The following is a 108,766-nucleotide window of genomic DNA, read 5'->3' on the forward strand; positions in this document are numbered from 1 at the left end:
TGTTTGTTAGGACTTTATAATTTGGACCAGAAATCAGCATGATAAATATTTGAACCTTTGAGTGAAACTAAAAAAAAAGTTTCCAGACGGGTTTATATATTGCAACAGAAAGCTGACCAAGACAGGCCGAGTTAAAACGAAGGAAGGCTGTCGTTTCTTTTAGCTCTAAATTGATCGTCTGCGCATGTTTATTTCTCTCCAGGGAGTCCAGTAACTCCGCTCGATCACCGTTAAAGACCACCATGGTGATCCAGGACAACTCTTTACCAGCAGGACCCCCGCCTCAGATCCGCATTTTGAAACGACCGGCAAGTAACGGGTCATTAGCATCGTCCATGAACCCAAACAGGCCCACTCCGCAGGTCAAGTCTCTGGCCCAGCGCGAAGCGGAGTATGCGGAGGCCAGGAAACGAATACTGGGTAGTGCCTGCCCAGAGGAGACTCCTCAGGAAAAGCCCAACACTGACAGGTAACGATTACTAATTTAAGGTCCAGAAGCTGTATGCGGTGGTACAATGTGTGGCTCGGTACGCTGTTCTGTCTGATTCCATTGTAAAAGCAGTACTTTTACTCATTCCTGGGAACCCTTCTGGACAACTAGGGTGGAGCTAATGGCGTCACACAACACAACCTGATAGGTGGACAGAAAAGTGTTACTGTTTGCGACTAGCAAGAGACCTACTACTGTGTTGGCGTTTGGGTTTAACTCTATGGTGGAATTGCGCGCCTGAAAATACCAGAGCATAAAATAACCCAGTCCAAACCACTGGTGGAAGTGAGGCATTGGTGATTTAAAAAAAACAACAAAAAAAACCTTTCTATGCTGCACTGGGACCAGAAAGACAGTCCTCAGTTATTCCTACAAGGCAATTTGTTGGATATATTTGCCCATTTGTTTACAAACAGTTTTGTTTTGGGCCTGTATTACTGAGTACTTGTCAGAGAAAGTAAGTTGTATGACTTGGAAAATATCCAAACGTTTTTCTCTCTTTACTTCCTGTTGGTCACATCTTTGTTTGCTGAGCATGAACTTTTAACAGGACAATAATTTTAAGACACAATAATCTTTCACATTTAGTTCGGATCGTATTTTTTTTTTTCCCACGCTTAACGTTTACAAACCTTTTCATTTTAATTGCATTCTCGAATCAGAGGAAAATAGTTGGAAGTGTTTCAAAACCTAGAATATTGTATTAAAACGGTCAGCAGGAGAAAAGTAAGAAAATGGTAAAATAAAATATTAAATATCTGTATTTAGTGTTTTCACTTGCATTTGTACCTGGGGTTTTAGTTTCATTACAGATCTGTTTCTCTTGATGCCCAGTACCACAGTGCCCTCTAGTGGCAGGCTGAAGACAATTTCATGTGATCAACCTTTAATTTGCAGGCTGTTCACATAGAAGTCTGATTGCAGTCGCTTTTGATTGGTAGCATTAACGACCATGTGGGGGAAAACAAGTTGGAACTGAGCTACGAGAGTATAATAAGCATTAACTGCAGCAGACGCGACGCTGGTGGGGGGGAAAGCTGCCATGTCCTAAAGTCTTCCCGTTTCTTCTCATTTCTTCTCCCAGGCCAGTGCGCAATAACTCCACAATGCCTTCAGAGGACACCAGATCAAACAATCACACTGTCCGGCAGCCCGCCGGCCCAGATGGCACCCAGGGGTTCCGCCAGCACAGATAAGCGGGTCTCTGGGACGCCACCAGCCACAGAGGGGAGAGGAAGAGAGAGATTAAGGGCCACCTGAGATCAAACTCAGCACCGTATTCTGTAAACTTCCTCCTTTCGCTTCCCTCACATCAGCCTGTCGGCGCGGCTCTACTCCCACACCCCTTTTTTATTTTTTTCACTCTCTCAGCCGGGCGGCGAATCAGCCAGGGAACGAGGAACTCCAGCAGGAAGTGTGCTCTTCTCTCTCTCCTCTTTGCTCATGTTTATTTGGCACTGTGATTATGGACTTATTCTGGACTCACTGTGATGATCCCGGCCCCTTTAAGAGACACCCCTGAGCCTCCATCCTTTTTGTTTGTTTTGTTTTTTTTCTGTGTGTCGTCTGTCTAGGGATGTAAAAAAAAAAAGCAGAAGCAAAGACTCGAACTTGAGCAGTTCAAGGATGAGGTAAAACAAGGGATCATATCAAAACTAAATCGTCTGGTTCTTGTACAGCAGCTTCTTCCCAGCAATAATAGCAGACTTTTTTTTTTTCCTTTCTTTTTAATCACTTGTCTTTACATAAGGTGTGCACTGATATCAGTTGAATACAGATCCCAGTTCTTAACACGCCGCTAAGCTTGTTTATTGAAACAGTATTAGATTTTAAACTTTAAACAGGAATTGAGAATCCTGTTCCTCCATCGTCTGAGAACTGAGATGCTGAGAACGGTTCAAAATATCAGTGCACAACCTTCTATTAAAAGAAACTGCCATTTGTTTTTAAAATCAAAGGTCAGGGGTTACGTGTGTCAAGTTATGTACATGTCGAGTTTTTTGTTTACTTTTTGTAAGCTTTTAGCCGTCTTCCTTCGCATACTTTCTATTTAAGAGTCAAATAGAATGAAAAGGAGAGAATGGATCCAAGTCGGGTTTCAAGTAGTTTTTCTGCCCTTTTATTTTATATGAAATGACAGCATTATAGGAGCAGTATTTAAATAAACCAAGAGTTCCCCTTTAAAAAAAAAAAAGTTTGTATGATTTGAAAATGGTGTTGGCAGGAATACTAGTGACATTTTTAAACCAATTTTACTGCTGTCCTGTTTCCACCCAGTCAGTGACGTTTCTTCACAGCTTCCTACGAAGTAAAACTTAGGAACTCAGGTCCTTGTGAATGAGACTGAATGAATGAAATGAACGAAGATTGTATTTTTCCAGCGGGTTTTGTTTTCTCAGAAGACTGATGTGCGTGTTTAACTTATGGTTGGCACTTAAAAGCGGTGCTCTGTTGAGCTTAATGCAACAGGAGGAAAGAAAAAAAAAAAAAAAGAGTTGTCTCAAGGAAAGTCATTGTATTGTTTTTTTTTTTTTTAAATGTTTGCATCTTGGTGTCAGACGCTGTAGGACGACGATGGACTGCTATAACAGAGCGGCACAGCAGGTTGTGAAGCGGAGAACTCGACTGTGTGGCTTCCCAGGACCGTTGTGCCCAGTAACATGTTTTTCTCACCTTTAATTGTCCAGAGGAGATCTCAAAGCCATGCGACATCATCAACACAAAGACTTGTAATGGGTGAATTCAGCTTGTGCCTCCTGGATCACGTCTTTACTTTCTGGTTGTTGATTTTTATTCCTTTTTGGTTTTTAAAAGAAGAGTATATTTAAATGGGGGAATTCTCAATATTGTTGAAGAGATTTTAGTGGAGGAAGAACAATCTAGTGGCAGAGCAGGAACAGGAAATACAAACTGCCTGTAAATACTGATTTAATAAAATGATTTACTTAAAATCAGATTTTCTCTGTGCTTCGTCCGTTGACACAAACCGCCTGCTGACCGGAAAGAGAGTAATTTAAACGTCTAGAAAACAGGAAAACTTGTAATATACAGTTGAGCAAGTTTACATAGTAGTAGGTAGTTAAATCAAACCAAACTTCTTATTTTGGGCCAGAGTTAGCAAAATTATTTCTATTTGCAAGTGGCGCACCAACTTATCAGCTAGTCGATTAAGGCCAGTTCTTTAATTTTGGGGGATTGGTGAGTGGCCGACACTGACATGTGAAGCCCACCAAGTCATGTCTGCATGTTTGCAGTTAGCAGTCACCCCACTGTTGCCCACTCAGCAACTTTTTGGCCATATTTAGCAGCATTTCAGACAAAAACAAATTTGTATCGGCCAAAATCGGAATCGGCAGGTCAGAATCGATTGAAATCGATTCTGACCTGGAGCAGTACATCATCATGGCAGTGATGATGTACTGACTGCAGAAAACTACAGTCGGTGCACTCCTACAATTTGCTAAATGCCACAATAATAGAATGTCAGATTTATTAATGTCTCCAAATCAGTTTTACAAAGTGATTGCTTGGTTTATATTCCTCCTAAATATTGAGCAAGCCATAACAAGACAGATTTTTCAGGGTAATAGTGCAAGTGTAGTTGATGACATTTTTCTAGTGGGTTGCATTTCTTGGACCACTCCATGCAGTTATGCAACAGTTGTCTCTGATCAGCTGGATGTCTACCAGTCCTTACAGACATTGATTGCTGAAAGGACTTCTTAAAGCATTTACGTCTTATTAATTTGGTTTAGAAAAACCTGCAAAATTGTTCAAGAAATTTTAGTTGACAAAATCTACTGGTAGAGTAGGAAAAGCTAAAGGGCTGAAACTGTGAAAATGTACTGAAATTTAAAAAAAACAACCTTTGCTTTATAAAGATGCTAGATTGTTAGCATTCTTAAACTTAGAACACCCAGACAAAGCCATACATAAAAATAGCTTTTATTTTTTTTTCAGGTAAACATTGCGTGGTTGTTCAGCGAGGGGATGCCGTTAAAGCTCAGGTGAGTCCAGAGTTTGGCCAGGTGAACGCTAGCTGACGGAGATGACTGTGCTGTTTGTGGGGGTCAGGGTTTCATCAAGTGGCGGCCATGATGGCGAGTCAGACAGCAGAGCCTTCAGACGTTTGTACTGCTTCTTGGACGGACGCCTCCCTCGCAGCAACCGGAGGCAGTTCAAAACACCCACATCTATCAGCAGCTGGAGGAGAAGAAGGAAACATTCATACGGATTAAAGCGTTGAGGTTTTTAGCTATTTTTTTTAATGTTCTTGGGACAGCCAGTTTTTTGTCTATTTTTTTTCTTCATGGGTTTTGCCAAAACAAAACGACATGTTGTAATCTTGTGCCAAGGCTGGTAAAAAGTCCAGAATAAAAAATAAAACTTTCAAAGTCCTAGAGAAAATCTAAAACCTTTTAGGTTACCAGACTACAAGTTCTGGTTATGTAGTCAAGTTCTACATGACCAGAACTTACATGACCAGAACTTTCTTCAGTTTTTCCATTCAGCTTCTGAAAAGCCTTTCTGATTAGTCTCCGTTTTGCTTTTTCATCAATTTTGGATGAATATCAATTGTTTCACAAAGTCACTCGTATGTCCAAAGTTACTGACGAACTTCCCTGTAATATGGTGCTCACATAATGCTGAGTTTTAAAAAAATATTTCTGCAGACCGATAGCTTTCCGCAATAAAATCAAAAGATGCAAATATCCTGTCAAGAAACTGGGACATCTCAATGTTAGCTTTGTTTTACTAGACCAAAAGGTACTTGGTGTGTTTTTGCAGTGTAGAGTGTTGACTTACCTCTACCACAAAACACATCAGGAGATTGAGAGCTGCCATGGCAACGAGCAGCATCTTAAAGTTCATGTCGTTGAAGTCGTACAGTTTGAATATTCTCCTGAGGAAAGGACCCGGATACAACACCAGAGAGGTCACCACGGAAAAGTGGATCAGCAGCAGGCAGAGGAAGATCACTGGAAGGAAGAACAATCATTTAAGAACACGGTAAGAAAGAACAACAAGGTTAAAGAAGTCGAAACTATTAACTTCCTCTGTCTTATCATTCCTGAACTTCTTTGCTGACTCACCATTATGATAGAGAGGTTTCTTATGAGGAAAGCTCTTGGTGACTATCACTGCCATGATGATGTACTGGTAAGCCGACAAGGCAAACACTGACGTGTTCTCCATGTTGGGCAGGTTTTCTGCTCCAAATACTGTTGAATTTAGAGGAATATACCTAAATAAAAAAACAACACAATATTTATAAAACAAACTTTAAGTGTGAATCAAATGTTGACTCCTTGGAAATGTGTAAATATTGTCCTCAATGCAGAAAAAAAACCCTCCAAAACAAAACACATTTTAATAGGTGACAATGGCTAACCATTCTTGCGTGGTGGTGATGAAGAATGCAGCTAGCTGGCCCAGAACGATGGTGCAGGTGTGAATGAAGAGGCTGCCAAACACGGGCAGGGCCAGCAGGCTGGCCGGAGGTCTGCAGGGATGCAGCTCCTCACTGGGACCTCCCCTCCCCATCACGATGGCCAGCAGGGTCACCAGGAACAAATCACAGAACAGGAACTGCAGGTCAGCCATGGTTGTCTTCACCTGCAGGCAAAAGGCAACACATCCGTTGAATTGTAACATAATGTCATTTGAAAATCTGAGACCGCATCTAGGATTGCCCCGGGTTTAATTCTCGAGCTATATTTAATCTTATATTTACCCTGTTTTGTTTGTTTTGTATTTATTAGGCTCTAGTGACCTTCATTCAGAAGTAAATAGACAGGAAAAAAAAAGGGGGGAAAGAGAAAGGGAGGAAATGCCCAGAGATCAGGAATTGAACCCAGAACAATTATGATGAGGACTACAACCTCTGCACATGCTGCTGAGTCAAATATTACAAATATTTGATGAATGACGGAAAAATATGGCTGGCCTCATACGTATTTTTCCGTCATTCATCAAATATTTTCTGCTTTTGTTTAATTGAATGTTTTACTAGTATATGAATTATGCTAAACAAATAAACTGTATCGAGCATAAAAAACATTTTAAAGTAAGCAATGCTTTTTAAATTTGTAGAAATATGAATATGAACATGAAATCTTATGATTTCAGGAAATGAAAGTTATACAAATACACACAGAACCACAAACAGGGACAACATTAGAGAACATATGCATGCAAAAATGTATTTTGTTCATTAAATTGTGAAAGACAATAGTAAAGAAAACAAGGAAAATATGAGACCTGGATCAAAGTTTTCACTGAAATTACAATAAGTAAAAAGAGGAGTTTCTTCGTTGCAACTCACTGTGTTCAGGATGAGGACGGAGCAGAACTGGATGAGGCTGTAAAGCGCCATGTACCTGAAGAGACTGAAGGACGTAACAAGAGAACATCTGCCCTCTCTGCAAAAGAAATAACATAAAAATGATTCATCTTCTACTGCCGCTACAAACGAAGGGTTTGTTTTTATTTCATTTTATTTTAAAGAGCTCATCCTCCGTTTCTCATCTGACTCCTTCCTCTAGATCCTCACCTGATCAGCAGTGGGACACAGCTGATGTTTTCCGTCTTTGAGGTGAACGGCGACGCGACCGACGCCTCGGCCTCGGACAGGGAAACCCCGACGTCGGCAGCTCTCAGGGCCCCGCAGTCGTTGGCCCCGTCCCCGCACATGCCTACTCGATAGCTGCCGGAAAATTCATTATGAAACATACATTATGACGCACTGTCAGCACGTTTCTGTCTAAGTTTAAACTGGCTTCATCTGAGCGACACAAAAAAAAATACTTTCAGCCTCAACATAAATCTATACCAATCGATATATTGCAGCAGTGCAACAATTACACAAAAAATTTTTTCCATTTTAATCGTATTTTTCCCTTTTATTACTCGTATTTTATTGTACGCGTTCAAAGGAAAACCTGGACTTACTTCAGTTTCTGCAGCTCCTTCACCAGCTGGGTTTTCTGGTCGGGAGCCATGCGCGCAAATACAGTGGCTTTCATCAACACCTGCAAAAGTGTGCGGCCATGTCCTCCCTGGATTAATGAGTTCTATTATCGGGAGAGCTTTCTGCACACATTATAAAGTTTTTACTACCTTCGGAAGATATTCAGGGAAGTGGTCGCAGAGGGCGGCGAAGGACTTCCCGTTTATAGCGAAATGGTAGTCGACCCCAGCCTGGTACAGACCCTGGAGGATTAATGGTGAAAAGGAAAACACTACAGATACAAGAAGTGCAGTTTGCATAATTTCGTGTCATTGTGTGTACTAACGTTCATCCATGAGGTTCTGACTCAAAGATTGATTAAAAATCAGAGCGCTACACATGAAATATGATATCACCGAATTTTGAACTGACCTGATTAATGTCGTTTGCGGGGCTTTGGGCAGCAGCAGGAGTCCCACCATCTTCTACACTGAACCTCAAACTGGGCACCGATTCGGCAGAGTGGGGTGTTGCGATGACAAAAATCACCTTCTCATCAGATCTCACCATCCTGCAGCTCTTTGCCACATTCACTGCTGTTAGAATATTGTCCCCTGTGTGATAAAGGACAGAGACCCCATGATGAAATAATCCAATTCTAAAATGCAGCATTGTGTCATTCATACCACTTTTTCAGATTTGATGTTTTGGTGATACAGCCATAAACTGTGACATATTAAATACAAGGATTTAATGTGAGACCGACACAAGGCATTGCAAAATCAGTCGAAGAGAAGGAGAACCAAACATGAATCTGTTTTGATCCATGTCAGTCTGCTCTGTCAGTGAAGTGCACAGACGGACGGAGCAGAGCAGAGAGAGAGGTGGTAGAGAGGCGGTCGCGTTGCATGAAGCAGTAACATTGGAGAGGTCAGGTAAAGGTAATTTTATTTATATTGCACATTTTCAGCAACAAGGCAATACAAAGTGCTTTACATGTTGATCCAAAGTATATAAACTAGAAACTCCTATTCAAGGAATGGAAGAAAAGTATAAGTATTCTCTGGACTTTCTAAGTGTGCTCTAAATTTGTAAAAGTAATGAGTACTCCACAGTTTCTAAGTAATAATAAAAGCTAAATGTTCCTGTTCTGGAACAATTTTTCTGGATTCCAAGTTTGTTCTAATTGATTTTCTGGATTAAAAGTGAGAACTCCAGAGTTTCTAACAAAATAAAATAAAAAAGAGGAAAGGACACATTAGGGCAAATGGCAACATTCAGACAAAACAAAGGGCAAAACAAAGACAGGTGAAGGCGGTGACATCACATGAAACCACGTTGCTCTGCCTCCTGGCAGAAGTCCAATAAGATGTTGTTATCGAGGAATGTCCTTGTGAGCGCTCAGCTCCACAGCTGCATGGATAACAGGAGGGGTGAGGTGGGAAGGAGCGTTCTGTTTACATATCTTCAAGGAGATTGGAAATACGCAGCCCTTCCAAGGCAACACAGGGAATCCAATACAGACACAGAATGTATTATGTCAGGTAGATTATAAATTTCAATTTTCCCTAAAGTCTGTTTGATACATCTCAGTTCCCAGTTATCCAAATTTGTTTGGTCGTTCCACTGAGCCGAAACTAGCAACTTCTCTAAAATCAATTCCATCCCGTTAGTGAGTTTTGGAGTCCTCAGCTGGGCTGCGAGTCTCAGCAAGACTCACATCCAACTTGCATCTCTGTCCACACCAACAGTCTGAGTGTTTGCTACAAATTTGTCGATAAGCCAGGTATCTGCAAGCTCAGAACAGCAGAAATCCTGTTATCATGAATAAATCCGGGGTGTATCCCACCGGGTGTCTCCCCGCAGGACAAGAGGGCTGTCCTGTGTCCAGTCTTCTTGTCAAGAAAATTTGATCAATTACATTGAGAGACTGGTTGAATGAATTTGTAGATTTATGGATCTGGTCAAAGAAAGGCTCCAAAAATATAAAAAAAAAAGACAGGACAAAAACAGAGCAACCAGGACAGGCGTGGGCAGAGAGGGAGCAACTTGTAGGCTAGTTTTTGGCTTATTTCAGGAGCACTAAGATATTTGAACTAGACTGACCAAGAACACCTGGCATGATTTTGTGTTTTTACGGTGCTACCATTTGCTTTGTGTTCGTCTCTCATATAAAATCTCAAATACAGTGACATTTTTGGATGTATCAGCCCAAGATCTGGAAAATTTAAAGGGGTATGAATACTTTTGTATGGCAGTACTTAAGAGCAATGAAACACATTCTCAGTTAAAAACAAGGAACTCTAAGGAGTAGGAAGGCTGTGAACACAATCTCACCAGTGATCATAACACTGCGAATGTGAGCGAGTGTCAGGGTGTCGATGACCTCTGAACTCTCTGGTTTCACCAGGTTCTTCATCATCAACAAGCCCAGGAACTGCATTTCTGTCTCCACTTCCTCCCTGCACACCAACAAAGAGTTGCCTTCAGATATAGAGCAACTTGACTGAATCTGAAAAAGAGATTTTGTTCTTCTCACCGTTCGATGTTCAATAAGTCAGAGTTGACATCTACTGGTTTACAGGCGAGTGCCAGAACCCTGAGGCCTTCACTGGAGACGCTACGCAGCGTGCCAGAGAACTGAACTGGAACTGGAAAAGACAAAATCATCCCGTTTTCGTCTTTAGTTCATTAGAAAAGCGGCAGAAGCTGATCGATGCATGTCGACTGGAAGGACGAACCTGTATCAGGGCGACAGAGGCTAGCCACCATCTCTGGGGAACCTTTGAGGAAAGCCAGAGCAGAGCGTCCCCCGTGGGCCACCGTCAACACACTCATCCTCTGCAAGGCCGAGGAGAAGGGAAACCTCTTGACGATGGCAACCGCCTCACTGGAGTACTGATGGCAGAACAGGAAACGAGAAAATAACGCATGGCTACTTAAAAATCCCCCGTTAAAACATTCTTAAAATAAAATGATTGTTTAATCTGTCTTAATAGGTGTTTAAACCTGACAATTATTAGATTTTATAATGAAGCTTCTTGCTTTTATTTGCAGTGGGTCGTTACTTTGTATGGTCCTACAGTGAAAAGGAGGATTAAAAAAATGTACATTAATCAAATAAATTACTTGATTACACCATATAAACATTATTCCAACCTCCAATGAAATAGTGTACAAAGCCAATAAACAAAACTAGAACATGATGATTCATAATGGATGCCTAGATGTCTGTGGAAATACGAGAAAACAAGAACGGTTCTTGTCTGACTGCTTTGTGCCAAGTGTAAAGCTTGGTGGAGGGGGAGTTATGATGTGGGAAAGGAACTTTCACTGGAGCTACTTCCAGTGATGCTTCAGCACACTGAGACATTTTGGACAATTTCATTCTCCAAACTTTGTGGCAACAGTTTGGAGCTGGGCCCTTCCTCTTCCAACATGACTGTGCACCAATGCAGAAAGCAAGATCCATGAAAACATGGATGGAAGAGTCTGCTGTGGATGAACTTGATTGGCCAGCAGAGTCCTGACCTCAAGCCTAGAGAACACCTTTGGGATGAATTAGAACGGAGACTGAGAGCCAGGCCTTCTCGTCCAACATCAGTATGTGACCTCACAAATACGCTTCTGGAAGAACAGTCACAAATCTCCATAATCACTCCTGAACCTTGTGGATGTTCTTCACAGAAGAGTTGAAGCTGTTCCAGCTGCAAAGGGAGGAACAACGTCATTCTGAACCATAAGTACTGGGAATCAGACGTCACTTTAGCTCTTATGTGTTGCTGTTGTATCAACCTTCCAGACCTCTCAGGTCTTCTGGTTCTGGTTCTGCTCTGCATCCCCAGAACCAGAACCAAACGAGGAGAAGCAGCATTCAGCATTTATGCACCACAAATCTGGAACAAACTTCCAGAGAACTGTAAAACAGCTGAAACACTGACTTCCTTTAAATCTCAACTAAAAACCCATTTGTTTAGAGTTGTATTTGAAACGTAATAAATTGCAAATTTATTGACGGAACCGGACTTGGTGTTCTGTTTTGATCGTTGATTCTATGTTGCATTGTGTTTCTGTGTTTGATTTGATGTAAAACACTTTGAAATGCCTTGCTGCTGAAATGTGCTATACAAGTAAAATTTGATTGATTGATTGATTGATGATATGTGAGTCAAGGCAGGTGGGCAAATACTTTTGGCAATATAGTGTGGCTTCCTCCACGTAGAACCACACTGAGCTCTCTTCTGAACTTGTTAGAGATATTTCAGACCAAACTATAAAACTTGTTGGTTGCTAACAGCTTGTAGTAAATAAATGACAACAACTTATTGAAGTTACTTCCACATTTCCAGCAAGGATATTAACCTCAGAGTTCTATCTAACTTGGAAGAAGTCATGAGGGTGTCCTGATGTTGGGGAGTTTGAAGGGTAAAATTGATAGCTTAGAATAATTCATGGTGTGCTTCAGTACAGGCACTTGAAATAACTTATTAAGTCATGAAATAATTATATCTAGTTTTCAAAATGAAATCGCTTAACTAAGACAGATGTAATTAATTCTATATTTAATCAATTCTTACTGTAACCACTTCAAGTTTTAAAAAATGAATGACATTTAAAACATTAAATTTGGTATTCTTCACTCTTCATAGAACAAGAAGGGGAAGACAATATAACTGAAACAGACTAAGACTTTTCAACATAACAGCTTAAAAAGAGAAGAAAAAAATAGGATAGGAAATAAATATTGTTATTCCTCCCCTCTAATTGTTTTATTAGATGTTTCTATAATTATGTGACCCATGTTGACACATTATGCTTCCTGCTTTTAGCTTTTATTGATGCCGATCCTTGAGGCGATGAAGCCAGGTGATAATCACCATAGTTCCTGAACGCCTCAGAGATCCTGCTTTAACCAGACTGGGTGTGTTGTCAAAGATAAACACTATCTAGTTTATTTTAGAGTTGAGAAGCTGGTTCAATAAATTGTTATGAGAGCACACAGTGATGTGACTCTGAGCCACGTCAGTGTGGTTTGTATAAATCATTAACATGTAGCTGCAGTTGAATGAGAAAGTCTCTCTTGCACAAAATGAGATACAAATAAACGTGAAAATTTATGGTATGTTTTAAGAATAAAATTGGTTATTTTGACAACATTACGGAGACACTCACCGTTCCCTGAGCTTGAGGCCTTTGAGTTGGAGGTTTCATAACAGCCAAAACTTTGTGACCTCCAAATGTAGAGTGAGCAGCATCTCCGTCTCCCTCTGGCTCTTGGAGAGTCTGAGGATTAAGGAAAACAAAAATACTGACTTTCACAATGATGCATTTATTTATTTTTTTAACTTATTTTCAAATTTAGGGCTTTTAATCAAACATTAGTTTGCAGTTTGTATATCAAGCACTTCAGCTTCTATGCACCACAAATCTGGAACAAACTTCCAGAAAACTGCAATACTGCTGAAACACAGAGTTCCTTAGAATCAAGGCTAAAACCCCCACCTGTTCAGAGATAACTTTGACTTTAGGTAAACGAAGCATTGATCAACATATCTGGTATGTATTTTCTTGATGATGGCATTTCACTAAATAAAATGTGTATTGCTTGTTTCATAATTAGTTACTGTACTATGATTTTAGAATGTAAAGCATTCCTAACACCTCATTGAAATTCAAGCGTTACCGATGATTTCAACCCAGAATAAAGATCATAAGGTGTACAGTATCATACCCAGCCACTAGACTCCACCATTTTGAGCTCCAAGGGGTCTCCAAGGGGCTCACCCTGCAGCAGGGTAACTGTGTGACAGCAGGCCAGTGCAGCCCTCATGTCTCCTGGTGGCAGTAGTGTGGGGTCAGGGACCAGTTCTGAGAAGCCAGCAGGTCCACTTTCCAACACCCCCCACATATCCAGACCCTCCTCTGTCAGCGTTCCAGTCTGTGGAAAACAGATTTACTCCAAGTAAGCCATCGGCATTAGTTTACTCCCCATAAACGACCAGGTATTAGCTTCCAGCCTCACCTTATCGAAGCAGAACACAGACACCTTGCCGCAGATGTTGATTCGTGGAGGGCTGATGCAGAAGATGCCCCGCTTCTTGAGCCTGCTCTGGGCGTAAATAGTTCCCGTGGTGATGGCGGCAGGCAGGGCGGGAGGCACCGCGATGGTCACGACGTCCAGGCTTCTGATAATTAACTGCAGCCAGGTCACCTGGACACACACACCCAGCAGTGTTAACCCTCCACACATTAACTGCCAGGCCAGAAAACACACGGAGCACTTACATTGGTTCTGAAGAGGATCACAAAAATGTAAATGGTACCGATGAAAGCTGGAGAAAATGTAGGAAAATATTAGAAAACTGGAAACACAGTTAGAGAGATAGTGAAGTCCCGGCTATGGCTCACCGATCACAGCGAGAATGAGCAGGAACTTCATGGCATCTTTGTAGAAGCGGAAGTTGATAGGCTGAGGGTATAAAATAGAGCTGACCAGGTTACCCTTGGCTGTGAAAAACCCTGCAGCAGAAACACAAAGAGCAGAACTGGTCTGATTTGGAAAGCAGTGACAAAAAAAGTAGCTTTTTTTTTTTTAGGTTAATGCAACATCTGTAACTTTGGTGCCAAAAAATAAGTGATGCATATATTTATTTTTAATAAAATGCTGTACGTTGACAGCACAACATGTACGTCTGCATCCTCCTGAACAAATAATTCAGGATTTCTGTAACCGAGGTTCAGTTAAAAGATTTTATTCATATGATATCAGAGCAGCATTGATTGGAGCAGTCACCAATCAGACAGCTCAGTAGACTAGGTTCCAATATACTTGTTATATTTTCAGCTGCTGTGGTTCGCTTTCACACTGCACTGTCAAAAGAACCAAACCCTTTGAACAACCTGGTTTTTTGCCTTTGAGGAACAGATGATGGGGAAACAACAAAATAGGTGGAACTTCGTTCTCTGCAAAATGTAAACAAAAATGGAGTGGTGCCAGATTTTAGGATCATAGAATTTCTCTTTTGTCTTTGGCCAAAGACCACAAGCCATTTCTCCTGCTAGCGGTAGACTCGAACGTTTGTGTTGGTTGTATTTACCCAGAATGGCCTACTTTAGTCCACTTCCTGTTTCTGGAGCAGTCTCTGGTCCACCTGCATCCACATATCCACTCGAACCGCACCAGAGTTCACTTCAACCAAAACGAAACCTAGTGGAAGTCTGGTTTGGTTTTGGTCTTTTTTTACGCTAGCTATTAGCTTCAGGCTCAAGAGCCAACTACTCTGGATCCATAAGAAACAAAAGTTGTCAAGAAATCAAGCTGGAACCTTGTGAGGTTCTTCATAGAACCTCACTTCAACATTTCTGAACTATCCCTTTAATTTTCTATCTACAGGCCTCCTACCAACCGGTGCTTGTGACCACAGCAACAGCGCCGCTTCCTCCTGGCCGTCCCCCTTTAGCCTGAATGATGTGGGTGCCGCAGAAAACGGTGTGCCTGCGCTCAGTCTCTGAGCTGTAGGTCCTGTCTGCAGCTGGGAGGGGGGTTTTCAGCACTGGAACACTTTCCCCTGAAATCAAAAATGTTTTACAGACGATTTAAGCACAGGAAAAAACTAAAATGACACAGGTAACCTAGCAACCCATAGAAACTCGTATACCAAGTAGACTTGGAGACAGTAACTCATTAAGGTACCCTTAGGTTTTCGTGACTCTGGTTACCTGTGAGCATGCTCTCGTTGACCAGACACTCCCCGGCCAGCAGGGCGGCGTCACAGGGCAGCACCAGGCCTTCCTGAGGGATGACCAGACAGTCACCAGGGACCAGCTCCTCAGAGCTCACACAATCTTCCTCTGAGAGAAAAGAAAACCGTTGATGTTATTAATTAAAGCATGAGGGGAAATAAACATCTAAGGGACAATTGTGGCCCTTTTGTGCTATTATTATAAGGTTTTATTGTGTGGAAACAATGTTGCTCATAAGAAAACCTAAAAATGCAGCGACGGTAATAAAAAATAAAAAAAACGTTGATCCTAACCCTCCAGTAAAACTTGTGAAACCATCCATCCATTTTTATTTGAGACCCAAACATAAATCCATAAACCTTTTCACAAAGCATTTGATTCATAAAATGATATATTTTAGTTTACGAGTCACATGATAAGCAGGCCCAGCATTGTTATTCCACAAAAAAAAAAAAATCCTGCATCCATTTTTTTAGTAAAGGAAGTAAGTCATATGGGAAAACATAAGACTTGCCTCCCGAGTCTCTGCGTATTGTGACATTTGTAATGAACCGAGCCATGTTGCGAAGAGTAATACTTTGCTGTGGAGCAAGAAAAAAAAAAGAAAGTTGTATTTAGAAATCAGGTTAAGACATCAAATTGAATGAATGTTTCCCACTGAAGGCTCACCTTTCGAATTTCATACAGTGAGATACTGATGGAGATGACTGAGATAATAAATATGCATAAAGCATAGTAATAATACTCATCAATGCTCCACAGGGTGATGCTGAACACCTGAAATATGTAAAAAGGGTTGAGGACCTGCAGGATCGAAAACAGAGAAAAGAAATTAGATTTTGAAATATTGACTAAAAACAAAACTGGATTTATATTTTAAATTGTTACTTATCCAACTTCAATTCACAAAATCTGAAGTTGACTAATACTATGCTTATTTTTTCCAAAATCAAGTTTATCTGAAAAAAAAATTTCTTCAGTGCAGAGAAAACCATTTTAATGTTTTAGCTTTACATGGACTGGAGATTCAATACAGTTTGTTTCTCTGTTCTAACATACTTATTGTTTAAAGTCATTTTAATGTTTATATATGCACACACCGCTGGCCATAATATACAATTTTATTCAATGTATTTGTACTTAATGTTATACTATAAGAAGTTAATACTGGCCAATGATTAATTTTTTACTGATGTACCAACTAACTATAAAGCAATACATTTAATCCCATCAAGAGGAAGTGAGAACACCACCTGCTGCAGCTTTGCTTTCAAGCATTGGTATTCATTTTTGTTAACTACCAGACTGTATTTACTGAAAGCAGCTCAAGATTGTTACGTAGCATCGTCAGGGCCGGCCTAAGCCTCTCTGGGGCCCTTTGTGAAATTTGGTTTTGGGGCCCTCTAGTTCTGCTAACAATGTGGACTGGCTGCAATCGACAGTCAGACGATCAGATCATTTGCACGCCTGCAATAAATTTATTGCATCTCTGACAGTGCTGTTTACATCATATCCTATACCATATACTCCATAGGATATGTTTATATCGGCCAGCCATTTTCCTTAAATTTGGGGGACTGATAATCGGCCGATACTTACATGTGAAGCTGATATTGTCCCCCAATCTTATCTACCTCAGCAAAGGTTTAAAAATCCCCCACTGTCCTCTTCTGCTCTGCAGTGAGAGGTTTGACTGACAGACCAGCCCTCCAGGTCATGTCTGTACGTTTGCACTTAAACGTACAGACAGCAAGAAAGTTGCTGTCTGCTACTTTCCTGCTATATTTAGCAATAATTCAGACAAAAAAAAAAAAAATAAAATTGATGTTGGCCAAAATCTAAATTGGCAGGTCAGGCTTTTTAAGGATTGGTAATCTGTGAACAGTCAGTTCCATAAGAAAAAACCTACATAGCCCCAACAAAATATAAGACCTTTAATTAATTATTTGAGGTCAATTTAAATTTTTTTAATGGATTTAAGACATTTAAGGCCTTCCTTTTAGATTCATGGATTTAAAACTTAAATTACTAAAGTTGCTGGCTATAAATAGAGTAAAGTTTGTAGCATTTTTTCCCCATTTAGAAATTATGCTCATGTGTGTAAAATCGATTGTGATTTCATTCTCCCAACTCACTTCCTCAAACAGTAGCCTCACGTAAGACTTTACAGGCACATCAATAATGTTGGCCCCAAACATGCTTCTCCTGAAAGAAAACACACAAATAAAATCAATCAGAAATTCCCTCTGAGTTTAAAACATCTCCAACTGAGCATCTCGTTCTACCTCCAGCTCTGCTCTTGAGGACTCAACCCGTTTTGGAAGCCATACAAGTCTTTGCAAGTCCAGTCCTCATTGAGGACACTGAAGACAGGAGACAAAATGTTTTACAAAGGAGGAAACATCCCATTCAAAATATTCTTCCTAAAGTAGAAATGCACGTGTTTAGGTTTTTATCTCTTTTCTGGTTTATTTAAAATACAGTAAAACCATCAAACATGCTGTTGAGATGCACTGAGGATATAGTACTTTTGTGTATATAACACTTACAATACAGTTGTGTTCAGAAAACTCTTTATAAGGTTGAGCAGTTTTTATTTTCAATACCTAACACGACAGAAAGCTCCCTTCCTGTCCAACCAGACGTAACGAAGCCCCTCATACAAGTAGTAGCGCAGCAGCGTTTTCTGAAACGCAGCAAAAGCCACTGTAAGGCCTGGGCACAATCTCAATCTGGACATCACTTCATAAAAAATAAAATAAAATAGAATAACAACAACAAAGAGAACCTCCTCTCTGTGAAGCTGAACTGTATCTCTCCACTCCTCCTCGAGCTGCCCCAGCAGATCCAAGCTGGAGGGAACAACTGAGTCAGCAGAGTTCTGCATGTTTCCTTACTGTCCTTTCAGCAGAAAGTTGGAAGATGGAGAAGCACACAGCTGCTTACCTTCCCGCCTCCATCTCCTCCGTGAGCACCTCCACAACATGCTGCTGGCCAAAACTGTCCTGACGGAAAATAGCACATAAATAAATCAGCAATTTTTTATTTATTTTTTTTGAGCAAATCTGGCGGACATTACTTCTTCATTTAGTATGAAAATGATCAGATTAACCGACAACATCAGGAAACTCGAATAGGTGTGACGACAGAGTACAAATTGTACAGAAGTATTCATACTTTGATATTTCTCGGGTTTATTTCTCATTTTCACAACCACAAACTCCAGTGAATCTTATTGATATTTTATGTGACGTTTGTGTGCGTGTGTGTGTGTGTGTGTGTGTGTGCGTGTGTGTGTGTGTGTGTGTGCGTGTGTGCAATGTTAAAATAAAGAGAAAAAAAGAGCGGTGGGGCAAAAGGTTAAAAGGGACAAAGGGAGATGAGAATAGAGGAGAGTGAGAAGGATAAAGAGAATACAAGAAAACACAAGGGGATGGTTTCCAACCACAACACAAGTCTGTGGTTGTAACATGAAAAAAATTCAACCGCAATGAATACATTAGAAACTCTAAACAACAGCTATAACATTGGCTTAACTTGCACACATTGCCTTCATTTCCTCACTCTTAGCAGCAGAATATCTGCCAAAGCCAGAGGGCAGGATCGGCAGCGTGCGAGGACGGCGAGCCGCGGCCGCCAGTGAAACACAATCAGAAGGAGGCCCAAGGTCAGCAGGGCCACCAGACGACACAACCACACCCGCCAGCGCACCCACTTATACCCCTGCACGTCCTGAGGGAGAAGAGCCAGAGAGTCTATTCAAGAGCACATGATCAAGTTCATTTACAGGCGTTAATGACTAAAATCCCTGTTAAAAGATCAGAAACAACAACCCAGGACATATTTTACAAAGGCCAGAATTAAATCCAGATCTGCAACAATGTCAACTAACAGTGGCGATGAACTTTTAGCTTTTCTTTTTGAGTTGCAAGATCAAAAAAATATAAATAAAAATCAGAACAACCTGGCAGTGGCTGGTTCAGATGGTTATAATAAAAGTAGGTGCAAAAGAAAATATTTTACAAATCTAATCTGTCAAGGTTAGTTTAGCAGAACTGAAGAAGTTTATCTTACCATGTGTGAGTCTGGTGGATAGGATGGAGGGAGTCCGCTCTGCGGATCCACAACACTACCTGTGGGACAGGACATGAAGAAATCTCCATCACAGCACTACAAGTTAGCAGTAGAACAATACGAGGTTGAGTATTTTATTACTGATTAATCAGGCGATTAATTTATTATTTGGATTTTTTTTTTTTTTTATTGGTACATTCTGCAGATTTGACATGCAACATTAGAAATACTTTAAAAGATGCAAACACATAATTGCATTGCTTTTTTTAAATAAGAAAACAAACATTTTATTGCATAGAGTGCAATATCGAAACAGCTTTAGTGTACACTTGATTATTTGTAGCAAATGATGCATCTGCAGCTGAAAAAGTACGTTGAAGATCAACATGTGAAGCTCAGCTCTTTCTGCTGGACTTAATCAACCAATCAATAATTTGATGGCAAAAGGTGCTTGATAGGGGTTTTTTGTGTAACTTTTCTAACTTTTATTTATTTATTTTGATTCCATAGATCTAATTTCTTTTCCATTTTTGTCTCATTTTCTTTGTCCTATAGAAGAGAATATGAGAGATGAGCTGTCCTATACCAAATGGCAACAATCCTGCTTTACAGCCGTCATCTTTGTCCAAATGGAGTCGCTTGTGTTCCTCTGGAATCTTCTCACAAAGTCTAGAAGAAATCCCCTAATTATCCTATACAGAACATGGGTGTGTAAGCCTCAGAGGTTTGTTACAGAACAGAAATGAACATACACTATGAAGCAGGTTTAGGTAACAACATGACACCGTAACCTTTATTATTAGTTATAAACTGTGTTTAGCAAGAAGATCGGTATTTTTACTGAGAAACCTAGTAGTGTTGTGGCTATTTATGTTGAATTCTTGTAAATTATAAATTTTAGCAATATAGTTTTTTCTTTAAAGTTAGAGTTAGTATATTCTAACTTTAGAAAATACTTGAGCTAGTTTTGGAAGCTAAGCCTGTAATGAATTACTGTCTTTGGAAATGATGTGAGTTCTTTGGTAACTTTTGGACCCTCCCATTACATTAAGAGATTAAGTACAGATCAAGAGGCATGGTTAAGAGATTTCTTTGTTTGTCAAATATCCATTGACAATGGGAAAAATGTTTTTTAAAACCAACTTTTGACCATTTTGAACTCGTAAGTTTGGATTAAGTTCATTTATGTTTACAAATAAGCTGTAAGAAATGGTCTGCTATTATTTTGTCTATATTTTTTGCCACAAGAAATGTGGAAAACACAGTAAACATACAGCAGACCAGATTGGACCAAACCTGAACTTTGTAGTCTTCATGCAAAGAATGAGAAAACTAACACTGAGCATCTGTCAGCTTGTGAACAAGCACAAGGACATGACATGGTTACTTTGTATGATTTGTGTTTGACTGACTTAGTCAGTGTTGTAACGTGTAGTCATCAAGAAACAGTTCAAAGCAATAATTGTCAAAAAATATGAAGAGCAGCCATGGACGGATCCCCGGCTACAATGATTGTTGTGGCTCCAGCCTCAGTATGTCCCAGCAGCTGGCGAACCAGTTTTTTCACTGTCAACGTCAAACTCATTCAAGAGGTCATACGACTCAGAGCTTTCTGACTGTCTGAGAGACTGAGAAAGCTGGGATATATGATCTGAACCCTGAATCTTACTGGAAAAGCACAAAGGCTGCACAAAGTACCAATACTGAAATGTAATATTGCTTATTAAAAGGCATCTGATGGGTCTCCGTTTACACCAGCTGGCATTTTTATGGGATCAGTTCCTTCTTTTCTGCAACATCCTGAGGGCTAAAAGTTTGAACTTTTCCAACTAGTGTCACATTCTGACGGCAAGATTTACAACAGAGACACAGCTGCACACAGAAGTGCCACCCTTTTCACAAATAATGTTTCCAACACAATATAACTTATATAAACGCCACTGTTTTTCTATTATGATAATTCCTTGTAAACCTAAAAGATAGTTGTGTATTCAATCCCAGCAGATCAACAGTTTCTGAAACCCTCACACTATCCCATCTGGCACCAATGCTACGGTCAAAGTCACCTAAATCCATTCCCTTTGCCTTTTTGATGCTCCGTTTAAACTTCACCACCGAGTTGCTGCCATGTGATTCACTAAAAGCAGGTACCCAATAAAGTGACCAGCGGGTGTGTGATTGATACGCAATAAAATAAGTCCCCTTTTTTTATTTATTATTATTAATTTAAGTCAGAAATGCTAAATTGGCTATTGTAGATGTTTAATCTATTATTTGAATGCGGCGATATAAAAACGCAGATTTAAACAGACCTTAAACAGAGAGCGGGGTCGCCGTGAACTTTTCCGGGGTCAGTAAACGCACCGCGGAGACAAATTCCTACTTTCGGGATACAAACAACCTCTAAAACTAAAAGAGAGAGATGACGCTGCTTAAAGTACACAGCTTCCCTAAAAGCGCTTACTGACGCAAAGCCTCATTAGGAAGAAATAAGCACGAGACGCCATAAATTGAAATTAACAAATATGTTTAACCGGATGCTTACTTCCGCCTCAAAGTATTGATAAAAAAAATACAACCTCCTTTAGGAAGGGAAAGAAACAACTTACTGTTAAAACGAGACTAAAGCAGACCCTTCCTCTTCTGAAAGCTACGAAATTTTTCAAGAGGCTGAAGCTGAAAAAGCCCACCGTTCAGCTGCGCTGCAGTTCCTGGCTTCAACACTGAAACACACTTGTTCAACCGGCTTGGGAGCAAATATCTGACGCCTGCCTTTCCCCCGATAAAAGAACCAAAGGAAATCACGGTGGACGGTATGCCGGACATGATAACTAGATAAAAAAAAAAAAAAAATTTAAAAAAAATGCATTCGACGTCATTTTTTTACTTTTTGTCACGTCAACAGAAACTGCACGTCACTAGAAGGTGTTGAGACAATAGAGTAACATACAGTTATATAACTGTTTAATTATAATTTCTATTCCATCAAAAACATCTTAGTCCGTCGTCATCGCAGCCAAGAGTCAACACCTAAAAATTAAATATATTGAATACCGAGTAATTATTAAGGAAGAGTTGGTGTAAAGGTCACAATGACACACTATACCTCAGTGCCTCCTCTTATGTTCGGCACGGGAAAACACTGGTATTTGCTATTTTATGCAAATACCAAAAATTATCTCAATGTTTATCAAGGCTGAGATTTTGAGCAAAAAAAGAAAAGGAAAAATTATCACATGTTCTCTCAGCCTCAACAAAGAAATTTGCAATCCCGATTTGCAGAGTTACCAGTCACAAAACACAACGTTTTAACCCCGCCAACCCCCAAGAGATAAAACAATAGCCCGATTCAGAGATCCAGCCACATCTGAAGGGAGAAAGGTTCTAAATATAACTTAATATGGCTTATACTGTTCAGTGAGGTGACGGCGAACACAGACTTTCAGTTTCCTTCTGAAACAAGATCATCATTACCACAGACTGAACTTTCAGCAGTTTTAAAAAAAGGGAAATATACCTTAGCAAACGATGAGACAGACACAAGACAGTCATCTCAGCTGAGAAAGCAAAAAACAAAAAAAAAACAAAAAAAACAACAAAAAAAAACCTCAAGTCCCGGAACAGCTCAACCCAACAGCCATAGCACTTTGGGTTAGCTTTAACTTGGCTGGTTTTAAATTCTGATTTCTCCATTTACACATTGGTGGTGAGCACCCAAACAAAGACTTTTGATATGTGGAAAAAAGAGGTTCTAATTTTTAAAACCTTGAAACTGAGCAACTAGGTAGTAGTAAGAGAAACTGCTAGAAGAATTGGTGCAATTTGGTAATAGTTTGGTCTTTAATACATCCTACTTTTATTTTTTAAGTGATAAAAAAAAAACTTTTTTAAGATGGAAAAAAACATAAAGTATACTTTAATAGCAACATTTTAATATGGAGCGCTATATGAATTATATGTTAGTGCTGAATTACACAATATTTACTCAATATAGCCATACTTCTGTTTGTAGTGGTAGTCAAAAAAAGTAAATCCAGAGACACTCAAGGATATTAAAAATTAAGTGATCGTGTTATTTTCCTTACTAATGTTATTATTAGCAATTTATGATTAAAGTATCAGCAAAGTCTGTAGATAATTTTAGCTTTATTATTGCATTGTGTAAACAAGGAAGACAGATAAATGTTTACTGAACGAAAACTTTTTTTGTTGTTGTTTACTTGCTTTATGTTTGTTTGTTTTCCTTCTTAAATCACACAAAGCTAACAGCAGATAAGTTGATAGTCGTTAACACACTGGAGTAGCAGCCCTGGCTGACTGTGTCTGAGGCTAGCGGCTAGCAGTCACATTATATCAGTTCCTCTGTGGAAGAAACAGCTAAATATCAGACGGAAACATTTACCCTGCTGGTACATCCTGTGGTCACGGTCAGAACCTCCACATGCTTCCTGAGAACCACAAACTGTCCTCTAATGGGAACAGGCGGCTGTTTCAAAACATGTATCTGAAGACACAGTTTGCACTCTCCTACGGCAAGCCGAATTGTCCAAAAGACACAAACACGCGTAACCAATCAACGAGCAAATAAGACAGTGGTCTTTTTAACATACCGGTCAAATCTCCCGTTTTGGCCGGGAAACCACCGCATTCTACCCCTCTGTCCCGGGGAGCACGTCCCACTCCTCCGACGGTAGTCACCCCCTGCCCTTACGGTACACCTGCGCTCCGTACCCCTCTTCTCTTCCCCCACCACCCCATACTTGACAGGTATGCATTTTAATCCAATTACAGCTAATTTGGAGACACGTTTGTCGCTCTTTTACAAAAAAATAAATGTTTTTATTATTTATTTGATATATATTTATTACATAGTAGCAAGACCATATTTTTCAATAAATAAAAGTTTAGAAAATTGTGTGCATTCATATTCAGACCCTTCCTTAATTCTGATACTCCTAAATACATTTCAGTGCAACTAATTTCCTCCAGGAAGTCACCTAATTTAAAAAAAATATGTTTTAAATAACAAAAAAAGCAAGCAGTACCATTTGTGCAAACTGGCTCAATGTTGCTAGTTACAAATGCATGTCATCTTGTTTTTTGACCTTTATTTCTCCTTTCAAACATATAAAATTTATAATATGATAATCTTTAGTATCTCAGTGGATCCATTTGGACCAGAAAATTCCACCTCACTGTATCTTTCATGATGTAATTTATTGCAGCTTAAATTGGGACATTTGATTAAAATGTCTTTTCAGACCAAATCAATGCAAAACAGCATTAGAAGCTCCGAGAATCTTTACTGAATACATTATTTACAATTATCAGATTAAACACACCAACATGCAAAGCTCCTGTTTTCTGTTTACACGCAATTAAAGTTGTGGTCCATAATGTTGAAGCACACAATATATATTTGATGACCAGCTGTTAACTTTTACAGTTTTATTTCCCTTCAACATTCACACTCACACAAATCCACCCATACAACAATCAAAGTCTTAAAAAAAGCTAATGTAGCAGAAGGTTTGAGGTCGGTTCTCCTCCTCCTCCTCCCTGTCCAGACGTTATTCAAGAACTGTTGTTCATGAAGCTGCAGCTTTCCTCTCCTTGTAAGTCGCCATCATTTTCTTGATTTCTGCTATGGCCTTTCCCGGGTTGAGACCCTGTTGAAAGGAATGAAACAATGAGACAAAGAAACTCATAATTATGCTACAAAAAGTGTTTGTTAATTGTTTTGGGTACCTTGGGACAAGTCTTGGTGCAGTTCATGATGGTGTGACAGCGGTACAGGGAGAAAGGGTCCTGAAGTTTAGACAAACGTTCCTCTGTGAATTCATCACGGGAGTCTATCATCCACCGGTACGCCTGTGGAAAAACAACACAGAGGCCAGAGTTTGAGAATTCAGAGTAATAATTATTCCGTTAGAGATCTCTAGTTTCATCTCTCTAGGTATTCTTGAGTTACTGTAATATGACTTGGATGTGATGCATCAAAAAGCTGACTGTTCTCAATTACCAATTTAAATGTGTAGGAGTAAGAAAACTTAAAAGGAAGACAAAATACTAAGGAAGCCACACAGTTACGTACCAAAGCAACAACTAAAAGCTCTTGGAAAGTCAGCAGCCAGACAAACTTTATGCTTGTGAGTATAAAGTTTCTCAGGTACAACATGCATGTTTTTATTTTACTGAGGTTTTTGATGTATGTGGTCTCTCACTACAAACATGTACTGGTGATTGTGGGTCACATCATTACATGAAATTCATAACTAGTCTCCTTAAATGTTCCTCCTCTATGTTTAGCCATAAAAAGCGGTGCCTTTTTTTTTAGTGTCTGGTCCAAATTCAGGAAATCGTTCGCCCGCAGGTTCCATCTCACTGTCCTGGAGGAATGACTGTGTACATCTTCATCAAGAAAATCAAATTCAAGCAGCAGATTTTGCTACGACCAGGAAATCTCTCTGTGGATTCGAGCCACAGACTTCGCTAAGACTACTTTCTCCTTGAGTAGGCTTTGTGTTTTGCTTTGATGCCCGAGTTTGGAGATTTGTACATGTTTTCATCATGTGCACTTATCAACCTTTGACATGGAAATGAATACTACCATCATGAGGTGAAACTTTAAACAAATCTGAGAAGTAAAAACGGGGAAAAAGTTATATTGCCTCAACAAAAGGCCATATAAAACCGATAGATCAAAATTATTTCCCACTTTTTGTTCTGTGTCTTTAACTGAAAATAATCACACTCCTGTGTTCATGACAAGAATTACCACCGTAATCAATACAGAGCTGCAACTAACAATTATTCTAGCAATCGATTATTCCACCACTTATTCTGACGATTAAGAAAACACCATAGTCTGAAGAGTTTTCATTTCATAGAATGAAATTTTTTTATTTTTCAACCTTTTTAATACAATATTAGAAATACATAAAACACTGGAATAAATAAATAATTGAATTCCTTTTGTAAATAAGAAAATAAACATTTTGTAAAATGCAATGCCAGAGCATTCCTTTGATAAATGTGAACCGAGTGAAGCTAAGACTATACCACTTGAAGAGTTTGGTCCAAAACATATTTACAGAGCAAACTGGGTTTTTATCTTAAATGCAAAATGTATATATTTTTGTACAGCTTTGGCTCATTTACTGCTCTCAATATGTTGTTTTTTTTCACCTGCATACTCAGGGCCGGATTTAGGAGGATGGGGGCCCCTGGGCTGGAGTCAGGATGGGGGCCCCTGGGCTAGAGTAAAAAATATATATATATATATAAATATATATATGTTTTGTTTTGTTTTAGAGGATGAGCAGAAAATGACCAGACAGTAAGTTTTGACAACCTACAACTTTAATAAGCCAGTTGTCACAAACTACAAACAACTCTGAACTCTTTTCTAGAAAGACTAAACCACATGTTGGGGTTGAAACTAGAATATGATGCTTGCATCACAAAATAAAATCACTGAATAGTTATTGTTGCCTGGACTTCAACACAAACTATAAAACAGATTGAGTGCAAGAAAGTGCAATGCTCAAATATACTTTTACAAAGCAAAGCGAGTAAAACAATATTTATACAAATATCCCCAGCATTTACAAGTTCATATAAGTACAAGTGGAATATATCAAAACTCAAACTGTTTCTTTGGTTTTAAAGTTCTTGGTAAATAGTGGAGGAAATAAATGTCAAAAAAGTGCTTCTCTGCCAGTCAGACAGAACATGGATATAAACAATATCTCCTAGAAAAAGAGATCAGGCATACTGTAGTTTTCAGAAAATATCCTGACCCAGGTAAGTCCAAAGTGCTGCCCTCTGAAGGATTTTTAAAGTTTAGGCATTTGCTTTCAGTTGCGTGCTTCCAGTCACTGAAACCAGTTTCAAAGTTTGACTGAGTATTAGCATTGCTGAAAATGCGGCATGCAAAACAAAATGCAGCTCCGTGGATGGAGAGTAGAGCAGCCACGGTCTTCGATATACTCACCATTTAACATCTTGCGTTTAAAGTGAGATTTGGAGAAGTGACGCTTTGATGCTTGTACACCCGTTCTGATGCTTGAAAGCCAACATTCATATTTTGACAGCTCTCCGGTCCTCGCTCAGCCCAGTAAGCTCGCACGGACTCGTCAATTTCCCCAAATGCGCCGGATCGGTACTGTACGGATCCACAGTCGTCTTCCATCTGCGGAAGAAGATCCCGCTTCCACCGACTCTGACTCCACAGACGCCAGTCCAGCCACCGACTCAGTCACGGTTAAAGGTTCTGGCGGGATCTTAGTGCCGGTGTTAGCATAGCTAAGGGTTTGAGGAGCGGGGATAATGAGGTTTCTGCTCCATCTCCGCTAACAGGTTTAAAAAAGCCTGTCAGTTTAGGCATTTTGATTGTCGCCTCTTTGGCGCGATGCTCTTTTTCTTTTCTCTTCCTTCTTTTCTGCGCTCCGCTGTCATATTTTCGGTTGTCCGCCATTGTAAAATAATATTCCCTTGACGCTCCTCCTCCCCAATGCGTAAGATGCGTCAAAAGTGGACCAATAACAAGCAAGCATTCAAGACGGACGTTTGCCAGAACAAATTGGAACATTTTTCATCGGTGCTGTCAAAATCATGCAGTGATTGATTAAATTCTGACACTATCCATTCACAAAAATATAAAACATCCTTCGGGGCCCCCGAAATGCCGGGGCCCCGGGCTGCAGCCCCGGTAAGCCCCTGCTAAAATCCGGCCCAGCATATATATATGTATATATCAGACCATAGACCAAACGTCTGACAAGCATTTGGTCTGACGCTTGTCAGACCAAACAAGCTTGTGTGCTTTCTTTGTTTGTGCCTTTAGTAAACTGGAAATAAAAGTATTGTAATTTGTAGGTTTTTAGGAGTACATTGGCTCATTAGTCATTAGAAGTGAAAGCTTAAAAAATTGAATGATGAAAATGAAAATAAAGTGGTTATGGTTCTCATGCAACTGAAACTGAAACACCAAACTTTGGTTTCAGAAATAGTTGAAGTCAAATCTGTCTGGTTGTTCTGAATACTGGACTGTAGTTCTTTGGAAATGAAATTCTTGTGATGTGAAAGCAGCAAAGAAAATGTAATGCTGAAAAAATTCCTTCCTCTTCCCACTTAATTTGTTTCACTTTAGAGGCACAACCTTTTTTTATTATTTATTTATTTATTTATTTATTTATTTATTTATTTATTTATTTATTTATTTATTTATTTATTTATTTATTTATTAATTAATTAATTAATTAATTAATGTTAACGGGCTCCGGCCCGGTTTCCGCACAGCCGGAAACCGGTTGTGCGGCCGCCCTCCCGTCGCGTCCCCCCCCTCCTCCGCCCCGCACCACACTCGGCTACGACCTCAGATCAGACGAGACGACCCGCAGAATTTAAGCATATTAATAAGTGGATGAAAAGAAACTAACAAGGATTCTTACTGAAGTCCTTACTCCTGTCAGGGAGCAACACGAGCAAAATCAAGACACATTTTTTACAACAGACAGAGATGCTGCTGCGGAAACAATAATTCCAGAAGAAGAGACTGCTGTCATTGAGGCAGAGAATCGTGACATCAATCGTGAATTTTATAACATCTCTTTTGGCCAATCTGAGGAAACTGATGAGGTAACAGAGAGTACATCATTGGGCTTGTCATTCTCAGAAACTGAGGACGATGTGTTTGACAAATATCGGCAAGACCAACGGATCCCTTCTGAGCCTATTTGTTCGACTTGTTTATTAGAGAGATCAAGTTCTTCAGATGAATTAAGACAAGATGATAGAGTCCAGGAGACCCAACAGGTCAGGCGGCGGACCATGCGTTTTGGAAGTCACTCAGCTGGACGAACCCACCATGATGAGGCTCCAGTGCCTTTAGCTGTTAGGCGTCGCCTTCCAAGTGTTTGCCGTTCTTCAGCGTATTTACTAAAATATTGTAGCGGTTAGAGGGTGCTGTTATGTTGTTATGTGTTTTCCCATGAGGCTTAGCGGCAGAGAAGAGAGCGAACCATGAGCGAAAAGGCTATCTGTCCGAATGAAAAGACCTGTGTGTTCGCCATTATATTTTACTGATAGCTGCCTTCTCCCTTTTGGGAACGTATATATGCCATGCATATTTAATTATGACACCCCACCGGGAGGTAGAGTGGGTGGGACTGCTGTATCGAGACATCTCCAGCAGAATTATGGTTAACGGCAGGGCCGGATTTAGGAGGATGGGGGCCCCTGGGCTGGAGTCAGGATGGGGGCCCCTGGGCTAGAGTAAAAAAAATATATATATATATAAATATATATATGTTTTGTTTTGTTTTAGAGGATGAGCAGAAAATGACCAGACAGTAAGTTTTGACAACCTACAACTTTAATAAGCCAGTTGTCACAAACTACAAACAACTCTGAACTCTTTTCTAGAAAGACTAAACCACATGTTGGGGTTGAAACTAGAATATGATGCTTGCATCACAAAATAAAATCACTGAATAGTTATTGTTGCCTGGACTTCAACACAAACTATAAAACAGATTGAGTGCAAGAAAGTGCAATGCTCAAATATACTTTTACAAAGCAAAGCGAGTAAAACAATATTTATACAAATATCCCCAGCATTTACAAGTTCATATAAGTACAAGTGGAATATATCAAAACTCAAACTGTTTCTTTGGTTTTAAAGTTCTTGGTAAATAGTGGAGGAAATAAATGTCAAAAAAGTGCTTCTCTGCCAGTCAGACAGAACATGGATATAAACAATATCTTCTAGAAAAAAGAGATCAGGCATACTGTAGTTTTCAGAAAATATCCTGACCCAGGTAAGTCCAAAGTGCTGCCCTCTGAAGGATTTTTAAAGTTTAGGCATTTGCGTTCAGTTGCGTGCTTCCAGTCACTGAAACCAGTTTCAAAGTTTGACTGAGTATTAGCATTGCTGAAAATGCGGCATGCAAAACAAAATGCAGCTTCGGTGGATGGAGAGTAGAGCAGCCACGGTCTTCGATATACTCACCATTTAACATCTTGCGTTTAAAGTGAGATTTGGAGAAGTGACGCTTTTGATGCTTGTACACCCGTTCTGATGCTTGAAAGCCAACATTCATATTTTGACAGCTCTCCGTCCTCGCCAGCCCAGTAAGCTCGCACGGACTCGTCAATTTCCCCCCAATGCGCCGGATCGGTACTGTACGGATCCACAGTCGTCTTTCCATCTGCGGAAGAAGATCCCGCTTCCACCGACTCTGACTCCACAGACGCCAGTCCAGCCACCGACTCAGTCACGGTTAAAGGTTCTGGCGGGATCTTAGTGCCGGTGTTAGCATAGCTAAGGGTTTGAGGAGCGGGGATAATGAGGTTTCTGCTCCATCTCCGCTAACAGGTTTAAAAAAGCCTGTCAGTTTAGGCATTTTGATTGTCGCCTCTTTGGCGCGATGCTCTTTTTCTTTTCTCTTCCTTCTTTTCTGCGCTCCGCTGTCATATTTTCGGTTGTCCGCCATTGTAAAATAATATTCCCTTGACGCTCCTCCTCCCCAATGCGTAAGATGCGTCAAAAGTGGACCAATAACAAGCAAGCATTCAAGACGGACGTTTGCCAGAACAAATTGGAACATTTTTCATCGGTGCTGTCAAAATCATGCAGTGATTGATTAAATTCTGACCAGTGACGTGCGGTCAGGGGAGGCAGGTGAGGCAGTGCCTCACCTGCCATCATGGAAAGAAAGAAAAAATATAATCATAAAGTAATTTAAATTGTTATATTCATCCGGTGGTTTGTACTAAAAAATATTTATTTTTCTTGTAGCTTCACCAATTTCGATGTTTATTTGTTCAAAATAGCTGATTTTTCTTATTTTCCCATTCAAATGCTTGGAAGCGATGCCGGTGAGGCAGCAGCGAGCTCTGCCTCACCTTGGATTGCGCAACCCCTGGCTCTGCGCTGGCTGCTAAGCGGAGAGAGCATGTTGCTGTACGGCGTCAATAAAATGGTTTAAACACATTTAATATGTGAACTTATTTCCAATAATTTAGCTTATGTATATAATGTACAGTGCTTTTTGTCACCAACTGTGTTTGTGTAACGTGTTTCGTGTAATGAGCGATTATAAACGGCAGAGAACAGGTTCGAGGTGAGGCAGGCAGTTCTCTTGCCTCATGGCAGGGGGCGCTCAAGATCCCAGACGTTCGTCTTGTTCACTCCTCAACTGCCGAGTAAGTGACAGCGAGCTAGGCTAAACGATTCGGGAAGCAAGTCAAGTGCAGCGATAGATTATAATAGAGATAGAGATTTTTTTCCTCTCGCTTATCCCGACTTTCGACATTTATTTTGTTTTGTTTTTTAAGGAAATGTGTGTTTTGGGAGCTACAGTTTGTATGTGTAAGGATGCAGAAGTGAAACATAACCTGTAAACTGCTGTCAATCTATGCATCTATTTGCAAATCTGATTCTGATGACGTCAGTGCCTCACCAGCTATGAACCTCACCGCACGTCACTGATTCTGACACTATCCATTCACAAAAATATAAAACATCCTTCGGGGCCCCCGAAATGCCGGGGCCCCGGGCTGCAGCCCCGGTAAGCCCCTGCTAAAATCCGGCCCAGCATATATATATATGTATATATCAGACCATAGACCAAACGTCTGACAAGCATTTGGTCTGACGCTTGTCAGACCAAACAAGCTTGTGTGCTTTCTTTGTTTGTGCCTTTAGTAAACTGGAAATAAAAGTATTGTAATTTGTAGGTTTTTAGGAGTACATTGGCTCATTAGTCATTAGAAGTGAAAGCTTAAAAAATTGAATGATGAAAATGAAAATAAAGTGGTTATGGTTCTCATGCAACTGAAACTGAAACACCAAACTTTGGTTTCAGAAATAGTTGAAGTCAAATCTGTCTGGTTGTTCTGAATACTGGACTGTAGTTCTTTGGAAATGAAATTCTTGTGATGTGAAAGCAGCAAAGAAAATGTAATGCTGAAAAAATTCCTTCCTCTTCCCACTTAATTTGTTTCACTTTAGAGGCACAACCTTTTTTTATTATTTATTTATTTATTTATTTATTTATTTATTTATTTATTTATTTATTTATTTATTAATTAATTAATTAATTAATTAATGTTAACGGGCTCCGGCCCGGTTTCCGCACAGCCGGAAACCGGTTGTGCCGCTCCCGTCGCGTCCCCCCTCCGCCCCGCACCACACTCGGCTACGACCTCAGATCAGACGAGACGACCCGCAGAATTTAAGCATATTAATAAGTGGATGAAAAGAAACTAACAAGGATTCTTACTGAAGTCCTTACTCCTGTCAGGGAGCAACACGAGCAAAATCAAGACACATTTTTTACAACAGACAGAGATGCTGCTGCGGAAACAATAATTCCAGAAGAAGAGACTGCTGTCATTGAGGCAGAGAATCGTGACATCAATCGTGAATTTTATAACATCTCTTTTGGCCAATCTGAGGAAACTGATGAGGTAACAGAGAGTACATCATTGGGCTTGTCATTCTCAGAAACTGAGGACGATGTGTTTGACAAATATCGGCAAGACCAACGGATCCCTTCTGAGCCTATTTGTTCGACTTGTTTATTAGAGAGATCAAGTTCTTCAGATGAATTAAGACAAGATGATAGAGTCCAGGAGACCCAACAGGTCAGGCGGCGGACCATGCGTTTTGAAGTCACTCAGCTGGACGAACCCACCATGATGAGGCTCCAGTGCCTTTAGCTGTTAGGCGTCGCCTTCCAAGTGTTTGCCGTTCTTCAGCGTATTTACTAAAATATTGTAGCGGTTAGAGGGTGCTGTTATGTTGTTATGTGTTTTCCCATGAGGCTTAGCGGCAGAGAAGAGAGCGAACCATGAGCGAAAAGGCTATCTGTCCGAATGAAAAGACCTGTGTGTTCGCCATTATATTTTACTGATAGCTGCCTTCTCCCTTTGGGAACGTATATATGCCATGCATATTTAATTATGACACCCCACCGGGAGGTAGAGTGGTGGGACTGCTGTATCGAGACATCTCCAGCAGAATTATGGTTAACGGCAGGGCCGGATTTAGGAGGATGGGGCCCCTGGGCTGAGTCAGGATGGGGGCCCCTGGGCTAGAGTAAAAAAAAAATATATATATATAAATATATATATGTTTTGTTTTGTTTTAGAGGATGAGCAGAAAATGACCAGACAGTAAGTTTTGACAACCTACAACTTTAATAAGCCAGTTGTCACAAACTACAAACAACTCTGAACTCTTTTCTAGAAAGACTAAACCACATGTTGGGGTTGAAACTAGAATATGATGCTTGCATCACAAAATAAAATCACTGAATAGTTATTGTTGCCTGGACTTCAACACAAACTATAAAACAGATTGAGTGCAAGAAAGTGCAATGCTCAAATATACTTTTACAAAGCAAAGCGAGTAAAACAATATTTATACAAATATCCCCAGCATTTACAAGTTCATATAAGTACAAGTGGAATATATCAAAACTCAAACTGTTTCTTTGGTTTTAAAGTTCTTGGTAAATAGTGGAGGAAATAAATGTCAAAAAGTGCTTCTCTGCCAGTCAGACAGAACATGGATATAAACAATATCTTCTAGAAAAAAGAGATCAGGCATACTGTAGTTTTCAGAAAATATCCTGACCCAGGTAAGTCCAAAGTGCTGCCCTCTGAAGGATTTTTTAAAGTTTAGGCATTTGCTTTCAGTTGCGTGCTTCCAGTCACTGAAACCAGTTTCAAAGTTTGACTGAGTATTAGCATTGCTGAAAATGCGGCATGCAAAACAAAATGCAGCTCCGTGGATGGAGAGTAGAGCAGCCACGGTCTTTCGATATACTCACCATTTAACATCTTGCGTTTAAAGTGAGATTTGGAGAAGTGACGCTTTTGATGCTTGTACACCCGTTCTGATGCTTGAAAGCCAACATTCATATTTTGACAGCTCTCCTCGCCAGCCCAGTAAGCTCGCACGGACTCGTCAATTTCCCCCAAATGCGCCGGATCGGTACTGTACGGATCCACAGTCGTCTTTCCATCTGCGGAAGAAGATCCCGCTTCCACCGACTCTGACTCCACAGACGCCAGTCCAGCCACCGACTCAGTCACGGTTAAAGGTTCTGGCGGGATCTTAGTGCCGGTGTTAGCATAGCTAAGGGTTTGAGGAGCGGGGATAATGAGGTTTCTGCTCCATCTCCGCTAACAGGTTTAAAAAAGCCTGTCAGTTTAGGCATTTTGATTGTCGCCTCTTTGGCGCGATGCTCTTTTTCTTTTCTCTTCCTTCTTTTCTGCGCTCCGCTGTCATATTTTCGGTTGTCCGCCATTGTAAAATAATATTCCCTTGACGCTCCTCCTCCCCAATGCGTAAGATGCGTCAAAAGTGGACCAATAACAAGCAAGCATTCAAGACGGACGTTTGCCAGAACAAATTGGAACATTTTTCATCGGTGCTGTCAAAATCATGCAGTGATTGATTAAATTCTGACACTATCCATTCACAAAAATATAAAACATCCTTCGGGGCCCCCGAAATGCCGGGGCCCCGGGCTGCAGCCCCGGTAAGCCCCTGCTAAAATCCGGCCCAGTGCATACTCCAGTTAACAATAATTGATTGCTAAATTTGTTGACGATTGTTTCAATAATTGATTAATCACGATTAATGAAATTAATCGTGATTAATCCGTTTCAACCCAATAACAACTTTTGCTTAATAGCAATATGAATCTCATGTCTGACCTGCATGAGGACAGCAGGCCCCAGGTATTTGTCTCCGTTCCACCAGTAACTTGGACAGCTGGTGCTGCAGCAGGCACAGAGGATGCACTCGTACAAGCCGTCCTGTTGAGGCAAACGGGAGTCAGACACAACCTTTCTCTGCCTTTGTGGTCTTCACTTACGGACAAGCTGGCCACTTAAACAAGGATGTGAAAACTAATATTGTGTTTGCTGTGGAAGTATTTGAGGTCTGATTACTTACCAGTTTCTGCCTGTCCTCCACTGACTGGAAATACTGATTCTTCCCCTCCTGACTCTCATCCTTCTTCTTCAAGTATGGCTCAATGGATTTGTACTGTGCGTAGAAGTTGCTCATATCCTGGTGGGGATAGAAATAGAAGATTGGATTTAGAGAGGTGGTCTGATGTTCCTGAAATGTACAAAAAGAAATTTTGGAAAAAAAGTCAAAACACCGCACTCACCGGCACCAGATCTTTGACAACGTACATGTGGGGCAGTGGGTAGATTTTAGTGGGTTTGCTGGTGTTTGTATCAATTTTGTTAAGGCACGCCAGTGTGTTGCCTCCGTTTATATTCATGGCACACGAGCCACAGATACCTGAGAAAGTTGGTACACAATAAGTCTGCCAGAAAGTCCGTCACATGATTGACTTTTAATTTTTTTGAAGTTTAAAATGGCTGGCACTGTGATGTGCAAATAGAGTTGATTTACTACCTTCACGGCAGGAACGTCTGAATGTAAGCGTGGGATCAAGTTCATTCTTGATCTTGATTAGGGCATCCAGAACCATCGGACCGCAACTGCATTAAGAACAACGTTAGACGCAACATTCCCAATGACATGCAATTCAGATACAGAGACGTTGTTGTTCATTGATCCGGTTGTGACTTACGTGTTCAGATCCATTTCATACGTCTGCATTCGGGGTTTGTCGCCAGGGGTGTCTGGGTCCCAGCGGTACACCTGGAACGTCTTGATCCTGGGCTCAGGAGCCGGCACAGCAGCGGTCTGAGCGTGACGCACCATCTGACTCACAGAAACCAATCGACAGTTACAGTAGGTATCAACTAAATAATTGTTTTCACAACAACAAATTTGTTGTGAAAAGATGCCCTAAAAGCCTTAAAGTAAAGTCACCTTTCATTAAAGTAGTAAAATTTCACACATTTACTTACGTCAGTACCATTTGAGTATTTTAATTCAGGGAGGAAAAAAAAGTGCGGTTTAAAAAAAATTCAAATAAAAGTATTGTTTTTTTAGAAAAAAATCTTTGCTGCCACAATTAATGGTAACCTTTGAAAATAAATCTAACTGTAAGATGTTCAAATTTGTACCTTTTTTAAGTTGATCAGGGTTTTTAGGAACTTCTAATTAATAAGCTAAGACTTCATGTTTCTCTGGGATAAAAATATAATAATATGATACGACACAGCTGTGATGGACTGGCGACCTGTCCAAGGTGTACCTCGCCTCTCACCCACTGAGATCTAGCGATAGGAACCAGCATCCCTTGCAATCCCACTAGGGATAAGCGTGTATGAAAGTCTTGTTCTGTTGATAAATTCCACCTGCAGTAATTTTTTTTTAAACAATAATTTATTAACATAAATTTTCCCCATGAGTTCAATATCTGTACAGAAGTTAAAGATTGGATTTCTCAAAAGGTTTGAATGGTGTTGTATAGGAGCAGAACTTTCTTGTTTTCTCACATTCATAAATGACCGAATCCCTCTCTCTAAGACGTACTAGAATTATAATATGCATCACAATGAAAAGTCACTCAAGGTAGAAATAAGTTGGAAATTTATGTCCATATTAACTGTGACAGTTGAAAGGAAAATATTTCATGGAATCATAAAACAATGACAAAAAATGATCGGAAGTTTCTTAATTTGTAGTGTTTTGGATGTTTCTATTATATCATTAAATTACAAAGTATGACGTCTCCCCCTAGTGGCAGCTTGGGTGAACTGACAAGGAAGAGTTACATCACAGCTGTCCTATGATTGCCTAACTGACTCCTTCAGGACAATTGAACGTAAACGTAATAATAAAAGCTAAAGTGTTTTTTGATTCCTTTTCACAAGCAGGCTTATATTTTTGTACCTTAAACCCATCTTTGAAAACTTATTAAACAACAACTTCAAAGAGAAGAGGAAACAACCAACATGTCAGTTCAAGTACGATTACTGACAAAAAGGTGCATATAAAGATAAAACGGTGACATTTTTCAATACACTTATTATATTTTCTAATACGCCATTATAATAATAATAATTTATTTCTAAAATGTACGCATACGTAGTCCGAAAGTGTTGTGTCAACTAAATTAGTGAGAGTTTTAGTACTTCTTTTACTTAGCGCAGGCTAAACCGTGAATGAACGCACGAAAGCTCTCAGTTGGGGACATTTCTCCGAGAAGATGCAATTATATGAGCTCTAACCCATAGAGTTAGATAAAAAAAAAACTGTTCCGTACTCACCACCATCATACCAGAATTCCTAAAAGCCAGAATATTTCGGCTCAAACAAACGACAGACATGGTTCCTACTTGTGTTGATAATAAATAATTTAAAGTATCTGTGTATGTTAGCTATTACTGCTCCGTAATTGTCTCAGCGTCAGTGAAAACAGCCTGACTCTGAACTGTGCGCTGAAGCCACGCCCGCTTTGTGCGTGAACGTCTGCGTCACTGACGCATTCACGTGTACTCCCTCTGCTCGGTCATTAGAATACCCAAACATATGCTATTTATATATTTTAAATAAAAAACAATGTCCGGTAGGGGTTTGTTACCAATTTATTTGGATTTTTAGAAACATTTTACCTTTTACTGTACACTTTACCGATAACGCAGGTTCTACTCAACAAATGTCAAAAAACATTTGTAACGACGGACCACATCCGAAATACGTTAAAGGCGGCGCGTGAATGCGGCTGTTTCACAACTCTCTTTGCTCAAATGAGGGTCAGTTACATACATCTATACATAGACCTTCAGGACAACGTGCAGAGTTATCTATTAGTGTTTTATAACTCCATAAAAGTCAGTGGCTGTCAACAACAAAGCTCATGTCCTTAACAGTCAAAAGAAACATGTTTGTTAATGAGTTTAGTAACTTCAAATCTTATTTTTGATAGTGATGTAAATGACCTAACAATTTCTTTTGTTTTTGCTTTACTTGTCATCTTTAACCATTTTAGAAAATCAAACAAATTTAAATATCAGACAAACATAACCTAAGTAAGCCTATAATGCCATTCACACAATATTGCAAAAGTATTTGCTCCTCATCAAAATAATCTGAATCAGGTGTTCCAATTTTTTTCCGGTTTCTTTACATTTTATCACAAAACCATTAACATTAACAGGATAATAGAAGATATATTAATGGGATAGTGGGTAATTGTGATGGTTTTCAAAATATTTAATAAATAACAATGATTATTTATTAAACATAACTGTGGACTGTGTGCATTCATTTCCAACCCTGTTGAGTCTTTGGGGCGTCTCTACCATCTCTGCACATCTAGAGAAAATCTCAAACTCACTCAGATTGGACAGAGATGTCTGTGAACATCAGGAGATGCAACATCTTTTAATTAGGTTTAGCTCTGAACTTTTACTAGGTCGTCCTAACAGATAAATTAATCAAAAATTCTACTGCAGCTCTGATTGGATGCTCAGGGTTGTTGGCCATCCACCAAAGTCTCAGGTCTTTAGCAACCTCTCACAAGTTTTCCACGATTGGCTAGTTTTAGCTCCATTTATCTTCCCATCACCTCAGATTGGTGTAACATCTAGTTCCTGCAGATCTATTTTACTTCACCATAATGATAGTGTGTTCAGAGTGAAGTTTTACTTCTGCGCCACACATTCAGCTTTGTATGTAGGAGTGAGTTCAGTTTTTCCTCGTCTGACCAGAAAACCTCCCTTCACATCTACTGTTTCAAACAAAAGCAACTCAATTAACATTCCCAGAATTATCTTGGAAATACTGATCCTTTAAGGCCAGTAAGCCAGAATAGACGTGGCATGCTACGCAGACCTGCTGTTACCTTAATATCTAATCGAATTAGTCTGCAGGACGAAGTGGGGTTGTAAGTTTGCTCTCTTTGATGTTCTCCTGATTGCCTGAAGCATGAAGTTGATACACTCCTACACAAGAGTTCAGCTGCTGTGCCAAGAGAATTTTGATGATTCCATGTTTTCTTCCCTCTTTGTTTTTAATAAAACATTCAGGACTGATGGTTTCTGCTTTTGTAGGCAGAATTGGTGAGGACCTCAGAGCTTTTCTTCATGCATTCCTCTACATCAGGGGTCTCAAACTCCAGGCCTCGAGGGCCGCAGTCCTGCAGTTTTTAGATGTGCCACAGGTACAAAACACTGGAATGAAATGGCTTAATTACCTCCACCTTGTGTAAATCAGTTCTCTAGAGCCTTAATTATTCTATTCAGGTGTGGTGCAGCAGAGGCACATCGAAAAGTTGCAGGACTGCGGCCATCGAGGCCTGGAGTTTGAGACCCCTGCCCTACATGTATTCCTCTATGGGGCTGTTGCCAACCCCATACAACAGACATTTGGTAAAATCCAGTCCCTTATTCTATGCTTGGCTTTGTACAGAGGGTCTGAACTCTCTGCTATTGATAAACAGTTGCAGACTGTGTTTGTCCGTGACAGTTATAATGCGCCAGTTCGACACTATGAAGCTTGCCGATAATTGCCTGCATTGCAAACAGCCATCCTCCTCTGCAAAGAGAGAAGTGGCAAGCCGGACAAGATGGCTACTAACGTTAATCCAGTATTTGGAACCGTGGCCAACACAGACTGAAAGGCTTCCTTCACTTCCTCCGCTGCCATTACCAAAACTACGGGCAGACTACAAATCCTGAGCAGCGCAGAAAACAGGCATGACCATTCTCTACCTCTCCTTCTTTTGCTGACTTCCTTGGTTAAAATTCAAACAGAGGAATCCATCTGAATGGGAGAAAGCCTAGGCAGAGCACTGAAGACGGATGAGAACTGAGCAGAATTGCATAGGAAGTTAATGACAAGGCTATTAAAATTATGAAGAGGAAGGAAAATGATCAGTGTTTTGTGAAATTTAGTCTGGACTTTGACTAGGCGACTGTAGTTCATTATATTGCTTTGATTGCAAACCAAATTTAGACACTCTGCATTGCTAGGCTTAACAACAAAAAACAAAATCCCATTTGATTTTAAGGATTTGGTTTTTTCTTTATCAGTAACTTGGTTGAACAATTTGACTGACTGATATCCAGTTAGATGAGATTGAAAACAAAGAGTCTGATGTTAAGAGACAGGCTATAAGTTAATAAATTGTCCTCTGTCAGGAGACAACAAGTACAGTTTTTCATTAACATCCAGGCGGTACTGTTGCCAAGTTGATTTACCGCTCCAAAGGACAGCGTCGGTCTCCAGAGAAAGCTTTTCCAGCTCTGGTTGCATAATGGTGTGTAAATTGTCCAATACTGTAACCACAGAGGTGTCAGAGTTACACTGGTACCTTTTATGAAAAGCCATTTGAAGAACCCAGAGGGCTGCGTACAACTAGACTGCTTTAGTTAGTTTAAATTGGACTGCAAGGATTGATTTTGGGAAGCATGGTGAGGCTTAAAATCTGATTATTACATTGTGGTGTGTTTTGGTTTTATGATTTTTTTAAACAGGAGAGTAAAATTGCTCTGCTTCCAGTGATGAACATTGTTGTCCAGGTGGACAATTTGCAAAGGCAAGGTTGCCTGGTGGGTAATTGGAAAAACCTGAAAACCAGAAGAGAAACATCTGAACAGAGAAATGGGCCACCTACTCAGCAGAAGACTGACGTCGTTTTACGGCAGCAGTAAGGGACGTTTTCTCTAACTGCTGCAACTGAGCAGCGATTCAGTCTTTCTTTGACATCCTTGAAGCCTTTTCAGTTCCATAAACTCCCAGTTTAAAGATTAGCAGAAAGTAGAAAACAACAAAAGGAGCAAAAGGTTGGGAAACAAAGAGTAGCATGGCATAAATATCTCAGTTCCCAATGTTTTGCACAAATTCTGGGATGCCTCACACATCTTTATAAGATCAGGATGAGACGTGTACTGAAATAAATTTAAAAGAACAATGGTTCAATAACCCACAAAACAAAATGGAAGCTAAACAAAGAACTACATGTGATCTTTGTTTCTTGTTTAAGACAATTATTTTTGTTTAAAATTGAATGATTGAATCTGTATGCCTGACATTATCTAAAAATCTGCAACTTTTAGTTAATATTTTGACATTTTACACAGCTCATATAGAGCTGTTGAGTGAAGCACGATTCAGTTGTTATTTGAGTGTTTTTCTACTGAAACTTGTTTGTTTTGCTGACCAACAAACTCATCGTAACTAAAGAAACACCCACCAGTTTCAGTTTTTAGAGAAATCAGTCCAGGGACAAACATTAATGTCAAGGCTAAACGAGCTGATATAATTTGAAAATATGAAAGGAGAGAAACATCTAAACAGAGAAATGGGCCACCGATGTTTTGATTGGATGGCTACTTTTAACTTCTACTTGAGTAAAAACGTGAACTAGAGTTACTCTTACTTGGGTAAAATTTGTTCGCTACTCTACCCACCTTTGCTGCTGAACATTAAAAAGAACAATTATTTTGAACAGGCCATGGGATCATAATGGACGGCTTTTCTTCACTTCATGACAGCATAGTCAGTCGTCGCTCTTCTTTGTTTCTGCTTGAATTTTACTAAGTAAAACCGAGACCATCTGCACTCAGAAATAACCTCTCCAGTATGAGAGCGTGATCTCTCTCTCCTTTTCTCTCTCTCTCTCCTTCTCTCTCTCTCTCACCCGACTGGAATGACACAATCAAACGTCAGGGGTCACTGTTGTGCTTCAATGGCACTTTTAATAAAACAGACATTTCATTCTCACAACAGCAATGTCTGGACAGAGAGGGGCTGGGTGAGGGTTTCCTCTGCTGATAGGCTGGTTGCTCTGGGTGAGTGAGAAGGCTGGATAAAGAGAACTCAAAGAACATGGATATGACTCTACTGAAAAAAAAAAAACACAGAAAAAAACCCTGTGAATTTCCTTGCAAAAGGATTAACTTGAACTCCATCACATAATGTCAGGATACACTTTACTTTCTGGGATTTTGTGTCATAGACCAAAATAAAGCAGAAAATCGTCGTGAAAGGGAGAGAAAATAATTTCAAGTCGAAAATCTTTGACTTCTAAAACTCACACAATTTCTGAGAGGCAAAAATGCAATGTGGTCGGTATGTAATGTTTTTCTAGGAAAATTTATCTCAAAATTTCAGATTTTTTTTTTTTTCTCGGAAATTTTCAACTTTTGGAGTTCAGAAATTTTTAGATGATTTTAAATCTAGATGATGTAAAAATTTCTGAGATTTTTGGCAGAAGTTTAGTTTTTCTATCTACAACGGCCCTAATGTGCCATCATAGGGGTCTGTAACCTGTACAAACCACAGAACCATTTTTGCCCAAAGTCCAGTAAATTTACATAAACCTCAATGAAAGAACTGCTTAAAGACTTTCAATAAATATCTAGAATAGGAAATTTGTGGTATTTTCTAATATCATTTTATTCTGTTTTAGGTTATAAAGCCAAGAAAAAACATAAACCTTTTACAAAGGGGAGATTGATAGACTTTCTGCCACGGGATGTTGATGTTTGGGGGATATTATTTAAACAAAAAAGCACTTTGTTTCAAAGGTAATGATGAGGGGGGAAAAAACAAGTATTTTTTGACACTTGTGGGATTTATTCAGCGCTAAAAATATGCTGCTCAAATCTGCACTTGTTTTATCTGTATTTTTAAAAGTTTGTCGTTGTCTGCACTGTTTAAGCCGAGTTATAAAGACCCACCGGCGGCTCCGGAGCCGCAGATGAATGAACAGAGCTGAATAATCCAGAAGGAAAAATTGTTGGGGGCAGCTAAAGACGTAGAAGTGATGAAAGTTAATGGTTTACGTTAAAGGCATATTCCTGTACTAAAATGACCCAGTCAAAGCCCAAATTGAAAATCTCTGGCAGCACTTGAAAACTTATGTTTAATGCTCTCATAAAACCTCATGGTGCTTGAATTATTTTGTAAAGAACAATTTCAGGTGAACAAAATTCAGTGTCTAGAAGTGCAAAGCTGATAATTACTTCAAAAGGAAACAATTTTGACCTTTACTGCAAGAGCAGATCGTCTACGTTTTATTATTCACAATTCTTAAAAGACTATCTATGTCTAATATAATAATATAATATAATAAAACAAAATGCAAATCAGGTGTAATTTTCATTTTGCAAACTCTTCCAGCGCCGCTTTGTGTTGGTCTATCGTTTAAAATCCCAGTAAAAGTCGCTGACTTTTGTGGTGGTAACTTGGTAGAATGTGTAAAAATTCAAGGGGAGCGAATATTTCTTCCAAAGCGCTGCTGACGTGTCAGCTGGCGTTTATCTCTTCTCATGTGTCGACTGAACAATGACAAATTAGCAGAGGAAAACCTGACCGCAGCTGCACATACCCTCCGTCCCTCTCACATTATTTACAGGGAAAAAATTTAATACATTCAGTTAATTCACTAAGTAACAAAGCTAATTAATCTGTGTTTTTAGCAGAAATCACATTGTTTCACATCCAATTTCCAGTTCCTTCTTCCTCTGACGTTCACTCACGCACTCCAAGTGTCCAAGTTTTCTACCAATGAACAACTCGCACAAAAATCCCCCCACTGGCCTGTTAAATTCTGTACTTTTACCTATTTACAGAAGCAGCAGTCTAACCATCACAAAACAAACCACACACCCGCCTGTCATAACCAAAAAAGTCCCATCTGATAGAGGAAACAAAAAGAAAACCCAGTCTCACCTCCCCGTTCCATACTCTTCCCACCCTGTTCTAAAAGAGCATGCCAAGTTTAACAATAAACACAGAAAATGTCTTTATACAGAAAAAAAACAAACCACACCCTTAAAAACGTTTTCTTCCTCCCACGGTAGAGGACACAGACTTAAGACCAGGCTTTTAGTGGGAAGAAAGTAAAATCTCATTCCATTTTGGGATTTCTTTTTAGTGCTGACAGAGAAAGGTTCAGGGTCAAAAGAAAGTCCAGTTGGAAGGTTCTGAAAGAAGACCACATCATGAACAGAGAGGGGGGGGGAGGGGGCAGTTTTACAGGTCTCTGAGGCAAAGTTTGGCTGTGGGGAAAGTTTTGGCAAGAACGAGTGGAGGTGTTTTAAAATGTACGAGATTCAAGGGGAAGATCTGCATTTTCATTCTTATTCATGTTTCACTCTCTCTTTCTCTCTCTCTCTCTTTGTGATTTTTAGAGTCAGAGGTGTCGAGGACTCGGGTGGCCATTGTGGTAGAGCTTCTGCTTGATGTGGACCATGTTGCCGCTGGAGTCCTCCAGCTGTCTTAGCTGGGCTCGGCGACGGAGGTCTCGGAGGTTGCAGAACTGCGGTAACCACGACCAGGATGGAGTGTCTGCAGGGAGAAGACCAGAGGGAGCAGGGAGATTTTTATGCAGACGACACAAAAACCCAAAACTCGCAAGCACAACTCGAGTTTTATCATGTACAGTGGTCTATTTATCTGCAAAAAAAAGTCCACTCAGTTATCCATGCTTTCATGTTTCAGATATTTATCAGAAGAGTGAAGCACTGATGTTACATTTCCAACTTTGTAGCAGAAGTGAAAACCTTCCCCAACACGTGCGCTTCAAATGTGTTTTTTTTTTTCTTCCAACATTTAGGGGAACTGTCCGCATCAGGCTGATTGTACAATTTTAACGATTCTACTTCTGTATTTTATAGCAACTATGCTTTTGAAAATTGCATTCATAACGCCATGACAACAGTAGCGATAGGAATAATATGCAGCTCCACATCCGTTTTTACATAAAGACAATAAAATGGTGTGGATTTTTTTGCATATTTGCAATCCTTTCTTGAATATAAAGTTGTCCGTCAATGTTATTACTCTGACAAAGTCTCATGCTCATAACTGAATCATTTCAAGCATATTACATGGATTTCTAAAACAAGGTTGAAAAATCTGTAAATTAGTCAGACCTGGCCTCTTTAACATAAAATACTTAAGTTTTTAAAATTCAAACTCAATTCAAAAACACATTATTGATCTGAAGGGGAAAATGGATGCTTTTGTAACTCAAATTATTCAGGATTCTACACACAGTTGTTGTACACGGTGATGGCTGTGGGAAAGGAGGATCTCCTGTTGTGGTCTGTGTCACAGCAAATGTGAAGAAGCCTCTGACAGAAGACACCGGGCTGTGTTTCGATTACAAATGTGCGCAAATCTTTGTTTATATTCTGCTGATGCTGGAAGGACACAATTTTGCAATTGCGTTGTTTCCATACAATAAGCATTTAATTAAAATCACATGTGAATAAGTTTGTTTGTGCAATAAGTCATTAAAACCCCTGGCAGCTGCATGAGATTATGTCATATTACATTCATAATTAAGCCATGACGCAAAGCGCTCATCATCTATCTGCCATTGGGGGAGACGTCTGCATCTCATTCAGGCGTTGGAGCAACAAACCCCTTATACTTGGAAGCGGCTACATTTGCTGCGTTTTGGGGAAATTGTAGTCACCAATTTTCCAGAAGACCTATGGATTCAACACACCGAGTGATTTTTATTAACTGTGCGATGTGATGTTGTGCGTGTTCTGGTGGAGCCAGCTGCACATTATCCAAAAGAAAAAAAGCTACAAACTGTGAAGAAGACTGCTTTCTGTTGTCATCTTTGTCGTTTTTACCACAAAGGCAAGGCAACTTTATTTATAAAGCTCCTTTCAGCCAGAGACAATTCAAAATGCTTGCACAAAGAAGTTAAAAGCAACATATATTAAGAAAAACACATCAAGCATATGAAAATTAAACAGATTAAAAAAAGAGTTGAGAGTAGCATTTGTTCTGCGGGCTACATCTGTTTTGATACGGCTGAAAAACCGCCTAACCGTAGCAGAAACTTTTTATAAAAAAAAAAAACAAAAAAAAACTTTTTTTTTTCAAAATTAAGCAAATTTAATTTTAGTTATTTTAATCTATGCAATTGTATGGTTAATGGAAATGCATCTTAGTGTTTTTCAGTCTCATGAAGAGGATGTGTATGGTTTTCTTGATTCCATGTAAAATCCATCATCATCCAGCGGCTCCACGGTGGCAAACTGGCCGATTGCGTAAAAATCAGAACAATTGTGCGCTACGATGAAGGACACTGAATTGTTTTTCACAGTCTACTATTTGCTGTAAACAAAAAAAAAATGTCTTATGAAAATATTAGATGATGTCGTGAACTGTTACATGGTGACAGCAGCCTTGACCTTTCACCTGTTTTTTAATGGGACACAAACGGAGAAGATCTCCACCTTTCTGATTTATCTGCACACAGAATGCTTCAAGATAGAAAGTGAGGCAGCAGGTTTCATTTTTTGCATTTGTGTGCATGCGGGGTTGGGGTGTAATATGAAGTGTGGGGGATGTAATGGCGGAGCGCAGATTCCTGCTTGTCAGGTTATAAACTGGAGCTGGTGAGGCAAAGTGAGGTCCGCGAAGACGGCAGGGAGAGCCCCAGACATCGAGTCTGGTTAAAAAAAATTTTTTTTTAAATGGCTTTGCCCGAGAATGTTCAAGAGAAATAGGTGGAGGAGAGGAGGGGGCGTTGCTGGTAGGATTGGGGATGAGGAGGAAAGACAGAGAGGAAGAGAGAGAGAGAGAGAAGGGAAGTTATTTATAGCTGTGAATGGTTGTGCTGTCCACAAGGACTGCTCTGAAGGGTATCCAAAGGAAAGGGGGCAACAAAGGCAGGTTTCTCTAATTTCAATAAAAGGATGAAGTCAAGAGAAATTACAGAGCAAAGGAAGAAAACAGAAAGAGAGAGAGAGAGAGAGAGAGAGAGAAAAAGCTAAGATGCGATTGTTATGCCTGCTTTAGAACAGAGGGGACGTTAACGCCGCCTGCCAATTTATCACTTTCTCACTTGTTTTTCAAGCGTCTTTCCAAAAAGAGCATCTGGCGTCAGATATTAACAGTAAACTGGTGGTACGGGGAAAAAAAATGTTACATCAGGAGGGAAATGGCCCAGGAGCAGATTGAATAAATGAGCAAAAGGGGGAGGAGATAGAGTTGGAAAAAAGCAATAGGAATCATTATGCATTTCAATGCACTGCGTGTGTGTGTGTGTGTGTGTGTGTGTGTTCCTTACTTGCCATTCCAGCTGCTCTCTTGTGCTATTTATAGCTCCATAGCAGAGAAAGTGTGTGTACGTGTAAATTCAGGTGGAGATGTGACAGCATCCTCATCCTGCCTCCACACACACACTCTTCTCTGCTCTTTCAGCCTCACCTTCACTCCTCATCTCACAGAGGCTAAATGTGTGTGACCCAGTACTGAAGGCAACACACACACACACACGCCTACACACACACACACAAACTAATGGATCAAGTCAAAAAGGCGACGGGCTTCCCTACCCACTGCAAAAAAATAAGTATATAAAAATCCAACCACATCTCTAAGGTGTTTGAAACATTGAAAACATTGGCAAACACTTAACACGCAAACATGTAAAGTTTCTTGGTTATCAGTGGGAGACGTCAAAAATACCACATGATTATTTATTCAGAAATGTCAAGAGAAATCAGCAGAATCCAACCTGGGCCAGAAACTTTAAATCCAGTCATTGTTGAGTGAAGAAGGAAAAGTAAGGCATTTAAAAACAACGTCAACAAAGTTGCTTCATTTTATCAGATTTTTAAAAGCTTTTTTAGTTCCCATTTTAACTTAAACTGTTAAATATAGCTTAAATATAATGGGCGCCATTTTATTCCTAACAATACTCTTCCAAGTAAAGTAATGTGCGAAGTGTCAATCTCAATTTTTTTTTTCTGCTGTAGACGTTTTCTTTTCACTTTGACTGAAATTGGCCTAATTTAAGGCAAAGTGAGCTTAAAAATGAGGAAAGAACCTATTAGCACAAAATATCCACAGATCATAAAACCAAGGCAGCGAGAAAGACTAAAATGTGAAACAAGACTTCAGTTGAGTTTGTTTTCAAACTCCTTTTCCAACACATTCAACATTGTGAATGTTAAAAACTGATTTGACTAGACTGATAAAATGTAAACTGTTATCCTGACACACGTTTTCAGTGCCACAGAAATAGCTATGTGATCTATCGGCTCTTTAGCTATTAATATCATCTTTTATTCTTATTAGCTGTACAAATTTCAATTTCATGCAAAAATACAAATTTCTTGTCAATAAACAGTTTTTAGTTTATTATTTCTTTGTTGTTTTAAATTTTTTTTAAAAGAAGAAATTGTGTATTTGTGCTGCTAAAGATCTATTTTAAAAGAGTTTTTTTTTTTTTTTAAACGTACCAACACTGCTTCATCCCTCAAGATTTTGGGCTTTTTTAAAAATAAACCTCAATAGTTTGTAATTCAGAGTTAAGCAGCTTAGTAAACCCAAACATTCCTCTGAGAATGGTCAGCTGCACATGGTGGGAAAAAGAAAAAGTCAAAAGAAAAACAAAAGCCTTACAAACTATTGATCAAGACCACCGGAAAATATAACATACAGATGTGGCTCCTTTAAAGCAAAAATCTGAATAAAATAAAATAAGAAATCTTGCGCAGAACCATGCCTCCAAGTATTAACGGCCATTCTTATTGCTGACACTTTTTCCTCATCTTTCCCGAGGAGCTTTTCCACAGCGCTCCCAGTTTCCAGGTCACATATCACCTACTTTACTCTTAAAACTGCAGATCCAGGCCAGCTCCAGCACGCAGCCATACATACCCCAGTAGTGTGATTTATAAAGCAACGGAGACAACAGCATCTTCCAGGCCATGGTTTTATATTTAACCAGGCTATAACAGTAAACGGCCATTTGTGAGAAATGTTAGAGAAACCACCGAGGCCAGTAAGTTAAAACTTCTACTAGAGAGCGACGCAGCTCAAGTCTTATTTAGATATAATATATATAATGACTAGAGTATTTAGCCTTTTATTTCCTCTTTTGTGTCTACCAGACAACATAATGCATACAGTGGTGATGAGCTACGCACCCCATGTTCTGTCTCATTACCTTTTTTTCTAAAACGACATGCTTCCTTCATCTGTCAGGTGGAGAGAGACGAGAAGGGAAACAACAGATATTTTCCAGTTAGCGTGGAGACGCAGAGCAGGAAATTAAGAAACAACTATCAGCCGAAGCTGGATTTCAATACACGCACACAGAGAGAGAGAGTGCAGAAATGAGGCATTCAGAGCAGAGCATCAGATGGTGAGAGTGAAATATCTCTATCGCTGTGACGCAAGCATGGCTCATCCAAGAGACCCAACTTCAAACTTGGGTCTATTTACTGTGACAGCATTAACCAGTACGAGAGCTTTTCTTCAGACATTTCTGGGACGTGTAACTGCTCAGCCGGAAATCATTTTCTGACAGCCTTAATCTCCGTTCATCTAGACTTGATGAACGGAGGTGAGGATACATCTACTGTTCCTGTATGAGCAACTGGGACCTATGAAATTGATGTTTGGTCCAAACGTCTTGAGTCATCCCTGATTCCTCTAGATTTTACTACCCAAGAGGTGAGATGATCTAACAAAAAACCTATTTTAAATTACATCTATAGGCACTCTGAGATACAATTTGTTCCTATTAATTCAAGTGAATCAATGAAAACTACCAAAGGTAACACAGCTGGACAGACATTTTAGTGGCAGTAAAATTATTTTTGCAGGAGCCATTAGAAGAAAATCTGGCATGCTTCATCAACCATAGAATGATGCACCACTCAGGTCCGTTGTCTGGTCTTTTTCTCAAGTCATTTCTCAATACATGGCAACCCACTATACATTTCGTAAAAATTCTTCCATCGCAAATGGTTAAGCGAGGCTCATAATAGAAAATTCACATTTTGCACGTACTTACTGATGTTTGGGCCTCAACTGCTTCTAAAAACAGTACAAGCACTTACCAACACTACCTAGTCGGGGTTTTTTTTACCAATAAGTAAAAAAGAACCGTATTTGGAATATTTGGTAGCGTTACATTGCTCCAGAACAACCTGGTTCTCACTAATGTGTAAGATTTATCCCCACAATCGAAACAATCTTTTGTAAAATATTGTTTCTTCTAAACAGCATCCTGGAAGCAACTTGGTAGTTTTATCACTAGGCTATTTGTGTATTTTAGTTGATATATTACCCAAAAAGTTCAATTAACCTGCTTTTGTCCTGTATCATCTTAATATTGGTTGATTTAGGTTTTGTTCATTAGAAATGAAGCGGGTGTTATCCTTATTTGTTTGGAAATAATTCTAATTAACTACTCTCATACCTGGTTTAAACAGTCTCGACCTTCACCTTCAAAACATTTTCTTAAGAAAATTTCAGATTATATATATTTGTTTCCATTCACATATTGTTACAGCTCCAGTTACACCAAGCTGGATGTGTTACAAACCCCGGCTGACGTATTTACAGCTTAGAGTCGCATTGAAAGCAATATGGCCAGGAAGGGAAGTGCTAAGAGAAGTGCAACTATTTCATGCAGTAAAAATATAGGTCATGTGGAAAAGCTATTGCCTCTTGACAGATCACTTTGATTGATTTTGGTTCAGCATCATACCAGCTGCTTGATTCACCGACCGCTTGGTTTATAAAAAAGCTTCCTGACTTGTTAGTAGATAATAATCCTCACAGATTGAGGATTTTTGGTTTCCTGATCTCATGTCTGGATGTCAGCCGTAACTTTCAGATGGTCTGCACCTGGCATAAACATATGTCAGACTAGTGTGGGAAATATTTTCTTGGCACACTTTGGGCTCCGTAGCACCAACTAAACACCACAACCTACTTGTTCATAGTTAACCAACTCTCTGGTGTGGACCAAAAAAAGTGAACGCTGGTGCGCCTACAAGCCTAGTCTTGGTTCAGTGAACTGTGGTGTGGTTCGAATGCTTCTGTGGATGCTGAGACTGGTCCAAAATGCAGGGTATTCTGGGTAAATACAGCATAAACAAACGCGTGAGTCTAACACTAGCGGGAGAACGAAGTCGTGGTGTTTTACTAAGAACAAGAGAAATCTTACAATCACTAAAATCCAATGCCATTCCATTTTTGTTGTGAAGAAGAAAAACGTGCTCATGTCTTTTTCAGAGGATTTTGTGTCGTTTCCTTCAGTGGTTCTTGGTGCAGCGGCGCCGCAGGCGAGGAAGCGAACAAGTTTTTCAGAGGGTTTGGAGAGTTTCACACAGTGCAGTGTGAAAGTGAACCACGCCAGCTGAAATTTGACGGAACAGCAGCAATTTTGGTCCCCAGTCGAACCGAGTCTACCGGACTATCAGATGTGAAACCGCCCTGAATCTATGAGGAACATTTTCAACACCTCGTTGAATCCATGGCAAGAAGAACGAAGGCAGTTTCTAAGAATAATGAGGGTCTAAACCTGATATTATCAAGGTGTACTTAATGAAGTGGCTGGTGGGTACATGTCTTCTTTCTTAGAACATTAGCTACCTAGCATCTCATTTAACTAAAAAAAAACCCATTAGGGAATTCTTCTTCTCCACATCTAATTCTGCGTTTGAGTCGGTGAGTCCCCTGCCGTTTCCAGGCAGGCTGTGAGCATCTTACCGTAGTACCGGCTCGCCCTCCAGGCCCTGACGGCGCAGTGCAGGACTCCGTCAAGCCACAGCAGCAGCCAGCTGATGCAGAAACCCAACAGCAGACCCAACATCAAGTCCATCTCCTGCTTGGTCACACTGTCACTCACAAAGTAGTTCTCTGAAGAGTCCACTAAGGAGTGGTCCCCATCGTACGGGATTACGTAGTGGACATGATGCCTGGGGTGAGGACAGACAGGAGAAGAGGACAGAAGTGTTAAACTTTAAAGTGGCAACCGTCTGTACACTGGAGGTTTGCTGAAGTTTTTCTAAACTTAAATAAAGCCACACTAATCCGCACTTTACAGGAAACCCCTGAAGCCCATGTGAAGGACCACCGGGGGTTCCACAGGATGCACTTTAGGCTGGAAAGTGTATGGCTGACCTGTAATTTTAAGATTTGTGGAAGAAATATAGCCTGCTTAAAAATGAAAGACCATCACTTTCTAAAGGAAATCTTCTGGATCAAAACTGCTGGACTGCCACAAAGCAAGGTTTTTACTTCTATGTACGATGTAGCTGTTGAAGAAATGACATGCAAGTCAAACAATTCAGTATTTTTCTTCTGATAAGCATTGTGCATTGTGATGTAATGCGCTCAGAGTTCTTTCCTAAATTCATAACAACAATTTTCAACCAATTGTTTACATCCTGGTGTACCGCATCTGGCTTTTTCTAGTGCCGATGCTGATTTATGGCACGTCTCACATCAACGACATAAGACGGTGATAAAATGCAACACGACCATTCAGACTTGAAAACCATGTGAAACATATTCTAATTAGTTGCACATATGGAAGTAACTCAAATTGGAATTTTTTTTATTTGTTTTTTTTTTTTTTGGAGGGCCCAAAAGATCAGGATTTAGCCGTTCAGACTGTTGTGGAAAAAGTCATACATGGGCAGAAAATGCCTCTAACCAATAATTTAATTTAAATTTCCTTTGGGATTAATAAAATATTCTTAAATTTAAAAATACTGATTGGCTAAAATGCAGGCAAAGCCTCTCCATTTAAAAAAATCTTAAAGAAATTCATACCACGGATCATCAAGATTCACTTACATCGCTTCCACATCCTGGCCTCCTCTACAACACGCTGCCATTCCAGTGGATATGAAAACCTTCACTGACATTAGCCGCCCTCCTGGGAGCAGGTAAAGGCTTTTCCCAGCCTAATGACGCAGACAGATGTCTGAAGAACATCGCACGGGAACACACCGGGAGCTCAGAAATCTGACAGCCGAGAGCGAGCACAGGTGCACTCTGGGACTTTACACTGATAACGGGGTTTCAACTGATGGGGACGTCTGAAGACATTCACAGATGTAAAGCAGCGCTTTTCAGGAATTCACAAAGACCGGAAGGCGATAAATTAACTGTCAAGCTTCGCACAGATATATTGTGATTTCACCCCAGCATGTGTGTATTTTACAGTTTAAGACAAATATGCATGTATGTAAAATATGGCACCCGAGAGAACAAGGATTGTCATACGAGTCAGGCGTACAACTATACATTTGTGAGACTGATAAGTGTGCTGCAGTTCTGCAACACTTGACGAATTTAACCCAGTCTTACTCAAATCATATAATTTACTTCAAATAAAGAAGTGAACCAAGAAAGGACCTTTTTTTTTGCTCACCAGCCTTCATTTGAGAGAGGTTAGAGAGGAAAGTGGGTAACGAAAGAGGAGGAAGATATGCAACAAAGGTCATTAGGCTGGGAATCGAACCTGCGACGGCCACGTCGAGAACTAAGGTCTCCTCATGTGGGTTGTGCTCTACCATCACAGCACCCCAGTCGGTACCGGATCTGTCCCTGGTGAAGATTGCATCATGACGTCAGACGTAGGATACGGACGCAGCATTGAACTTAATTGTTTCAAGTAAAGTCAAAGTAAGTTGTCAATAAGTCCAAATACACTTTTTACAGTGTGGAGTTTCCTGAGAATAAGGCTGAACTATATGTAACCCTTTTTTTTTTTTTTTTTTTTCAAATCAACCAAAATTTGTAATTATCTGATTGTTTATTAACTGTATTTGTTTCACCTGCATCTTGTGCAGCCTATGATTAAATCTCCACCCACTCCAACATTGCAGCCACAAAGGCACCTGCTGCTCTTCAAGCTTCAATCTACCCAAAAGGGTTCATCCGTACAGGGTACAAATCAGAATACGGAGAAAGCCAAACGAGCTGACACATAAAGCTGTGTCCTCGACGGCACTAAGGCGAACGCCGTCGGCCATCCTGTCACCTCCACGTCTCACGGACGGAAGAGCAGGCAGGTGGTGCCAGAGCATCCCTCTCTCTTCCTCTCCACTCACGTATCGAAGTTTTCTGCTGTTTCTGTGAGAGTGGACGACTGGCTCTGGGTCATGGGGGTTTCCGGCTCAGTGGAAGACAAGGTGTGGTTACTGCAGCACTTCTCAATTCCAGTCCTCAGAACCCCCCCTGCTCTGCATGTTTTAGATGTGCCTCTACTCCAGAGCAGCTGATCCAAATGATTGCATGACCATCAAGTGCTGCAGAAGCCTGTTAATCACCCACATATTCAATCCAGGTGTGGCAGAAGGGAAACACCTAAAACATGCAGGGCAGGGGGGCCTGAGGACTGGAATTGAGAAACACTGCTGTAACCTGAGCAGTAAGAGGTTTGACTGAGCATCTTGATGTACTGTTTGATTTTTATACGTCTTCAGCAGCTTTGGGAAGTATTTATTCTGTTACTTTCACCTGAGTAACATTTGATCAGTTTCAGTATTTGAGTAGCCATTTTACCAAATACTTGAGTAATTTATTGGACGATTACTTTTTGATTTTACTTGAATTAAAAACAGTTTGAAGTATCGCTACCCTTGCAATTGTTGGGTACTCTGCTCACCTCTGATTCTCAGAGCTCGTTACCAGCAGTGGGCAGGGCAGTTTGAATGCAAAGCAAGACAGTCAATTATAAATTATTCATAAATTTAGATTTGCATTGCCTTGCAAAAGTATTCCTACCCCTCTCACTTTTCACATGTCACAATGTGAACAAAAACTGTTTCTTTGAACTTCATGACAGTCCAAAAACCAGTGACAACAAAATAATACAAGTACTGTATACATGTACTGTCAAACATATATACAAATAAACAGTCTAAAGATTGTGGTGTGCATTTGTATTCAATCCAACCCCAAAAAGAGGAGTGGAGAGCCTTTTAGTTAAATTCCAAAGCACTTTGTTGACCCCCAAAGAGAAATTAAATATTAGTATTAATTTATAATTTAGTTAGTAATTTATTTTTCCATCCGTCCATCCATTTTCTGTTCACCTTTGTCCCTAATGGGGTTGGGAGGGTTGCTGGTGTCAATCTCCAGCTATGTTCTGGGCGAGAGGCGGGGTTCACCCTGGACAGGTTGCCAGTCTGTCACAGGGCAACACAGAGACATACAGGACAAACAACCATTCACACACACTCACACCTAGGGAGAATTTAGAGAGACCAATCAACCTGACAGTCATGTTTTTGGACTGTGGGAGGAAGCCGGAGAACCCGGAGAGAATCCACCATGCACAGGGAGAACATGCAAACTCCATGCAGAAAGACCCTGGGCCGGGAATCGAACCCAGGACCTTCTTGCTGCAAGGCAACAGCTCTACTAACTGTGCCACTGTGCAGCCTGTGATTTATTTTTATTAGAATTAATATTATAAATTAGAATTTATTACTAGTGATAAAAGTATTTTCCATAGACTCTCATTTTGGTAAAGATCTGGGCTTTAACTATAGGTCATTCCAGCACATGATTAAGCTTTGATGTAGCGCGATAATTCTGGCTGCACGTTTGTAGTTTTTCTTCTGCTCTTCAACAGCTTTCCTGTTCCTGCTGGGAAAAGGCATCCCCACAGCACAATGCTGCCACCAGCAGGTTTCAGCTTTTAGGCATCTTGGCTAGTTTCCTGATTAATGCTCCCCTCACCTGGCCTGTAGGTGTGCAACTAACCTTTCCCCTCACATAGCTCCGCTCCATGAATTGAACCCTGTGAGGGGACGAAAGCTTATTGCTTCATAAACTAACCCGGCTTCTGCAGAAGGTTCTCCCTGAGCTGTCTGCGGCTTCTTTTGACCTTTATGATGCAGTTTGCTCACTAATGTTCTCTAACAAACCTCTCGGGCCATCTCAAGACAGCTGGATTTATACTGAGGTTCAATTACACACGGGTAGACTCACTTTTGCTAATTAGGTGTCTTCTGGAGCCAAACAGTTGCATTGAATTGTATTTATGGGCAATAGAATAAAGGAGGCTGGCCACAAATGCACATCAATGTTCAAATTTTTAATCTGTGAGACTCTATTTTTTTAAAGCATTCACAGTTAATTATGTTGTGTTACCATAACATCCAAATAAAATGCATTGTGTATTTATAACTCAGAAAAGTGTCTGTCTTGACTCCATCTATTCTTTACAGAGAAGATTGCTCTTATCTGACTATCGGCAACTCTTAATGTTGCCAATGAACTTCTAACACATTAGCCCCCACACTGCTGTTTGGCTTTATTGGTAATCTTGTTTTAGTGTTCCAGGGTGAACTGGTCAGGAAAAATAAATAAATCTGCATCTTTTTGGATTTTGTCTTTAAAGTTTTGAACCAATATTAACATCATGTGCTGGTGAAGTCAATTTTTTCCCCTCTTTGCTTAGAAACTGTTCAGGGAAAGCCCATTAATGCTAGTTAAACCCATTTTCATATATTAATAATGACTGTCTTGGTGATGTTTTTCCATACTTGGAACAAACTCTCTCAGTGAGAACAAACATCAGGTTGGCTGACCGGCCACCAGCAGTCTATACACACACACACACACACACACACACATTCAGCTACAACCAGATATTTACAGACTGTTTAAAACAACAAGGGTATTTTTTTCTCACTGTCTAACAAGAAATCAGGAAAAAATGTTCTTGGTTTAGGTCAGTTAGAATTACAAAAGTCATTTCTATTTGCTTAAATGCCAGGATAATGAAAAACCTTGGTTTATTTAGCCCGTTAGATTAGATTTTTCAAAGTCACATTTTCACTGTGTCACTCATATATTTAAACCTTTCAAAGTTCCAAACTAAGTATTTAATTCACCATATAAATATTCAGCTTACAAATGTTAGATTCAGCATTCAAATTAAGTACTTAGTTAGGAAGCTAAATATTTATTTTCCCAACTACATGTTTAAGTCTGAGCTAAATATATAGTTCCACATTAAATATTTAAACTGGAAACTAAACATTTGTTTTTCAAACTATTTACTTTTCCAAAGTAAATATTTAAATTAAAAGCAGAATATTTAGTTCATTGCTCTATAGGTTTGCTGAAATGTTAATCCTTTCTAACTAAATGACTACAACATTTCTATGGGACTGGGATGAGGGCTTTTGATAACTAACCTAAAACTTTCTTGTCCTGAAGTCACTTAGTAACTAAGCCAATAACAGTTTGGTTAAAACAGATTCTAGGACACAGAGAAAGTGAAAACCAAGGAGCTAGCAGACGTACAATAACAACAACCTGTGAAACATGATTGCCAGATCAATTAAACAATGTGGACTGGAGGTGTCCTTTGTGTGATGGAAACCAGGTGAGGCCAATTAAAGGAATACAGAACAGGTGATGGGAGAATCTAAGCAGGGAAGTGAGGGCAGGTGACTAAAAACAGGGACAAATACAGAACAGGATGCATAGAGGGTTTCACCAACCGAGAGCTAAAGACTAATGTTAACACAGTAGTCTAAACCAAAATGGAGCTGAATAATACAGAAATATAGAATTTATAATAATAGCCCACTTTCAAATAATTTACCCGAACAGACAAATACAAGAGCGAACAAAAAACAAAACCTACAAAACATGACAATGGTCGATGTTTTGAAATAAATCACCTCTTAATATTCTTTCCTATATATATATATATATATATATATATATATATATATATATATATATATATATAGAGAGAGAGAGAGAGAGGCCTGTAACAACAACACATTTTGCTGGACGATAATTGTGCCAGAAATTATTGAAGTAACTGATAATGTTGTTTTGAGACCATTTTCAAGTAACACAATGCTGGTGATATAACAATGCAGGAACACATTCTCAAAGATCAAGAAACTTTAAATTCTAATGAGCATTTAGCACTGGAACTGGTCGGTATATTAAATATTTCAAATAAATAAACAACACAACAGAAACAAATGAATTCTGAAGTCTCTGTAAACAAAACTGACCTTCAAAAAAAAGGGCTAGTTACGAAAACAAAAGCGCCAGACTTTAGACTTTTGTCAGCAAATTTTTGGTAGAAAGAGAAAGAAAAGAAAAAAAAACCTAAACCATGCAAATGGAAATTATTGAGCTTGTTTAAATTGATCATGCAATTTATTAATTATTGCAACAGGCCTAGATATGTCTGACCTGTCAGAAATTTAGTTCTACAAGCCCACTCTTTTTGCTAATGAGTAATTGCTTCATCCTCTATGATTGGACTGATTTCAGGTGAAGATGTGGAACGTGAGGATGAACTAGGTCCACTACTCTCGTCCTGATTTCTTGGCTTGTTTTCCTCATGATGTCACACAAATAAGGGACAACAGTTGGGGTCTGCTCACAGGTGTGACTCCACCTGACTCAAAAGCTTCCAAAAAGCCATGACATCATCATCTGTTCAAAGGCATTCTGATCTTATTGTGTCAACCTCTAAAACATAAAAAAAAATTAAATAAAATTAAAAATAATGACAATAATCCCGCTGTAATTTAGCAAATGATTTAGAAATACTTTTTTGGTATTTAACGCAGGAAATTGTTTGTTTGGTTTTTTTTTCTGAATTAATGATAGAAAAAAAACCATTAAACAGTGGATGCAAATATCTGGATTGAACTGTAGTCAATAATTCGTCTGGCGGGGCTTATATTGTCGGTGGCACGGTGAATGTGAGAGCTGTTGTACCGCACAGCGCATTTGATGCTCAGATTGTTTTAAACGGCCTACTGTCGCTCATAGTTCATTACCTATTTATGGGTCCTGCACACACACACGCACACACACACACACGCACAAGCACACACGCACGCCTTCCTGCATGCAGCAAAGCCTTACAGTCAGCCGCTATATACTGCAAAAAAAAACAAAAAAAAAAACACAAAAAAAACACACACAAAAACAGCGAGATCGGGCTTTATGTAAGAAAAATATCAGGAAGTCAGCGGAAACCGCGGCTATAAGAGCGCAAATAGGACGGCAGCCTATCAAGCTGGCTTTGCGGGGTTTCACCGCTTCAAATCTTCCAGGCCTCTTCGGCAATTAAGAATTGACGGGTGGTGGTGATGGTGATGGTGTGCCGGGGGACATAAGGGGAAGACAGAGAGGGAACACGGCATAGCATTTTTATGGCACATATTGTAGAGGATGCTGGTATTTACCTTCCACAGTTGCAGTGACAGACGCGGTCCTCCCCTCGTAGATGCGGTAGGATGTAGTTGTGAAAGCGATCCAGTAGTGCGTTCATGTCCATTAAACAGGCTATCGCCTGCAAAGAACCATGCCAGTCAGCTGGGACATGTCGAGCAACGGTGCTAAACTATTACCACACACAGCGAAAGGTTTTCAGAAAGAATAGGAATTACAACCAGAAGGAGGAAAATGGCAGATTTTTTTTTCTCTCTCTCACACACACACTCGTTTCCAAGAGAGGGAGACTGTTGCTTGAAAACCAACTGATTTATTTATGACAGCAGGTAGGCTAATTATAGATTGGCTTACCTACTTCCACATGCCATAGTGATAGGGTGTCTCAAAAAATTTATTATATTTATGTAAGTTTAAAAAAAAATCTTTGGCATCATGTAGCCTCTGTGTGGAAATGAGAAAAAAAAGAAATCACATTGCATTTGAGGGAGGTGAGAATGTCTTACCATTACAACTGAAGCACCAAGAATCATAAAAATCATGGTGGTTGTGATCATATGCATCAAAACTTCCAAAACTGACCGCCGTCTTGGAGCCCGGGCTTCTACCCGAGGCAGTGGAGACGCTCCGGCTGGGCTGTGGGCGCTCTCTCTCGGCAGGAGCCGCTCATGGAGCCGCCGCGCCGCTCCTGGCTCCCCGTCCCTTCAAACTCCCCGGTTTTCCCTCCGTCTCCTCCTCCTCCTACACACGGCGAGCCGTTCTCTCTCAGCCTTCCCTGCACCCTCTCTCCATCCAAGTGAGGTCCCCCACCACCACCACCCCGATCGGTCGGTCGGACGGATGGACGGATCCGCTCCTTAATTGCCGATTCGAAAGGAATCCACTGCTCTAGCTCCGTTTCTCCCCCTCCCCGTCCACCTCTATTCCAACGTCCAAATTAACATCACTCGAAGAAAAATCATAAAATGCGTCTCTCTTTATTTTTTTTGTTATATTTTTGTATCCTCTAAGAGGGGTATGCCTCGGTGCCCTCTCTCCCTTTCCCCCCCCAAGTTCCTCCAGACCCCGCTCTGCGCTTCAGTGCCGGTGAATCCCGTCCTCCATCAGGCGAGAACGTTTCAAAGAGCTGCAGCACCAACACCTCTCGCGGCCATCGCCCTAAAGTCTTCCTCGGATTGGCCTGATAAACATCCAGAACGCGGTCCAAGCAGCACCGTGGCCTGCACCTAGACCCACCCTGCGCCCCGAGACCAGTCTCTATCCAGCATCGGCAACTGCATCAACGCCCGGAGCCAGACGCGCATGATTATCCCATCCTGGCTTCCAGCAGCTACACGAGCACCCACTTCCACTGCCTGTGCGTGTGCGCGCGAGCGCGATAGTGTGTACAGTGGGCGGTTAGAGGGAGGGAAGCTGAGAAGTGAAGAGAGGAGAGGAGAGAAAAGAAGAGGAGAGGTGGAACTGCAAGCTGTCTCTATAGGCCTTGTGCAGGGCCGGATTTAAGAGATTTTGGGGCCCCTCTGGGCTAGAGCCACTTTTGGTTCCCTATCCGCGTTTTTTATACATGCACAATATATATTCAGTAAGGTTTATAATAAAGAGATTGTGCTTTGGTGGAAGGATACTTCCCCTTTGCAATACAGACTACCTTCCCTAGTGAAAAAAAATACTTTAGTATATTTCAAACATTCATTTGCATATGTAGATTTCAAATATACAAAGTGTACTGCATATAAATATATATACAAAGTATACTAACAGCATGCTTGCACCAATTTTTACATAGGCTACTAACTTTAAACACACTTAAATACAACTGTACCAGAATAGATGTTTAAGAAATATATTAGATAAAATATACTTTAAGTGAACAAAATATGTATTTGCTCAAGTGTACTAATGAAACAATATGCTTTTAAACATATTTTATGTATATTTTAAAATATATGCTCAAAATTAATCTTTTAAAATTCACTTAAAGCTTAAATCAATAATAAACAATTAAATATACTGAAATTTCAGTATGTTTTAAATTATGTCTCAGTGTGTACCTTAGGCTATTTTAGGTGACTTAATAATCTTTTACTATTTTGTTAAAATTACAAAGAATAAAAAACAAAAAAAAATCTTATAGTGGAACTTGATGTAATATTGTTGAACAAAGTAAATAATGTGTTCATGCCTCAAAATATCAAACATTGACAGTTTAGTGACAGCGGTTCTAAAACAAAAGCAATACTTGTCCTGAACACTAAATGTAGCAGGTATCTTTAGTTCTACATCTCTCCGAATATGATTAGTTGTTTTCAGCTTTTTATCTAAAACACAGAAGCTATTTTTACCAAGTCCATTTCCTGATGTATTATGTAAGATCTATCGATTAGTTAACGGCATTAGCTCCAGTTCACAATCCAGACCAGATGGTGGTGATATTACATACTTTCAGCTTTTCTTTAAAAGCGTCATAAAAAGAATAGCATCACCGTGAAGTCGGGAAGATATTTCTCTTGTAAGAGATGCACTTCAAATTCGCCATTTTTGCTTGCATAATACAGAAATGCAAAAGTACTTAACAGTACTGTACAGTGCTCTATATTCGGTCGTGTTCACATTCTTGACTGACAGTACTTGCGTTGATTGGTTTTTTCTACTAAGCACTGGGATCAAATTTCAACTGTATTATAATTTAAAATCCTTTAGACTGATAGGCTGACAGCAACTTCAAAGTTATTACATCTTGTGTACAACCCAAAAAATATTGAAGCAATTTTTTTCTTTTCTAAAAAAATAAAGGAAGTTTGTAACTAACTTGGACTATAAGCCGCTACTTTTTTCCCACGGTTTGAATCATGCGGCTTTTCGGTGAGGCTTTTCTGTGGATTTTTCTTCAACCGCCAGGGGGCTCTCTAGCAGGAAGTGAGTCATTGGAAATTGGAAATCAAAGAAAGTGCTGACTTTCATTTTTAAAACAAGCACAAGCAGGAACGACGAAGAAATTTCTTCAAACTCAAACCCCCTCATTATAGAAACAACACGAAGAAGTTCATATGACGCAGCTAAAGCTGCACGTCAGCTCTGCGTGAACAAATCCATGGAGCCGCAGCGCTGCGTCCTTAATAGCAGATTTATTAAGAACACTTCCTCTGCTGTGTCCTTGTGGGAAACCGAGAGAGGCGGACATACTTGTAGCCTGGTGAGGCTTTTATATGTACGCTTCCAGTTTTTTGGAATTTTTATGTTTGTTTGTTTTGTTTTTTTAAATGTAGGTGGGGCTTATAGTAAGATGCGCTCTATAATCCGGAAAATACTGTAATACTTGCTTCTGGACTATCATTTTAAATAAGATTCACTAATGGTGGCAAGCTACTAGATACACCCAGCACCCACAGGGTGTCTGACAGCAGACAAGGTAGGTGACGTGTTTTGGACACAACAACAAAGAAGGATGGAGCGGGGTTAGGGTTAAACCAGCAACCTGCCAATTGCAGGGCAAACTCCTACCACCGTCGCCCCTCGTTGCCCCCCTAAAAAACATTGAGGTTTTCTGACTTGTGAAAGGTGCTATATAAATAAAATGTACTTACTTTTCTTCCTTATTGTTTGTCATTTACATAAAATATAAATGAAATGCATAAACATTTATGGTTGCAACAAAAAAAAAGTGCGAAGAAAATGTCAATATCAGTAATTTGTCAGGCAATGTAAGTTCAACTAAAGTAGAATATCAGTACTTATCTATGCACACATGAACAAAACACATCCTATGGTGGATATGTCTGCATTCAGATAAAATTCTGTCTTTCAGTCACCCTTGGCTGACTGTTCCTCTCTGGTGAGAGTGCTGCACATGCACAAATGTAACCTTCAGGCCAGTGTACATCTGCCAAGACAAAGCCAACAACTCACTAGACTTAATCCAAACCTGCACAGCTGGTTGGGATAAATGCACAAAGGGAATATATAACAAAGAGAAGTACATTCCTTTGTATTTTTGGTTTGATCAATAGTTTGTCAGATAATCGCTGTGAATAAATTGTCCTCACTCTGTGGTGCAGTTTCCACCCCCACGTCATGTTCACCAACTGTGTGGTGTCATCACATAGAGTTGAGTGACTGGATCCACAGAAGGTCGATGTTATTCAGAGGAAAGATTTCTTACAGAACTGACACAGAGACTCTTACTTTGTATTGAGCCACAGTTGTTTGTTACGGACGGACAGACAGACAAATAGATCTGATATTTTTTATGACTGTTTCGACATTGTGGAGCGGTTTTAATTCGTCTTTGGCCCCTTATGGCTTCCGTACGTACTGACGTACCTACAACTACGTAAGCGGAACTTTGGTTGTAAACAAATACGTAGACGGGAAATGTTTTTGTCTGAACCAAAACATGCATAAATATAGAGAAAACGCATAATTTTCCGCACATGTCAGGTAAGAGTCTTTGAGTTAAGATATTTTGCGACTCTGTAGACGGAGTGTTGAAAGCGGGTAGATAAAATTGGATGTACTAGATCGGTTATTTTCTCTATTTAGCTTCGGCTAGTTGTCATTTTAGCTAACAGTAAAAATTAAGTTCCAGTTAACCATTTGACAACAGCTAACACCCGAGTTCCTTGAGTAGTCAGTGCGTTTTACATATTAATTTGAATTCTGCCGAGCAGTTTTATGCATATAAAAATTAAGTAACCGACCTGTTACTTTAGGTTTTATTTATTAATAAAAAACTAACGTAATAGGCCTTTGCCTAAAAAAGGAAAGAAACCACGCAGGCAACAAATTTAAAGCCATATTAACTGAGAAAGTATACCATAAAACACCGCTTCTTTCACCATCTAATTATACGATATCGATTTTTAAAATGTAGCTTGCAACACTTATGAACAGAACAAGGAAACTATACAGAGACAGAATGCTAACGTATTACTGAACATTTTATTTTAAAAGTGAATTTATATTTTGGCTTCTGTTTAGATGCCATTTAGTTCTTATTGTGTCTCATTTGGAACAATCTTACGACAAAGGTCTGGATGGAAGCACTTTCGTTTTTCTCAAATTTCTTAAAAATTCCTACGTTAGGTTAACAATTCTGACATTAAACAAAAGAGGTAATTTAGTTGGACTGACAAAAACAACTGCGTGTTATTAGTATAACTATCTTATTTTAAAAAGCAACAAGTTTTATTTTTTAATGAACACTACAGTTACATGATTAATTAAATGAGTCCCTTTAAGAACAGTATCAGATTGGAATTATTTCATTTTTCTGATTTACAAAGGAAAAGGAAACGCTTACATTACATAAAACATATATTTTGATATAAGAAAAATTCATACTATGATTATTTTATTTAGTTTAAAATGTGTTGGTGTCCTAAATAAACCGTTTTCAAACTTGTTTTACAACTTATTTATCAGTTTCAATCTATATGGGATTTGAATAAGTTGCACTTTATATTACGGGTGTTAGTTCTGGATTTTGCTTGTGTCTATGTTCGAAAATTACTATACATACATATTTTAGAAAACATTATTATAACTTTAATAATTCATGCCTTAGTTGCAGTAGAAATATTTGTTGAGTTTCTGTTGTTTGTTTATTTATTTTTTTATCCATATTAATTAGCTCAAGTTTAAGCAGTTTTTCATAAATACTATGTTACTAACATAATGTCATACCAGCTGGCGCTTATTAAAAATAATTTCTACATATTTTATTTTGCACTTCAGACTGAATACATCTTGTCAACACTATTATTTGTTTTTCTTTCAGTAGAAAGAGAAAGAACAATAGGAAAATCGTAATAGTTAAGTGGAAAATCTTTGATAAAAGCTTACATACTATTTTTACACCTCCACATTGTATTATTTCAATTGAAATATATAATATCTATTCTTGCTTTGTAGCAACATGCATCTATCTTCACTTATCAGTTTCATTACCCTACCTGTCTTTCTGTGTTTTTAGGTTGCACAAGACTGGAATTATTTAATGAAGTGCCATCTAGTTGCCAAAACAAAACATTATTTGGTGCTCCGGGCACAAAGAAACGATTAAAGCAAGCATGTCTCGGAAACAGACAGTGAAAGAAACAATAAAGAACTTGCAAGAGGATGAAACCGCGCGCCATTGCATAGAAAAACAGAGTAAGAAGTTCATCAGCTGGCAGGCAGCTAAAGCTGAGAGAAGTCCCAGGAGACGGGTAAGAGATGTGGAACTGTGTATATTTGTCATGTGTGTTGATCTTGGTGGGTTTGATCTAGGGCTGAAACAATTAATCATAATTAACCAATTATTGAAATAATTGTCAACTAATTTAGTAATGGATTAATCCTTAACTGAAGTATACAGACTCATAACAGCCCATTTGCTGAAAGAACATACCTAACTACTCAGAGCAGTAATTTGACTAAAATTATATATATAGATATATATATGTATATATATATATATATATATATATATATATATATATATATATATATATATATATATATATATATAGATATATATATGTATATATATGGCATAGTTTTAGCTTTATTATTTTATAATTCTATAAAATAATAAAACTCTTGATAAGCACTTTTTTTGTTTCCCAATCAATAATTGATTAATCCAAAAAATAATCAGCAGAATGGGCTGAACATTTCACATGTTGATGCTATAAGTATTTCTGGATGAATTGAGTTATTTGTGTATTTTTTTCCATGTATTTCTAATATTCTATAAAATAAGCTTAAGTGGTGAAATGAAAAATCTGCAAAAAATGTTTGATCTGATGAATCGATTGTCAGAATAACTAATAATATAATCTATTACTAAAATGTTTTCCAGTTGCATCCTTTAAGTTATGATTTCCATATTAATAAATGTCCTGAGACCCTTCAGTGGTTATGTTAATACTAGACTATTAACAGTTATAGTTTAGTCTTTATAATAATAATTCTAGGACAAAATATCATCTTTTACTTTGTCTTTTTTTTTAGTTTGTCCTGATGAAAATCATTTCTCTCAACTCTTCCAAAATAGCTTACCTTCCCCTTATCTAATTGTAAAGATAAAACTGCTTTTTCTTCTTTAACTAAAGAATAATCTTTCTGATCATTACACACCGGGCTTCAGTTTGTTGAGGGAGGACCTTTTAACTCGTCCCTATTGGACAGGCTGGAACAATAGCTTCTTTAACTCAGACAGAGCTCTTTTTTTTCTTCCATAAAGCAAGTAATGAGGTACATCAATCATTATGTATGACCTCTGTCTCCTGCAGGAACTGCCTGTTCAGAGCGCTCGGTGACCAGTTAGAGGGGCATTCGCGGGGTCATCTGCGGCTTCGCCAGGAGACCGTCCAGTACATGATGTCCCATCGACAAGACTTCGAGCCTTTCGTTGAAGATGATGTTCCTTTTCCGCAGCACTGTAAGAAAGAAGCCGTAGGAAACACTAATTTTCATTTTTATATAGATATATATATTTCTTGAATTGAATAATGTTATACCAACCGTTGATTATTATGGGATTGTTTAATTTATAGTTGATGTTGAAGCAGTGACTCCTGGAAGTTTTTGTCTGCAGGTTGGAAGTGACGAAGTGTTTTTTTCAGAGTTGTCATTTCCTTTTAGGTTTCATGCAAAAATGCATACATTTCAATTCAGGATTTGGAAAGTGGTAGATATTTGCATCAGATCCTTGAAAGTGCTTCAAAATCAAACTGCACAGTTTTGTCATAAAGTGCAATCTAATGCAGCCTAAAGCCTAAACTTGAAAAACTTTATTTATTGTTGAAACCCGGTCACACACTTAATAAAAAGACATACACCTTTTTTTCTCACTGTCTGAAGTTAAATCAGACCAAACCTCTCTTGTTTTAGGTGAGTTAGAATTCCCCAAAGTATTTCTATCTCCTAAACGCTGGAATCTAAGACATTTTGTAGAGATTTTTGTGTAACTTTCTTCAAATTCATAAGTTTGTGTTTGAACGGGAAAGTCAGCTACCTTAAAATGATTTGCTTGCATTGTTTCAGTGTAATGAGTATTTAATATTCCTTATGACTCTTTTATGTTTTGCAGGCTACCTATTGAAATTAGGGGCTCCTTTTTTTGTTAAATTAGTGTTTTGTTCTGAGACGAGTCAGATGTGTAGTGTGTGTGTGTGTGTGAGAGAGAGACATTTCAGAGCATAACATTTTTATATTTTAGTTTGCCTTTTTTAATGTAGATTACAACCTCAGCACATCATTAAGTGAAATAAATGACCTATAATAGTGAATTAAAATGGTCTTCTCTTGTGAATTTGTATTGTTTTAATCTCCAAAGTGTGGAAAAGTTTGAAAACTTACATGGAAAATACTTGAAAAGTGCTTAATGGGAAAAGTGTGCAAACACTCATTACTATTATAAGAAAACTGTTTTCATTAACTTAATTTTTGTTTTATTAGCTAAATTTCTAGTCAAATGTAGATAATTCATCAATTCTATTTGAGAGGATATTTTACATAAAACAGTGATTTATATTATACAGTTGTGTTGTACCTTGTAAAATGTATGAAAACTAACTTATTCTTTCCTTTTCCTCCAGTGTCCAATCTCGCCCAGTCCGGTACCTTTGCTGGTAATGACGCAATCGTAGCTTTTGCTCGCAGTCAGCAAGTGAAAGTGGTCATTCATCAGCTAAACGCCCCACTTTGGGAGGTAGGGATCAAACCACAGGATGAGGCAATCAAGTGACCTCGCATGAGCTCATACTATTGTAACCATGGGACACCTACGCACCTGTATTTCACCAGTTCATTAGTTGTGTCGCCTTGGCAGATAAATGGTGTCGAGAAGCAAGCGTGTAGAGAGCTGCACATCGCCTACCGATATGGCGATCACTATGACAGCGTGCGGCGAGTTGGGGACAACTCTGAGAGTCCTGCACAGCTACGCATTGAGGTAGTTGTTTTATTCTATAAGGAGTTTCTTTATTCCACAGTAGTCTGTCAGGAAGGGGAAAAAAAAAACATGCATGTAACCAGATTACGCGTGTTCTAATGCTTTGCTAACGGAGATGCTTTCACGGTTTCCAGACCCTGCAGAATTCCCACAGCCAGCAGCGTGTGTTTGGAGAGGGTCAGAGGGAAACGCAAAAGAAACCCTTGTCGACAGCGTGTGAAGAGGAAAACGTGATCCTGAGCTCCATCAAGAACCGGGGAATCCAGGGTCAGTAGCTAAATAAAACTTTAGCTGCTCTTACATGCTGCTTGTTGTATGTTTGAGGTGTTGCCACCCGTCCTGTAAAATACGGAATCATCGCGTATTTGGTTGTTAAATGTTGCATCGCGTATTGAGCCGATACGGGACGCGACTTGTTCCGTATTTCTATAAAATGTCACACCTATCACACATAAGTGAACAAATAATGACGAAAGTAAAACACAGGAAATATTAAGGTCAGCTAAATTGTCATGGCTGGAGCTAAACAGGACCCCCCCAGGACGCCCTGGTCCGACGCTGCAGTCACGGCTGCCTAGAGACGGAAACTACGCTGCCACCGTGAGCTACTTTCAACCCGCGTCTTTTTGAAACGTCCTCTCCCCGATTCTCCACCACGTTCTTAGAAGCAATAGCTCTTAAAATACAGACATGAGTGGGAAGATGCACCTTCAAGGCTGAACAATGTCACTTGGTATATCAAATGATGAAATATTGCTGGGGTTTTTTATTCTTTAAGTGTAATACACTGAAAAAACACTGACTACCTTTGCCCCCATGTGGTCTAGAACCAGCGTCCAAAACTAACTCCGTATTTGTATAAATATTTTGGTAATGCTCTTTAAAATACAAGAATTTTCACATAACCTTATATTTTTGGCTATCTGATGACTTAAATCTAAAATATTAAATCTGGTGCAGTTACTCAGTACTTGAGAAGAAATTTTACCAAATATTTTTTACACTTTAACTAAAGCTCAAGTAATTTATTAAACCGTTCCTTCATATTTCTACTAAAGTAAAAACCTGTTGAATGTATACTACTCTGATTGGAGTACAATTTGGTGGGATTCTAACCCACCTCTATGTACGAACGATTGCTCTATGAATCACCTTTATTTTTTTTTTAAACAAAAAACATTCCCATAAAATAATGTCTACCACTGCAGCAGCCATCTCACCCCATGAGGGAAGGACGACACGGGCCTGGTGGGCGTTTCTTATTTTAATTTCTGAAATTTTACTTTCCACATACATACCGGATATGTATGTGGAAAGTAACGGATCATGGAGTTCTGCTTGCCCCCGTCTTCAGGTGATGAGGAGAACCTGCTGCAGCTTAGTGCAGCAACAATAAATGCTGAATGGCTCGCTGGGTCGTCGCTTGGCCAGCTGTGCCAGGGCAAATGCACATCGGGGTCCTGTTCAACCTGCAGAGCTGAAGCCACAGACTGCAGTGAGCATGACAAGCCAGGAGAGGGCAGCGACGTTCAAAAGCCCAAGGTATTAACATGGATGGGATGTACTGCTTTTTTCTTTTTTTTTCCCCAAATAAGAAAATAAGTAATTTTCTTTAAAAAGTGAAATAATACTTAAGATACATGATATAAAAAAAAGCTAGGGTATTTAATATGTTGTGAATATTGATGAGATTAAAATAAAATTGAAAATGCTGTGCAGATTTCATCCATCCATTTTCTAATCACCCTTGTCCCTATTGGGGTCGGGAGGGTTGCTGGTGTCAATCCCCAGCTAACGTTCCGGGCGAGGGGCGGGGTCACCCTGGACAGGTCGCCAGTCTGTCGCAGGCTGTGCAGATTTGTAAATGTAATATTTTTGCCATTGATACTTGTGTTGTGTGTTGACATAAGCAGGTTATAAAAGTGAAGCATGTTGTTTTTCAAAACCAATCTCGTACACATAGAATATCAGAGATGTTTTAGAGATATTTACAGTTTCCATGGTCCCTGGGTGCAACAGTTGTCAGTCATGATTCCACGCCGCCTGTCATCTGTGGCCCCGCCCCATACTAAAAGAGGACCAGTTTGAAACTGGAAAGAAAATCTGAAACTGGAAAGAAAAACCTCTAAAGTATTTTTTAACAATTCACATCTTTTTTTTTTTTTTTTTTTTTTTACGGTATGAACATTTGGGGCTGCACAGCGGCGCAGTTGGTAGAGCTGTTGCCTTGCAGCAAGAAGGTCCTGGGTTCGATTCCCGGTCCGGGGTCTTTCTGCATGGAGTTTGCATGTTCTCCCTGTGCATGGTGGGTTCTCTCCGGGTTCTCCGGCTTCCTCCCACAGTCCAAAAACATGACTGTCAGGTTAATTGGTTTCTCTAAATTCTCCCTAGGTGTGAGTGTGTGTGTGAATGGTTGTTTGTCTTGTATGTCTTTGTGTTGCCCTGTGACAGACTGGCGACCTGTCCAGGGTGAACCCCGCCTCTCGCCCGGGACGCAGCTGGAGATTGGCACCAGCAACCCTCCTGACCCCATTAGGGAAGAAGGGTGTAAGACAATGGATGGATGGATGGTATGAACATTTGTTTTCAGACTCATACAGTTTCAAAGTAATTTTTTTTTTCTTGTATATAAACTTTATGGTCCCAATTTAGCTCCATAGGTTTCCCACTAAGGCTTGTTGAATTCCTCAACAAATTCCACTGATCATTTTGCGAGCACGTTGCTGCATTCTGATGTTTGGTGTTTGCTGAATTATCCCAAGTTTTCAGAGTAAATAACTGCATTTATATGCATCATATGAATGCACATATGATGCAAAGCAAACAATAGTTTGCTATGTTCAAACTGACAATCTACTTACCCTAGTTTAGAATCGGCTTGGAAGCATACATGCTGATGGTTCTTTTATAATGTTTGTTTTCCATCCCATCTAGCTTTCAAACAAGCAAAGAAAAGAGCAACAGCGGCTGGAAAAGAAGAAGCGCCAAGAGGAGAGGCATCGGCAGAAGTTTCTTCAGAGTAAAGGAGGCCAGGACCAGAACCAGAACCTGCCAGACGCTGTGACTCTAGTACCGGCTCTCAACACTCTCAGTATATAAAACTGAGGCATGGTCCAATCTTCCACACTGCAGCTTTTTCTGCCAGTGGCTGTCTAGTTTTGCACATAGCTAAAATCAGACATCCTATCACGGAGAACGTTTGTTTCTGAGTTGTTCTTTTTTCTAAAAAAAATAATAATAAAAAAAAAAATATATAGAGAGAGTGTTTCTCTACAAACGCTTAAATGGTGCCTGCAAACCTGTGTGATTGAGACACGTGAAAGTTATTCAAAAGAACATTATGGAACGTGAGTATCAGTGTTTTCTGCTGGGTTTGGATTGAAGTTCAGTTCTCGTTCCTGTTTGTAGATCCTGCTCAGATCTGATCTACTTTCTACTCTGCCTCTCTCCTTTTCTTATGCTGGAAATCTGGCTTTCAGTGACAACCATGCAGATAATCCGCTTTAATTTATCTTAAACTGAGTTGACATTAATTTAGGTAATTCTGCTTTTAATCGAACTGGGGAGAGAGGTATTGTAATGTAAGAATGTGGCAATACTTGTTAATAAATGACAAATTTACTAATTCCAGTGTAAGTAGACATAATGCATATTTATCACAGAAGCGTGTATATTAACTAGTTTTTCAAATTCACTCAATGGTGTTATAATTGTCACCCACTGGGAAGTCTGCAATTGTTGGAAAATTCATTTGTGATTTCATAAAGAAACAGATTGTCACCAATTATTCTGAGTTGTGCAAAATGTACAAATGTGCATTTCCTCCTTCATTTTTGTACCTACCTGCTGACTCCATCTCCCTTGCTCTCTGCTAGGCTTCATCTGGTTCTCCACAGCAGAAATGTCTGTGAATGCTCAGGCTAGCTAGCATGGCCACCGGTGACAGTGGTTAAGGTTTTCTAGTTGTTTCTCTATTAGTTGCCCCTCCTACTGGCTCTGGTTGCGTATTCCTGCAGATGGCAACAGTAGCATTGGGAAGAGCTTGATTTTTTTCACAGATTCTCTCATACTGTCACAATATACGGACAGTTTTAACATATGTATATTAAAAACATTTGTATAAGTTACATACTACAGCATAAAATCACATAAGTGTTCTTGTTTATTTTAGAGTCTTAAGTTTTTACCATGTCTGGTTAGAAAACATCTATAAATCCAAACTTGTGCAGCAAATTCTTGTTTAGGTACTTCATTGGAGCTACACCATCATCCCATCTAAAATAAAAACATATCTGCTCTATTATTGAAAGTAGGCAGCATTGAGTGTAGATTAAAACTGCGAGTACGAAACTCTTGGACAATTGGAAAACTGTAGACGATGGCTCAAAGGGAACTATAGGAATTCATTTTATTGCAAAGATTTATTTTTAAAAAATGCATCAATTGACAATGATGTAAAACTACACTTAATTAAGTCTTCAACAGACTTACACTATGTACAGTTTCCACTAACACCTCTTGGCTGAAAGGCATCTATTCAAGTCCTGCGGTACAGCAAGAGAAAAAGCTGCCACCAGTGTATCAGAAACACGAAAATAAGCTTCTTTTAAAGCCAGAACACCTGCTGAGATTTGTTTCTCTCAGCGGGTGTCTGAAACTGCTCCACTGTTGTTTTTACCAATCCAAGTCACATCTGTGGTTCCATATCAACTTCTCTTTGCTCAGATTACTCCCAGTCTGAAACCAAAGGGAGTCCATCTTAGTCAGAACCCAATTAAGAGTCCAGTTCTCTAGAAGTCCTGTCTGATATTCTCCTTGTTCTCGTCCCCCTGCTGCTGTCGGAGCTGACCGACTTCGTTCTCCAACTGGACGATGGCCCGCTCGATTTCGTAGTTCTTACTGACCAGTGACACCCAGCTACAGATGGAAAAGTACATATGTTAAGACACAGAAGAGTACCGTGAGGTCTCATCTTCACACCGTCACAAACATGCAAGCATTCTCATTGACATACTTGGACTCTAGCTCGCGCAATTTGGCTCCAGCTCCCAACTGGTCGTTCTTACGCTGCCAGTTCAAATCTTGAATTTGCTTCCTGTAGAAGTTAAGGACATTATCTGTGAATTTTTTTTGTTTTTTTTTTAAAAAGGACTTTGGGCAATCAAATGTCACCATCCTGCTGCCTTTACCTGAACTTGTGAAGCTCCTTCTGAGCCATCTCAATCATGAAGGCCAAGTTGCTGAGGAAGGAGGATGAGAACAGTCAGCCATTTTCAAACAGTAAACGGTCTTTGAAGAAAAAGGCTGATGCCTCTTACCCGTTGTAGACTTTCCATGCGTTGGTTCCGTACTGCGACATGAGCTCCAGGTTCTCGATGCGGACTGCCTGGTGCTCCAGCTGGGCCATAGAGTTGTTCACACACTCCTGCCACGCTGTTATGTCGTTCTTCTGTCCTGACGTGGGCGCCGGGAGCTCATATCTCCACAAAGAGTGACAACAAAAGTTTAAGTCCGCGCTAAAAAATGTGTGCACTTAAACTGTACATTTCTGTATTGGTGGATTACCATAGAACCCCCCCCCCTCAAAAAACAGCATTTCTGCAATGACCAGGTTTTACCTCTTCATACTCAAGAGCTCCATGGGCTGCCGAGCTGCTAACCGTTCAAATTCGTTCCTCATAATTTCTGTCTGATGACCAAAAAGATAAGAAAGAAACATTCAAATGCTGTTAATTTTCTGCCACTGCTTAAACTAATAAAATCAACCAGAGGTTGTCTAATGCAGTGGTCTCCAACCTTTTTATTACCGCGGACGGGTCAAGACCTAGCAATTTTGCTGCGGCCCGGGATGGGAGGGAGGAGAAACCGTCAGATAAGGTTTCTGCATTTGGTGTTCCCGCTGAAGACTTTTTTTTTTTCCCCAGATTTTCCCTTTACAACAATCCTACAACGTCCTGCAGTGTGTGGTGTGTTGAATATGCCCAATCTGTGGGGTTTTCACACCTGTGGGGTTTTCACACCAGTGGGGTTTTCCCTGACTGGGAGCGAGAACGCAGCCTGTTGAATGTGACAGGTAGCCAATCAGAAAGCGCGGTGATGTAAGAACGGAGGGGAATCCTAAACAGTCTTTTATCAAACGCCTTTTCTTTTTGTTACATCGGTTATCACTAAAAATGAGTCCACAAACTATCACGACTGCTTCTACATTGTCATCTGTGTTTGGTTATTCTAAATTCACGTATGGTATGTTGGGGATTTTACTGGTTTTTCTTCTGGAATTGGGATGTTCGTGAGTGGAATCGTGTGGCTGGACACATGAACCGATTGAACCTGTTGAATCAGTTCTGTGGTCACAGAGGTTTAGAAAATTGGCCGACAATCCTTAAATCATGTGAACCAAATCTAAAACTCACAAGCTCTACTCCTCTCATCTCATCTCCACCACTGCCCTAACGCTTTCTGACTCTGGTCGCTATGGTAACGTTTATATATCCCTCCAAAATAAGATAGAGATGCGCCACAAAAAAACGAATATTTTACTTTCATGAAAATTTTAACTCTCGATAACGACTAATGGGGAATGTGGGAATAACCTACCGGGATAAATCCATTCTCCTGTCTCTTCTCTGGGCCTTTTCCCCTTCACAAAGAAACTTTCCAAAGACATCTGATCTGTTTGTTACTCATTTTCCTGCTTGTGGGCTCAATGTTGCCACGCAAGAACCGAGAGAATCCGGTTAAAGGATTTTCACAATGAAAAATCCTCCAGACGCAAATAATACATAAAACGGAAATATTTAATTATTTCTTGTGCGGCCCGGTACCAATTGGTCCACAGACCGGTACCGGTCCGCGGCCCGAGGGTTGGGCACCACTGGTCTAATGCATTCCTCACCTCAAAAGCTGAGAAGTCAGGCGTAGGCAGGTAGCTCAGGTAGTTCTTCGTAGGCCGGTATCTTCTTGTCTCTTCCTCAACCAGCGCTGCAGCCTAAAGGAATGAACAGGATTAATGTCTGACAGATTTCCAAGCATTTCAGTGTTTTCAAAGAAAATCAAAGTGCGTCGATCAGGTGATGCACGCTGTACTCTGACTCAGCTGGCCAAACTCGCTTAGAAACATTTCTCTGTTTCTAAACACACCATGTTTGAAGGCAAAATGTTTATTTGCTGCCCAATGTACACCCAGCCATTAAAAGGTGTCATGATGAAGGAATGATCAGTGTTATTCTCTTTACTTTTCAGTGATCAAAATGTTTCACCTGTATCAGAGGTGTTGACACATGAAACTGTAGTTTTTTTAAACAATATTTCATACATATTAAGATAAATGAACAAGAATTATTTAAATTAGGAGTGGACAACTTGGTTCAAAGTATTTTAGTGGTGAACTATGAACATGAATCTATTTATTTTAGCCTGACTGGACTGAGTTAAAGAGAACTTATGCTTCCTTTTAAACAAGTCAGGATGGGTTTATGCACTATACAAAACATGGTCACTGCATCTCATTCTGAGATCATCATTCTTAGCTAATCTCAGAATGATTATCTGATGATTTCAGATTGTTTATGCACAAAATCATTATCAGATAATGAGATTTCAACTGCTCATTTCTGCCTATTTTGAACTCTGTTTGGAATGAGTTGTGTTAGGACTCTGTCCCCCTTTTATGCAAATAAGCTTTAGTTTTCGGACTGTTTATAAAACCAATAGAGACCCAAATGAAAGTACAAAATCATGCAAAAAATGTATTTTGTATCTCTAATTCCCCTCTAGGAATTACTTCTTTAGGTGGGTGAAGTGGCATAACAATGATTATTGTTGATATCCAAGAACTGACTCCTTCCCATTTTATAAATGGGAAGCTATTACTACTCAACATAAATATTAAGTCATTAGAATATGAACGTCTACATTTACAAGCAATATTTTTAAACTCTAGTTACAATATATTCCTTTGCTCTGCGAGGACAAGACACCACAGAGTATAACAAGGCCACATTTTATTAGTTTCCAAGTATATTTACTAAGCTTGTGTCGCTACAGACAATTTAAACAAATTGCAGAACTGCTAAAGGCTACAACGAGGTGTTCTGCTTCTTCATATCCATGTAGCATAGCCAGCTAACACATTTCTGTTAGCACGTAATGTTTTTACTCACCGCTTCTCTGACACCTGGAGCATCGTAACCCTGGTCAAAGTACGGCAAAGCGTCCACAAAAACTTCACCTGCTACTGAAGCCGTTCCGGCCATTTTCAATTTGTTTAATTATCGTTTTATTTGAAGGTCCACTTCTTTCAAATGCTAAACGGACTAGGTAATTCCAACTATAAGCTTTTCCGGAAGAGAATGTTTACATCCTGTTGTATAAGTTGTAGTTACTGCCGCCTATTGGATTGGAGGATGACTGCACAAACTACTTTTTTTGCAGTAGCAATGAAGATGCAATCCCACTGCGAAAAATCACCAAAAACTGAATTCTCATGAAAGACCATCTTCGTCAGATAGTATTACCCTTCTGTGTTCTAGTTAATTATCTTTCTTCCACATGTTAAGCATTTTGGGCTTAACATGTACAGAAGCTGGTTGCCTACATGTACCAAGGTAGATTTGCTTTACAGAATCTCTGCAGTCTTGATTGTGTGCTTGACTTTATTAAATCAGGGCTGCATCCAGCATCAAACTAGGTCACATTGCTGTAATAGTAGCCTATGTTTGTATGACCTTCAACCACTCGGATTATTTGTGTTTCAGTGCATTGGTGTGTACATATAATTGTGTTTGTTTTGAGTGGGTGTATGCAACGTAGCAGTTGCATAGTTGTTCAAGTAGCTAGGATGCTGTCGGACTTGCACCACGCAGCACCCAAGAGCAGCGAAGGACATGTGGACTCTGGACAACTGCAGCAGCAGTAGGCTTCACCCGAGAGCAGCCATAGCACAGAGGGAGGTTAACAGTGAAGCACAGGAGCAGTAGACCCAAGGCCACACAGCCTACATAGTTTTCAATGGAGAATGGTTGCCTAAATTGTCTGTGTCACTGAGAAAATCACCAACTAACTCTATTCTGTTTGTAAGACCAGCTTCACTAGACCACTATTACCCTCCTACCCTTTATGTTCCACTTTATTCTGATTTCTTCTGATTCAGATAGGTTGGCTGTCCTGGTTTTGTTGCCTCTATCGGCACGTAAACCATGATGAACTTCTCTTTTGAAACTTGTTGGTATAAGACACAGCCTTTGATGGTTCCAAACGGTTGAAAACAGTTTTTTTGTTCACCTTGGGAAGTATTCCTCTACGTTTGTCCACCTTCTCTTCTTGTATGTCATCCCTTTGGAGACCATTTTTAAAAAGCATAACATGGCCTTTCTCTGATTTGCTGTTGAAGTCCAAATTTATCTTAATTCAACACTCACACTGCTATTCAAACCTGTCTCAGACAATAAAAGGCAACTATGTGATAATTCTTCACAAAAGATATTACTGAATTGTGAAACTGTTTTCATCTGTAGGCAAATGCAGACTGATTCCATAAATTAGAATATGACTGAAAAGTCCATTTGTCAGCAATTCCACTAAGTGAAATACATTATATAGATTAATTAGATTACTTCCGTTTTAACATATTTATATTTCGCAGTATGTTTAATACCTGCTAAAAGGTTATTTTCGAAAGGTACTATTAATCTGACAAGTCTGATCAGGACATCTATAATAATTTATTGAATAAGACTGTATGGCATTCACATTTAAGTTTTTGGGATTATTTTTAGCACTAAAAAAAGAAAAGGCCATTCAGGAACTGTGGGTGCATTAACTGAATTATTGAGGAAAATCAAATTTCTTCAGAAATGAAGACATTGATGTCAAAATGTCACCCAGCAAGACACTTTCTTTTTACAACTAATTCGTTTTACGTTTTTGCACTACACCAGACGATTTCTGACTCGAGGTGGTTTTAATTTCTAATTACCATTTCTATTTCTTTTCTTTTTTTCAGTGACAATATTTGTATCTCTCTTGAGCTGTTTCGCTCGACGTCACAACTTACGTCCGTCATGCGTGCTCCCGGTTCGAGAACTTACGCAGGACGTGCAGCGGTTTGTAAGAGGAAGGAAGATGGCGGATAACAAAGACGAGGAGGAGATGGAACCGTCATCTAATGCGGACCCAGTGCCTTCAGGGCAAGCCGAGAAGCAGTCTAGCACAGAAAGCGAAGACAACGTAATAGCTATAGAAGCAGATTCGAAGGGAGATCCAGAAACCGAGTCTCCTAAGGACGCTAACGAGGAGCTCAATACCAGCAGTGAAGGAGTGGACGATAGCACTGACGGGGCAACCGAGGCTACTCTGCTGCTGCTGCCGCTGTTGTTGCGGCAGAGGAAGCTGACGGTAACGCTAGCAACGCAGCTAGCCCCACCGAGACCAGCAACGGCAACTCAGAACCGTCGGCAGTTGACGCTGTTCCTGCCGCGGATGCTCCTGTTAGCGGAAACACAACTGAAACATCTCCAGCTCCGACTGCCCCAGCGGCGGCGGCAACGCCGGTGTCCACTCCTATTAATTTACTGGATACGTGCGCTGTGTGTAAACAAAGTCTCCAGACTCGAGACTGTGAACCAAAACTTCTCCCCTGCCTACACTCGTTTTGCCTGAAATGTATCCCGCAGCCGGACAGACAGATAAGCGTACAGGTGCCTGGTCCACACGGTCAAACGGATACGCATATAGGTGAGTGTTGCTGGTTTAAGGATCGAAGTGTTAGCCAGGCCTGTAGGGAACTTTAAGCTGTGGAGGATTTGGAGAATGACATCTGTTTCAAATAGTAGTTTCTGTTAGATTTTGCGTCAGATATTCTCACTTTTCCATTGAAAAGATTTTGCTACTTTTTTGTTACTATGACTGATATATTTAATCGGTGCTTAAAACAAATCCACCGATGTGTCGTCTGAAGTTATGTCATACATCAAATTTTAGATTGATTGTACTGTAATAAACTGTGGCAAATGTCATGGTCATTAGCAATGTTTTTTCCCTTCCTTGCTTTGGTGCAGTGTAGTTGGTTAGATCGCACATCTTGAGCATTATCGGGCAAAATTCTTAATCTGTTTATAAATTCTAAATCTATGTACATGTAAATGTTGGAATCAGTGTTTATTTGGAATGACTGGCTTTTACAGCTTCACTAATGCATTCTGGCTCTCTGTGCATGTATTATTTAGGGTGATGGTTATTTGATCCCTAAATAAAGCTTCTGGAGGTAGAGAGGTATAGTCCATGGGCCAGAGGCCTAATTTTCACATTTTGGTCCATTTCAGGGTGGCAAAGTCTATCCATATTTTTTGAAAATGTACATGTCTCTAGTTAATATTTTAGTGTGATAGTCCTTCCAAAATGGTAGCTGAGTCATAGTTATGAGCTCATGAAGTTAACAGCCCCTTTGGACAAATTCTGGTTTTTGAGACTGGTGAGGTGATACTGAGCTGTAATTTGAAGTCACAGACTTAAACACAACCTTAATAGGTTTGTTTGGTGTTTGTATATGGGATTTTGGGCAGCGGTGTCACTCGTGTCTACTGTGTAAGTTATAAAAAGGTTACTCAGTAATAGTAGAAATTTACACTTAAACTTTAGGATAATGTACATAGGCCTACTTATCAGATTTTATGAGTTTTTCCATCCTGAGCTATCATTATATAGTCCAGGGTGACCACATAGAAACATGGCAGCATGGTAGGCTCTGTGGGGATTCCACCTTCACTAAATGACAAATTCTGATGTAAAAAAAAAAAGATTTTTTGCAGATGATTAGGTTTCTATTGACAGCATAATTGAGATTATTATATTACATTTCTGCCAACAGATGATTATGACCTTTGGCATATTGGTCCCTACTATATTATGCTTGCTGATGTTGTTGATTTCAGTCTGGCCCACAAATCAATCAATCAATAAAATTTTATTTGTTTGGCACATTTCAGCAGCAAGGCATTTCAAAGTGCTTGACCTCAAATCAAACACAGAAACACAATGCAACATAGAATCAACAATCAAAACACAACAATGAGTCAAGTTCCATCAGTAAATTTGTAATTGATTACGTTTCAAACACAATCCTAAACAGGTTGGTTTTTAGTCGAGTTTGTATCCATAAAAGGTTTGAGTTTGTTAAAAAATAAATAAAACAGTAAGATGGTCTAGTAAGGGGGGTCAAGTCATCACAATATTACAGCTGAGAATACCAAATGTCAGGTGGAAGCAACCTTTTCAATAAATGTTTGTTGTTGAAATGGAAGTAGTCATCTCAAACAACAACAGATGGCTTGTAGTTGGGAGTATTCAGTTGGGACTTTATATTCCCATCTACTGTGAGTATTATTAAGTCCCCCCAGCAGTTGGACTGAATACTCATTTTTTGGTGACTCTTCGCCATCAGCCCAAAGCAGAAGGCAAAAAACACTTTATTATTGGTATTACTAAGCCTGGCACAATAGCAAATTTTGCTGGATAATAAATTGTCCCAGAAGTTCTAAGTGACAATGTTGTTGCTTTGAGACCCTTTTAAACCCTTACAAAAAAAATCCCATGAAAATCACATGTGGTTCACACAAATTTTACATGTGAATGATGTGAATCACATGTGAAAGCACATGAATACGTGTGATTTTGGAACATTTCGTGGTAAAATCACATGTGATTCACACATTTCCACATGTGATCACATGAAAATCACATGTAAAAATTAGATTTTTTTGGTGGATTATGTGATCACATGTGATTTTCATGGGATTTTTTGTAAGGGAAGTATGGCAATAGCATAATAATGCAAGAACACATCCTCAAAGATCAAGAAATCTTAAATTCTAGTTTTTACTATATTCAAAACTACCACCTCTCAAATATCTTGCAACATGTTTACTGCTCTAATATGAACTTTTAACACTGGAAGTGGAAGGTACTTTAAAATCCAAAATAAATAAAACAACTGAAACTACGAATAAAATGAATTATGAAGTCTCTGTGCGCAAAATTGTATCTCAAAAAGGGTTAGTTGCTCCCGACTGATCATCCAGGATCTGGAGACAATAAATCATGCAGTTGGAAATTATTGAGCTCGTTTCAATGATGCAGTTATTTGATTTATTGCTTGTTGCGACGGGCCTAATTAGTATACCATGATCGTAGCATTGAGCAGTACTCTTCATATCTTGTGTTTTTCTTCTGTTGTCCAGCCATTGTATCAGTATTACATCTTTAGTTCTTTTTCTATGCTGTGCAAAGTAATTTGCAGAGAGCTGCAGTAATCAATAAGTCATTCTTTGGAATCAGCCAATTTTCCCTGTATCGATTTTGTGACTTACAAGACAAATAGTAAAAAGAATAAGTTAAAAATTGCCCAGTTTAAATTCATCAAAATGTCCACCATTTTACAGTTTGCTAACACATCTACCATTGATGTGTACGTTGGTCTTTTCTTTTAAATAATATATTCAAAACTACCACCTCTCAAATATCCTGCGACATGTTTACTTCTCTAATGTGAAATTGACCTCAAAGAAATTCTGCCCGGAAAATCCTGATTGTTGCGTTTCTACATTTACGGCCCAGTGTGTGTACAGATTTGAGTTGAGCCACAGATCAAACTGAGGCGGGTGCATTTTTGGAAAGCATGATTGTTGCTTGGCTAAAGTCCAAAGAGTCAGCCAGCAGAAGTTCAGCTGGTGCACCATCTGAAGTGTTTAGGAGTCTTGTGTTTGTTTTTTTCTCTCAAAATGTAATGCTTTTTCGTCCTAGAGTAAAGTTTTCTATTCTTTTACATGAAAATACACTCGCATGAATTGTACATCAATTTAACTATTTTAATCCAAACCTTCAATGTGTGTTTTTAAGTGTTGATTTGTTATGCTGATAACTAGGGCTGAAACGATTCCTCGAATGATTCGAGTACCTCGATTATTGAAATTCCTTGAGGAAAATTGATCTGCTTCAAACTATATTTTATTATGTTCCGTCCGGGTCATTATTTGTGGAGGCCTGAGTTCTTTACTTCCGCCTATGAGTATTTGTGAAGTGCTAGCAGCATGGTGTTGAAGTGTGCGTCGTTTTGCCAGGGTTTCAGGGACAAATAAGGATTGTTGAATTTTGCAATGCGATGGCTGGATTACGACAGCTTTTCTGACGTTGGAATTGGTTCGTGAGGGAGAGAGAAACAGAGAGAGAGAGAGAATTCCTCGGATAATCAGAAAAATATTCTATAGACTAGAGTACTCAATTACTAAAATATTATTTTACAACAACCTTACTGATATGAATATTTCAGTGACTTACTGTTGCTGACTGGAGCTGGCAAATAATAAGAAAAAAACCTAATCTATCTTTTACCTCTTAGTATTTTTTTGTTTTGTACAGATTTCACCTCAGCTGGTGATCTCTGAACTGCCTTTTGCCTTTTTGAATTTAAATAACATTGTTTTTATGAGAGGGGATCTACCTGGAATGATTACATTTGGATTTACAAATCATCAGGAATTGTTATCCTTATTGACAAAATAGATTAGTCTTTCCCTTTTAAACAGAAATGGTTTTGTAAATCAGCATCTCTGAGCTGTTAGTTTTACTTGATTTCAGAAAAAACACAACATTTTTCTCAGACATGAAATTGACTCGCTTATTGTTTTTGCAGCCCTTCATTTAATTATATAGTCTTATAAGTTACATCAGTAAGTTGGTTACTGAATTTTGCTGAGGTAAATAGTCAATTATTCAATAATAGGTTACTAAGTTACCAGTTTTAGAGTGTTCATTAACCTGACTTAACTTAATGGATCACAGGTTGTTTTGTCCTTTCCTGGGTCAGAGCTTTTAGCAACTTATTGATTCATTTACGCCTAGATCATCTGGTTAATGACTCATAAACAGAATTCATAGTAATTACAAAACATGATGACAACATTGTCTATTTTGAGGTTGAGATGGTTTATTATCAGATTGCCTGGATTGTTAATTTCTCTTTCATCTCATGTTTTTTCAGGCAGAAAGGAGCCAAAGATTATTCCTGTTTGATCCAAGTCACTTGCGTGCAGAATGTAAATTTGTTAGGCAGCTGACGTTATAGTTGTTAGTTATATTTAATTTGAACTGTTGAGGAAAGGTCGGAACAAATAACTTCTCATTTCCTTACCTAATGTAAAAAAAACAAAAACCAAACAGCTTAATTTGTTCATTCAATTTCGGTCTAAATCTTCTAACAAGAACTTCCTCAATATGGTGGAACAAGCAAGGTTTTCCATGTCTGATTCTTAGATCTTATTCCTATCTGAAATTTAGGTTTAAAACTACCAATTACTTTATTCATTATTTTTCACTTATTCTGACAATAGATTAATTGGATAAAATTTGTTAGTTAACCACTAAAGAAAGCCTTATTTATGCAATATTATAAAGACATTAGTAGATGCAAATAAGCAAATAAATTCATTTAACTTTTAAAATGACAAAATAAACATTTATAGCCTAAAATGAAATGATGTAGCATCCCTTTTTGTGAATTTGAACTGAGTGATGCTATAGCTATGCTATTTGCAGAGTTTTGGGTAAAATATATTTATAGAAAAAGGTCGTCTGTTGTCTCACCGTGCAAACTCCATAGAACTGAATGGAGACGGAGCAGTGCTGTCTCTAGTCGTCACCGTGTGACGATTACCGTAGCTTAAAGCCCGGTGAGGAGGACCGGACCGGGGAAACGCAGGTTTAAAAGCCAAACAGCTGCAGCCTGGGAGCGCTTTGGATTCAAACTGAATGGCCGTAGTGAACCACTGAAACTGTGGAGCCGCTATGTTGTAAAACAGTAGCAACTAAACAATACAACCAGCACATCTGCACCTATAATGTACCGATGTTGGTTTGCTTGCTTGCTGTGGTATGTACGACATGGGCAACCGCCCAGGGCAGCATCTTATGGGGGGCAGCCCCCTGCCATCAATTGGGATTGAGTGTGAACAGTGGTCAATGCAAACCTCCCTAACTCCCCTCCCAATTTTTTATATTTAAAAGGTTCTCCAGTTCCGTTTCTAAATCTTCTCTTGAAATTAGTTTATTGACCCCTGAGAGGTGTGTTTGCATTGTTAGACAATTTTTCTGCTATTAGTTGACAATGGTCTCAAAATGACAATATTATTGTATATCACAATGATTTCTGGAACAATTAATTGCCCAGCAAAATTAGTTATTGTGACAGGCCCATGTGTGGTTTTCGTTTCCTTCTCATTGTTTTTGGTTGTCGTGTTTTATTTTGAATATTTAAAATATCTACCAGTTCCAGATTTAATTATTCTTTTCAAAATTAAAGTTTATTTTTCTCTTAGAGGGTGAACTTGCATAATTATGCCATTAACAAAATTCTGCTTGAAAATGGACTCAAAACAGCAATATTATTGTTTATTGCAAAAGTTATTTGGACAAATTATTGTCGATTACTAAATTAGTTGGCGGTTATTTCAATAAACAGTTCATCACGATTAATCTGAATAATCCTGTCAGCCCTAATGAGATTGTCAGAGATGTTGATTGAAAAACAAAAATTTAAAGTGGGACAAATCAATCAGGGCTTTAGTTGTGTGTGGTAATGTTGCGGCCCTGTTCCTTTTTCATGTGCTATGTAAAAGAAAAAAGAAAAAACATAGCTTTGTTGAACATTAAGGAGCAGTTTATTTCAAGCTCTTCCCAAATGGGTTTTAAATAAAAGCCGAAGCTAAAATGTGTGGTCACCATGTTGTTTTAGTTGAATAAAAAGTGGCCAGGAATACCAAAACAATGTGGTAAATCCACACTGTAACATCCGTCATCTGTGGAAGATCCTGGTGGGTCATCTTTGGTGTTTCATGCAGCTTTTTCTTATGCCAGGTACGGCATCTAAAACAAACGTCACCAGGACACAACCAGGGACAATCAGTTCCCCCAGTTTAAGCCAACAAACTATTTCTAGTGTGTGCATATTCTATTTATTTAATTAAAGTAAACACAACCCATATCCTGTTTGGAGAAAATGATTTTGTGCAACATTTTCAAATGTGATGGAGATCTTCATTTTCCCATATGGGTGGCACATATGTGTTTATTTACACATATGTGCATGTCTGTGTATGTGGGGGGCTGGGGGTGGGTTGGGGGTTAAGCCTAAACCCAGTCCAGCTGCTTCCACCACTAACCACACATGAGGACCCGTGCAGCTGGCGCTCACACAAACCGGCTGTGTGCTGATCAAGCCAGTGTAAGCCAGTTGAAACTGGCCAGAACTAGTTCTTACCACAGACGGCCGGCCGGCCTTTTTCTTTTCTTTTTTTTTCAGGAGGTTTGGGGGGTTGGGATGGTCGTTTATTGGTTTATGAGGTAGAGTAGGAGCAAAATATTTCTTTTGCATTATTTTAAAATGGCTGAAGTCTATCTTGCTCAAATGGAACTGGGTGGCAAAGTTAAAACGCTAAACTAATTATTCGTTGGCGCCAGTAACTGCAGCTCCGATTCCTCTAATTTTATTAAAGAAGTTGAATAAAGTGATTAAGCGAAGCAGACATTGTTTTTCTTTTTTCTTTCTTATGGGCTGCGCGATTTAATATTCTAATAAAAATGCCAAGGGGTGATGAGATAGAATTTTCGGGAAATCGAAGTTGAATTGATTAGCTCCCATGAATAAGCGGGCCTTCCCCACTGCACCAAGAGTTTTCATTAAAAGCAGTTCAACAAAAGGAAATTATGGAAATCCAGAAAAAAAATCAGCTGAAGGATTCTTTAGTTTGAAGCAGCAGCGATTGAATTAACTCAGGTTATCGGTTTCTATGTGGTTCTGCCTGTCTGCTGCTTTGCTTCAAAAATCTAAGCAATAAATCCTAGCGGGTGAACATGAGCACCAGTTGTTTGATTTTTAACCCCGTGCTTTCTCTTTCTTTCTAGTAAATGTCATGCGGTGTTCGGTTTGCCACCAGGACTACAAGCAAAGTGACATTATCGACAATTACTTTGTCAAAGACACAACGGAAGCTACCAGCACATCTGATGAAAAAGCTGCGCAGGTATTGCAAACGGTCGCTTTTGCCCAACTTGAAGGCTTCAATTCTTTTCAGCTCTCTTCCAAACAAGCTGTGACGCTTATTTGCGTTTCTCTGTTTGTGTTGCTTCTGTATTTCCAAGGTGTGCACAAGCTGTGAAGACAACGCTGGGACAGTAGGCTTTTGTGTGGAGTGCGGAGAATGGTTGTGTAAAACCTGCGTGGAGGCCCATCAGAGAGTGAAAATTACCAAAGACCACAAAATCCGTACAAAGGAAGATGCTGATGCTGCGTCTGGTAAGAACACTTAAGAGTCAGAAGCTAAACTCCCAAAGCCTGAGACAGAAAATCTTTTGGGTAGTATTTATTGGACGCTACAAAAAATGTTGTCATGGTTATTAGAGAGCGGATTATTATGAAAACCCTCGAGGGTTGAACCATAATTAGATTTATTTATTTTTCCCAGATGGATTCTTGGTTTGATGGCTTAGCCTAGAAGATCATTCTGTAAATAAATACAACAAAACATATTGGTAGGACTTCAACAATGGGTTTTAAAAATTTTTCTTATATATGTTGATACTATTTTCAACTTTGACTTGAAAAAAACCCTAAAGACTTAAAGTCATTGTATCTTAGATTATTCTTGCACACAGTTAGGCTTTAAATTATTTATACCTCAGACACATTTAGATTTTAATCAATATTTTCTATTGATCTACACGTTTGTTTTGAATGGAAGCAATACTAGTAATGAAAAATCAAAAGCAAAAGTGGAGACCTCAAAATGGAGAAGACATGAGGAAGTGTAACATTTTGTGAATCCCAACTTGATCTTTTCTGTCATTATTGTGAGAGGAAGACGCTAAGCTGCTGTAAAAGTAGGACAATATTAAAGTTTTATCACAATATTTTGCAGCACTATTGTGATAATGACAATTGACAATAAGAAGAATTTATTACTGCTGCTTTTTTAAGTTACTAAAAAGCTTTGACTGTATGACACAGCCTTTGCAGCCACACAAATACAAATACTCTTGAAAAAGATCATGCCTGTATTTCTTTAGGACAACAGTCTCATGAAGAAGTGATTTGTGCCACTATACTGCAGCACACAGTAACTGGATTTAATCATATTATCAAGTATACTGCCTTCACCATGTGAAATGCAAGTAGACAGTTCAGATAAACTCTTCCCTAATACAAAGACTCTGAGGAAAGCTGTCCCTTTGTCCACAGGCTTATCGAATCCAAGGAAGTGTGAAACTAAAACACACAAAAGAGGATGCATCACTTTTACATTGTTTTTTATAAACACGCACATATAAGTTTAAACTCAACAAACCAGAAATTATGTAAAAAATAATGATGTTTAATAATACACTAAACATAACCTACCCACAATGCTTCGTCAGGCCAAAGATGTATGCAGCTGGGCTGGACCCCCACACAGACACACCCACAAAAATCCCCAACAACACATCAAGTTTATTGGCTTTTTGATACTATCATTGAACAAAAGGTGGGTGGAATAGTAAAATAAGACTCCCAACAATACGGACAGGTTTGGGGGTTTTAAACATCATTAATCGGAATTTATTGAGACAACAATAAATTAAAATTCTTGTCATAAGAAATGCATCACGATAAATGATAAACATGCTTATCCCTACACAAATGACACAGTAAACAAAACGGATGTCCGTATTATTCCTTCTGTGCCATGTCTGGTTTGGTCCAACAGGTGTTGCACCTATTAAAATTTTTTAATGTTTTTCTTTGATATGTGCTTTTTTTTGTTATTACATTTCTTCCTTCCATTGTTTCAACAGATTCTGTCACGACAGGACAGAGGCTAGTTTTCTGTCCCATCCACAAGCAGGAACCTCTGAAACTTTTCTGCGAGACATGCGACACTCTAACGTGTCGGGACTGTCAGCTTCTGGAGCACAAGGAGCACAGGTAGGTCAACGCTTTTGTAGCTAATAAAGCAGATTTCTTTCCTCCAAAAAAGCATAATTGCTAAAATAATCTTTAGTTGCAGCCCCATTTGTTTTACAGTGTTAAATGTGTGGAAAGGGGATGCATAAGTATTCTGTTCCTACGGCATCGTGTCTTTCCACCCCATAGAAATGAAAAACGTGCAAATTCACTAGAAAAACTAAGTGTGAAATAGTTGAGAAGATCAGACTTAGCTATAGCATTGTTTGTTTCATGGAATCATGAAACCCTCTTAAGTTTTTTAAAAATTATTATTATTATTATTATTGCACTCCTCCCAGAAAATGAATTTCTAAATATTTCTCTACAATTTCTTGACTCATTTTTGGACTCATGTTCGTATCTGTTGACTTCTGGTGGCATGTAAACCTTTAAGGACTGTACATACCACACACGCACTGACAAATGGATTTATTTATGCAAGGTTGCTAAAACACGTTTTGTTTATCTTACAAACAAGCCAAATACAGAACTTCTGGTAAACCAAGCTGGTGGGAAAACAGCATTTTTTTTCTCTAAACCCTGAAAATAAGAATAATTCAGTTCCTGCCGAGTATGTACAGGCCTTCAGCAGTTAATTTACTTAATTGAACCTGATCGTGACTTGGTTTTGTTCCGTCTTCTATCAGGTACCAGTTTCTGGAAGAAGCTTTCCAGAACCATAAAGGAATCATCGAAGCCAACATGGCCAAACTACAGGAAAAAAAGAACTACGTCCATTACTCTGTGTCTCAATTGCAAAACAGGTGGGTTCAGGTTTCTCTGTGCTTCATCTATTTTACACAATTTCTGAACAGTTTTATATTTGACTTGTATTTGTGTGGAATTAATTGGTGTGTGTTTTGTTATTGTGTTTTTTTTTTTTTCTTCATACAGGTTAAAAGAGCTGGGTGAGACTCATAGAAAAGTGGAACATGAGATCAAGATTGCTGTATTCACTCTTATAAATGAAATCAACAAAAAGGGCAAAGCGTTACTTCAGCAGTTAGAGGTAAGACTGTATTGAAACGTATTTTAAACTTAAGAATCACTATTTCTAAATGCTAAAATCTAAATAGAACATAGTTGACACTCGTAAGATTTAATGACAGTGCTGCGATAGAAGACTGTGTAAAAATACAAATGTTTTGCACTTTGAAGGAAGATGCTTTTTGATTTACATTTGAAGTTATTTAATTCACATCTGACATATTTTTTTGAGCTTTTTGTTGTTTTGCTATTTTTTTTTTTTACATCAGAACTTTAAGTTACAGAGCCCCTTAAGGGACATTGAAGAAAAAAAAAAATGTCCCATGCACACCATATAACATGTATGGGTGACGCATAAAAGAAAAAGGGTTGCAGTGCTTTGATAGTAATTTGTCAACACTACCACAATTAGATAGCAAGATCAGAAAAAAGTTTTATTTAAATTAAAAACAGTGAGGGAGAGGGAAATAGGTCAGCTATGCGGTCTTGACATTGACAGTCATGACATCTACAGGGAGGACAATAAGTATAAGTAACACCCTTCGACTTTGGAAGTTCTCCCACTTAGAAATCATGTAGGGGTCTGAAATTTTCATCTTAGGTGCATGTCCACTATGAGAGACATAATCTAAAAAAAATCCGGAAATCACAATGTCCATCCATCCACCCATCATCTTCTTCCTCTCTATCCGTTGTCGTGTCACGGGGTAGCAGCTTCAGAAGGGAGGCCCAGACTTCCCTCTCCCCAGCCTGGAAGAAGTTCCAGCCCCTCCGGGGGAATCCCAAGGCGTTCCCAGGCCACCCGAGAGACATAGTTCCTCCAGCGTGTCCTGGGTCTTCCATGGGGCCTCCTCCTGGTGGGGCGTACCCGGAACAGCTTCCGGCTTGATGATGGAAGACTTGAGGCAAAGGGGGACAGATTGAAAATGTCTAAAAAGTCAGCTTTGCATTAAAGCTTTATTTACAGTCATAAATATTATTGAAGACTCCTTCATGTTCTTGACAGGTGTTGTGTCATGCTTATGACGGTGTCATGTCCGTCTTATGCACAGCCCTTCAAATAAAATGATCTGATCTGGTAATTTCAAGCTTTACTTGTGTAATGTCACCAAAATCATATAACACAAAATATATGATTGACAGAAAACCTGTCTGAACTGCTTCCTGTCACATGTCAGAATTTTTATGCTAGCATTGATACTCTTTTATGTGTTAATATTCAGTTTTTTGTCAGTCAACTCCTTCCGTATTTTCAACCTAAGCAGCTGAAAATTGTTAGATTTTTTTTTTTTATAGTTTTAGTTCAGATTCATTCTGTTTCTTTTTTTTTTTTTTTGCAAAACACAAACATCCAAATGCCCTCTTTACATGGCAAGGTGCAATGTGGTTTGGAATCATTTAGGAGGCAACTTTGAGCTTTGTAATTCACTGATTCTTTTCTGGCAATGCTAACCAAATCCCCGCATTTATTCAGAGCGTGAACAAAGAGAGGAGCTTGAGGCTGATGGGTCAGCATAAGGACACCACCCAGCTGGCTCAACAGATCCACCATGTGCTCAACTTCTGCAACTGGGCCATCACTTCAGGCAGCAGCACTGCATTGCTTTATAGCAAGAGGCCGGTATGTTTCTCATAAGACTCATGGAACATGCTAACCCAAGTAGTTTCTATCAAAACCATTAACACACACACACTAATGAATTTTTCTTGAAGAAGATCCCAGTTTCTATTAGTTAACTTGTTAACTTTGTAACAACGCTGAAGTTACGTCAGATCAAGGTTGGCTTGTTGCTCTTTATAACAGTTTATAACCTTTAAGTGGGCATAGAGGAACATACTAGCTAATACTACATTAGCTTAGTATTTCCTTTTTAGATGTGGTGTAGATTTAATCCTTTATCATAAGAGACCACCCAAACGAGTTGACTTTATGGTGGATTTTGTTGTGACGTGTCCTAAAAATATGACAGAATAAGATTTTAGTTGGTCTCTTATAGACATACCGGTAGTTATTAATTTAATAACCTTACTCTGTTTGTGCGAATGTATGTAGATCATGTACCAGCTTCGCCAGCTCTTCAAGGCGAGACTGGAGCCAGCCCCACAGTCCAATGGAGTTGTACGGTTCTTCTGTGACCCAACGTTTTGGGCTAAGAATGTTGTCAATTTAGGTGAGTAAAACATTCTAAATGTCCCTTTTTAAAAAAAATATATATTTATTAGTATTTTTTTTTTATTGTTTTTGTTTTGAGTCATTGCTTTTAAGATGGCATTTCTCAAAATAATGTAAAAATACTTTCACAACTGTTTTCTATTTTTAAATGATGGTAAGTGATGTTTTTTTGTTTTGTTTTGTTTTTTTTTTTAAATCCTAGGTAATTTGGTTATTGAAAAACCTCCTCCAGTCCCACAACCTCCCGGTGTGATGGTAGGCGGACCGGCCATTTCACCAGGCCAAAGTCACCCCGGCAAACATCCAGGGCAGATCAACCTGGCTCAGCTCAGGCTGCAACACATGCAACAGGCTGCATACGCACAGCAAAAACATCAACAGCATCAGCAGCAACAACAGCAGCAACAGCAGCAGCAGCAGATTCAGCAACAAATGCGAATAGCCTCCCAAATGTCCCAGCAGCATGCCAGGCCAGGCGGCCCGCCTTTGGTTCAGCAGCAGGTATGGTGAACTTCCCAGTAATAGAAGGTGAATTTTCTTTATACTGTTTGTTAAAATGCTGTCTTTTGTTTGAAGTTATGTACTTGTCGCGTTTTATCAGTTTGTCTCCAGTTTTTAGGGGACAGTGATTTCTGATCATTTTATCAATCCTGAAATAATCTCTAAACAAGTTTATACTTAATGTGGTATATTGTGGTATGCGTACCAATAACATTTATCCAACTTAGAAAATGCCCATTTGTTGTCTGTTCTCTGTACTTCAGGTTCATTCAGATACCTTCCCTCTTAATTTTAATTCATTAGATTGTGAAGAGACAGCCTTTGATGGAGGCTAAGCAGCTCAAACTTCTTTTCCAGATGTTGTCAAACAGTATTTTTATAAGGCTGCCAGGTCAGAAGCTTCTGCACACTTGGTGACACTGATCAGTTGGAATCTGACAACACTGCCTTTATCAAATAATACCAAGAAAACGGGGAACGTTCATTCAAAGTCAAATGCCGATTGCATCAAAATAAACAATCTTGAGTTACTAAATCAAAACTTCCTGAGAGGATGGATAATTGTTTTGGCTGCCAAGTGAGATTCAGGTGATCGGTTTATGTGATCGACGATCACCAATCATACACTTTTTCACGGAAATTGACCGATTATGATCAATTTATATATGCGTGTGTGTTCTTTCTGACTAGCCTCCAAGGCTCATCAGCATGCAGCAGCTACAAAGAGCTGGAGCTATCAATGGTGGGACCAACCCTTCTATGTACCCCTCCTCCCATCATATGCGTCTGGCTGGTCCACCACAAGGCCGGATGCCCACAGCTCAGCCCAGACATAACGGACAGCAGTATGCCCCGATGATGCAGCCTCAATTACAAAGACAGGTCAGTGTACACGCACACACACACATTCGAATTGTGTCAGAATGAGTGTACATGTTCTCTATTCTGATACATTTGCAGATATTTTAGAGCGATGACAGATGATGCTGATCTCAAACAGCCAGGAACTCCTTTTGGGTGGATTTTACATAAAAATCCACTATGCATAGCTCTAGTTATACATAGTCTAAACTATCCTTTATTAATTCAATATAACTAAACAAGTTTTAGTAAGATTAAAGTTTGGTCAGTTTGTGTTTGTTTTGTCGTGGTCTGCTGTGGTTCTCGTTTAGATGAAGATGCTCCTAAAAGTTTAGCTGAAAAAGATTTAATTCCACTTTTTAAAAGAATCTTTCCAAGAAGATTAATTTGTTTAGCTGAAGAAGTGGTAAGATTGAAGATCAAAGCTCTTAAATGCACAAAAAAAGAGAGAAATTTCAAAGCAGAAATGTCAGAAAAACTAGATACGTGAACTCTGAGTGTGCAGTTCATCAAATGTCAGAATAAAATTGAGCTGATTTTTAATCTGTGATCCCTAAATACATCGTTCCATGTCTAGCAGTCGTGGAATGATCCGTAACAATAACATCGTCAGTGTTTTGGCACAAAAATAAAAATCTGTTGTTTATATTTTAATTTATTTAAACATTTATGTGAAAACTAAAATAATAAACTGAATATCCCAGGAACAAGGTTGTTGTCAGAGAGCCAACTAAAAATATTATTTGATCAAACATAGCCAAGCTATTTCCAGACTGACGGTGTCTTCAAATCTTCTCTCTTGTTTTTGCTGTACTGATGATGAATAAATACATACAAGCCAGCGACAGTTTCTAAAAGTCTTATCCAAAAAGATTTCTTAGCACTCCGTGAATTTTAGTGGATAACTTAAGGAATTTCCCTAAAAAGCTACTGGCCTGTAATAAAATATAAAGCTAAGTTTTTGGTAAGATTATTGGTAACGTCAATCAGTTTTAGATTGAGCCTGTTTATGCTTTGATAGTGCATTTAAGAAGCATGCTCATCCTCAGAATACAGGGAGTTCTTATCAATGCTGTTAGATCTTCACCACTCTGCAGACAAGGAAATGTGCTGTTTGGTTTTTTTTGTACATGTGAGATGAGGCAATAGAAACCTCCACTATATCAGCCCCTTTTTTTCTGTGTCCAGATGTCTTTAGAATCTGAGATGAGCCACCAAAGGTTTCGTTTCTTACTCCAATCAGGGGTTTGGCACTTTTTTCCTTCTTTGTCATTCATGTGTCTTGTGCAGCATGTGTGGTTGATCACCTGCATGTTCATGAAGTCGTGTTGTTTCTAAGGCACATTATGAATAGTTGTCGTTTTTTTCAAGAGTGACCGACTCTTTAATGTTCCCAACCTTTCTTCTCCTCCCATTTGTTTTTCCGTATATCTTGTTTTACTTTTTTTCTTTTTTTGTGTGTCACTTCCCCTCCATTTTTCTCTCTCTCTCTGTCTTTGCGCAGCATTCCAACCCCGGACACGCTGGCCCCTTTCCAGTGGCGTCCCTGCATAACGCCAGTCCCACGAGTCCGACCAGCGCCAGCATGGCCGGTGCCCACGCACACCGCGGCCCTGCCAGCCCCATAATTGGTCCCATCGAACTCATCCCCTCCGTCACTAATCCTGAGAACCTGCCCTGCCTCCCTGAGATACCGCCCATCCAGGTGTGCATATTTTAAATAAAAATGTTTAAAACCAAAGTTAGATTTGTCAAAACACTTTAGCAAGACGTGGCTTATTCCAGCTGTATTCAAGCATTTGCAGGTGTAATAACGTGAACAATTTGAGTGCTTATGCTGCGGCCTAACGGTCCCACTATTTGACACAACAGATTCTTACATCTATAACTCGTATATTGGCCCATAAGTGAACTTTAGGACTTCTTGATAAGAAGAAAAATAACAATCTCAATTATTTTTGCTCAGTACTGAAATTCAGATTATTTGTTGCAATTACTCACTTGGAGTGAGTAATCTATATTTGTGCCAAGATTTGCATATACCGGTATTTATTGGTAAGAAGATGAATATTATAACAATATCGTACCATTATTTGTAGTATGAAATACTTTATACTGTAAGAATTTGCGACATTTAAAATGTTTTCGAGCGTATTACTTTTGGTAGTTTTGCAGTTGGTTCCATAAAAGCAATATCAAATATCAATATCTTGAAAAATGCAATTAAATACAGTTGTGCATTAAGTGATACAAGTGCACCACTTAATGCAACTATTAACAATTACTAAGTTGTTCCTCTTTAGTAGGTTTTAAGGCACTTTGTCATTATCACAGGAAATGGCACAAAATATTGTGATAAACTTCTACCTCAGTATGATCATCCTTGTTAATCACCGTATTAGAAATGAACTGCATCTATTCTGTCTAGACAACATGGCATTTTTTCAGTTAATATTTCTGTTTTAATATTGCAACCAATTTTCAGGATTTCTTAAAAAAAAAAAAGGAAAAAAGGTGTCCATTCACATGGTTTAGATAATATTTTACTGAGGGGTGGACCCATCAATCATATCAACCCCGATTTCTTTAAATTTGGGCAATCGGCCGATGCATGTGACAACGATCCTTTCCACTGATCCCACTTACACTTAAGTAGCCTCCAAGTTGTAGCATTTGGGCTTTTTTTTTTTTTGCACTACAAGGGAACTTAAAACTTAGGACAGTTTTTTTTTTTTTATGTTTTAAGTTGTTTTGATTTAAATACTGCTAAGCAGTGCTGCACAATGTGCAAACCAGCCAGAGCCAGTAAAAAACCATGATAGCTGAGTAATGCTGCTGCTGCCTGCAGATAATGTCATCTAAATGATGGCTACTTAATTCATGCTGGTATATCATGTTAATCTGGAAGAACAACTGATGTTGTTACCTATGTTGCATCCTTTGCTGGTTATTTAATGCTAGGAATAAATCCAATCCTCTGTAGTTTCAGTGCAGAACTTGTGCTTTCCACATATTTAAAAGAAATCTTTATTGCCACAATAGAAAGAGCAAAGAGTCAGGGAGGAAGAATTAGACCAGAGACCAGCAGCAGGACGGTGATGCAGGGTCTTCTCAGGTAAGGAGAGATTATGACATGCAGAGAAAAAGACGTAGGTTGGTTTGAAAAACCAGGCAGGTACCAGGATTCAGAACATTCATTCATTTACACTCCAGAATATGTTCGCTCTGTACTATAGATGGACACAATGAGAAGGTCACATGTAGTTTATATTTAGACACTTTTTTGTTTATTATTTGTGTTCTTAAAGGCCGCATATATAGGTAATTAAACTTTAATTCATCTCAATTTTGCACATACGTGCTGCTGCATTTGACTAAATTTAGTGTCGTCATTTACTGTGTTTATGCCATTAAAATGTCCTATTATTCTGCTACCTTGTCCTTTCCATTCCATTTTGCGTTCCAAGTAATAATTTTCAAACAGGGATGGTGTTTTATTGAACACTTACAATCACTGTTACCATAAGATACATACACGTGTAACCCTTTTTTGCTCGTCGCAGATCCAATAGGCCGACTCCACGACAGATACATTCAGGTTCATCGTATTTATTCTCAAAAGAATAAAACAAGTAGGTGGTTATCGCCTGTCTAGCAGCTTCTGCCCCCACAGTAACAGACATCAACAGGAAAAGGGGACGAGCTGTCAGTTGCCGGTTACTATGGTAACCACCCACTGCCAAGAGCAACATAACAGAACTTAAAACGGCAGTAAATGTCTTAAGAAACATATAAAAAAATAAAGTCAAATAAACAAATTTTGACAAACTTCACATTTACAACATTGTTACATTAAAACCCTGTTTGACATGCAGTTGATCTTTTGCTCGCTACCAAAACAGACCCAGGCTATAATGTTTGTTAGAAAGGAATGCAGCATACTGTTTCCCTTGCAGACAGTTTATTTCTCATGCGCCATTGTCTTATTTTGCATTTGAAATGGGCTTCATAGATTGTAAACAGCTTTATTAGTTTTAGCTCAAGATTATGCTAAGCTGAACTTTGCTTAGGATTTTCTGATGACACAGGCACACTTGAAAGTCACTGTTTAAGTCGTTACTGTCCACTTTGTAATAATAAACATGTTCATTTAATTTGAAAGTTTGCAAAAATATTTATTTTCGTATTTATAGAGAATAAGAAATTTGTTTACTGCTGCACTCGGATCACTCAGGTCAGATCGGCTGTAAAACTGCAGTTAGTGCGCCCCAAATCTCAACACTTTAAATTACATGTTCAAGGTCATTAAATGGTAATTAAAACACATCACAAATGTTTTACATCAATAGAGTAAGAAGTACAAGTTCTTTAAAGCTTCAGGGTTACTGAGTTTTAGAAAGCTGATGTAATGTGTTAGCATGTGTAGCTTGGATAATTTCTAGAGGACAATTTAACTTGTACAAAACTAAACTCTTTAATTCTTCTACTGATTCACATTGATTGGAGTTTGAGAAAATATGCTAACATTAGCAGCCTTTCTTCTTGACATGATTACAAGATTTACCCTTGAGTGGATTAAGCATACAGAAACAATATTCTCCAGCTTCATAAAGTTAGTATTTTTTTAACTATCTTACGTGACTTTCAATGAGCCGTTCTTTGCGCTCCCACACGTCTTTCTGACGGTAACCAGACCCTCGACGGAGCAGCTCGCCTCATGCACACATGGAGAGGAATCTACAGATTAAATTGGCTTCTGTTTTTCGCCGTTTTGTCATCGTGAACATCAGTTTATAAGTGAAAAGTCCCAAAAATCCAAGTTTGTTCAGTTAAAACCAAAGTCAGTATTTTGTGTTTTACATCAAATTCCTCTGTGCGTTTTAGTGGAAGGTGAATGGCTCAATAAATAATTTTTTTAAATCAGTTTAATTGCTTTTGTGATCATTTGGAACAGAAATGTAAACTGAAAGACCAGTTGAATAGTTGCACAGCCCGAGTTGCACATCAGTTTCAACTAGATTTGGACATAACTATTAATATCTTTATTTTTGTTAAAATGATTCAATAAAACTTGTTGCACTCATCAAGTTTGTGCTTTCATAAAACCTGAATCTGCTCATTCCCAACCAAAACACACTCTTTACTTACCTTAAATGTGTCCTAGATGTTTCAGGTACTGCATTACATTAGGAAAACATTACTTCATAATAATATTTAATAATCTGATGAATGAAATGTTGCTGTCAAATAGTCCTTCTTTACTGTAATATTGCACTGATTGCTCTATTGTGCAGCTATGCTATTTGATTCATTAGCCAAATCTTGTTGAACCTTTTTAATGTAGTTTGTCATGTAAACATTTCTATCTTTGTTGGAATAACCACCAACTACCGTTGTAATATAACTCTGACGTAGTTGCAAACTCTCTGCATCTGCACACACTCGTTGACACGTTCCTAAACTCTGACTTTTGTTGTCAGCTGGAAGATGCTGGTTCCAGCAATCTCGGATACCTCCTCTCTCGTTGCATCTCCGCCAGCCAACAACACCAGCTGGGCTCAACAGACATGAACCCCTCTCCCGGACTGTCGACTCTTTCTCCTGGATCGTCAGGTACTCACATACTCATAGAGAGTCGTACTTTAAACCCCTCCACCCCCATGAACTGTTTAGGTAGAAAAAGAAAAGTTTGCAACTTCATCACGGCGCAGTCCATGTTCTTCTCTGGCAGGTCTATCCAACGCTCACACACCGGCGCGACCTTCCAGTACGTCAAGTACAGGCAGCAGAGGCAGGTAATGGAACGGGAAGCTTTGTGACGCAATGAAAAGGGGTTTAAAGAAATGGAGAAAACGTCAACAAATCAGAGCTTCAAATGTAACTTGGGAATGAAGACCAGTTGTCTTCATCTGGGATTTGAGTTGTAGGTAGATGTGCTTGTTGGCTTCATACAGTATTTTGGGGTTTCTGCTCATTCTTAAATTCATGTCAAAATCTAAAATTAAGGCCTTAAGAAGTCTTACATTTGTTTTGAAAATTAAGGTGTATTTTTAATGTTAGTTACATTGGACAACAATTGTCTTTTATCTGTTTTTACAATTGGCAAAAGTCCTTAATTTCATTCATAATAGTCTTAAAATGTCCTAAAACATCTTAAATTAGCACAAATTCTGTTAGAGATATGGAAAAATAGATTTTTTTTTTTTTTACAACCTCACTGCTGTAGAACAAGTGAAAGGGCAAAAAGCAGGTTTCTTGTTTCAAAGACGCAAAAAGAAATTGTCCGAATAACAGGACTAGATGGACAGTCGAAGCCAAAGTCAATTCCTCTCGGCATGCAAAGAAGATTGAAGCGTGCTGCAGTGCAGCGGCGACTGGGAGAGGATCACCGGGAGAATTCAATGTCTCTTCTGGTTTTCCTGCCGTCCTTAAGCAAAGTGTATCCCATCAGCCTTCAAACATTTGCATTTTAGTTGGATTTCGTGTTACCTTTTCACATCTGAAGCCTCCGGAGGGAGAAATATTTCCTGATTATTCCATAGAAATTCTGTCTGTGTGAAGAAACATTCAGACCAAGTGTTGGCATTTTATAAGAATGTTGAAGCCCAGATCAACACAAGAAATGAAATATATCTTTAGTATGGAGGTGTTTCTTTTACTCAGTAAGTTTATGACTTTCCTGATATTTGCAGTTTTTTCCTAACTTCTTATAACACTCCTGCTGTTGCTTACTTATGCCTGCTGATTTTTGCAGAGTTTTTGTGTATTTCTTATAAATTGTCTATTGCAGTTTTCTATGTACAAATATAAAAATCCAGTAAATTTTTTAAAAATTATTCTACTTTGCACATTTCTTTTAAACTACTTTTACCATTTTTTTAATAACTATACAGCATATTTTTGCTTGTGTTGTACTTTTGCTCATACTTTATAGTATCTTATTTAAAATTTTCAGTTTTTCATAAATATTTGTTTTGGTTTAATTTGAATATGCATGTTTCCATGGACTTTTAACTGTCGCTTGTGCAACATTGTCAATGTTGTGGGAATATAAATATATTTTTATAAGAGGGTTTCAGTAAAGTCCTTAAAAATCTTAAAATTATCCACATTTTTCCACATTTTTATGAAAACATGTGAAATTCAGCCATAACCAATAATTTAGAATATTATTGCAAAGTGGTATAAGACTGATTTCATCCAAATGCAACCTGCTGGTTTAGCATAGGTTTTACAGAGTTTTGATTGGAGAGGAAAATAAAATCTCTGTAGCCACAGTCTAACATGGCTGTTAGTGGACTGATAATCTGTAGGCATAAAGAGAGCGGTCTGAGTTTTATGGTGAGTTTTATCAGGTTCATTGATATTTTGATGTCTGGGCTTTGTTTGTTTTCAGTTCTAGCTCTGCTGGCAGAGCGGGGACAGGTGGTGGATCTGCTGCAGAGCAGCTGAAGGTGAAGAAAGAACCCTGCACTGAGGATGACTACAGCTGCTCCTCTTCTGTGAAGACTGAGCGAGCCAAAGATGCTGGGAGGAGCGCCTGCATGGTACGGACAACCGTTCCCAGGATGGATGGAAATGAATGTTTTAGTTTTAAATGTAGTTACTGGTCAGATAATTACTGGTAGTTCAAATTTCTTTAGTATATATTTTTACCAAGGCTGGGCGATAAATGTCTGTACACCCAAGACGGTTGTCTTGTTTGACAAGCATCTTTTACAGCTTCTATTTATTTCAACTTTGAATTTTTTTTTAACAAAAATAAAGTCATGATATTGCAAGAATGCCCTCGTATTGTTACCAGATTAAAAACATTTAATGAGAGTGAATTGGTTATTTTATGAGAGCTCCATCAATAAAAATAACTAAAAATTAAAATGAGGAATATTGAGCATCTTGTGAAATTATACTTTGGGATAGGTTTTAGATACATGATATTATACTCTAAATCTTTTAGCACATCATCATCAAATTATTTTCGGTTGCAGGACTTTGAATCGATTATATACCAACTGTCTATTTTAGGACTCTAACGATTCCTTGAATGATTTGAGTACCTCGATTATTAAAATTCCTCAAGGAAAATGTATCTGTCTTGAAGCTTCATTAAGTTATATTTTGTTATTTAGCTCACTGTGTTCCGGCCGGGTTATTACTTGCGTTACATTTTTTTCTTGTGTTTTTAAGAAGTTTTTCAGATACAACTATATCTATATTCTTCTAATAGTATGACTATATTTCTGTAATTTATCAACCATTATCGTAGCCTGGCCCCATTACTCTGTAGTAGAATTCACAAAACGGATGACTGAAATAAAAACCACTCTTTTGAAAATATTTCCTGTCATTTTATTATTTAAAAGAAAGTGAGGGCAGAAAAAAAATCAATTAAAATCAGATCTGGTGTAAAAAAAAAATAGAAGATTTATTGCCCTCTTTAATGTTCTTGCATGTTTCAGTGTTAAAGTGGCAGGTTTAAGTTGTGCACCATAAAATCATTTCTCTAAAAATGTGTTTTTCTTTGTGTTGTCGCTGCAGATGAGCAGTCCAGAGAGCAGCCCACTGGGCGCTCCGTCCGCAGGGCCAGATTCTTACAGGGACGTTGGCGAACGCGTCAAAACGGAGCCCATGTCTGAGACGTCTTGCTCTGGACTGAACGGCACGTCGTCTTCCACCAGCACTGCGACAAGCCAGACGGGCTCTGCGCTCACCAATGGAAGCGTAGTCAAAAGAAGTGGGTCGCATGATGCAGCGCAGGGCGGTGGCGGGAAAGATGACGACCCCAACGAAGACTGGTGTGCTGTTTGTATCAACGGCGGCGACCTTCTCTGCTGCGACCGCTGTCCTAAAGTATTCCACATGAAATGCCACGTACCCACCATAAAAATCTTCCCACAGTAAGTGCATCCTGTGCGTTTGCATGTTTTGCCATAGTAACATTTCGGAAAGCTCAACTTTGTGGCCATGTTTCGGTAAACAAGATCAATCGAAAGGCTCTGCTTTGTGTGATTTTTTTTTTTGTCCCTCAGAGGTGAATTTCTCTGCACATTCTGCCGGAGTATAGCTGACCCAGAGATCGAGTATTGTGATGAAAGCAAGAGGATCAAAGGAGATCAGAGCCTGAGTCCTGAAGACCAGCGGGTCAGCGCTGTCGAAGCGTCAATCAAAGACGTCTTCGTGACGACTACAAGACGTGTAACTTTGTCTTTTTCTGTCTGCAGAGATGTGAACGCCTGCTTCTGTATATTTTCTGTCATGAGCTCAGCATGGGCTTTAGGGAACCTGTTGCAAGCTCTGTAAGTGTTCCCACCTTCCACACACATCATTCAACAAGCTACACTACATGAATCACAGCAAATATTTTACTCATATCAGCAATCGCCACATTCATGATCACTAAATAGTTTTTGCTGGATGGTCTCTTATTTGCCCTTTATGCATAATATATTAATATATAAGTATATTTTCAGTGACCGAGATGGTGGCATAACTGGATGTTTACTTACTCTACTTGTGTACAATCTGAAGTACAAATCTTACATTTGTACTAATTTCCCAGATTCCCTACACCTCTATTTTATAAACACCTTTTTTTTAAATTTGAAATACTTCAATATGTAACTTATCTTTGTCTTTGGATCTAGGTGCCCAACTACTACAAGATAATTAAGCAGCCCATGGACCTAAAGAAGGTGAAGAAGAAGCTGCAGCTGCGAAGCTCCCAGTATTACAAGTCCACACAGGAGTTTGTGAACGATATGCGCCTTATCTTCAAAAATTGTGCAAAATACAACGAGGTGAGCAGCATGAGTCTTCAACCTGCTTGGGGAATGGCAGTGACTGAAATTGCGCATGCAGACACAAGTCACACCGATGCACACGGAAGTTATGCAATCCTACTGGAAAATATAGAATCTCCACTCTTGGATGTGAGCTTGTGAAATTCCTTCAAATATTTTCCCCTTCAGTTACAGTTGGAGCAATATGTCAAAAGCAAGAGGAGTGTCACCAAAAGCAACCAAATTAAAAGTGTTTCAAACGTTCCACATCATATCAAATACAAACAAACTTCTTAAAAAAGAAAAAAATGCTAAAATTGTGAAAGATTCAACATTTTTGTCACTCAATTCAGAAACTAAAACTCATACTATATAGTTCTGCTAGGCATAGTATTTTTTTTTATATTTTGAGCCTTTGTTTCTAATTTCATGGCTGACAGATGAGCTGGGTTTGCACTTCACTTTCTGAAGCGAGTCAACTTTTCCCACAATATTAAATTTTTTAGACGTATATAGCAGGTGCAAGTGATGAACATAACGGTTGACTTCAGAGGTTGGTCAACAGGATTACATATTTGTAGCATTTATTTCATTTATTTATACGTGTAATTAGCATTTAGTTACGTAGAAGAAAGCTAAATGTATTTATCAGGTAAATAAAAACGGAGTGGGGCTACAGGGAAGCAGTGATGAGAACATTTTATACAATTAATCTGAGACGCAGCTTAAAAGAGAAGTTCCTCTTTTGACTTTTAAATGTAATCTATACATCAAATATATTCTTTTTTTTTTATAGTTGTTGATTTCACCTCTCCCCCAAGCTGCTTATGGTTTCATTTTTTTGGATTGAATTTATTGCCATCCAAGAGTCGTGATTCCAAATTTTTTACCACCTGCTCATTCATATTATTTTTATTTTGTATTTAACCTGACCGACTTTATTTTGAAGCCATTAAAAGGATACATCTGCATCTCCATAGTGTTGAAATATAGTCAAAAAGTACATTTTAGTAATTCATTTCAAAGAGAAATTCATAAACACACATTTTTATATTTCAAGTGTTAATGTAGATGATTGTTGGTTACAGCTAACGAATAAACCACGGTCATTAAAGCAGGTATTGCTGCTTTAAAATATCTACTAGTTCATTTTTAATGAACCATTGTTTTATTTCTAGTTTTAGGATTTAAAATAAACATAAAATTTAATAAAGAATATGGATCTTCTTTTTTTTTTTTTGTCGGATAGAAAATGATGTCAAAACAAAAAAAAAACCTCAGATTCCAGCTTGACAACAACAGATCTAAAAGCTATTAATCACTAGGATTTTTAGTGTTGTTGTTTGTGGAAATTCAGGACAAATATTGCAGAAATAAACAGAAAAACATTTCATTGTTAAGATGTCTAAAGTTAGAAACATTAACTGGCTTGTTTTAATTTTGTAGCCAAAGTTAAACAGAGCCGTTGTGGGACTCCAAGGAGCCCAAACTCATCAGTTTCTACTTATGTTCTACCACACTTTTCTACTTTTGCACTAGAACAGTTTTCTTCCACAAAACTTTGACATGAATTTAGCTTTGATATGTCACTATAGCTTCTTAATCAATTTGCGAACAGGATTGTGTAACCTAACACTTCCATATTCCTTTTATTATTATTATTATTGATCAGTTTCCAGAGGAGCTAACGTTTGGCGTAGCATCATCTCCTGGCCACAATCTTCAAAACTGACAAAAGCAAATTAATCTATCACCATTCATCTCTGCAAGATGGGAATGTCCCATTATGAACTAACTTTCCGATGATATTTCAGAAAGAGATGCACTTGTATGCTCATTACTCTAACCACATTTTGAACCTGGCATATTGGTTGTGATGCTTGCAGTTTTGTGCGCTTGCACTAATTGTTGTCAAGTGGAGTTTAAAGGCATCTTTCCACATTTGCCATCACTCACTACTAACACCGCTTCACCTCAGTAAAACACAGGGTTGTTTAAAAACGCTTTCATTGCGAGAGAAAACATCCGTATTTTTAATGAGAGGGAGGCTTCTAGGTATTTATCAAATGATATTTACTGTAGATATTTATTAAATGCACATGATGGTATTTATTCATTGAGAAAAACATCATGTAAAACTTGAAGAGACGATTGGATGCATATTATTCGCACATGGTGAAACGTATACAGAGGGGGAAAAGTTTGGCAAACGACCATGCTCTCCGTTTGTCGTTTGCAACCTTCACTTGCTGTTAATTGATGCACTTTTTTTGACGGGGTGATTTAACGGAGCACAGTTAAAAAGGAACAGATTCCTTTATCTGTTATGAACTAAACTTGCCTGTGCTATGAATTCTTCTCTCCTCCTCCTGCTTCACTGTCTTTGTTGTAATGTTATTACCCCCTTTAGATGTCTCGAATAATCCAAGTTTATGATGAGGAGAAAGAGATTAATACCCAGGTAAGCCGTTTCAAATGGGGCACCTATCTCCTGCTCCCTCCCACTGAGGCTCCAAGAAATGTGTGGAAACGACCCGAGTGAAGCTCTTAGCAGCTGCCTTTAGACTCAATACACCTTTACAAAAAGAAAAAAACTATGGCGGAAATTGGTTGACACAGATCTTATTTCTCATTAAGTGGCAAAATGGGTCACTCAGTTTCCTTTCACTTTTTCTGCGACTGTTTTCACTTACAGATTGAGAGTTTCACTTTATAGTTTGCTGGCTTAATACAGCAAATGAGTGTAACATGAAAATATGCTGCTGACAGAAGATGCTCTTATAAAACTCACTGACTTAAACTAAAATCTCAAACAAATGTAGACTTCGCATCTGAGAAACTAACCGTATGGGACAAGTTTGTTTCACATTACTAACACAAAGGAGCTTTTCTTAACGTTCAGGGTCGACCTGAGCTGTTCAAGGTGGTTTGAATGTGTGCTTGCCTCATTCAAGTCGCTCAAAAATAGAAGGCTTGCATGGAAGACTTAAAGGTTACACAGTCAAAGAAAGCTTTTAAATATGCAAAATGACTGAACATGTATAAATGGTTAGTTATATCAACACTAAGAAAAGTTTTAGATAGTATGCTGGTTATATGAGCGTTCCTTTAGCGTCCAGGGTGGAGTATTGGTGCAGGAGCTGTCAGTCTTGGGTTTATTTGGTTGTTTTTGTCTGACACTTTATTTCCAGTTGAGTTCATTTTACTGCCTTGGAGCAAAGTGAAAGAAATATTGTAAAACGGAGTTTGTTGACGCCTAATGGGAGAACTAGCATCCTCTGCTTCCGTCACGTTTAGCAGTTTGTTTCAGTAACAGTTTTTACCGAAGCGGTTTCAGTTTTTAAGGAAATATCTTGGATGCTAGTTACCAGGTTTACTGTGAATACGCCTCAATAAAACGACACAAAACACATCAGAGGAATGGAGAATAAAATCTGTAGAAATTCACCGATCAGAATTATACGGCCAATTCCTGATATCCGGTTTCACAAAGGTTTGGCCTCTGATGCAGGGGCCAGTAATTCCCCATATTAAGAATAGAGACAGCAGACTTGACGGGACTCTTTTAATATATTAAAGCAAAAAACAAAACTACACAAGTGATATTTTAGACAATCTTTAGCACATGACGTGCTTTAGTGCATGCATGATATGCACTAAGCATATCAAAGCACACCATGCATGCACTAATGCCTAAGACTGATATTGGAATTCACTCCAGTATCATCCAATAAACAAATATCTAAAATCTCCGCTCCAGCATTAATCCGTCCCAGTTTCTATCCAGCAGCACTTGCATCCCAAAAACACACCCATTGGTCAACAATAAATGGGTCTCTTGTTCTCATGCCTGTTGCTTTTGACTATTGTTCTGAGTAATGTCACTTTTTGAAACCTTTTCTAACGTTCCACACTACAGAACAAGCAATAACAGTTTACATCATTCGTGCCGATGTCACATTGGGTTGGTATCATCCGATACTCGAAGCTATAATATCTGCATCGTATTAGAAGGAAAAAAATATTGTATTGGGACACTTACAGTTAAAACCGTTGAATTACCATCAGTGTTGTAGATTTGTTTCAGATTTTATCTTCAGCAGTGTTGAGGCTTTCAACGTAAAGTTTCATGTTACCTCTGATCGATGTAGGTCAGCTGTTCTTTCTGTCCTTATAGGGGTGGAAAAGCTCTTTATTGAGCCATTCTTACTCAACCTTGGAAATCTCGTTTTTAAAATAGATTTCTCTTTTGTTTGTGTCGGTGGGTTTCGTTGAAAACAGCCTCTTTGACCTGTGAGTCACTAGCGGAGGTGTTTCATGGAGCCACAGTGGGACTGGAAGGCAGGACATCCTCGCTCTGTACAGCAAGGTTGAGCTGGGGCCGCTTTGCCACCAGGAGTCTTAACCAAATCTAATTTGTCTCCTCATTCTCCTCTTCCTCCTTCCTGCCTCCAACCCACTCATGTTTCCCCTTTTCCCGCCCACACTCAACGGTACTCACACCTTTCCTTCTCTATGTCACTCCTCACGCTCTTCTTCTTCTCCTCCTCCTCCGACCTCCTCCTCCTCCTACTGTTCCTCCTCTGACAGGCGGGATCAGAGATGGCGATATCTGGTAAGGCGGTGAGCCTGTACTTTGAGGAGAAGCTGCAGGACATATTCCCGGATCAGCACTTCCCCGACTCGCCGGAGCCCGGGTCCTCCGACGAGAAGGAGAAGGAGAGGGAGGACGTGGACACGGAGGACTCCGAGGAGGACTTCATTCAGCCGCGACGCAAACGGTTGAAAACGGACGACAAGCTTGTTCACATCAAGTAAAAACCCAGCGTAAAGAAACAACAAGTTAAAAGACTGTCTTCCTTTCATCTCCCATCTTCTTCTTTTTAATTACTATTATTTTAGGGACAAAACGTTTTCCACACAAACTCATCAGATTGTTGCCTTGGAACGAAAGTATTTACAAGTTTTCTGTCATTTTATTCTGCTTCCTCCCGAGAGCGTAAACACGGATCTCCGATTTCAAGGACACTGACCCGCTTGTACAGATTTTAAAGTAGGACTTTCTGTTCTGTTGTAGCTACCAACTGATTTGTTTTGTTTTCTGTCACCCATTTGTAGAGTTGTAACAATTTCTTTATAAAAGCATTTAACTTGACTTATTCTGTTTGATGTATATTATCTATGCTTTGACATTGAGCCTACTAAGTATTTGTATGACTTTGTGGAAACGTTGTGTACATAAGAGAGTCTACAGTATAGGTGTTTTGGTGCGTCAATAAAACCTGTTCTTGAAGTACACCAGAGGAAAACATTTGTACAGCAGGTTGTCGTTTCCTTAAGTTTAACTACTGCAGGTGCAACAAAACCATCCGGAAGATAAATGGCAATATTTGTTCAAACAATCCAGTTTACTGCGGCGATGCTAAAAAACAAAAAGAGTGTGGCGGCTCAAAAGAAGAAGTGCAACACATGATTATATCAGTAATCAATTATTCTGATGTTTATTTGGATTAAAAAAAAATGTATGCAGTACTAGAAATTTATTAAACAATGCAAAGAAACAACTCAATTCGATTTTTAATCAGGAAACTTAAAAACTACTGCCTAAAACGCAATAACAGAGAATGTGAACAGGTGAAGCTGAAACTAAACCACGTGAGTTTTGGTTAAAGCATGTTTTTATCTTTATAATAAAATGTATACATATTTTCTACAGTTTTGACTTAATTACTGCTTCTTTTTTTTTCCAGCAGATGACTTTGAATCTGTTTACTCTAGCTAATGATTAATCGACTATTAAATTGACTATTTCAATTAACGAATCAAAACAATTAATTGTTTTAGCCACACTCAGACGGGTTAACAAATTCAACTACAGTTATGAGAAACTTGCCAGCATTACGTCTGTTTTTACATTCAGCTGTCCTTTATGAGCCACCGTACATGAGATTCACTATAAACTTAAATCCCTTTGCTCTAATTTTGGAGTTTTTGGTTATAGATGCTGTTATGTACAGTGGTTTGCTGAAGTATTAATACCTCTTAAACAAAAAGAATTTGTGAAAGCCTTCACATGCTGCAATTGATTCTCTAAAGTCTGGATTTTGGACCTCTAATACACAATTATGCTTTGAAGCTAAATGATTCTGTAGTAGCTCTGTTCTTTCATCAATTGAACACCGTCCATGTTCCCGCAAGGTGGAAAAGCATAATGCTGACACCACCAGGTTGAATCGTGTGTATGGTGTGTGTTCACTAAGCCGTGTTAAAATTAAAATCACATTAAATTTCTATAGCACCTTTCAGCAACAAGGCGTTTCAAAGTG

The 108,766-nt window shown here is 39.0% G+C and overlaps 7 protein-coding genes across 10 annotated transcripts in view; 3 read left to right on the plus strand and 4 right to left on the minus strand.

Annotated features, from left to right (window-relative positions):
• szrd1 (SUZ RNA binding domain containing 1) overlaps window positions 1-3,444 on the plus strand; it is a 6,868-nt gene extending 3,424 nt beyond the window's left edge. Inside the window, exons 4-5 of the mRNA XM_044125221.1 lie at window positions 203-469; window positions 1,575-3,444. Coding sequence (XP_043981156.1) covers window positions 203-469; window positions 1,575-1,686 — 379 coding nt within the window. The 3' untranslated portion in view covers window positions 1,687-3,444. The remainder of the gene's footprint in view (window positions 1-202; window positions 470-1,574) is intronic.
• A 975-nt stretch (window positions 3,445-4,419) lies between these two features.
• Window positions 4,420-23,989, minus strand: atp13a2 (ATPase cation transporting 13A2). Of its 3 annotated transcripts, none has more exons than XM_044125237.1 (29): window positions 23,867-23,989; window positions 19,257-19,315; window positions 18,747-18,914; window positions 18,129-18,187; window positions 17,971-18,034; window positions 17,789-17,868; window positions 17,468-17,545; window positions 17,318-17,387; window positions 15,852-15,986; window positions 15,697-15,763; window positions 15,159-15,290; window positions 14,846-15,007; window positions 13,848-13,958; window positions 13,725-13,771; window positions 13,462-13,650; window positions 13,171-13,377; window positions 12,612-12,722; window positions 10,181-10,337; window positions 9,979-10,090; window positions 9,777-9,901; window positions 7,872-8,053; window positions 7,610-7,702; window positions 7,442-7,521; window positions 7,044-7,196; window positions 6,816-6,912; window positions 5,883-6,106; window positions 5,584-5,735; window positions 5,297-5,469; window positions 4,420-4,693 (listed from the first exon to the last, which is right to left on the minus strand). In XM_044125237.1, exons 2-29 carry the CDS (start codon window positions 19,257-19,259, stop codon window positions 4,526-4,528), a joined length of 3,399 nt encoding a protein of 1,132 aa, XP_043981172.1. In that variant the 5' UTR covers window positions 19,260-19,315; window positions 23,867-23,989; the 3' UTR covers window positions 4,420-4,525. The 3 variants fall into 3 exon arrangements, with proteins under 3 accessions (XP_043981172.1, XP_043981164.1, XP_043981181.1); XM_044125229.1 differs by lacking the exon at window positions 23,867-23,989 and adding an exon at window positions 23,659-23,814; XM_044125246.1 differs by lacking the exon at window positions 23,867-23,989 and adding an exon at window positions 21,866-22,036.
• A 463-nt stretch (window positions 23,990-24,452) lies between these two features.
• On the minus strand, window positions 24,453-37,720 carry LOC122835847 (succinate dehydrogenase [ubiquinone] iron-sulfur subunit, mitochondrial-like). The gene is made up of 8 exons (XM_044125259.1): window positions 37,476-37,720; window positions 35,885-36,018; window positions 35,707-35,792; window positions 35,453-35,589; window positions 35,233-35,349; window positions 34,992-35,093; window positions 25,005-25,127; window positions 24,453-24,925 (listed from the first exon to the last, which is right to left on the minus strand). Exons 1-8 carry the CDS (start codon window positions 37,533-37,535, stop codon window positions 24,845-24,847), a joined length of 840 nt encoding a protein of 279 aa, XP_043981194.1. The 5' UTR covers window positions 37,536-37,720; the 3' UTR covers window positions 24,453-24,844.
• A 4,163-nt stretch (window positions 37,721-41,883) lies between these two features.
• On the minus strand, window positions 41,884-60,539 carry tmem240a (transmembrane protein 240a). 2 transcript variants are annotated; one of them, XM_044125273.1, is made up of 4 exons: window positions 59,679-60,539; window positions 59,187-59,293; window positions 51,700-51,908; window positions 41,884-44,505 (listed from the first exon to the last, which is right to left on the minus strand). In XM_044125273.1, the coding sequence occupies exons 1-4, from the start codon at window positions 59,733-59,735 to the stop codon at window positions 44,351-44,353; spliced, it is 528 nt and encodes a 175-aa protein (XP_043981208.1). In that variant the 5' UTR covers window positions 59,736-60,539; the 3' UTR covers window positions 41,884-44,350. The 2 variants fall into 2 exon arrangements, with proteins under 2 accessions (XP_043981208.1, XP_043981216.1); XM_044125281.1 differs by having other exon boundaries at window positions 59,755-60,534.
• A 4,795-nt stretch (window positions 60,540-65,334) lies between these two features.
• On the plus strand, window positions 65,335-71,894 carry otud3 (OTU deubiquitinase 3; the record flags this gene model as incomplete). The annotated part of the gene is made up of 7 exons (XM_044131522.1): window positions 65,335-65,378; window positions 66,447-66,595; window positions 67,755-67,867; window positions 67,988-68,110; window positions 68,245-68,377; window positions 69,465-69,652; window positions 71,045-71,894. Coding segments are annotated over 7 exons (915 nt in total), but the record flags the coding sequence as incomplete, so codon positions are not given.
• A 599-nt stretch (window positions 71,895-72,493) lies between these two features.
• Window positions 72,494-76,505, minus strand: bcas2 (BCAS2 pre-mRNA processing factor). The gene is made up of 7 exons (XM_044132708.1): window positions 76,273-76,505; window positions 75,006-75,098; window positions 73,729-73,799; window positions 73,429-73,590; window positions 73,300-73,350; window positions 73,125-73,205; window positions 72,494-73,027 (listed from the first exon to the last, which is right to left on the minus strand). Exons 1-7 carry the CDS (start codon window positions 76,363-76,365, stop codon window positions 72,901-72,903), a joined length of 678 nt encoding a protein of 225 aa, XP_043988643.1. The 5' UTR covers window positions 76,366-76,505; the 3' UTR covers window positions 72,494-72,900.
• A 1,651-nt stretch (window positions 76,506-78,156) lies between these two features.
• trim33 (tripartite motif containing 33) lies at window positions 78,157-107,738 on the plus strand. The gene is given in 22 exon segments (XM_044132602.1): window positions 78,157-78,216; window positions 78,218-78,461; window positions 78,464-78,844; window positions 86,063-86,181; window positions 86,300-86,453; window positions 87,989-88,118; window positions 88,787-88,903; window positions 89,034-89,148; window positions 90,601-90,747; window positions 91,180-91,297; window positions 91,502-91,800; window positions 92,491-92,682; window positions 94,166-94,366; window positions 98,142-98,274; window positions 98,393-98,456; window positions 100,058-100,208; window positions 101,200-101,558; window positions 101,691-101,802; window positions 101,883-101,957; window positions 102,306-102,458; window positions 104,851-104,901; window positions 107,031-107,738. Coding segments are annotated over 22 exon segments (3,588 nt in total). The 5' UTR covers window positions 78,157-78,171; the 3' UTR covers window positions 107,259-107,738.
• Window positions 107,739-108,766: the final 1,028 nt, after the last annotated feature.

Source organism: Gambusia affinis, linkage group LG01, assembly GCF_019740435.1.
Source record: "Gambusia affinis linkage group LG01, SWU_Gaff_1.0, whole genome shotgun sequence".
NCBI lineage: Eukaryota > Metazoa > Chordata > Actinopteri > Cyprinodontiformes > Poeciliidae > Gambusia > Gambusia affinis.

Bases quoted from the DNA above. Each gene is read 5' to 3' on its own strand.
- atp13a2 (XM_044125229.1), bottom strand. The intron at 13,772-13,847 runs GTGAGCCATAGC...CATTTTCTCCAG, and splicing joins GCTCATTCTCGCTGTGATCG to CTTTCATCGGTACCATTTAC. The intron at 5,470-5,583 runs GTGAGTCAGCAA...TCTTCCTTCCAG, and splicing joins GAAACCTCTCTATCATAATG to TGATCTTCCTCTGCCTGCTG.
- LOC122835847 (XM_044125259.1), bottom strand. From the start codon at position 37,535: ATGTCTGTCGTTTGTTTGAGCCGAAATATTCTGGCTTTTAGGAATTCT. The intron at 35,094-35,232 runs GTAAGTAATCAG...TTGCCTCAACAG, and splicing joins TGGAGGACAGGCAGAAACTG to GACGGCTTGTACGAGTGCAT. The intron at 25,128-34,991 runs GTCAGACATGAG...GTTTTTCCACAG, and splicing joins GGCCTGCTGTCCTCATGCAG to GCGTACCGGTGGATGATAGA.
- tmem240a (XM_044125273.1), bottom strand. From the start codon at position 59,735: ATGCATATGATCACAACCACCATGATTTTTATGATTCTTGGTGCTTCA. The intron at 59,294-59,678 runs GTAAGACATTCT...GGTTCTTTGCAG, and splicing joins TTGGTGCTTCAGTTGTAATG to GCGATAGCCTGTTTAATGGA. The intron at 51,909-59,186 runs GTAAATACCAGC...TCCTCACCCCAG, and splicing joins TGTCACTGCAACTGTGGAAG to GCATCATGTCCACTACGTAA.
- bcas2 (XM_044132708.1), bottom strand. From the start codon at position 76,365: ATGGCCGGAACGGCTTCAGTAGCAGGTGAAGTTTTTGTGGACGCTTTG. The intron at 73,800-75,005 runs GTGAGGAATGCA...TTTGGTCATCAG, and splicing joins CTGACTTCTCAGCTTTTGAG to ACAGAAATTATGAGGAACGA. The intron at 73,028-73,124 runs GTATGTCAATGA...TTCCATCTGTAG, and splicing joins TTGCGCGAGCTAGAGTCCAA to CTGGGTGTCACTGGTCAGTA.